Source organism: Rhododendron vialii, chromosome 4a (assembly GCF_030253575.1).
Source record: "Rhododendron vialii isolate Sample 1 chromosome 4a, ASM3025357v1".
Taxonomy (NCBI): domain Eukaryota; kingdom Viridiplantae; phylum Streptophyta; class Magnoliopsida; order Ericales; family Ericaceae; genus Rhododendron; species Rhododendron vialii.
This window is the reverse complement of record NC_080560.1, coordinates 10303800-10445357: the sequence shown is the minus strand read 5'-3', so window position 1 is coordinate 10445357 and position 141558 is coordinate 10303800. Positions and strand designations below refer to the sequence as shown.

At 38.5% G+C, this 141558-nt stretch overlaps 13 protein-coding genes, 2 long non-coding RNA genes and 1 pseudogene across 19 annotated transcripts in view; 8 read left to right on the top strand and 8 right to left on the bottom strand.

The window, feature by feature from the left end:
• The window catches only part of LOC131323654 (uncharacterized), an 18759-nt gene extending 1769 nt beyond the window's left edge, over positions 1–16990 (bottom strand). Inside the window, exons 1-19 of the mRNA XM_058355503.1 lie at positions 16639–16990; positions 13681–14826; positions 11303–11362; positions 10841–11155; positions 10501–10705; positions 9746–9816; positions 9448–9595; positions 8643–8743; positions 7570–7968; positions 7244–7472; positions 6862–7007; positions 6205–6207; positions 5525–5591; positions 5421–5437; positions 5186–5280; positions 3656–3718; positions 3466–3516; positions 3066–3153; positions 1972–2289 (exon numbers count right to left, since the gene is read on the bottom strand). Coding sequence (XP_058211486.1) covers positions 1972–2289; positions 3066–3153; positions 3466–3516; positions 3656–3718; positions 5186–5280; positions 5421–5437; positions 5525–5591; positions 6205–6207; positions 6862–7007; positions 7244–7472; positions 7570–7968; positions 8643–8743; positions 9448–9595; positions 9746–9816; positions 10501–10705; positions 10841–11155; positions 11303–11362; positions 13681–14826; positions 16639–16932 — 3816 coding nt within the window. The 5' untranslated portion in view covers positions 16933–16990. The remainder of the gene's footprint in view (positions 1–1971; positions 2290–3065; positions 3154–3465; positions 3517–3655; positions 3719–5185; positions 5281–5420; positions 5438–5524; positions 5592–6204; positions 6208–6861; positions 7008–7243; positions 7473–7569; positions 7969–8642; positions 8744–9447; positions 9596–9745; positions 9817–10500; positions 10706–10840; positions 11156–11302; positions 11363–13680; positions 14827–16638) is intronic.
• LOC131321987 (uncharacterized) lies at positions 4614–8106 on the bottom strand. 4 transcript variants are annotated; one of them, XR_009198672.1, is made up of 3 exons: positions 6503–8106; positions 6247–6302; positions 4614–6101 (listed from the first exon to the last, which is right to left on the bottom strand). It is a non-coding gene; the product is annotated as an uncharacterized LOC131321987 (long non-coding RNA). The 4 variants fall into 4 exon arrangements; XR_009198673.1 differs by having other exon boundaries at positions 4614–6302; positions 6503–6571; positions 6669–8106; XR_009198670.1 differs by having other exon boundaries at positions 4614–6302.
• Positions 16991–33583: 16593 nt separating the features above from the next.
• On the top strand, positions 33584–35984 carry LOC131321985 (uncharacterized). Its single transcript, XM_058353055.1, has 2 exons — positions 33584–33872; positions 35616–35984. The coding sequence occupies exons 1-2, from the start codon at positions 33629–33631 to the stop codon at positions 35840–35842; spliced, it is 471 nt and encodes a 156-aa protein (XP_058209038.1). The 5' UTR covers positions 33584–33628; the 3' UTR covers positions 35843–35984.
• A 1124-nt stretch (positions 35985–37108) lies between these two features.
• Positions 37109–41689, top strand: LOC131321984 (tetraspanin-19). The gene is made up of 6 exons (XM_058353054.1): positions 37109–37475; positions 38648–38747; positions 39498–39578; positions 39697–39801; positions 40436–40627; positions 41450–41689. The coding sequence occupies exons 1-6, from the start codon at positions 37303–37305 to the stop codon at positions 41459–41461; spliced, it is 663 nt and encodes a 220-aa protein (XP_058209037.1). The 5' UTR covers positions 37109–37302; the 3' UTR covers positions 41462–41689.
• A 5909-nt stretch (positions 41690–47598) lies between these two features.
• Positions 47599–51478, top strand: LOC131321983 (expansin-B3-like). Its single transcript, XM_058353053.1, has 4 exons — positions 47599–47972; positions 48915–49215; positions 49953–50082; positions 50933–51478. The coding sequence occupies exons 1-4, from the start codon at positions 47825–47827 to the stop codon at positions 51125–51127; spliced, it is 774 nt and encodes a 257-aa protein (XP_058209036.1). The 5' UTR covers positions 47599–47824; the 3' UTR covers positions 51128–51478.
• Positions 51479–56594: 5116 nt separating this feature from the next.
• Positions 56595–57608, top strand: LOC131323653 (flavonol sulfotransferase-like). Its single transcript, XM_058355502.1, has one exon. It carries the CDS (start codon positions 56595–56597, stop codon positions 57606–57608), a length of 1014 nt encoding a protein of 337 aa, XP_058211485.1.
• A 1900-nt stretch (positions 57609–59508) lies between these two features.
• LOC131323652 (uncharacterized) lies at positions 59509–69327 on the bottom strand. The gene is made up of 6 exons (XM_058355501.1): positions 68674–69327; positions 66472–68397; positions 66202–66429; positions 65676–65862; positions 61957–62517; positions 59509–59645 (listed from the first exon to the last, which is right to left on the bottom strand). The coding sequence occupies exons 1-6, from the start codon at positions 69325–69327 to the stop codon at positions 59509–59511; spliced, it is 3693 nt and encodes a 1230-aa protein (XP_058211484.1).
• Positions 69328–73719: 4392 nt separating this feature from the next.
• Positions 73720–74814, top strand: LOC131323651 (cytosolic sulfotransferase 12-like). Its single transcript, XM_058355500.1, has 3 exons — positions 73720–73993; positions 74109–74214; positions 74685–74814. Exons 1-3 carry the CDS (start codon positions 73720–73722, stop codon positions 74812–74814), a joined length of 510 nt encoding a protein of 169 aa, XP_058211483.1.
• A 2553-nt stretch (positions 74815–77367) lies between these two features.
• Positions 77368–80472, top strand: LOC131321982 (lanC-like protein GCL2). The gene is made up of 6 exons (XM_058353052.1): positions 77368–77679; positions 77754–77926; positions 78545–78656; positions 78762–78878; positions 78976–79293; positions 79840–80472. Exons 1-6 carry the CDS (start codon positions 77503–77505, stop codon positions 80176–80178), a joined length of 1236 nt encoding a protein of 411 aa, XP_058209035.1. The 5' UTR covers positions 77368–77502; the 3' UTR covers positions 80179–80472.
• Positions 80473–84286: 3814 nt separating this feature from the next.
• LOC131321981 (vesicle transport protein GOT1-like) lies at positions 84287–88882 on the bottom strand (annotated as a pseudogene).
• A 1878-nt stretch (positions 88883–90760) lies between these two features.
• Positions 90761–93339, bottom strand: LOC131321980 (nuclear intron maturase 2, mitochondrial-like). The gene has a single exon (XM_058353051.1). The coding sequence runs from the start codon at positions 93147–93149 to the stop codon at positions 90957–90959; it is 2193 nt and encodes a 730-aa protein (XP_058209034.1). The 5' UTR covers positions 93150–93339; the 3' UTR covers positions 90761–90956.
• Positions 93340–94492: 1153 nt separating this feature from the next.
• Positions 94493–96821, bottom strand: LOC131321977 (uncharacterized protein At4g04980-like). Of its 2 annotated transcripts, XM_058353049.1 has the most exons (5): positions 95746–96821; positions 95495–95660; positions 95235–95399; positions 94987–95139; positions 94493–94893 (listed from the first exon to the last, which is right to left on the bottom strand). In XM_058353049.1, exons 1-5 carry the CDS (start codon positions 96819–96821, stop codon positions 94690–94692), a joined length of 1764 nt encoding a protein of 587 aa, XP_058209032.1. In that variant the 3' UTR covers positions 94493–94689. The 2 variants fall into 2 exon arrangements, with proteins under 2 accessions (XP_058209032.1, XP_058209033.1); XM_058353050.1 differs by lacking the exon at positions 94493–94893 and having other exon boundaries at positions 94992–95156.
• A 22-nt stretch (positions 96822–96843) lies between these two features.
• On the top strand, positions 96844–98479 carry LOC131321979 (uncharacterized). Its single transcript, XR_009198668.1, has 2 exons — positions 96844–97070; positions 97187–98479. It is a non-coding gene; the product is annotated as an uncharacterized LOC131321979 (long non-coding RNA).
• A 4456-nt stretch (positions 98480–102935) lies between these two features.
• LOC131321976 (uncharacterized) lies at positions 102936–108211 on the bottom strand. The gene is made up of 6 exons (XM_058353048.1): positions 107517–108211; positions 107042–107262; positions 104445–104664; positions 103984–104069; positions 103653–103744; positions 102936–103517 (listed from the first exon to the last, which is right to left on the bottom strand). The coding sequence occupies exons 1-6, from the start codon at positions 107604–107606 to the stop codon at positions 103273–103275; spliced, it is 954 nt and encodes a 317-aa protein (XP_058209031.1). The 5' UTR covers positions 107607–108211; the 3' UTR covers positions 102936–103272.
• Positions 108212–117235: 9024 nt separating this feature from the next.
• LOC131323650 (probable serine acetyltransferase 1) lies at positions 117236–117535 on the bottom strand. Its single transcript, XM_058355499.1, has one exon. The coding sequence runs from the start codon at positions 117533–117535 to the stop codon at positions 117236–117238; it is 300 nt and encodes a 99-aa protein (XP_058211482.1).
• An 8587-nt stretch (positions 117536–126122) lies between these two features.
• On the top strand, positions 126123–139741 carry LOC131321975 (mediator of RNA polymerase II transcription subunit 14). Its single transcript, XM_058353047.1, has 9 exons — positions 126123–126530; positions 128348–129427; positions 130776–130873; positions 131898–132072; positions 132289–133249; positions 133357–134363; positions 136649–137727; positions 138309–139103; positions 139274–139741. Coding segments are annotated over exons 1-9 (5409 nt in total). The 5' UTR covers positions 126123–126317; the 3' UTR covers positions 139275–139741.
• The last annotated feature ends 1817 nt before the right edge of the window (positions 139742–141558 follow it).

Here is a 141558-nt window from a genome sequence, read left to right as displayed (position 1 = left end):
ATGCTATGAGAAATGAACTTAGTAATTTTGAATATACATTAGAGAATCTAATACTATACTTTCAGAATCTGTAAGAAGATATGGTTGGATTTGCATAATGGGACAAATCACGTAATGGTCAAATTCAATTGTAGCCAAACTGTTTTCTTTTATAAATCGTGCAGTCCTTGTTTATAATTGCTAGTTCACAAGTCACAACTACACTTTTTATTTAAAACCCACTCCACTACTTGACTCAAACCTATATGAAATATCATTTGCTCAAATCAAAGGAGACTCATACTAATGTTTACTCTAATTTCTCTCTTAAAATTTCCAACTAATGAAACTTCTACTCCAATTCATGCCTAATGGGTTTAGCCATTGAAGGGTTCTCTATTAATGGGGCTTTTACTCAAATTCTGAGTAAAGGACTGGAAATGTCTTCCAAGATAAGGGTTGGCAACAAGCCGAGCCGAGCTTTGACGTGTTCAAGCACGACTCGTTTAGTGTCGAGCTGTTCAAGTTCGGTGCGTTTACTAAAGAAGCCTCTAAACATAAGCCCTGGCCCCTGCCTCTACAAACAAGCCAGAGTTTCAACTAACTTGAGCTAGGCTCGTTTACTAAATGAGCAGCTCGAGTAGTTCACTGATGAAAAAACCAAGCTGAGCAGAGCCTCGAGCTGCTCGCCAACAGCTCGGTTACATAAATTCAATAATCAAAATCCTTTGTTGAGTAAATCGCCAACAGCTCGAATAGTTTCAACAGTTGCTAGTGTTTACTCTTTTTTTTTGATTGGCATTCCTTGCGTTTATTACACAAGCCTCTATAGATGAGCCGAGCCTCTAAAAACGAGCTGAGTTACAACTAACCCTAGCTCGGCTCAGTCAAAAAAAATTAATGCTTGGATGCCATTTTGAAAAAAAAATTCCAATTCAAAAAACACTCGTTACCCTTACTTTCAATCATTAATCTCATTTCTCTCTCCAAAGTCCAATTATTATTTTTATTTCTCTCTTCTAAGAGCTCGTTCCAGAAACGAAATAAGAACTTATTTTTTGTGTAATAAGAAGGCTTGTTCCTGAAAATAAGAAGGCTGCTACTTATTTTGGAAGAATTTATATAGGTACCGACCGGCCGGGGAGGGAAATCGTACCGGCAGCCACGCCGGGCCGTCTCCGGCCACGGGACGGCCGATCCGAGCCGTCCAAAAATTCTATAAAAAGAAAACGAGGGAGCCAGCGTGGGAATCAACGGCATCCGAGGTGTATAGAATGCTTGATCCGAGCACCCCTTTTCCGTGTAGGGTGCTTGATCATATATACACGGAAAATTGGTGCTCGGATCAAGCACCCTACATACCTCGGATGCCGTTGATTCCTGCGCGGGCCCCCTCGTTTTTTTTTTTAGAATTTTTGGACGGCTCGGATCGACCGTCCGGTGGCCGGATACGGTCCGGCGTGGCCGCCAGTACGATTTCCCTCTGCCGGCACCTATTATCATAGCACCTATTATCATAGCAATAGTCTTATTTTTTGTATAAGGCAACTTCAAACTCAAAAATTATGTGTTTACGCAAATAATTTTCCTACCTCTATGGATCTTGTTTGATAAATCTCATTGAGATCTTTAATACGGTGCAAAAAAATTGAACTTTTTTTTTCCATTTGCATTATTTTTGAGTTTAAAAATGTGAAAGGAACTTTTTATTTGAATTTTGTGGAATGACCCTTCTTATTTTTGAATGAAAAGTGACAAAATAAGTACTAATTTTTTAAAAAGGTTTCCGGAACGAAGCCTAATTACTCCTATGTCCGATCATTACCCTGTTTTATCTCTCCAATCATTACCCAAAAATCAAACTCAAAATTTTTTAAAACATCATTCAAACAAGACATAATTAATTAAAACCATTTTGCATTGCTCACTTCCCAGCTAAATACGGTTTCAGCAAATCAACTTGCACGTAAAGAGGGACAGAGAAAGGGATACCTCCAGGGCTTCTTTGAAACGTTTGAATTTCCTGAGTTGCCTGATGGTAACCCTAAGTTCTTCACGCTCCAAGGCTCTTCCTTCTCCCACCCATTGGTCGAGTACTCCTTGAACCGAAAACCCAGGCGTAGGTTTTCCAAATTGTACAAGCCTACGATTCAGAGTGTCTTTTGACGAAGGGGAAGTCACCGTACCGGTGGAGCAAAATAGAACCCTGAAAACCCTAGAAATGCCACATTTACTGTTACGTGAAATTGGTATAGACGATTGGGGAATCTTCTTCATCATCATCATCAAACCACAGGGGGAGAGAGAGAGAGAGAGAGAGAGAGGGTTTTAGCCTTTTAGGTGTTCTTCACTTTTTGTAAATACAGGTTTTGAGGAGATATAATTTATTGGGCCTGTCACTGGAGTTCTCTATTCGGCCCATGTATTCTTGGTAAGGGCTTCTGGAGTTATCAAAACACGTTATTATCCGTCATTTTTAAAATTTTTTTTTTTGGGGAAAATGACAGCTTATGACGTGTTTTGATGTTTAATACATGTCAAGGACATGTTGAGACTATTTGTTAATGCTGAAAATGTCATTTGCGGGTATTAATTATCAAAACACGTCATTGGCCGTCAATTACTCTTCTTTTTTTTTTTACAAAAGTCGGGATAGAAGTCCAAGCAGAACCACTTTTGTGAAAATTATTAGTGGAAAATGACGGTAAATGGTTAATAACGTGTTTTGATAATTAATACTCATCAAGGATATGCTGAGAATATTTGTTAATGCTGAAAATGTCCTTAGCGAGTATTAATTATCAAAACACGTCTTAGGCAGTTATTTTCCCAAATTATTATATACTCCATAGTATATTCTTTTTTTTTAATATATATTTTAAGAATCTACTCAATAAAATCTATTAAACAAAATCTATATTAAACATAAAATTATCCGTTAAAAAAATAATGAAATTAAGTGGAAAAAAATAATTTTTTTGGGGGGGTGTAAATTGTTTGTTATAGGAGAGCGTGGATTGTGTACTTCTACATGAATTGTTTGTTTGGTACTAAGATTCTATGTCAAACTGAGATGCAGGTCTGACCATAATTCTGGAGAACGGTCTTAACAATGTGACGATCGAAACCGACTTGCAAGTTGCAGTAACACTGGTAGTTTGATCAAGGACGGACCTTCAGCTTGACATCATCAACAAAGCTCTGATTGAGGACAGGACTCTAAAATGAGGAGAAGGGTATGGTGGTGACTGAGGGCACACATGAGGAGGAGGATCTGATGGTGTCCATTCAGACAAGCCAATCAAAGTGCGGATAATCTAGCGCATCTTGAAACAAAACATGAGGCGGAGGATCTGGCGGTGACTGAGGACGCACCTCCATCGGTTCGCCACTTTGTTATGGAGGCGTAGGCCGCTACAGGGAATAGCAAGACGCTTTGGCCTTGTTTATTTATGCTTTGTAAACTCTATATTTTCTGTCTGTTACTTTGTGTAAAACTCTATTAGCTTAATCCAATCATTGTTGTTGCACAAAAATCTGAAACAATCTCACCGGAGAACAAAATCATACAAATTATAGGAGAAAAAATTCAAAGTGAGCGAAGAGCAGAAATGGAGAACTCAAAAAACATACTGGAAAACAATAAAAATAAACAGAGTTACTAAAAAAAAAAAACCGAATATAATACAAAACAGTAACGGGTAATTTATAATACTCATAGGAGAATAACAAAGCCCAACTGCACAAAACCCAAACATAACCCAATAAAAAGAATAAACAATTGGTACAGTCCAATGAACGTTGCATATAAAGAAATTTAGGGGTGTCCACGGATCGGTTCCGTGCGGATCGGATTGGAAGCACGGAACCGATTGGAAACCAATCCAATCTGCATGTCGCTGATTGTTGTTCTGCTCATCCGCAAACCGTCCGTGAGTGTGTTTAGTTGGATCGGTTTGGTTGTGGATTGGTCAGTTTGGGCGGTTTGAGCAATCCGCTGGGCAGCCCTATAAAGAATGATCCATAAAGAGCAACGCAAATTTGTGACAATAGTGGGCTTGGGAGGACCTGCTAGCCCATGATATTTTGGTTTTCCAGAAAGAACAGTGGTGAAATTATTTGACTGGGCCTCCTATCCGTCGTTCAAACTGTACGCAAGTGAAATATTAATTAAACATCATCTCACACACACACACACAAAGTGATCAATTTCAGATAACTTCATAATCAATTTCAGCAGCCAAATTGGATACATAACCCTATTAACCCAGACCAAATTCCAACTTTCCAAACTTAAACAAGAGCAAGCCAGAAGATCAATATACCCAGTGCTGCAGTTTCACCAAAACTCAAATTCTGATAGTCAGTGATAATGCATATTGCCAAGTGATTGAAACGAAACAGACCGGAATGGGACTAAGAATCTAATACAGATTAGTATTTGTAATGTCAAACTTGAAACCCACTAGTAAAAAGTAGTATTCTGTTCTGAAATGGCAGACAAAACAAGCAAAACTGAGATTCTTGAAGTAGAAAACTAACAAATTAAGAAACACCATGACAGTGCACAAGAAGCACTCAATTTTCTACCGTTGCATTCACTCATCTTCTTCATCCAATACTTCTTACCACCCTTTCTTTCTATTGCCAACCCAACTGCACCTGTCTTTTTAGTTCAGCCCATTCCTCCTTTTCCTGTATGAGTTGTTTATACTTGCGTGCAAGAGATCATGAAGAAAATGAATAAAGCTATTGAGATAAATATTACAATCGGTGGGGAAAAAATTAACAACCTGCTAACACATGTTTAAGGCATATTTGAGGGAATAAGTATTTGATTCGAGTATTGTACACGTGTCTGTTGTGTGTTGGCGCATTCTGTTGAAGCTCTTTTTGGCACTTCGTGCTCATGGTAAACCACCCTCTTCGTTTTCTGTAACCATCAACGATAGCCCCCCAGCATAACACTATAAGCATCATAATCCAACATCGAGCTAAACACCATACCATGAGTAGGAAAAGAAATACCCAACATCATCATAGAAGGAGCGGAGAGAAGAGATGGCACAATAAAAAATGGTTTTTTTTACTCAGCAGTCAGCACAAGGACCTCAAAGCTACCAGAGACATGGGTATCCAAATAGTGTTCATAGCACAAAAGGGCATGAAAGAAACCATACAAAGAACTGGACATAATAATGATCACCATGTATGCAGTACGAGTGCAAGAGGGACCAATATAGGAGAAGAAGGGGGAGAAGCGACTGGAGCATTCACATCCTCATGATCTCCGTCAAGGCCCTAATGATATTCAAATTCATACTCACGCAAAGTAACTATAAAAAAAAGATGGCGGCAAAATCAAATATTTGCCAAGCGATATGAAGATTATAACCAAAAAAACTACAACTGAAAAGATCATAAATGGCCATGAAACAAACAAAAGGAAACAAAATACCTATTGTAAGACAACAAATTTATGTCCAGAAAACAATAGAAACAGATATTGAGTTGATGTCAAACTTTTTGACCCATGAATGCATACCTTCGTGGGAGTAATAGACAGACACTATGATGGTAGAACGTACAAGTATTGAAATAGCAGAACTGCCCTTTCAAAAGTGTTGCAGAATGCTAATGCAAAATTAAAAACCATAAAATCTGATGGAACAATAAATGCCGGTCCTCCCAACATCCTTCACTAATGGCAAATATATGAATGAAAAGCAGCCAAAAAAAGATTTCGCAAGGTTTAGAGAAACCAAACGTTTTGCCTGATTGATTTCTATCAAGATGGGTTTATTACCAAAAGGAAGAAAGCAATTGACTAGGAAGAGAAGTTAAAAGAGAAAGACGACCTAGCGAAAAAGGGGAGTAATGAGCAATTCAAAAGGAAACGACAAAAGGAAGGCAAGAGAAGAAGAAAATAAGAACTTTGTGTTATGGGCTTGACTTGCTGAGAATGAACTTACAGGTTGTGGGTTACGATCTCTGTCAAGTCTCTCCCTCTCTCCCACTCCCGCTCTCTCTTCAAAGTGTCCAAACAGAAAGCTGTATCAAAAAATCAAAAACTGCTCTTGTTGATACTTTTCCGAGGCAAGTGACTGGTGTAAGCCTGTGATCTGTCCAAAAGGCATTGCCCAAGTAAGCAGTATATTCAACTAGGTATATGAACTATTATGAAGTGTAAATGCAACGTTGAAAATGGAAATTCGGAGTTAGTACCCCCTACATCATGCAATCAAAAAAGTAAAGGAAAAGAAAAACCTGTAGAACTTGCGTGTGATTCAAAGCTGTGGAAAGGTATAGAGCTAGTCATTTCTCTGTGACAATAATAAAAATGAAGTGTTGATTTCATAAGAACATAAATGCTGGATCCCTCCTTGAATTTAAGATTTCATCCATTAATGGCAAAAGTATTATCAAGAAGTAAAAGCATTTCAAGATTTTTCGAAGTATTAGTCCACAAAGTTTGTAAACCAACCCAAAAAAAAACTATTCATGAAGATTTTTTTGACAGTACCTTGTTTCTTCAAGAAGCAACACAAAGCATCATTGCAACTGATGATGTAGGTTAGCTTCATCCATTTTCCTCTATGTTGCCAACATCAACGCAACATAAAAGAATCAGTTTCAAACATTACAAAGGCAACATGAAATACGAAAACATGCACATTTGAGGGTCTTACTCTGTAATTATTGAAAATGGAGTTGGATTTTCACTCTCCCCAACTTAATTACTTCACTCTTTACATACTTTCCTGGCTTTGGATTTTATCAGTTACAAGCCACTCCACCAACTCAGCACCTCAGTTACACACCACTCCTACTTGGTGCCGTATCACAGGTCTTGAGTCCAGCTCATCAACTGAGTCATGTTACCCTGTCATCTCCTTCTGGATTACCTTTGGAGCTGCAATTTTCAACCACGTGCCCAGTGATGACCACTTGCTCTTCCACCACCCCCACATCAAACATCTTAGGATTGATTTCTAATTGAATTACTTTGTTCACCACTTCCCAGACCTCTGTGGTGATCATAACTTTCCATGAAGAAAAAGATAAGCACTTCATTGTAGCATCATCCAGAGCTATTACCTCTCTCCCATCTCTGTCCAATCTTAAAAAAACTTGCAGGCTGCAGCATTCCGAACACTAATGGGCACCCCCTAGCAAGAGAGCCATATGGCTCTTCTCCCAGAATTTGACTCTTCTAGACACCAAGGTTTGATATCCGCAAACCACTTACTGAATCAGCTGAGACTTCCCCCTTTAATCATCGAGTTCATAACAGGAATGGATGGAAAAGTTACAATCACATTAAGACCACCCATGTCTCTTACTTGAATATTTGGGACTCCTTCACAATGCAGAACCTCCTTGATGGACTCCATTGATGGTGGTGAGTGAAGAGTAGCCATTGCACTTCTGTCAAGCAACTCATTCCCACTAACTTCTCCTTCACCTATATTATCTTGGAATTCACTTCTAACCTGTGACCATTTCTGCAAAAGTTCTCCCCATTCCTCCATCGACCTCCTTACAGTTTGTTCTCTGCACCCCAGTTTCTCCTAGTCCATCCTTACTAACTTCTTTGCTGAATAATCTCGACCAGCCCAATTGTTTGCTTCTCCTGAACATCTCAGTACCCCCATGGCTTCCACTCCTGCTAGTTAGTTTGTTTGATGCACCATAAGATGCCATTTTCACCAGTAAATTTTTCTCTCCAATAATGTCATCCAAGAAATTTATCGCGCTTCTCCTGAACATCTCAGTACCCCCATGGCTTCCACTCCTGCTAGTTAGTTTGTTTGACGCACCATAAGATGCCATTTTCACCAGTAAATTTTTCTCTCCAATAATGTCATCCAAGAAATTTATCCCCCCCCCCCAAACTTCCTCCAAAGTTGAAAATCTAATGAAACCAAATTTCGACTGATACCTCTTACTCTTCTTGTTTGCAATGAAAGCATCAACTACTGCCCCATACTTAAAAAAAAAATCTGTAATCACCAAGTGTGGTAAGTTGTCGATATAAATTCTTACAGTACCCCTGATCAGATTAGCATAAGATAATCTCTCTCTCTCTCTCTCTCTCTCTCTCTCTCTCTCTCTCTCTCTCTCTCTCTCTCTCTCTCTCTCTCTCTCTCTCTCTCTCTCTCTCTCTCTCTCGTTTGACTCCATACTTTACATTGTCCTATAGTACTGCAAACTCAAACTCAAAACCCATGAGAGTGAGAGTGAGTACAATTACCAAAGATGTTATCAAGAACAATACTCAAACTTGTTCATCCACATTGTAGAAAAATGTTGATTCCATTTTTACTCCTTCCTAAGATTAAAGACAATAGGCTGAAATAAACGTTTGACCTTTACGGCTTTACCATAAGTAGAGTATATCCAAATAACATCCCTCGCATCAATCAATCCACAAAATAATACTTACACTAAGGAAACCAAAACACTCTCTCTCTCTCTCTCTCTCTCTCTCTCTCTCTCTCTCTCTCTCTCTCTCTCTCTCTCTCTCTCTCCCTCTCTCTCGCTCCCTCCCTCTCTCTCGCTCCCTCCCTCTCTCTCTCTCTCTCTCTCTCTCTCTCTCTCTCTCTCTCTCTCTCTCTCTCTCTCTCTCCATTTAGTCCCTCTAGTTTGACTCCATACTTTACATTGTCCCATAGTATTGCAAACTCAAACAACCCAACCCCACCCCCCCGCCCCACATTTAGTCCCTCTAGTTTGACTCCATACTTTACATTGTCCCATAGTACTGCAAACTCAAAACCCATGAGAGTGAGTAAGCAACTAAGCACAATTAACAAAGATTTTTTTCAAGAACAACACTAAAACTTATTCATCCACATTGTAGAAAAATGTTGATTCCATTTTTACTCCTTCCTACGATTGAAGACAATAGACTGAAATAACCTTTAGTCCTTTACCAAAAGTAGAGTATATCCAAATAATATCCCTCACATCAATCACTCCATGAAATCAAACTTACACTAAGTAAAGCAAAATCAGATCTTCAAGGATGATCTCACGAAAATATACAAGTCAAAATGGTTCACAAAATCAGCACCTTCCTTTGAAAAATCTTATGCCAAAAAAAGTGTGTAGAAATAAGCTTCACAAAGGTTCCTCCAATTCAAATGAATGCAAGAAAAATATAGAGGCTAATGCTAAAACAAATGCCGTTACATGTGATGGGACAATAAGCACTAGTGTTCCCAATGTCCTTCACTAATGTTCAAAATACGTATGAAAAGCAGCCAAAAAATGATTTGCAAGGTTAAAAGAAACCAAACATCTTCCTAATGGTGCCCTCCCTGTGAAATACGTGGGAGTACCTGTAGTCTATACTAAGCCGTCTTTAAGGGATTGCAGTGGGCTCATTACTAAGATTGTTGCTAAGATACAAGGTTGGGCTAGTAAAACTGTATCATATGCTGTTAGGTTGCAACAGAAGTTGACTATCAATAGCTTTCCACAAAGAAGGATCTGGATTTGACACACTGATTTCACTAGGATTTGCAATCACAACAGTAGAGCACAAAGTAAGTGATGCATCCACAAAATTCATACAATTGTTTGCCTTCAATGCATTCTGGACTTGTGTATGCTAGATGACATAGTTTGTCAATCAAGTTTAATTATGACAAAGGAATGGATATTTGAGATCAAAAACGCCAAGGATGCAGGTTAAGCTTCACAGTAGTAATATCAGAAGGCTCATTCATATCATTAGCCATGAGAAATTAAACGAAAGTACCCCCTTTGTGTTTCTTCTAGAGCATGCAAGCTTCCCGGTGATGATATTCAGTAGAGCTGCCACATCCTTGCCTGGGAGAAATGGTTGTTGACAAATGTCGCAGTTGGTGCCCTCACATGTAGCTCTCTCTTCAATCTCTTGTGTTTTCCTTTGACAACTCCTTTAGAGCCTGTTTGCTGGGGTGTTAAAAGAAGGGGATAAGAGAGGGCGAGGGATAAGGGAGGGGGAGGGATAAGGTCCATGACGAAGATGGTGTTTGGTAGGGGGAGAAGGAAGGGGGTAAGGGAGAGGGGGAGAGCTTATGTCCTTGGAGGGGCCTTAGATTGACCCTCAAACCTCTTTGTGTTCCCAATGTAATTATTTAATGAGGGCAATTAAGTAAATTCATACATCATCCACTGTTATCTACATACGCTTATCCACTCATATCAACTACTACTCAAACCAAATATAAGTTAATTCCCCTCATAATATATCCACCCAAAACCTTATCCGTCCGATAAACGAGCCCTTAAGCTGGTCATGTGTAATTGAAGATAGGAGTGTCTTCAGAGCGGGGGCTCAGATCGTGTCCAGTGTCCTAAAAACCTGTTTGGTCCAATTTGTGGCCAAGATTCAGCCAACTCACATTCTCCTAAATCAAGGGCTGGGATCATCCCACCCACCACCTCCCGTCCATCTCTTCCTCCACTGAATATGGAGAGAAGGGAGGAAATAATGGCTTCTCATTTACACGTAAGAGAACAAGACCATACCTGTATCGAACTTAGAAAGGACGATTTGAGGTTTATCTACTTCTACCTTCCTTGCATGGCTGGGTGCTTCAGTCTCCAAGCATTGAGAGATCATTTGGGTGGGAAGTTGCACAACAGGATGACCACTTTTGCAAACGTAACCCTTGCTAAACCGAATCCTTGACCCTTCAAGGACAGAAAAACATTCTTCCACACCCCTCCTACTCTGAATGATCAAGACCCAAACACTACTCAAGAAATGATGGTGCCGGGTGTCTTGATTGAAAATTTGGTTCGTAATTTAAGGGCCAAGATGGTCGGTTATGGAGTAATTGGCGCAAGGTAAAAGAGAATGGCATACATCGTATTTGGATGGAGTGGGTTGGGAAGAATTATTTGTCGCATAGGGTCCCAAATCATGAAGTTGGGGTGATGACTTTTCCTTTCTCCTATGGCATAGGCGTAGACTTGTATCCCAAGGACATAAAGGCTTTGATGGGCTCGGATCCTGTATGAGTCTACGCCTAACCATAGGAGAAAAGAAAAGTCTCCACCCTAACTTTGTGATTTGGGACCTTATGCGACAAATAATTCTTCTCAACCCATTCCATCCAAATACAATGGACGTCATTCTCTTGTACGCGAGCCAATTACTCCATAACCGATCATCTCGGTCCTTAAATCATGAACGTTCTCAATCAAGACACCTGGAACCATCAGTTCTTGATTAGAGTTCGGTTCTTGATCATTCAGAGGAGGAGAGGTGTGGAATAAGGTTTTTTCGCCCCTTGAAGGGCTAAGGATTGTGTTTAGCAAGGGTTACATTTGCAAAAGTTGTAATCCTGTTGTGCAACTTCCCGCCCAAATGACCAAAACTTGGAGACTGTAGCACCCAGCCATGCAAGGAAGGCAGAAGTAGATAAATCTCAAACCGTCCTTTCTAAGTTCGATACAGGTATGGCCATTTTCTCTTACGTGTTCAAGATTAGCCATTGTTTCCTCCCTTCTCTCCATATTTAGTAGAGAAAGAGAGGAAGATGCATGACCAAATGAATGACAAAATTCAATTTCCAACTTAAAATCATTTTTTACAAGCTATTCACATACCTATCCATGTTTAATCAAGCTGATTTTTTAATATTTTTCTCCAAGAATGTTCGAGATCAATGGTTTGAATTATTAATGTCGGTTCGCGATAGACCCACAAAAGGGGAGTGTATGGTTGAGTATATGTTCTAGATCAACAGCTTGAATTATTCCTTGATTGACGTTTTTCGACCGAAAGAGCGAGAACTTACTTACCATCGAGACTTTGGACTACCCAGGCCCTTCTGAATAATTGAACACAACTTTGATTTGGATACATGCATCGGTTGCGTGATAAGATTAAGATGATTAGCAAAACTAACAAGAAAAAACTCCTCAAAGGATATTTGTGCTTTTTGAGATACTCTTACCAAATATGTTCATGGTAAATATCAGCACCAGTCCATACAAAACTGCAATTCTGAGCGTTCGTGTGAGGTACACCGTACACGTATCCGTGTCCATCCCAGTCCTGTCTTTGTCAACCTACTTCCATACGTATTGGGCCAACTATTGGCTAGAAAAAAGGAACAAGAATTTCAAGCCAATCATTTGTCACTACTTTATAACCTAAAAAAAAGGAACAAGAATTTAATACTAACAATGTGGCAGATTTTGATTTGTATTCCAATACCGCTAATCCTGTTTCGAACAGTGAGCATCACATCAGTAGTGATTCTTCAGTCACTGCTGAGCACAGGAAAATGGGGTAAGCAACCTAACAGGCACTTAACTATTCTCCTCCAGAAGTCATGATCCAACCACCCAAAACAAACATAGAAAAACAGTTTTCCAGCTGCCTCCTAGAAACAATCTAGCTGGTGGCCTACTTTTAAGGTGAAACTTACATCCAAGTAATTGTCGAGTATCTCTCTGGGCGGAGGCGAATCACTATTAAAAAGGGATTTGGGGACCCTGCTATGAGCGAAGCACAACAAGCGAGCAAATATTCGGAGGTACTGGGGCACCGCCATGTGGTTCACTCGGGCCACACCCATCGTTACCCTTTTAGAGCATCTCCAGCATTCACTTTTCTCGACTTTTTCTCCGAATTTGAGAAGAAAAAAAACTATATATATTCATCTTTAATGTCCGTATGGTCATAAACTAGGAATTCCTGAGTTTGGTGCAATAGGATAGGAACATCCGAAACAAAACAAAAAGAAAGGAAAAAACGATGTCCATAATCAAACAAGAAGCAAAGGTAGAAGATATTTACATTAACAAACAGGAAGATGCCAAATAACTGGAGTTCACCTTTGAATAGCTCGTATTGATGTATATAACCTTCACGCATGTTCAGGGTGTAAAAGCACATCCTGCTAAATATCCTCGAAAAGTAAATTCCATTTTTTATTTCTTCTATAACAGTTGTAGACGTTGAAGATATGGTTGCTCTGTTTTTTTCCCTTTTACTTCTAATGCATAGGGAGTCATGAAGGAATTTACTGCTTAATTAGGTGATTTGCTTCTCTCCCTTTGACTAGATAAATTATCAGAAGCAGTATGACATATTCATACATCACAAGTACAATATTATATCATGAAATTTACGTCTTCCCCGGAAATGGTATCACAATCCTCAAACTGGAAAAGGGCCAGTAGATACCATGGTCAAGGACTTAACCCAATTCATTTTTTAGAAAGACTAATTCTCAACATCATACTTTGATCAAGTGCGTCAATCCAATACCAAATTCATGAAGAACTCCGGGAGATACAAGTTATCCTAGAAGATATTCTGAAGTTATGTTGAAGAGATCATGCCTCTTGATCCATATCCGCCTTGTCTGGATGTGGCTCTCTAGAGCAGCCGTGTCCTTGGAAGAAGTTAGTTTCTGACATATTGCTCCAAATCACTAGGTTTTTCCTGCATAAGCATTGAGGAATTTTCTATTTTGAGTTGAATAAAAAATCAACACTGCGCACATTATTGCTCCCATTATCATATGTGAAGGATAAATTTGAAATGGAAATACCTCCATGCCAATGAAACCGAAATGGAAACCTAAAGCTTCATTTTCAGAATGACTTCAGCTAATAATTTCTCCCTTCCACTCCTTACCGCTTTGTTCTCCCTTCGGAACCTGCTTATCCCCTCCCATGTGATCATGTGCATTGGATTCTAACTTGGCACTCCGCAACGAATTTGTCGCAAAGCTCCGTTGGTATACAACCCTTTTCCTTCAGTAATTCAATAAACTCTTCTGCCGCTTCTATGCTTACCTTCCCTTTCAAATATTCTAGACAAGCAGCCACAGTTGCAAGATTTGCCTTCCATCCCGGATGACTCGCCGCAATTGCTTTCTTCATCGTCTCCAAAGCCTTTTCACCCTCACCATTTTCATGATATCCAGCTGCCAAGTGCTGCCATATGGCCGCGATCGGCTCCATGCCACTCTCCATGAGCCTGTTTACAATCAATTCAGCATTTCCTAAAAGACCCTTTTTGCAAAAAGCACTGATAAGAACGTTTGGAACTCGAGAATCAAAATTCTCCTTCACAGCTTCCCATTCCTCCAATATCTTTTCTGCGCTGTCAAGGTCGTCTAACTTTACTAGTGAGCTAATCATATTAATATAGCTCATATTGTAGATTCTCCCGGATGTCTTGTACAGTTGCCATATACGGTACACTTCCTTCTTGTTCCCAATACTTGCATACAATGAGAGTATAACTTCGTACGCAAACCTTCTCTCCTTACCCCTAACGAGTTGCTCTGACTTTTTTAGCATTGATGAAGCCTTTTCTACTGCACCAGCTTTCAAGTAACCATTTGCTACCACAACATACGCATGCCAGCTCATAGTGACCACAGGGTCAGCTTCCATCTTCATCAGAAGCTTCTCCATTCCATCTAAATCAGAAGCATATGCATATGCATTTAACCGAGTATTATATGTGAATTTGTCACCAGCTATGCCCTTCTCTTCCATCTCTTGCATCAGGGAATCTAGTTTGTCATGATTTCCCATGTCTGAGTAGAGCTTCAGCATGACATTATAAGTAAGTGCTGTTTTAGCAAAGCCCAGCTCCCTCATCTTCTGCATGACGGCTTCTGTTTTCTCTACGTTTTTTGCATGGGCAAAGCAGTGTAACAGAGCACCATACACATGTACGCCTATTAAAGTGATAGGAATGTTACTAAAATACTTCTCTGCATGCTCTAGGCCGTGTACCTTCGATATCAAATCCAACCTCACCGCAACATCTCCAGGTAACAGATCAAGAAATCTTTTATCGCTCATCCATTCAGATACCTGACAATGATAATAAGAAACATGAAATGACAGAGAAAACTTGAAAACTTTTTTTTGATAAGTGAACATGCTATGAGAAATGAACTTTGTAATTTTGAATATACATTAGAGAATCTAATACTATACTTTCAGAATCTGTAAGAAGAGATGGTTGGATTTGCATAATGGGACATATCACGACATGGTCAAATTCAATTGAAGCCAAACTTGTTTTCTTTTATAAATCTTGCAGTCCTTGTTTATAATTGCTAGTTCACAACTACACAACAATCTCGAGGCATCATACTTTGCTGTTATAGATAATCCACTATGTTAACCATTGCCCAAAAGTGTCTCAAGACAGCTAGATTACTTGGGGGTACTTTTTCGGATAAGCTGCATTGCTATTTAATAATCAAATGTCTATGGAAGATCATTCCCTGTAAACACAATATCAGCAATTCACAAACCTTAGTAGCAAGGTTCTTCTGTTAGGCAGCCGTGGATGAATTTACCCCATAACCTCGGTCCCTAAGGACGGACCGAGAGGATGGGACCAAACAACTGCCCTTCCCAGTTTTCAAATTTTTATTAGGATTATAGTTTTTTCTCAAAAACATCAAAATTACATAAGCTCGCCCACCCAACATACTTGTGGACAATCCAACACCCTCCCAACCAATAGTTTTTGGCAAAATAATATTAATTTTAGCAATATTTTTAATTTTTTATAATATAAAATTTCCTTTAAAATGAATAGGGATGCACAAAATTGTATGAAGTTATGACAACAAATTACCGTATCTTAGTAATTGAATAGATCGATCAAAAATATATATGCTAATCTTTTTGTTAGTATCTCTTTAGTCTGTATTGATAAAACCAATATTGCCTTTCATATGTTAAAATAAATAATTAACGTGCCAACCCAAGTTTGGAATTCTGCGTCTGTCACGGTCCTGCGCTTCAAATTAAGAACCTCCCAGGAACCTCACTCTTATCATCTATTGAGAAAAGAACACGTTCGAATTAGGATAAAACCTCCAAAGCATATGAATCCCAAAAGAAATAAGAGAATAGCAACTACAAAAGAGAAAAAGTAGCAAAGTAGCAAAGATACTCGAAAAACATTTACCCAAATCTACTAAGTACTTAGTATAAATGCAAGATTTACTTATTTTGCTAGAAAAAAAAATATTGCAATTGACTCTATCTATTAGCTAAGAAGCACAGATACGGATACGGGATATGAATATACGATATGGATATGTAGATACGTGATTTTTCCAAAAAGATGAATACGATACGTTGGGAGATACATTGAATATAAAAGTAAATAAAGAATATATTATATGTAATTTTTAATTCTTAAAATTCCATTAATGATTAAAGTTTTCCATTACACAAGTTCACATGCCGAGAGAGATATTTACATATAGTTATATATATAACTGTATCTATACAGTTATATATATACACTAATACACACGCAACGAGAGAGAGACGAGATACTTACAAGGTTGTCGAGAGAAATGAAAGACGAGAGAGAGGATATCGTCGGTGTGTTTTTTGGTGTCAATTGGCAGGGGAAAATGAAAAATATAGTCCTTGCGATTACATCTTTTTTTTTTTTTTTTAATCGGCATTCCTTACGTTTACTAAAGGAGGCTCATCCAAGCCGAGCCTCTACAAAATGAGTCGAGTTACAACTAACCCAAGCTCGGCTCGGTCAAATAATTAAATAATTAAAACCGTATTGCAGCGCTCACTTCCCAGCTAAAGAAGGTTTCAGCAAATCAACTTGTACGTAAAGAGAGACAGAGAAAGGGATACCTTCAGGGCTTCTTTGAAACGTTTGAATTTCCTGAGTTGCTTGATGGTAACCCTAAGATCTTCACGCTCCAAGGCTCTTCCTTCTTCCACCCATTGGTCGAGTACTCCTTGAATCGAAAACCCAGGCGTAGGTTTCCCAAATTGTACAAGACTACGATAAAGAGTGTCTTTTGACGAAGAGGGAGTCACCGTACCGGTGGTGCAAAATAGGACCCTGAAAACCCTAGAAATGCCACATTGACTGGTACGTGAAATTGGTATACACGATTGGGGAATCTTCATCATCATCATCATACCACAGCCCACAGGGAGAGAGAGAGAGCGAGAGAGCGAGGGTGTTTTAGGTGGTGTTCAGTTCCTGTAAATACAGGTTTTGAGGAGATTTAAATTTATTGGGCCTGTCAGTGGAGTTCTCTACTCGGCCCATGTAGTCTTTGGTCTGGACTTCGGGATAGAAGTTTTTTTTTTTTTTTTTTCAATCAAGAGGAGGGGATAGGGGGAGGGATTCTGCAATTTTCAGCAATAAGACTTAAACCCAGGCCAACCCCTTGGGATAGAAGTTCAAAGTGTGAATTGTGTACAAAAGGAATTCAATAAATGTGAATTGTCTGTTATAGAGAATGTGAATTGTTGTATATGGGTATGAATTTTGTAACGTGTGAATTGTTGTATAAGGACATGAATTGTATACAACAGAAGTTCAAAGGGTGCGACTTGTCCATTATAGTGGATGTGAATTGCCTATTATAAGGTGTGAATGGTAAATTTTGCATTTTAGTGTGTGAATTATCTATTTCGGAGAGTGAATTGTGTAGAGAGGGCGTGAATTCTGCATTTGAGGGGTGTGAGTATTTTCATTTTGGATGATGTGAATTGTTTAGAAGGGGTGTGAATTATTCGTTAAGGGAAATAAAATAACTTCTTTTTTTTTACGTATACATAATTTCATATTCAAGATAAATCTTGTTTGAAAGATCTCGTTGAGTATGTTCCAGAAACTTTTATTTTTAATTTTTGCAAAATTAGATATGCACAATAAAAGTTATAATTGTTTAAAGTTTTAGCTATATATTTATGTAGGTATATGTATGGATAAGTACATATACAAGTAAACATGTGACAAATCTAGAGACAGAAAAGGTTATGATTAAAAAATATTATTTGGTGGTTTTCAAACAATATTCCACCGCTCATCAAATGTCGAATGCTAATTTGTTTCTCAAATCACTAACAAAAAGTAACGGGTATGATCGATACATGAATTGAGACACTACAATGTAATATTCCTTCCGCATTGAATAATTTTTCCTAGTACTAAGTGTGTAGGTGTTGACATTCCGAAAAACTCTAGCATATTCTAGATGTTTTTCTCGAGCATTCTAGAGAACTTGCGATGTTTTTTAAAGTATCCAAAAGTTTTTGAAAAATCCTATAAGAATTGGTGATGATCTTTAACACTCAATTGATGTTGGTGAGTGAAGAGCAAGCAACTCGTTCTCACTTCTCACTAACTTTTCCTTCACCTTTATTATCTTGGAATTTGCTTCTGCCTGTGACCACTTTTGCAAAGGTTCTCTCCATTCTTCTTACATAGACTTCGTTACCCTTCGTTCTCTGCACCCCAGTTTCTCCTTCCTTACTACCTTCTTTGCTGAATAATCTCGACTAGCCCAACATTGCGCTTCTCCTAAACATCTTCGTACCCCATGATTCCCACTCCTGCTAGTTAGTTTGTTTGATGCACCATAAGATGCCATTTTCACCAGTAAATTTTTCTTTCTAATAATATGTCATCCAAGATATTTATTGCCACCAAGCTTCCTCCAGAGTTGAGAATCTATTGAAATCAAATTTCGACAGCCTCAAGAGTGCGAAAGGAGACGACCCTCTTCAACAACCTCATAAAATTCAACACTGGCTCTTCTGATGCCCGCAAGCCGACCGTGTTGTTCTCGAGCAATTCTGAAACTTTTAACCAAGATTTGAATCCATCTATAATTTCCATCTAGTTTGTAACTAAACATCTAAAACACAACAGAAGTGAAATTCTTGAGAGACAGATTAAGAATCAAAAGAAAAGTTGTGTTAGGTAAAAGAAAACCTGGGGATTCATTAATTGTGTTCTCCACCTATGTTCCACCCCTACCAGAACCCTTGCACTCTCAGATTAGAGCAGCCTCAGTATACCTCTTACTACTAAGTGATCGTGCGAAGTAGCAATCAAGCGGTATGGTGCGACTCATCCAGACCTCTAAAGACACGTGACGTGGAAATTCTGCAACGTAAGACTTAAATTCTTTTACCAATTTGAATTACTCAAATCATGACTCAATTTTTTAATCATGACTTAATTTTTTTATTTTTTGTAATTTCAACATTAATAAAGACAAAAGGGGTGTCAATGGAGAAAATAATAAAGCTTTTGAAGCAAATTCAAGTAAAACTAAGAGTTAGAAAGTACCCTTTTTTGTTTCTGCTGGAGCACGCAAGCTTCACAGTGATGGCATTCAGTAGAGCTCCCACATCCCTGTCAAGGAGAAATGATTGTTGACGAATGTCGCAGTTGGTGCCCATACATGTACCTCTCTTCAATTTCCTACGTTTGCCTTTGAAAACTCATTTAAGTTGGTCATGTGTAATTTGGGATCCTATGCGCCAAATAATTCTTCCCAACCCACTCCATCCAAATACAATGGACACCATTCCCCTTGTACCTCGCGCCAATTACTCTTCGATCGACCATCTAGACCCTTAAATTATGAACCAATATTTCAATCAAGACATTTGGCACCATCAGTTCTTGAGTAGGGTTCGGTTCTTGATCATTTAGAGGAGGAGGGGTGTGGAATAAGGTTTTTCCGTCCTTGAAGGGCCAAGGATTGGGTTTAGGAAGGTTTCCTTGCTTTTGGAGGGAAAGGTTGTTAGAGTTAGTTGCTATGAAACTGTTGGGTATACAAACTAATTGTTTCGGATCACGTAGAGCTTTCACTCCAATGACAAAAAGGAGTGTTGGAAGATAAGGCTAACCAATTCCAATTCAAGACAATTACATATTCAATTTCCACCAGAGTAGCGTACTCGTGAACATTTCTTCATTCATTTCTAGTAGAAATAAGATTGATAAATATGTGAAACACATGTGGGTATTTCATTAGTTTATCATGTCTCTTTTGCCCACTTAATTGTTGGGAGTTCCAATGTACATACCTTTTTCTAAGGCTATTACTAATGAATCTACGGATTTCATTTTGATACCACTATGTGTACCTATGAGAGATTAAGTGTTGCATAGAGGCTTACTGCGGTGTATATCTAGTTGTGCCTATGGAATAGAGTGGTTGCGTGGACTTGCTTTTCTATATTGGGAAGTGTATTATTCTTGTTCTTGTTCTCGTGAGCTGTGATGAGTCTATGTTGATTGTAGTACGAATGATTATAACAAATTAAACTTGCTTCTTTTGCTCTTTTTATATGTTAAATAATGCCTTTCCCCAATGTTTGAAGATAAGAAATCTGTGTAAGTTATAGACCAAGCACGATAATGTTCAAAATCACCCCATGTATTTGGAAAATGCAAAGGTGTGCCTAAAATTCATGGTCCTTGTAGAGGAATGAAATAGAGCATGCGAAGTATAATTGTCCTGGAACATTGCAATACAACTCACATCAGTACTTCAAGAGCAATGCTCAAGAAGGTATTCACAGAAAACAATAATGTTGTATTATATATATGTCGGTCCTAATTTTTATACGAACGTTAGTTAAATTATATCCATGCATCTAATTTTTACGCATCTACATCCATTGACAAATTGAGTCTTCCATGATAGTAATGATTTGTTAACGTAACAAACAACCTTTCGATATTACCAATAACGCAAAATTAGTTTACTCAACAAACGCCCCAAGAGAAACCATGCAACCACCCAACTTCTTTTCTTAATCACCAATATTGATCAGCAAATAAGATTGTAACACCTTCAGTACTTCAAGAGCAACGCTCCTATCGTAACACGGATGTGTAGGTCTCATGTTCAATCGTGTGAATCTTAAACATATTTTGTGAGAATCCTAACATATTTTTGTCGAGTGTGGCTCTTAAATGGTGCATCAAATTGTGCACTTCTAGAAGGCGTTTTATATAGTTGTCGCAGAGCGACAACAAAACAAAGCTTTGAAGAGGCATTGTTTGGTGTGCCTAATCTGTTGATTGCCATTGGAAGGCTTCCCCTTGTACCTATAAATCTGTAGCTTGCTTCTAGTAGTAGTGAGAAAGCTATGAGGATAGAGAACCAGAGAGTGAGAGAGGGAGTAGACTGAGTTGAGCTCGGAGTGAGTCCACCTCCTTCAAAAGCTTTTTGTAATCTATTATTGCAGGCAATTCAATAATAGATGAAATTTTCTCTCCATGTTTTAAGTTGTTTGTGTGTTTGGTTTGATTCTCGAAGCATAAGAATTACATGAGGGGAGGGAACAATGCTTTATATATATATTTATTGGAGTATTGCTTAATCAAATTTCTGATCCAACACTCTAATAGTTTCATTGTGAGGATTATTTGAGATGTTGCTCCATTTCATCAACACCACATCTAAGCCTCGGACATGTTGGCCAAGATTGCTTGTGAAGAAAACTCGTTAGTTTTTCATTTTCATCCTAGTTGTCTTTCATACCTTGGAAAACACAATGACCATAATGCTACAAAATAGACTTCCCAACATACTCTTTCCAGCTTAGAAAATCTGCGGGTGAATCAAGATTCCAAAAGCCCCTCCAGACTTTGAGAACACACCCATTGAACTTTCCATCAATTCTCAATATAATCTAAGCCAAAATGTTGCGACCATTCCCTTGACCTATTCAAATCGATACCCCTTGATTTTCGAGACAATTGCAGCGAACTCATCATAACCACTCCTAAAACCCATCTTCAGAGTAGCAACAAGACACAAAATGAAATACCACTATTTTTGCAGATACCTGGAAATAAAGACATCATACACAATACAGGAAAATATATATTTCGCTAGAGCGGGACTCTCATTCTTTCACCTCTTGATACAAGCAATATTTCCACAAAGAGCACAACCGTATAATTAGATTGCCTCTGATCTACATAACAAGCATCTTCTTCCCCTTTCACTCTTGACTCAACCCAAACAAACTAATCATTACAGCACCGAGGACTTTTGAAGCTATTACATGCAAACTCCTCTTCCAAAGAGAAACGGCTAGGGTTGATCGGTTTTGTCAACGAATTCATTCAATCGACTAAATTATGTTGAAGCAGTTTCACGAGAATTATAAAGGTATTCATCTTGAAACCATGTAGAAGTTGAGGGTTTCTCTTGATGTACTTTGTAGGTGATGTAGGACAGATTGAAATAGAGCCAAGTGTAATCAAACACAAAGATAAAAGGGCTGTTTTTTTTGGGGCTGTGAACAGTGGACGTGAATAGTAATTTGTAAGAAGAATGAGATGAAGGGTTAGAGAAGGATAGGTTTAGTCATCACACGTAGAAAACCCAAGGCATCACACCTAGTGGCTCTTTGGCATCACACCAAAGAAAAGATTGCATCACACAATCTAATAGCTTGAAAACTACTCAATTTTTCATTCATTCAACATAATTTGCCATAAGGCTTACAATCTTATTTATACCCATTTCAACTTGACTCTAGAACTTTCCAAAAATAAATAACCTTTAGACTCCCAAAGACACATTGAACATAGACTCCTTGACTGCATTAAAGACATGGAAAACTTAATGACTCTCTGATCAACTAATTGACTCTTCGACTATATTTAACATTAATGACATGAAAAAACCAAATGACTCTTTGATCAACTAATTGACTCTAAAGACTTTGACTAAAATTTAAAGAGACATTTGACTTGACTAGAATCCAAAAGATACTTCTGAGAATCCAGTCCATGCCTAGCCAATATCCCAAGTTGGACCTGTTCATCCAACATGTGCCAAATTAAGGCTCGGGCCTTAGAACCATCCAGTCCAAAAGGCCATAACTTCCAACCATATGAATTTGCCAAATACCCGTGACCCCTTTGTATGGTCCGCATCAATAGGTAACGAAAGCATTTAACTACTTCTGGTCACAAATCCTAGTACTTGGTAACATAATGACCATGCTCCAACTAAAAGGCATATTTATCCTTCACACACCCAAAGAGAGCGCAACAAGAAGCAGGAGGCCTTACATAAAAAGAGTCAGACAACCATGGCTCTAAATTTTCCTGCGAAGCTAAATGAAGAAGATTTTTGAAAGGAAATCAACTTATCTAGAGAGGTAAAAATAGAGGTAAAAAAAAAAACACAGAGTGTGAGAAATTAAGTCCTATAGTCTTGAATGATACTCCTGGCAGATTAATACTGAACAATTTAGTCCAAGATTTTGCACCTCCAAGTTCTTTCATCACCCATATGCAGCAACCAAAACTTCCTCGGGGCACATATCTATTTACCAAAGCAAGGGATTCTCCAAATAAGTTAAAGTGCAAGTATTGATTGGCGAGAGTAGGAGGTAGCAGCATCTTCAAGAATGATTCGGAACCCATATCAAACGACACTATCGAATTGCGAGCACCACACTTCACGCGTGAATCATCTACAAGCCAATGTACGGCTCCATTCACGAAAGCGTGTGACCATTTGAAGCCAACGCCATGTATAGAAGGGGCAGAACTAATGCATCTCCACGATCCCGTGCCTTGTGTGTAAAGCTCAACCTTGGGAGGTACTTTGCTCATAATTGAATCTACCATGTTATAAGTAATCCTAAAACAAACTTACGGAGGCCTTGTGGCATGGACGGCATGCGCAGATTTACTTTCTAATTGATGGATTCCACAGGAAAAATATTGGGGTGATCTGTTCTTCTGTATAGGCATACCACCCCGTTGCAGCAACCTAGTATCCGGTAATACCCGAGTTGGTTTTCGAGCGGGTACTCCAATTCCGAATACTCCTCACCAAATCTTCCATACTCACCATACAAAAGATAACGTTTTTCTGCCCTATCAAAGCTGCAAGTCCAGCCTTGAAGCATTTCGTTGTTTGCTTTTCCGCTGCCAGCAATAACTGATTTGTTGAGTTGCGTGGTGATAAAACCTGGGCTTGTGATGAGAGAATACCATGATTTTGCATACAGATATGCATCGAAGAAGATAAACTGCAGGCAATCTCACTAGGATTTCAATCACTAACTCATCGAGTAAGTCGGCCATCGTTGTTTTCCTCGATTTTTTTGAGTAAGTGGTCAGCCATTGTTCTCGACGGAAGTTGATAAATAATTTGCTTGACACGAAAGAAGGCCTGTGATAATGGAGAAAGATAGGACAATGAACTTACACTTGTGGTGAGATGAATAAATTCCCTGTTTTGAGAGATCAGATCCTTCGAAAAGTCTTGATTCTCTACGCTTCCTGTCGGTTCTCCTATATTTGTGTGATTTGGGGATTTGAGAGAAAGACGGGGAACGGGGGGAAAAGATTGAACGATGGGTAATGGCGCAGGTATAGGTTTGGGAGGGTATGGGAGTGATACATGTAAGCTGGTTCTATGGACACGATGAATAACAACCTTTGACATCAATCTTGCGTGGGATCTATTTTAGAGTTTCACACAAATAATCAGAACCACCAAATTTGTGTAGAACATATATATTTTTTAGTGTTTCCGTAACACAATTAAAACTCATTTGGCTATCGACGAACAAAGGCTTGATCGGTTTGTTTTGGTCAAATGTTTCGTAATTCCTTAAGTCCATAGAACCGACCCATATATATAGAGCTGTGCTACGTGCACAGCAGGCTGTGCACAGCGGCCTTTTTCTCCCGCCTCGGGTCGCGCAAAGATGATCGGAGCCGCTATTCTGAAGTGATTTTGGGTGTTTTGTTAACGCCTCTAATGATATCGAACGAAGCTCATTTTTTACAGAGACCTTAAACAACATATTTTGAACAAAATGAGTGGCTCCGATCATCTTTGCGCGACCCGAGGCGGAAGAAAACGGGATCTGTGCACAGCATGCTGTGCACGTAGCTTTTCAGATATATATATATATGACCACAATTCTAAGTAAGATCAACTCCAACCAAGCTCTATAATGCTCGAAATTTCTATATTAATGAAAGGTTTTTTAATTCACTACATCTTTCATCAACTTTTTGAACCTTATTATGGAAGAATTTTGGAAACACCCATTTTTATTTTTAAAGATTGATCTCCAAAATAGTGATGATGTCATCATTTTTGAAGACCTAAAGTAAATTTAAAGACTCCGAGGCCACAACAAGTGAACTTAGAACCGTCCAAAATGCCACACCACCTTATTTTGATGTGACGCCCGACAACGTGAACACGACTCCCCAATAATTTTTTATTAACATTTTCACAATTCGCGAAAACATATCTGTATCGCAAAAATTTTCAACGAAATACGAATCGAAGTATGATCTTATCCAAGATTTATATCGGATCAAACAAAGATGAATCGAAGTATGAACTTATCCAAGATTTATATCGGATCAAACAAAGATGATTTATCCTACGCGAAACTACTACCTGCGAGTACCTAAAAGAACCTATTCACAATCCATACATTCGGAACAGAGCGGTATCAGAACAGCGTAAAAAAAGAGCGATCCGACTTGATTTTACAACAGTCAAGCCAATAAAATCCATTACTAACAATAATTAACAAAACCAAGAATCAAACACTAGCAACAAAATACACCAAAGCAAAAGAAAAAAACGAACACCCTAAAGAGCATTCGATATTCATAGTACAGGATCCAAAATTTTCGACAAAAAAAAACCCTAATTCAACTTTCAACCCCTAACATCAAATATCATACTGAACAAGAAGAGTCCCTATATATATATATATATATATATATATATATATATATATATATTGCATACATATATGTATGGATCTCCATGTATATCAACGTCTGATGTGCTTGACCTTGTACCAGCCTTTTTTGCAGGAGTCTCCCACAACCTTGAAACCCCTCTTGAAGAAGATCGTGACCCCCCTGGCCCTGACCCTCACCTGCTGCTCTAATTTCCCCATTCCCTTTCCTCCGGCTAAAGAACAGAGTAAACCTAGGAAGAGAGAGAGAGAGAGAGAGAGAGAGAGAGAGAACTGCTAGAACGGAATGGCGTTGGGAGGGATTATAAGGGGGATTTTAATGTGGGATTCCAACGCATCGTTGCAGTTTGGACACGTGGCGGCGTCTACCATTTTATTCGTTGCTTACGTTGATTGCGGGGATAAGCATCTCGACGAGTAGTGTTTTTTTTCTTTCCCGGGGGCGGATTAAAAGAGTATTCTGGCCAAATTACGTGCGTCTTGATTAATTTTCTTTTGCTCCGATTAAAAACAAAGTATTTATGGCAATACTAATAAATTTGCGAGAAATAAAAAATCTAATACAAATAAATAAGAAATCAAACTCACCGAATAACTGGACTCTTGCATTTTACTAGGAGGTTAGGAGTTCGAGTCTCCTTACCTGCGTGTAGGTGTTTTTCCCTCAGAAGGCTTTTTATTCTTTTTTTCTATCCTACGATAGACTTATTTCTAGAATTAGCTGAGTTGTTGGACTTGGTTATCTCGTGGACTCTTACAATTGATGTAATTTTCTGGGTTTGTACTCTGTACTCCATATTTAATGTAAAAATAATTTCCTTTATCGAGAAAAATAAAAATAAAAAACCCGGACGAAACCATTAGGCCGACATGGGATAAGCATCTATGTTAACGTCTGTGATTTGGACCGCACTTTGTATGGCTGTTAAGTCTTGAACGTTACCTCTTGGGACCACTTGATTGTGCTTTACAAGCTGCGTGATTCTTGATTTCTCGATGTCCACACACACACAAAAAAGGACCGTTATGAAGGTTAAATAAAGGAAATTGATTCTCAAACCCTCCTTTTATTCGAAATTGGGGAGCCTAAAGTCTTCTTCACTTCACAATTCTACTCAAAAGATATTTTCTTAACTCAATCATTATTCTCACTTAGCATTTCTCTTTTACCTATCTTTCTAATTATTATTCTCATTTCTCTATCTACTTATTATCCAAAACACTACTCAAATTACAAACCAAACAAAGCATAAGCGGTTTGACCCATCCGGGCCGTTCAATTTCTACAATAGACGGCTCAGATTTTATTTTAGCAATGAACGGATAAACGACAGAAATCTATTCGGCTGAGATGAAATTGAGCCGTCCGTTGTCGAAATTGATGGTCCAGATGGAGTTAACACATATGCTGTCTAATGGATATCAAGCTCCCCGGATCCCTTTTTTTATTATTATTATAACCCCCAGATTTCTTTTACTCAAATGCATTCTTCTTCTTTTTTTCCCTGTAGTGATGCAAAATTACAAGATTATCTTTTCATGTGTAAATGAAAAATATATGAAGGGTAATTTTATAATTCTAGATGAATGATGACAAATTTTTTCTTTTTGTGCCTTTGATGACAAAAAATTGAGCGCCTTTGAACAAAAGATGAGTGTGAAAATCAATTTTCTTAAATAAATAAATACTCCATCTTTCTGGCCCCAAATTGTTGTATTAATGTTGTTCATGTTGTGCTTTTTAAGGTCCATCGATAGTAGAGATTCGAAGACTCCAAAAATATCATGGAAAACTACGTTAAAAAGTCCAAAATTACATGTTTATTAATCATATAAAAGCTCTTTTATTTGTCGGGAGTCAAAACTTCAATAGATATCGATGAAATGTAAAATATGTTGGGATACGGCTGAGCAGATGGATGGTGAGAACAAATTTCAATATACTCCATTCGTTGATATTTAATTATCCATTACGATTTTGAGTGTATTTTCAACTGCTTATATCTAATGTTTTTTGTTTTTGAAATCATTGCCTTATAGAAAAAATTGAGATCTATCAAATAAGATTCATATTGCATATTTTTAACAATATACTTTGGAAGATATAAGCCGTTGAAAATACACGTAAAACTATAGTGGACAATTAAATAGGAACGGAGGAAGTATCTATCTTGATTGAATTCGTGGGCCCGTGCCATGCATTTTTTTTGCACTCATGCAAACCACAAACTTAAAAAAGACTACAGTACAACTATCAATTTTAAGTCCCGTTACGCTGAGATTTTTATTTTTTAAATACTTATTTGTCACAGACAAGTCATTCTTTCATAATATATTACTTTTAATTCAATATAAGTTTTGTTAGCCAAACGGGGCCAAAAGTTTTATCTTGACAGAGGGGTAATAAGAAATTGGGTAAATTATTAAAGTCTCCTCAACTTTGACACATTTCCACTTAATCTCATATGCTTGATGGTGTGGATTATCACTGAAAAAGTGGGTATATAAAGTGATTCCCCAGCTGGATAAACTCGAATGCATACTTTTTGACCATCTTAATGTGTAAAGACATTCAAAAGCTACCCAAGTTTTGATATTTTATGGTGTTTGAGCGTGTATATTGTGCAATCATTGATAACCAAATCCATCCTCCACTAACAAAGGTCTCATTTAATTAAAGTCGATTGAAGTAAGGCTCGATATGAATTGATCCTATTAGAGGTGTCAACAGACAGTGACATATCAGCCCGACTTGTTTATTTCCATTCCAATCGTGCTTCGTGCTGGCCTGTTTACTTTATCGTGTCGTGCCATGTTATTTTTTTAATCGTGTCGGGCCGTGCCGACCTATTTACTTAATTGTGTCATGCCGTGCCATGCCATTTTTTAATCGTGTATTGTCTTGTGCCGTGCCTATGTTGGCACATCTCCAACTGTGTTTCGTCGAAAAGAAAAAAAGAACTTCGAAAAGGGTAAAAATGTTATGCTACATTACCGAATAAGAAATTAATATTTTTTTTGGTATTAAAATTAGTATTTGGTGTGCCATGCCCTTTCGTACTCGTATCGTGCTCGTGTTGTGTCCGTCTACAACCGTGCCGTGCCAGCCCGATCGTTTGACACCTCCAGATCCTATAAAAGTTTGATACCTAGAACATTGGACGAAAATACTAATGTGAAACCTACAATATTCTAAACATAAGTTTAAACTTCAACATATGAACGTGGATCAAAAGATTGTGAATCTCATTCCTACAAGCTAGGTTGCCATTGTGCCACTTGCTAAAAACCAGAGTTGCAAGACAAGCCCAAGTACTTTTCAAATCATATCTTTTGATTACTAAAGAGTTGGGAAAGATTCGAAACCTGTCTTTTCAGACGTATCTAGATATTTTTATGTTTCGTTTGAAACTAGTACTAGTATAAGAATTGTGTCTGGTAGGGGGAGAAGGGACCCAAACCACATGTATCGTGCCCAAAAAGTGCTGTACTTCCGCCCAATTTCAAAGTATTGCCGGCCTTTTCCTCTCATGTGATTGACTTGATATGAATTGTTAAGACAAATTGACCCTATTACCCTTTTTTTCCATCTGAGATGCACCTCCTTTTTTAACTATTCCAAAGACCAATGGTTGATTAATTTTCTTTCCAAAGCTTTAGTGCGAATATTTTTTTCAATAATGTTATTCACATAATAATTTAAACACAATAATCTACACAACCTCTCACATATATATAGACCCATACATAATAGTGTGTGTGAAGTCTACATGTATGTGAGAGGTTGTGTTTAGTATTGTGTTTAGATTATTGTGCGAGTATTATTTTTGTATTTTTTTTTGACTTTCGAAATAAAGCTATTTTACCAAACAACGCTGCTAATCACGCATACATTTGCGTACAGATTGTGCACAGATTTTATTGTGGGGTCTATCACGGATCCCACACAAATGATCCGATCCGTTCATTAAATGTAAAATATTTTTTCAATGATTCCCGTGAAAAATCAACTCAATCCGATACTTATAGGTGCTTAATCCAATCATCCAACATTTTATTCAGATTTTCGACTGTATCTATTGGTATCAGATTGAGATAATTTTTCGCAGGAACCTTTAAAAAAAATGTATATTTAATGAACGGCTCAAATTATTTGTGTGAGATCTGTGGTGGATCCCACAATAAAATCAGTGCCTAATCTGTGTACAATTTGTCTTTGTGAACAGACTTACTGTTTACCAAATTTGGACACCAAAATAAGCTTGCATAAACTCAAGTAAACAATTAGCCATTTTTCCTTTAAAAAAAAGTTCACTACAAATATCTCACGAGTTATTTATTAAAATATTATTTTTGTCTTTAAAGCTTTCATAATTAAGTCTCTACTTTTTATTTGGGATCCTGTAAAGCAGATACTTGATTATAACAATCCTATAAACAAAAATTAATCATAAATCCTTTAAAATAAAATGATCAGAAAAATAAGATATTCGCCTCGGGTCAAACGGATTAAAAATTGGGGCAGTTAATTTTTTAACCATATTTTTTAATATACAAAAAGTCTAAAAAATCAAGTGCTCCAATTTTTATTCCATTTGAATGGGCGCGAAGATCTTATTTTTTTGATCATTTTATTCTAAAGGGTCGTAATTAATTTTTGTCTCTAGAACTATCATAATCAAGTATTTGCTCTATAGGGTCCAAAATAAAGAACAAATACTTAATTATAAGAGCCCTACAGACTAAAATTAATTATGACCCTTTAAGATAAAATGATCAAAAAATAAATTTTTTGCACCGATTCAAACGAATTTAAAATTGAAGCACTTAAAACTGTATAAGAAAAATTAAACAGACAAAAAATGCAAATTTTAATTGATGATAAATATCATTAGTGTAGTTATAAAAGAAGAAAAAGTTGATAGCTAAACAAAAAATATGTACCGTTCATGAGTTAGTTTATCTATAGTATTTATTAGTATACATGATGTTAAGCACGCAGCCTAAAATGGTAAAGGAAACTATTAGTAGTAAAGTAAAACAAAAAGGTGGAAAAATTACTTTCGTGGGAAAGTGTGCGTGATTTTGTGGGAAAAATAACCACGTACTCTTTTTGTTATTTATAGTGAATGGTGGGTTATTTCCGTCATTTTGGGAGTAGACCTTTTTACCTGCAAAAAGTCACAAACTCTCAGAAAACGTACAAAATTGAAGAGATAAAGAGACCACTTAGGCCATCCACAATATTGGTGCAAAAAATGACTCATAATGGTATAATTAAACTTTGAAATATCTTTAGAAATAATCAAATTTTGAGCTTTGAATAATCAAAACTAGCAACATTTTTCAATAATCAAAATTTGTGAATCCCACACCACATAAATTAATGTTGGAAATTCGAGCGCGCAAACCCACAAACTACACACACAAACGAAGAACAAACCCACAAGCCACTTTCTTTGTTTGAATTTTTTTCGCATTTGTTAATTTTGCGCCAAACTTTTATGGGTTATTAATTCGTTTCAACGAGAGGAATCAGAAAAGTATTTTTTTTTATCCAAGTATTTTGAAAAAAAATGAATTTTTCAACTAAAAAATGGTTATTTCTTTTTTGTTCCTTTCCCTATGGCTGAGTAAATGAAGAACCTTGCCCAAAAAAAAAAAAAATGAAGAACCTTGCATTCTTTTCCAAATTCAAGAACACATCTGATTTTTTTTGAAAGATTAAGAGGGTGGTGGATTTGTGATATAGGCTACAACGATAGGAAGAAAAAAAGTTTCGGTGTTGTTTTGATAGATAACTCTAGGAAGAACACCATATATTCGATAAATTTTTGCCCAAAAGTAAAACGTAATGGAGGGAAGTGAGTGGCGGGAAACGGAGGGAGAGAGAGAGATTGTGTGAAATTATAGTGGACCCTTTATTTTGGTTATGGACTATATGTGACTATTGTGAACGTCAACATTGTTAAGTTTAACAACCTCTTAAATGAATAATCAAAAGCTGATGTGTCAACTTTTGATTATCCATTTTTGATTATACCACTGTGGATGGCCTTAGGCCCCGTTCCGGAACGCGAAATAAGTACTTATTTTTTAAGAAGGCAATTTCAAGCTCAAAAATGATGGGCTTATTGAAATCTAAAAATATGCATTATGGATCTTATTTGAAAGATCTCATTGAGATATTTAATACGGTGCAAAAAGAATTGAAAAATTATTTTTCATTTACATTATTTTTGAGTTTGAAAATGTGAAATAAGTACTTATTTTTTAAGAAGGTGTTCTGAAACGGGCTCTTATAGTAGCCCAGAGAACTGAAGGTAGATTTCGAAAATCCTATATGTACCGACCAAAAATGTAGGGAAATCGTACTGACGGCCGCGCGCGGTCGTCTCCGGCCACCGGACGGCCGATCCGAGCCGTCCAATTTTTTTTAAAAAAAAACCGAGGGGCCTAACGCGGGAATCAATGACATCCAATGTGTGTAGGGTGCTTGATCTAAACACCCTATTTTTCGTGTATATATGTACATGCCGCGCGTGGCCGTCAGTGTACCGTCGGTATGGAATGGTCGGTGCAAATAGCACCACTTGGTAGATTTTGCCAAAAACTAATTCATAAGTATGTGTTGCTACTCGTGAGGCCCGAGAAAGACGCAAGATTGTGTGTGTATGTGCGAAACCGTGCTATTTAATTTTATATGCGCCGCCAAAAAAAAAGAAAAGTTGATTGATAAGTCTTAGAATTTTTTTTTTGTACAAGATGTTTTCGACACTTTTTACACTTAACGGGATTTGCAGGAATCAATCACGTTGTATTTTTCTAAATTAACTTGAAAACTAGTATAGCGCGTGAAATGTTTGGAATTGTGTTGGCGCCCGACACCCCCTCGTGTCTGCCACTGCTTTCTAATGTCCCTTCTCTTTCTTTGTCTCATAGTAGCTGTTTCCTATCCAACTTTTGCGAAAAAGATATTTGCACAGAGGAAATTGTATCGACGGCCATGCGCGGCTGTCTCCGGCCACCCGACGGTTGATCCGAGCCGTCCAAAATTTTTTTTAAAAAAAATCGAGGGGGCTCACGCGGGAATTAATGGCATCCGATGTGTGTAGGGTGCTTGATCTGAACACTCTTTTTCTTGTATATATTTTGCATATATACACGAAAAAAGAGTGTTTAGATCAAGCACCCTACACAGATTGGATGCCATTGATTCTCGCGTGAGCCCCCTCGGTTTTTTTTAAAATTTTTTGGACGGCTCGGATCGGCCGTCCGATGGCCGTCGGTACTGTTTCCCTACGAAAACCATCGGTGCAAATAGTAGTACTCTTTTGCGAGCTAATTCGTATTTGCGTGGCTTTAGTGTTACAACATGATAAGCTAAACCTCCTGTTTACAGGATAACCATTTTCATTGATGTACCTTTTGATTCGTATTCAATAAAACCCCAACCGTTTAGGCCCAAAAGAGAGAAAAAGATCATGCCTCTATGCTGTGGAAATGACAACCGAGCCTTTTGATTTAGACCCAAAACAAAATGTGTTTTACTTAAGTCTCATTCTCATTGGCAATGTTCAGTTAGAGACAAAAGTATCTCACCAAAGTCTTATATGACTAAGTTTTACTTGTTGGTCAATAATGTAACAAGATGGTGTCACTGTTGCACTCAATATTTAATATCAATGAGATAACCTTCTGGACTTTTTACCAATTTCCTTTTCAAAACCTCCTCTTAACCATTCATTCATTTGGCTCATCGAGTTTGAGACTCGTATGTAAAACCACCTTAATTGGACATCAACAAGCGGTAGTACTAACCTCCAAATTATACTAGCCAATTTAGTCTCAACATCGTAGTAGCCTCTAAACTCCGCAAGACACATGTGACTCGTTCATGTCTTTACCAATGTCCGATCAGTGTGCAATTTTTCAGCATACTTGCCCCTCGACCAGCCGAATAAAATGAATAATTTTGATCATTGAATCCACGATGGGCCCAAGCCCATTTTGCACCATAGACTATATATACAAGTAATACTACAACATGAGAAATTTGAAAAGTGGGTCGGTCAATTGAACGCAAGAACAGATGGGGAGCTGCGCGGTGGTGGAGCTGCAGAGAAACGCGCCCAAATGGAGCAAAGTGATCGACGAGATAGTGAGGATGGAGAAGAAGATATTCCCAAAGCACGAATCCCTCGCTAGATCGTTCGACGAAGAGCTGAAGAGGAGGAACAGCGGGTTGCTTTACTCGGACGTCGACGGAGATGTCGCCGGCTATGTCATGTATTCGTGGCCTTCTTCACTCTGTGCTTCCATTACCAAATTGGCAGGTTCAGATCCCCAACTCCCTTTGTCTTCTTCATTTTGCTACCTGTATCTGTTCGAATTTGTATACGGTGGATGTGATATTGTCCCACATGAATGGGGGATTTTTTTTAAGTTGGTGGAAGTATGTGCTAGTGAAATAATTCTGTGTTTTGAATAGATTCCTCTTTGTGAATTTTTGGACAGGAGATTGATTAGGTGAATCTGCAAAAAAACCCTCGTTGTGGAATCTACATAAGAATACAACTCCCGAGACAACTGTGTGTAGATCCGTTCGATATATAGACCCACAACTTTTGTCTACGTTGTATTTTTTCTTTCTTTCTTTCTTTTGCAAAGGAAGGATACGTAGTAGAAGAAGGGTTGCCAAGTCTGAATCGGATTGCGATAATATATTGAAACAGTAGAGAGATAAAAGAACTTTAGCCATGAAACCAATGTGAGGTGGTGCTATAAATCTGCAAACATTTGAAACAGTAGAGAGATAAAAGAACTTTAGCCATGAAACCAATGTGAGGTGGTGCTATAAATCTGCAAACATCGAACGGTTATAGACAAAGTTGTGGGTCTACATACATCAAATGGCTGCAGTTGTTGTGTTTTAAAGTTGTGTCCCCGGACTTTTTGATCCCTATATTTCGAACACACTACAGATAGGTGAAATATAAAGAAGGGTTGAGATGAGTTGACTGAATTCGTATTGGTACCTAATTTGTCCAAGAACTGTGAATTTGGGCAGTTCAAGAAAACTCAAAGAAGCTACTTGCAGAACTAGAATTTTGCACATTAGTGCTGTTGAAATCAATTTTGGTACTATGATTAGCGGAGTGATTGAGATAGGGGCGGAAAGGTGCCCCGCTATCTTAAAGGTGATACTAATGGTTCATCCTGTGATAAGTTGCTCAGATGTGTAGGTATATGAAACTGTGGCAGCTGATAATTGATAAACAATTTGAACGAGCCGAGCATGTGATTGTTCAACCTTGGTTTCTCAAGTAGCTTGCTTTTATGCACCATAAGCCAAACAAGCCGAGTTGTGGTTTCTTTGAGCTTGTTTGAAGGCTTAGCAAGCTTTCAAAAAAAAAATATTGGTCAAGCTTGGTTTGGCTGTGTAACAAGCTTTGGCCGAGCTAACACGAACTCAAGTAACTTGGTTCACTCATCAACACTAGAAAACTGATTGTTTTGTATCAGCTTGAGCTTTTGTTCGAATGATGCATATTGGTGGAAGATATAAGGCTACCCAATAACATGGAAAAATCGCAAGTTTAAGTTCCACCACAGTATGTCACTGTTCATTCATTTCTTCTAGAATTTGCATTGATGATTACGCGAGACACATCTATGTATTTCATTAGTTACTTTCATGTCTCTTTTGCCAATTAAGTTTCTTTTGGCTTACCTATTCCACTTCGTAGTAATGGGGTAGAGCCAGGGTTCTGGTTGTGCAGTTGTGACTTGTGATGCTTTGCCAGCTTTGTAATACTATGGAGAAACGATTTTGAAAACTTTCGGCCCCTCCAAGTACCATGAACTAACAGAAAATGCAACAAGAGTCTGGTAGTTTTGGTTAAAATGGAGGTCATCCTAGAAAAGAAGTTAATTACCAGAATAGGATGGTATTTGAATATCCTAGAATAGAAAGATGGATTGCTTATTTGCTGAAAATGTCTGCAATGTTATTTCGCTCTGTGACCCACTTTGATTCTTATACCCTGTGTTTTTTGATTGACGGGGACAAAATTTAGTGAAGGAGGGCTATCGGAGGCAAGGCCATGGAGAGGCTCTGCTGGATGAAGCAATTAAGAAGTGCAGAACTAGGAGTGTCCAACGCATATCACTCCACGTCGATCCCTCCAGAACTCCGGCCATGACGCTCTACAAGAAACTGGGTTTTCGAATCGACGACCTGATAGCAGGTTACTACTCTCCGGATCGGAGTGCTTATAGAATGTACTTGGATTTTGATGAGTAATTGGCAGCATGGAGCTTGAAACATATGAATTCATCTCCTCTAAAAAATGAGAGTAGCAGTTTTGTATATTTGTTTCTGCCTGAGCCAATGTGCGAGAATATCTTTTTATTCCCCGTCAAATTGATGAAGCATCTGATCTATATATGTAGCATCGTGTGAGTCGCGTCATCCATTCCGTTTGTAGAGTCATTTCGTCGATGAATCCGTTGGTTTAACCTCCCTCATTTACTTTTACGCTTCTTGCTGGTCTTTTGAAGATCTTGTCAAATGCAGTACTACTCCATAAATTACTAAACCCTGACTTCAGATGATTTTGGAGAAAGACAATTCGACCCTAGTTGGATATCAATACCTTCTGGTATCCCTAATCGAATGCCGTCGCAATGGAAACCTGAATCTCATATTTCGCTTGTTTATTCTTTCCTATCATCAATTTACTCATATTAAGGAGGGAGATGGCAGCTATCCTTGGAAACAGTGTGAAAGTAAATAAATTTTGTGTAAGTACATAATTCTTTATTTAAAAAAAAAAAAAAAACGTCGGAAAGTAGTTGGAGCTGGTTCGGATGTTCGGTTATTTAGGGAAAAATTTTGCACGTAAAGGAATTGATGACTTTGAGTCAGCATCTATTCACTTTCCTATGAATAAAAAACAACAGTGCAAAATGGAACTTCTTTTGTTAGTATATAATCTTCAAATCTTTCCTATTCCATTTTGGGACAATAGGAAAGGAAATTGATTTTCACTCTCCTTTTGTCCAAGTGCACTCTATTTTTTGTCCTTATTTGGTAGGATTACAAAACTACCCTTCGTTCATTTTTTCCTTCACGTATGAATAGTGTCATCATGTAATTTTACATCACTACAAAATAAAATAAAAAGAGTGCATTTGGATAAAAAAGGAGTGTGAAAATCAAGTTTCATAGGAAATGCGCAAAACAATGCTGGTCCAAAATTAATACTGTAGCAAAAAACGAATTGTGCGGTGTGGTTAAAAAAAAAAATTTGTCGAATTAAAAATATTAGATATGTCAATTTAAGGGAAAAAAGTGTCAAAAAAAGGAAAAATGATTTTGGCACTCCACTTTTTTTTTTATAATGACACTTTAAAATTTGCCTTTTAGTGTAAATATTATACATAATAAGACATATTAAAAGATAAATTTTGGAGTGCTATCATAAAAAATTAAAGTGCCAAAATTATTTTCCAAAAAAAAAAGAAAAAAGGGAAATAAGAAGAATGAAAAACTTGAAATTCAAAAGGCGCAAGAAACAAGCGAAATGATCGGCTATATAAAGCGCCAGAAACAAACAACAGAAATGCTGTTCGGTTATTCCTCAACCCTCCATCTCCGTGCAATTGCTTCCAAGTTCTAACCCTAAATCCTCACGCAAGGTTTGGGGTTTTTTCCAATTGGTCTGCAATTCAACCCACCACTATCGATTGGGCAATTCGGAAATGGGGAGAATGCTGAGGAGCTGCATGCAATCGCTGCTGAAGCTGGTGAATTCGGTGGTTGGTATGACTGGGATTGCTATGATACTCTACGGTCTCTGGATGATTAGGGATTGGCAGAGGCATATGGACGATGGCCCTTCCCCTTTCGTCGGTCCCGATACTCCTGCCCCTTGGTACCCTTTCCCATCCATTCTCACAACCATGTGTGTGTAAATAATTAAATATATATGGATTGTGTCTATGGATTTATGTATGTTATGCTTTTTCATCTCCCTTATAAAGTTTTCAACGTTTTCCAAATACACAAGTCTTTTTTTTTTTTGGCTTGTCATTGTATTTTTATCACATATTCGAAACTTTGGTGAGTATTTGTGTTTGGGATAAATAATGCAATAACAAGCAAAAAGAAAAACAAATTGGGCTTGTGTATTGGCAATTTGGCATGGTCTTAGGAGTTTGCTCCTTCTTAGACAACAACTGTCGGAGCCACCTCATTCCTGTATAAACATGTTACATGTGAAATGACTATGGGAGAGTTTGTGGGGATTAGTCCGAGGTGCGCGTCAGCTGGCCCGTGACACCTTGCATTTCCAAAAACAAGAAAAGAAATATTTATGATCTGCAATGTTGCTCTGGTGGATGAAAGAGAGATGGTGAGGATTTGTTTTTCACCCATTTTTGTGGGGGCCCTCAGGAGGGGAATAGATAGGCGCTGGAAAATAGGCCTGAGCCAATTGCTTTGGCATATTTGACAGAGAATTTGGTCAGCTAGGGATTTGGCTTGGGTTGGAGATGGTTTTTTTTGGGGAAGTTTGTGCAAAATTAGGGGTTTTGGGAAGGGAAATCACTTAGTGTTGGATGTGCTCTTTTGCGAAAAGTTTTGATTCATCATTTAACTTGTTACAAGAGTGGGGGCCATCTTTCTTTTTGAGAGTAAAGTTGTTTATTCGGGTGCTTTTCCATACACCTTTTCTTTCTTTAACTATTTCTCTGATTACTTCATGCCTGGTTACTGAGAAATGGGAGGGAAGTAGAGGACAGTGCATCTAGGGGGAAATGGAAGATTTTTTTTTGGTATTGAGAATGCATAGCTAAACTTTTTTCTCAAATATGGCTGTGGCTGACTTGCATTTGTGTGACCCAATTCGAGTTTTTCTGTGGCTGCTGAATGTCAAGTTTGCCGGATTGCGAAAATCCTTTACAGGGATATCATCATATAGGAAATTATATATGTAGACCTGAGATGTTGGAATTTGGTTTTGTTTCAACTTTCAAATGCTTACTTTGCGCCTGTTACATTTTTATCTGCACGAAATGTGTTTATTTAAATCCAATTAAAATGCAGGTTCATGTACACGTTTCTTGCCCTTGGTGTCACTTTGTGTGTGATCACATGCTCAGGCCATATTGCTGCTGAGACTTCTAATGGCTGGTGCCTTTATTGTGTATCCTTTACTTGAATCGTCTCATTGATTCCTTCTTTGTATTTAATCAAGGTTTACTTTGGTGGGTTGGGAATATACTCTGAAGCACTTTTTTCTCTTAAATTTCAAGAACTAAGATCGATCGATCTGGATTCTCTGGAATCGTATTTGACTTGCAGGCTTACTGCCCTTGTTCCATTTTCTAATTGGCAGAGTTTAGAAGTTTTTGTTAGAAGCTTCACATTCAGAGCTGACATCACTATTTATGTCATGTAGTGCTATTGAGTTCAAGTCTCTCACACATAGAGACCATGATCGTCTATTAACCCATGCTGCCAGTGCTACCTTGTAGCCACGCAAGGCCTTGAAATCAATGAAATGGCTAGACAATGAATGAGCAGCTGACATCAAAACTTTGCCTGTTGTTCATTTGAATGCAATTTAGGCATGCAATTTATTATTAAATCGGAATATTGTTGTGGATCTTTTCTTAGTGTGTACTTCATGTCATTAGAGAACCCCTGTTGTTGGGACTGACCGAAACCTATATAACTTTCTTAGTGCTCTTTTCAGTTCTGTTTGCCCTGTTTGGTGAACATTCGAGTGGTTTCCTCAAATTCTTGTGATGCAAATGTATTTGGTTTTGGCAAGTGGATTATGATGCTTTTCTTCACTCGTTCTGAAATGGTTGTTGTCGAGAACTATATGAGACGATGATAGTTATTGCGCACTTTTTAGATTTGGTACATTGATGACCTTGATGGGTTTTAGTATATGGTGTTTGTCTTCTTGCTTCTTGTGCTGGAAGCTGCAGTGACTGCTGATGTATTCCTGAACCACAAATGGCAGGAGGTATGTTACAATTAAAACAAGTCATTCTTGATCCAATGATTCAAAGGTTCCTGCACTGAGGATGCATGTTAATGAGTTATATGTTGTCTTTCTCATGTATTTTGTTGCCTGACATCAGGACTTCCCTGCGGATCCAACTGGCAATTTTGACGAGTTTAAAGACTTCGTCAAGAAGAACTTCAAGATATGCAAATGGATTGGCTTGTCGGTTGTGTGTGTACAGGTCTCTCTCTCGCTCTCTCTCTCATTGAGCTCGCACAGATGCACAAAGACATATGCGGAATCCTGAGAGCTATTGGATTCTTTAGAGAGGTGGTCAGGATTTTTGATCAATCATCTTTTAAATGCTACTAACTAGCTTATTTCATGGCATTAGACAAAACACGGAAAGAAAATAAACATGTCACCAAAGAGTATTAGTGTGACATAAGACCACTGAGATTTGTTTGGTTAGAACTTCTCTCAGTTAAATTGCCTTTCTCACACTTACTTTGGTTTAATCCTCCAGCTCACATTGTTGAAACAAATTGATCGTTGGCAACTAGTTAGTGGACTGTATCAGCCTCTGATCCATGGTTCCATTCTAATTGCACTTCTCTTCTTTTAATCTTTTTGTCTGTTAAGAGTGAATTTGTAGGTTTTTACCAAGTGGGGACCCTCTATGTAATCATTTTTTTTCTTTCTTGTCTCTCTTCCCCACCCCCCCGCCCCTGCTCTTCGTGGTAATTAGTATCTTTCTTTTGTTTTCCTATTCTTTTAGTTTAGACATGAAGGCTCATGGATATTCATTATGTGCTGAATTTTCCTCCCTTCTCTCTGATCTCATGTGGTTAAGTGTCAATGCTCTTCACTTGCAGTGTCTGTGTATGTTACTGGCTACGATTCTGAGAAATTTAGGACCACATTCCGAAAGATGCTATGACAGCGATGATGATTATATTCCAGACCGGGTTCCACTCTTGAAGAATTATGTTCATCCACATTACGCTGTTGGTGACCCTATCTATGGATCCAAGAATGATTCTTGGAATGTAAGAATCAATGATAAGGTAATGGTGTGCATTGTTCATTTAACTGTGTTAGACCTACATGAATGCTCCCCCTCGCCCTCCCTATCATTTTGGTTTATCATGGCCCTATTTTGCCAAGTTATATATGCCATGAGTCCTTCCTTGACCTGTGTTTCTCTCGAAATTTCATCTCTTTTAACTTTTAAAGTTGTCGTACTCAAGAATCCTACTTTTAACATTTCTTACTGCACCATTTCAATATTGTTTAATATTTATCTCCTGTCCTTGGATCTACGTAAAAATCGTAACCACTATGGTTTGTTGTGCTGATTATTATATTGCCTGCCTTTTTTAAAGTCCCAGTGTTAGTGATGAACTAGGAAAATTTAGACAAATCCACTTGGATTACCTTTTAATACGCCGTTTTACTCAATAGTCAATATTTTTACTTTCGTCCGTACTTGTATCTGTTCTGCTTGACCTTTGGACGTTTTCCTTGATATCTTCGCTTCAGCCCTAACAAAATATGCTAAAAAGAAGGTAGAAAACCTTGTATTAAAAAGAAGGTAGAAAACCTTGTATTAAAAAGAAGGTAGAAAACCTTGTATCTTCACTGGTGTTACTGAACCCATGTTATCAAACTTCTATTCATAAGCATAGTAACTATCCAATAGCAACTCTTTATGCAAGTTTATCTTAAGAAGAAAATCAGTTTATTTTCCATGTTTACTGACCCATTATTCGGTTATTCTATTGCCAAATTGCGTCTTTACCATTTTCCTGCGGCTATAAATAGTGCTACCTTGTTACAGTCGGACCAGCACATTGATGATATCTCTTGTTTCTCCTTTATCTTTCCAGACAAACAGGTGAAAGTGGATTTGGAATGGGAAGATCCTCATTTGGATGATGAAGGAAGATCAAAAGCATGCCGAGGTTAGGCTAAATATGAACATATACTGAATGTATTGAAAGAGAGGGCATTGACAACAGTTGCATGAACAGTAGAATTCCCTGTTATTCTGGAATCCTTCTCTTAAAACCGTTTCCCGTAAACAATTGAAATGCATTAAATGAAAGGTAGAAAGTGAACTAGAAAAATGTTAAATCTGTCAAGCTTTTCATTCTCCTTCGAAGTTGCCTTCTCAAATGGTTGATTCGGGTGCTTTCCCACTCAGTCGTAGAGCCTAACCACTTGTACTATTAGTATCGTGAATGAGATGTTGAATGAGAGAGACTTTGTTCGGCTCGTGCCTTAGTGGGGCGGTAAAAGCCTATTGGTGATTGACTCCTTGCGTGACTTACGCATTCCATGGGTCTGGAGTCCCCATAGTCGTGCCCGGGGTCAGTAGCTGCAATTTGGGGCCTTGTGGACACCAATGCTAATTGCATTGGCTAAAGTATTCCTGATTAGTCCGAGGAGCGCACAAGTTGACCCGGGACACCCTGCATTACCAAAAAAAAAAAAAAAACTATTCCTGGTGTAAGTAAGTAATTGCTTTTGGTTATAGAAATTGGGACAGTTTTTAGTGCTATAAACTGGATGGAATTGAGAAACCAAGCTTGTCAAGTTGGTTGTCTCATTTCTCTCTCCAATGGTGACCTGAGTTCGAGTCCCATGGGGAGTAGGTTTGGAGTTCAGGGCTATAAATAGCCTTTGAATTCCCCGTTGACTAACATACTAACACTCCGCTAACCTCCGTTGATGTATAACGTATGACAAAAAAAAAAAAAACTGGATGGAATCACACAGAATTTGCGGATCAAAAAAAAAAAAAAAAATCACACAGAATCTTCTTCCAACTGTTATGGCTTCTTTAATCACGTGATAATCATACTCTATACATGACATGACGTCATGATTGAAGTTATAATCTTCGCTTCTTGGAGTCGTATTTTACTAAGCATCGTGATTAGGGGTGTCACAGAATCTTCTTCCAATTGTTATGGCTACTTTAACAACGCGATTATATCCACCTTTTATGGCTACTTTAACAACGCGATAATCATACTCTAAACATAACATGACGTCATGATTAAAAATATAATCTTCACTGCTTGAAGTGATCTTTTACTAAGGAGATCGTGATTAAACGTGTTGATTCGTTTTATATTTATTATTTCTACGAGAATAGTGATTTTTGCACTCTTCTTCTTACAATTAGCACTCCTCTTTTTTTTTGTTTTTGTTTTTATTCACGTAAATTTACCATGTTACCCTCCCAACAATTCACTTTTTTACACGTAAAAAGGGTAATGTAGTGAATTCACATGAATAAAAAAAAATTGCGTGCAGATGGTAAAACGGGAAGCGTTGAAAATCAATTTCGTTATAAAATAATCTACGGGCATCTCCTCTCTCAAAAGTTCTGCTTTGGAAAATATTACTCCAGTACTATCCCATAAACGACCTACAAGAACCTTCCTATCCTTAGGTGCTGAGAATTCGTTTTTCATTTTTAAATCTGATTTGCATTTTTCAATAGTTGAGCTTTAAAGATTTTCTCATCCAATTATTGAAATTGTTCTTCCTCAACAATTTTCCACTCAACTCTTCTTCTAACTTTGAGCACTAACCATGAGAAATCAAACAAGACACTAGTGATTTCGGAATAATTAAAATTTTTGAGTGACAAAACATGAAGGCATGTTTCCATATTTTTGAAAATCTATTTTTAAATGTAAATTACGTTATTAATTCACTAAACAATGTCTTGTCTTACTTACCGCGCGACATAAATATACAAGTACAATGGAATTGCGCCTATAACAAGCATCTCTGATGCCCCACCGTGTATAGCTTCGGCGCTCTGCAGCTATGGAAGTTCTGGTAATCTGCAACTCGTGTAGCCGATCGGCTTTGGCGATTTGTTCCCACGGCGACCTGAAGCTCCTATCAGCCCCTCCCCTATGTTGACCCTGTTGCTCGGCCTCCCTCCTTGATTGCCCCTTCCTTGTCGAGCGGCAGAGTCCCGCGATTTTCCGTATAATCTTTTTTTGATGCGGGTACACATATATTAAAAATTAAAAAGATGTGCAAAATAAAGTAAAACAAATTCTATCTGCAAATTTTAACGAGAGGGACAGAGGGAGCTACATGTAATCGAGATAGTCTTTTTCACGGAGGCTCCGTGAACAACCTGTTCGCGGAGCGACGCAATTTTAGCCGTCTATTCGTGCAATCAATGACTGAGATTCGTCCGGTTGACCAAAAAAAAAAAGGACTGAGATTCGTTTTCGATTATGACTAGTCACAATTAACTCTTCTTCTAAAAAGTTTTATTAACATTTTGACTGTCCAAAAGTGGTCACGATTGAGTGCTCCATAAAGAAGATTTTCTCATCTGAGTGATGAAGGCTCCTTAGACTTGGTCTATTCAAGTGAGTGGTCCACTTATTGGGTGGATAAGGCGCACCCACCACACAGTGTTTCGCATTAACTAGCCAATAATGCATGGTGGTTAGCCCCAATTTTCTTACAATAACTCGATCACTCATAGTTTCGAGATTTATTAGGGGTGTTTATGGTAGTGAAAAATTTGTATATTTTTATTTGTGATTGAGAAGTTGTTAAATGTTTCCGATAGTGAATAAATTGTTAATGGATTTGTGAGTAGTTACTGTAGTAAAAAAGTTTTGGTTGACAATTTTTTTGTTAGTGGAAACGAATGGTAAAATGCTAAAAAAATATTATTTGTGAAAACGAGATGACAAAATGAATTAAGTTTTTAGTGTTTTTTGTTAGTGGAAACACCCCCTTACTATACCTTTAGGCACTTTCTATTTGCAAAGGTATCTCCACTTTTGGAGAGAGAGAGACAGAGAGAATGAGTTCGAGCATTGAGACGATGTTTTCAATCGTTCTATGCACGTAAGTCTCATGAATGCACTAAGAAACTCACCTGTATCGAATGACTTTGATATAGTGTGACTTTTGAAGTATGGAAAATTGAGAGTTGGGGGAGCTACTATCCCTTATAGGGACAACAACCTGCTGTCTCGGCCAAGGGAGTCGTGCCCTAGTCTCACTCCAATGATCGGAAACGTTCACTTCGTAGAGCTCGTCGAGTTGAACAAGTATGAAAAAAATTAGCTCGATCGGATATCATTAAATGCCTAATCGAAACTTTTTTGTCTAGAAAAGAATGGATCCGAAACACTGGATTAAATCTACTAGAACCCATTATTGGCAAGTTATATGTGTTCCGATTAGACACTTAATGATATCAGATCAAATTGATTTTTTGCATACTTGTTCAACTCGACGAGCTCTGCAAAGTGGATGTTTTTTTATTATCAGAGCAAAACCGGAGCGGGGCCCCCTCAGCCGGGACAGCAGCTCCCCCAGTGGGCCCAGTCCGGAAAATTGTGTCAATATGTTTGGGACAGTTTTGGTTGTGGCTTTTGTGTCAAAAGCAACTTCAAATTTAATTATTCAAAAGTCACACTATTATACTTTGTTATAATTGTTTTGGCCATTTGATGCATTGTAGCAAACACCGACAAATAGTACCTAGCCATATTGCCAAAATCAAGTGAGTAATCAATGATGTATTTGCCAATGTTGGGATAGTCAAACACAAAAATGAATAAACGATACGAACACAGATAGAAGTGCACATTTTGGATACAAAATGTGTCTAGACCCGTATGATATATGTGTGCCTCATATCTACTGTACGAGGATCCACATGCTTCAAACGGGTCTAGACACATTTGTGCCGGTGCCTCTGCATTTCCGTCTGAGGATCCACATGCCTCAAAAGTCATTCCAAGTTCGAAAACACCAATCATTCTTCTACCACCTTTGCATCTTTGATCGATGTGAGTTCTATTATTACCGGTGGTTGCCATGTACACTTTTATGACCTTTGTGCAATTAGATGGATTCTGGCCCCCCTTTTGCTAAACCTTTCCCCCCCTATGTTTTTACCTTACAATTTCGGAATGTTTGTTTAGCACTTAGTTTGTCTTTCTCTCACACACAAAGAACGAATATCAAAAATATGTTGTATGGATTCCGAAATATTAGTATCAAACTTAGAAATGAGACGCCATCTTATAGCCATGGGCGTGACCTTTGAGTTGCACAACCTGATTTCATACAAGAAACTGTTAGAATTCGGGATATTAACAAGAAGCTCTAATTACTGCTCAACCAAGGAGGGAATCTTTCAGTTGCCTCGTAAGACCCTTCGAATGCCCCAAATTCATTCCCCCGAAAAATCCCAACAATTGATCACGTTAGAACGCAGAATTTCTTAATACATTTGATTCCCAATGCATAGATCTGTAATTAAGGTACTAATTAATACTCCAGTTGAGGAGGGCGAGGTTGAGAATTTTGCCCTAGGATTAATTAGTCAACAAAATCAGCCTAAAACCCTTCACCCATGCGCAGCTCTAGTAGTCCGCTGTCGATAACGGCATCATAAAATGTCTTCCTTCTTTGTCAGTTTTCACACTTTCCTCATTCACTCTCTCTCTCTCTCTCTCTCTGTGTCAGTTTTCACACTCTCGCCCCTCTCTCTCTCTTTTTTTGCCACAGTATAATTGCAGGAGTTAGCTGAGTATGTTAGATTAGTACAGAAATGTGCATGAACTATTCATACCCTTATCCCAAACCGTCCATGAAGGGGCTTGAATCTCTATTTCCTCTTGAAGGAAGGGAGATATAGGCAACTAAGGCCCGTTTCAAAAGCCTTCTTAAAAAATAAGCAGTTTATTTCACATTTTCAAACTCAAAAATAAAGTAAATGAAAATTAATTTTTTAATTTTTTTTGCATCGTATAAAAGATCTCATCGAAATCTTTCAAACAAGATCCATAATGCATATTTTAAAATTTCAATAAACTTATAATTTTTGAGCTTGAAATTACCTTCTTAAAAAATAAGTAGTATTTATTTCCGGTTTCGGAACGGAGCCTAAGTGCACTAGGCAGTGGTTGCCTAGTGCAAGAACAAGATTAAATGGTACTCCCTTCGTCCCTAAATAAGTGTCCGGCCCGCAAAACTAGGCCTTCAAAAAGATGCATTTGTTTCGTTAAAAAAATTAATTTTTTTTCACAAATCAATAGATAGCAATGAGTTCTATTAGATTGTGAAAAAAAATTAAATTTTTTAATAGAAAATATGCATGTTTTGTAAAGCCTAATTTTGCACGCCGGACACTTATTTAGGGACGGATGGAGTAGAATGATTTGTCACATCAATCTGACCAAAATACCATTGGCAATAAGTGTCTCACGATACACGTACGCTCCAGCGGAATTAACGCCCCAACTGTCGTTAGGGACCGGAACAGTGCAGTTGGCATTATCGTCAAACAATAAGCCAATCGACAGAGAATTGTGGGTGCCAAACCAATTAAACTGCTTGCGTTCGTGTTCCGCTTGTTAAAAATTCGCCGGGCACGAGTTCGTTGGATGTATAAGTAAAGTTTAAATAAATATTTTAGCGGCTCGTTAAGCCTTTGAATCAAGTTTGAACAACTATTGCTATATTCATCCAATTGATGATGTCTAGAAAGTTTACTCAATTCGATATCGGTTTATGATCGATTTGGTTAAATCTCTTATGGGACAAATTTTTTTGGGTACTCGGTGGGTATTACAAAACCGTGCTCACGTGATGTTTGAGCAATCCATTTGGATTGTCTAAAAGTGTGTTGAACGGCCCAGATTAAAACCCTGAAACCCCCTCTCTTCTCTCATCCCACCACTCTCTCTCCTCTTTCTCTCTCCAAATTCGAGCCGTCCAAAATCAAAATAGATGGCTCAGATGCGCCTGAGCGGACACAATGTGATACCCAACTGGCACCGAAAAAATTCTCCTTATGGGACTGGCTCACTTTATGAACAAATTTTAAATAATAAGACATACTTTTAAAAGTCGTTGAGCTAATGGTAAAATTAACCACTTAACTGGCTCTTTCTATTCTTTTATTTTATTACTCCTATCCCAATAGTATATAGTTTCACCTTATTCTCTATCTATAGATACATGGGAAATACATAAGTTTGTATGTACGTAACTGTCCCAGCCTATATATCGGTACAAGCAACAGAGAAGGCCTCGGGCCTCAGTGGAAACCAACAATATAATTAAAGGGGGAAAAAACTGTCGTCTCTCTCTCTCTCTCTCTCTCTCTCTCAGTTCCTCGATTTCTCCACCGGCCGGGAAACAGACGGAGCTGAGACAAGTGCAGTGGAGTTGACCCTCGTCTAACCTAGTCAATGGAAAGCCGTGCCGAGTTTGTTCAGCTTCTTAGTTTGGTGGTGCTGGTTCAGTTTCTGGTAGCCTCCGCCGGGCCTGTATCTGACCCACATTGGTATCCCGCCGCCGCTACGTGGTACGGCAGCCCCGAGGGCGACGGCAGCGACGGTACGTCCCCACTTCAAACACCCATTTTTAACTCACATTGCTTTCACTTCTTCAAGTTTCATCTTTCTCATTTTTTTTATGGACGGTCCGGAATATCTCGACCAGCTTACTCGCACTTTAACTTATACTCTCCCAAATTCGGTCAAGGGCAGACAGACCGTTCACGACGGAACGATGACTTCCATCCCTCTCTGTGGAGTAGCACATTCCCAATTTTGGTTTTGACTGGAATAGATATGAAGCTCCGTTTCTGGGGGCTCTGGCCCCCACAGAACACAGTTTCGATGGGAAATTATTCAGCGCTTCTCGACACCAACATCATACTACCTTTTTGTTCAAAATTCTTATGGGTAAAATGGCAATGATGTGTCGTCTTTGTTGTGCTTTGGTTTCTAGCTAAAATAGTTGCTCATAATTTTAAATATTAAGGGCCCTGTTATTGACATAATAACAGTGCGGCACGCTATCTATTTATTTTTAGATAATTAGATGTTCGGATCAGCTTGGGTGCATTTCGACTAGTTCCGAAGTCCTAAAGTTAACGACCGGACAAACCATCCAATGACTCGATATATTTGAAATCTTTTGCCTACGTGGAATTTCGAAAATACAATCTGATGTTATTAATTTTGTCATGTCCACTTGATCAGCACTTGGGATTGTCCAGCATCCTATTTAGACAAGTGAAATTGCAAAATAACACATTTTTTTTGTCATATGCATATACTCTTTCACACACCTCGTAGAGGCCAACAATTTTTTCCAACGTTAACATCATAAATGTTACGAATACAGGTGGTACTGCATAGATCTAAACATATCTGTTTTCAGAATTGTTCGATGTGCGCGTAGGTTCCTTATTTATTAGTAACATTTTTTGAAGTTTTAGAAAAGACCACTGACAGTCTGACACCATTAATGTTTCAATTGGGTCGGGCACAGGAGGGGCATGCGGGTACGGGTCACTAGTGGACGTGAAGCCGTTACGGGCCAGAGTTGGAGCAGTGAGTCCAGTTCTGTTCAAAGGAGGGGAAGGCTGTGGGGCCTGCTACAAGATCAAGTGCCTTGACAAGTCCATTTGCTCCAGGAGGGCCGTCACCGTTATCATAACCGACGAGTGCCCCGGCTGCTCCCTTGGCCGTACCCAATTTGACCTCGGTGGTGCTGCCTTCGGCCGCATGGCCATCGCCGGTGACGGTAACCAGCTCCGCAACCGAGGCCAGATCTCCGTCATGTACCGCCGGTACGTATATAATAACTCTCCTTTCCAAAAGACCCCGTTCCCCTAATTTAAAAAAGTACTCTTTTTTTTTTTTTACACTGTATACTGTAAAGTCATAAAGTGTTAGTATTATTGGACTTCAGAAAAAAACAAATAGCTTGGTGCTTTTAACGGTCTTTTTTTTCTGTTTTGTCAGTTAGTGGTTGTTATTATAGTTTGTTAATTAATTTGTGGTACTGCTTGATGCCAACTACCAATGTAACTTTTTATTACGGATAGGAAAACAAATACTCCAATTGAACTCGGAGTCCATACGATTGTTCAATGCTCTTTTAGCGTTACGCACATCAAACAACTACGAACACAATTGTGTTTGGGCACGTACGTAAAAGCATTTATGTTCTCTATCTTTTCTTAACCGAAGACACTTAAATCTTTTTTATTCAATAGCAAAATAGCAGAGGCCATGTGCATGTCTTCCTTTTCACAAGAGAATAGCAAAACTATATATGGTGCCGAGATTCGGTCGACACACAATATTTGTGCAAAATCGTCCGATGCTTGTAGGGCTTATATTGCATTCGCATTACTTGCGTGAATCGGCTTGGCAACTCTGGACATAATCTGAATAAATGTGTTCCCAGCACTGTTCTTTTGACATTTAGGCCCTACTATTCATGGGTCAAACAAATATCTGTGACGTTCTAGAAAGTTAAATTCTGAAGGTAAATTAAGTTGTGTGGTTTATATGATTGAAGGACTCCATGTAAATATCCGGGGAAAAATATCGCCTTCCACGTGAATGAAGGATCAACGGACTTCTGGCTCTCTCTGCTGGTGGAATTCGAGGGCGGAGATGGTGATGTTGGATCAATGCACATAAAAGAGGTAGATATATATATCTATGTTCTTTTTTCCATCCGCTCTTCTTTTGATTGATTTCCATCGAAACATAAGCAGAAACAAAGGAGAGAGAAAACAGAATAAGAACATTTGTCGTAAGGAATCAAGGATCCGTTTATTTCACAAGTTTTTTCTTACTAAAGGTTTAAAAAAAGAAAACGGATCCTCTTCAATCCAACAAGTGTTGGAGTTTTTTTTCCCAAGTGTGATTCACATGAAACTCTGACGGATAAAAGTTTAATTCATGCATTGTTCGTAAAATATTGTTGAACTATCCGGAACAATTACTCGAGAGAATCTAAACCCATTATAGAAAAAAAGAGACGCATAGTCACCGCCAGACTACACCACACCAGGAAGACAGTGCTTGGGAAGTTTTCTGTAATAACCAGAAAACTAGAGGATAGTTCTGTAAATCAGAAGTTTCTATCATAAAAAGGAACTAAAATATTGCAAAGGCATATCTCGAATAATGCGAATACTCCCCAACGGGCAACGGCAAAGGAATTTTTTTTTTCTTTTCTAGGTGGTGAAAAAGAAATGTCTGCCCAGTCTATAACTAGAGCCAACGTGCCATCTGCTGAAAAGCACTTTCCCATCTCTCTCTCTCTCTCTCTCTCTCTCTCTCTCTCTCTCTCCTACTTGTATATTCTACTCTTGGATCAGTGTAAAAAGTGCAAAAGCCACTTGTGTGTCACACCATAAAGAACATACCGCCATAACAAAACTCTAAAAATAAAGCTCACTTTTGCTTTAGTTGGCGGTATATTTTGTGTTTTCATCATCTGCGGGTTTTTTATGCCACTCACCTTCAATTACAATGATGGTTATGCAGGCAAGCTCAACAGAGTGGGTAGAAATGCAGCACATATGGGGTGCGACTTGGTGCATAACTGCTGGACCCTTGAGAGGACCATTTTCAGTGAAACTCACCACTCTTTCCACTGCTCAAACCCTCTCAGCCAGAGATGTGATTCCGAGCAATTGGTCTCCCAAAGCCACCTACACCTCTCGCCTCAACTTCTCTTGATCGAATTGTTTGGTGGCCTGGGTTTCAACTCACCCATGAGCCCATGACATGAAAAGTAGTCGTTGTGGGTTATTTATTTCTATTTTTTTGAAAGAAAGTAGCCGTTCGATCGGTCTTTCTTGAAGCGTGATTGAAGTATTGTTGTGAGCAGTGTTTTTAGCGTAGGTCAATTTGTAGTGTTCGTGTTGCCCTCTCCAAAGGGGAGAGAGAGCTGTCTTCTTTTAATCACTAGGTTTGTTGTATGATCTTGTGGGTTAAGTTTGCAGTCCCATGTGGTTTTTTAATGAGCCTGGACCAATGTATGCAATTATTATTGACATTTGATAGGGTGAGATCGATATTTTTAGCTTAGTATACTTGAGTTTGGGTGCCACATTGAATCCAATTGTGTTCGGGGAATGTGTAGTGCCGGGATGCAATGTGGTAACATATACATCTTTTAACCTGATACTAAAACTTTGGTCATCATATATGAATGTACAATCAAAGCCAATGCTCATATCCAGGAACCCAAGAATGCTGTCAAGCATCTTGCTGCCGAGCGGGTCTATTGACCGGATTGGCCGCTCAACATCCACTTGACAGGAGGTGTTTGGCAGCATTACTATATCCGGTTAAACGGAATCAAATTTCCATGTACCCAGATCATTCCACACATGAAAATGGACGGGAGGGGTTCCACAGAGCGAAGATGTCAGAAACACATGAGTGTACTGTGTACAAAGCTGAGAAATCGCATTATATAGCTCTCACATGCAAAAGGGTTTCAAACACTCTGGAACTAATTTTGGCCCATTGGGTGGGGGGATAGCAAGGACTAGTGGACTACACGTGAAGGGGAGGTCCCCACCAACTTCTGGATATGTTCCCTTACCCCCCCCCCCCCCCCCCCCCCCCCCCCCCCCATGTGGATTGGCCATATCTTGAATCCTCCCAAAATTAAGGAGGCTTGATAGACTGTTATAGATTTGTCTATTTGTTGATTCTGTGACCCTACAAAATCATTCCTCAACAGAAATCAAATGGAAGGTATGAATTGTAGGGTATTAGTAAGAAAATCATTTGAGGTTAATTAGAAGTTTAAAAGGAGAGCAACATGACTGAGCAGAAAGCTACCCTGTGGAACAATAGTTTCATTTTTTTCTTTTCCTGTTTTGTTGGGGGAAGGGCAACAGTGTAGGAAATGATTGAAGAATCTTTACCCCTCTCCTACTATACTCGTTCTCTCCGACCTCCACCTATGTGGGCCATAGCCCGGACCACATCCAAGATTCAAACCTTTAAACTTATACATCTCATAATGTAGAATATCTCGGCAAAAAAATCAGTTTGATCAGATATCGCCATATCGGTACATACGTATCTATACAAGGACAAGGGAGCTTGACTTGTAACGTAGTTAGCCCAACGATTAGGGCTCTAATTCCATGGTGCATAGCTTCGGAGTTCAGTCCTAGCATTCCTCTTCCTCTTTCATTGGACTAGGTTACAACACCCTTTTAGTGGCCAAATTAAACAAAATTAATTTACAACACCCAGAGCCATTGCTAGAGCAAGACACTTCTATTGCAGTCAATCAAGGTACTTAACCAATTGAGGTTGTCAACTTTTCGCTGCCGAAAATAATAAGTACACGCCTACTAACCACGCCCCTCACATAATCAAAGCTCTTGCTTCCATAAGCAAAGAGCTCTTGCTATATATTGCTATCTAAGCTAAGTGACATCTTCAAAACCTACCTAAGGAATCCATTCTTCCTTTTATATTCTAGGGTTTCCTTGACATGCATGGGTTCCTTTTTACTGTTGGGAAAGAATAGACCAAATTCCCAAAAGTATATAAGTCATGCCAGAAACGCAATAATGTAGGGAATAAAATCTGAAATGCGAACACCGGCCACAATCAAAACCGGAAAAATAGGTTTATAAATGGGTTTACAAAGAGATGCAATGATCTCACAAACACTCTAAGGTTTATCTAACAAATTACAACCAAAGAAAAGAAAAACCTCACCAAGCCCTCTAGTACAGCCCAAGGAAAGAGCCCAAAACATAAAATAAATCAGTCCCAAAAGATCACAAACGTACAAACTGCTTCAAATTGCTTCAAAATGGCTATGCCACTCCAAAATTATTATTGCCACTCATCAAAAAATTACTACTGCCACCCAAAAATTACTAGTGTCACCCAAAGTTATTAACGCCACGTGATATTTTTTCCAATGCATAAATATACATTGGATGTATATTGAAACTGCAGATAATAATTGAGTTAATGGGCGTACGTGTTGGGTTTCATATTTTATGAATAGAGTTGGGTTGGGTACGAGTCCTAATTATCTAACTAATTGGATTGTAAATGGACTAATGATCTGTTAAAAACCCAACTCATATACCGGCCCAAGTTCAACCAAATCCGCCCCTTTGACATCCCTTGGTTTATGTCTTAGCTGCATTTAGTCTTTATTCAGAATGGCTCCCGTTTGTTGAACAACATATTAATTCAGTGCCACTGGGCTTTTCTCCAAAGGATAGAAGAACTTACATGCATTTGCTTCATGTCCACCGCCAAGAAGAATGTGGAACTCACACTAAGCTGTGATATTGGGATCCTTAATTTTGAGCCCCTAGGAGTATTGAGGTCTGCCCGTTTAGCTTCAAAACTCATCTACTTCAACTAAATAATAAGCAAACTTGCATATATTTGAGAAGAGAAAAACTTCTTTACGGAGCGTTCCGTGAAGAAGATTTATGGCACTAAATCGCAGGCGTGCAAAAGTGATTTGGATAGTTCGGAGATTGAAAAATCAATTTTGACAGGTAAAAATTAATTTTTTTACCGGTCAAAATTGAAAATACATCTCAGCCATTAATTGCGCGAATGGACATGTGAGATTCCGCCATGAATAAATTTCTCTCATTTGAGAAATATCCCATAAGGTAATTAGCAGATATATAAGAATTGCGTAATGATACTATTTGAGCCCATGCACTGCTAAAAATTTGTTTAGTCTGCTTTTTGAATTTCAATTTACAAGTGCGGGGAATGCTACACAATACACGCCCATTACTTTTTAGTGAATGTTATGCCAATATTTGGTGAATGTTACGCCTCCTTAGGTGAAATATTACTCTGCTAGTTTTGATGAATTTTACGCCTTTTTATGGTTATGATTAGAGGGTGCGCGCATACAAAATTTAACAATGTGGTAATGTTGCTGGTAACTGGGAGAAATCTTTATACTACTATATATAAATAACCAATGCGGATAAATAAATAAAAAATTACTATAACCAACCAAACAAAATTCAATTAAAATAACCATAGAGTCAACAGCAGTTTGCGTCTGGATATGCAAAAGAGAAAAAAAAATGTGTTCTTTCAAACACGCTTTGACAACAACAATGCAAAAGGGGAGTGTTGCTATAGGTACCGAAATGGGGAAGGGATTTCGGACCGAGGGCCGCCGGCGGGCCGTCTCCGGCCACCGGACGGCCGATCCGAGCCGTCCAAAAATTCTAAAAAAAAAAACCGAGGGGCCCAACGCGGGAATCAACGTCATCCGAGGTGTGTAGGGTGCTTGATCGGAGCACCCCTTTTCGTGTGTATATGTATATCTATCATTTTTCAATGCAAAATTACTACTCCAATCATTCTAGTGAAAGATTTGATGATTGTGAAAAAATAAAATTTGTCCCTCTATATTAGATCCGCAGTGTAGTTTAATAACATAGACGTATTATTTTCCTTGAATTCGAGAAAAATATTCGATTAAAATCACAAACCACTCGTTTTGCTAACCATACAAAATTCAATTAAAATCACGATAAAATCAAAAGCAGTTGCGTCCGGATATGCAAAGAGGAAAAAAAAAATGAATTCCTTCAAACATGCTTTTCACAACAAGAATGCGACCACTGCATCACCAGATATTATAGACATATTATTTTCCTTCAATTCGAGGAAAGAATTCGATTAAAATCACAAACCACTCATTTTGCCAACCGTACGAAATTCAATTAAAATCACGATAAAATAATCAAAAGCAGTTGCGTCCGGATATGAAAAGAGGAAAAAAAATGAATTCCTTCAAACATGCTTTTCACAACAAGAATGCGACCACTGCATCACCAGATATTATAGACGTATTATTTTCCTTCAATTTGAGAAAAGAATTCGATTAAAATCACAAACCACTCGTTTTGCCAACCATACGAAATTTAAAATCCTGATAAAATCAAAAGCAGTTGAGTCTGGACATGCAACGAGGAAAAAAAAAAAGAATTCCTTCAAACATGCTTTCCACAACAAGAATGCGACCACTGCATCACCAGATATTATAGACGTATTATTTTCCTTCAATTCGAGAAAAGAATTCAATTAAAATCACAAACCACTCGTTTTGCCAACCATACGAAATTTAAATTCATGATAAAATCAAAAGCAGTTGAGTCTGGATATGCAAAGAGAAAAAAAATGAATTTCTTCAAACATGCTTTTCACAACAACAAATGCAACTACTATATCCCTCTGCTGAAAGATTGATGATTGAGAAAAAAATTTAAAAAATTCCCTCTAAATTAGATCCGTAGTCTAGGTTAAGTAGTAAAGACGGCTTTGTTCATTTGGTAGTTTTGGGTATTTTAATTTTGGTAGTGGATAGAGAGAGAAATAGAGTAATGACTGGAAAGAGGGGTAATAAGTGGGGAGTGAAATGAGAGTAATAATTGGAAAAATTGGGTAATTGTTGGAGAGAAAATAGAATAATAATTACAAAACTAAACTAAATTTTTTCTAAACTTAGAAACGAACAAGGCCGTAGTATTTTCTTCTTGTTCGAAAACATAATTCACGATTGTTACATTCGGTGAGTCTTGGTGGCTCTCTTAAGAGTATAAATTTGTTCACCCACATTCTTGTATCTTGGGAAAAAAAATTCCAATATGAATAGCTTCTTTCCGAATTGGTTAATGGAGCATGTCGTGATCTGAGTCACATAATGCATGTGGTTGAGTGTAAGCGGCAACATGAAAGTGTCTTTCGAAAATATGACAAAATATTAAAATTCGCAAGAGCATATTAATCAAGTGTGTACAGTCTTACTAGAGAATTATGTGACCGACGTCTTGATTATTAAAGATGGACCCATTTCAATTCCAAGAAATTGGTTTGATAGTCAAGGTTTGAGACTTAAGAATTTGCTGTTTTCTTGATTTATAAGTTCGACATACACGGGACTTTTTCCGGCTCTAGCTACCCCCCAGTAAATGGCACATGGGATTGTCGAGGTGCGTAAGGTGTTGTGGGACAACCTAATAAGATATAAATAAAATGGCCCATTTGAATAGATGGGGTATTGAAATTTCTATATAAGAGATGTGATTCTGCTCACAGCTAGCCGAGGTATCCCTATTTCTGTAATTCCAAATCTACAGAGAGCTAATAAAGTTTATTGGTATCATTGGCTATGGCAGCCTCTCTTCCTTCCCAATATTCTTCCTTGAGCAAAATCAATGAAGAAGAGAGGGATGAAACCTTAAAAAAGGTGGAGAGAAGCTATGAAAGATATAGAGAGCTAATCTCAACCCTTCCAAAGGAAAAAGGTTGGGTATCTGATTTGTGCTTGTATGAGGGCTTTTGGTGCGAACGCCTGGCTGGTTTGAAAGGTATCATGTTTGCTCAGGAACATTTTCAGGCTCGCCCCACCGATGTTTTCTTGATCTCCACACCTAAATCCGGTACAACATGGCTCAAAGCCCTAATTTTTGCGATCATGAAGAGAACTTGCTACACCAATTCCACTCACCCTCTTCTCACCACTAACCCCCATGATTGCATTCCTTTCTTAGAGCTCAGGCTTTTCAGGGAACCCCCAGTCGCAGATGTTGAGAAGTTGCCCTCTCCTCGCCTTTTTGCGACACACATTCCTTACACGTCGTTGCCAAAGCCTATTCTGTGTTCTGGTTGTAAAATAGTTTATGTATGCCGGGATTCTAAAGACGTGTTGATATCGATGTGGTATTATATGGTCAAGATGAGATCCAAAGATCTTCCTCCTCTTTCGTTAGAAGAGGCATTTAAGTTGTTCTCTAAAGGTCTCTCTATTTATGGACCCTTCTGGGACCATGTGCTCGGTTATTGGAATGCTAGTATGGAATGTCCTCAAAGAATTTTCTTCCTGAGATATGAAGAATTAAAGAAAGAGACATTGATAAACGTAAGGAGATTGGCAGAGTTTTTGGGGCAACCTTTCTCCATGGAGGAGGAGAGGGAGCGGGTCGTGGAGGAAATTATAGAACTTTGCAGTTTTAAGAGGTTGAGCAACTTGGAGGTGAATAAAAATGGTTCACGCGATGCAGTTATCAAGAATGATATGTTCTTTAGGAAAGGTGAAGTTGGAGATTGGAGCAATCATCTAACAACTCAAATGGTCGAGAGTCTCGACCAGATTACCAATGAAAAACTACATGGTATATTTTGATTAGCTGTAGTAGTGGCATTTCTTATTATCACCGGTATTGGTGCCATTGAAGTTATGACAGGTTATGATGATATATGATACCATGGCAAGTTGTATTCTCTCCAATGTTGCTATTACTCTCGGCTCTATAATAAGAGAGAATCTGTTGTTGTTGTTGAATGTAATTCATTTGCCAATGAAATGTATCGGTTCTTTACTTTGAGTAATTTCCAGGAGTAAATTGTAATGAGAATTTTTCTTCTGATTACCTAAAAAAAAAACTAGTTTTAAATCTTCCCACATGGTTGAGTAAATTATTAATTTTTTCCTCTAATTAGAACCGTATAGTCTAGGTTAAGCGTAAAGACGTAATACTCCTATTATTTTGCTTTAATTCATTCGAAAAAAGAATTCACAATCTTACATTCGGCAAGTCTTGGTGGCTCTCTTTAGAGTGTAAATTCGGTCATCCACCAAGACTCACCCGAATGTAACTAATTAACTATAAATTGAGAGCTGCTACACACACAGCAGTCTGTGCACAGATTGTGCACAGATTTTTTTGTGGAGCCCACCACGGGTCCCACACAAATCATCTGAGCCGTTCATTAAATGTAAAACAGTTTTTCAAAGGTCCCCGTAAAAAATAGGCTCAATCCAATACTTATAGGTGCTTCATCCAACCATCTAACTTTTCATTCAGATTTTCGGTTAATGAAAAGTTATGTGGTTGGATCGAGCACTTATAGGTATCGGATTGAGCTTATTTTTTATGGGGTCTCTTGAAAAAGTGTTTTACATTTAATGAATGGCTCGGATGATTCGTGTGGGACCCGTGGTGGGCCCCACAATAAAATCTGTGCACAATCTGTGCACAAAGTATATGTGTGTGTAGACTTTCTGCTATAAATTACAAATAAAGGCCCTACAGGCTACAAGATCCGGAAAAAATGCAATAACCAGGTACATTAGTCAGTATAGAATGCAATAGAATTCTTTGATTCAAGATCCGGAAAAAAATGCAATAACCAGGTACATTATTACTCAACGCAATAGAATTCTAAAGAATCAACCACTGACAAAGGCATCGTGATACACGTACGTACCCATCACCAGAGTTTCTAGAAGTAGTACTTAGGGGGTGTTTGGGAGTCAATTTTTTGGCTTTTCATTTTTCATTTTTTGTCTTTTTAGCTTTTGGAATTATGATCAGGATGTATTTTGTATTTAGTACAGTGTTTGGATGATATGTGCAGAATGCATTTTACAGTAAGAGTAGTCTTTGGAAGATATGGAATGAAGAGGAATTATGGATTGATTTTTTATTATATTGCCCCCGGTTATTAATAATGGTGTATATTGTATATAAATAATGTTTGGGCTCAATTTATTTAAAATTTAATTCCGAAATTCTGCCCCCGGTCATGATTCGTGAAATTCTGCCCCCGGTCATGATTCATGAACTGGTGTCCCCCGTTTTTATTTTTAATTATATTTTTATTATTTCAATTATTGTTTGTTGTTACTTTTCCAAAACCATGGCAAAAATGAGAATTATCCAAAAAGAGAAAGGGTAGCCTTGTCTTTTTGGCATGGCTGAATTCAAAAATGTGAAAATGGAAATCCAAAAAGCTTCTATTTCCAGATTTTCTGTTTTGTTGTAGAAACAAGAAATTGCAAATGTAACGCCCCGATTTTTGGGCACGTTAATTAAATTATTTTTTTTTTATTGATTTAATAATTCATAAAACTGATATATAAAAAATAAAATTTTATTAAACAGAGTTTAGCAGCGGAAACCTTAAATACCAAATTCAAACCTACTTAATTATCTTACAAACCAACAAAATGAAATAAAGTTTGACAAATGTGATAACACTTATGAAAATCTAAATAAAAGTACGTCAATTTAACAGAGTTTCTAAGGATATGGCCTCCAAGGCTCAACAAACTCTCCTTCCTCAGTTGAGAGGTCTTTACCATGGTACTGTTCATCTTGCTGCGGATTCTGTTCCTCGGTCTCTGTATTACCTGACATGAAACGCCAGCCCAACGACACTATAATGAGTTTTGAAACTCAGTAGATAATCTCAACTCTACTAACCCCTTACCTTACAATTAGCAAATTAACAATATAACAATTCACAGGAGGTACAGAATGATAACAAATTGTCATTTCCTTCACTATCCATGATCTTACATGAAATCTAAGGATTCTCTCCACGAGATCCTTTCCTCCCACATCCACCAACATTGACCTTCCCATGGAATAACTCTCCATGACAACTCAGCATTAGGGTCGCACTATTTTATTGTTAGGATTCTTTACCGTCTCCCAACTCTACACACTGGGTACTATATCGTATTCAGGGATCCTTTACCGTTTTCCAAAATACTGTACCTGAAGTCCTTTACCTTCTTTCACACACACACTGGGCACTATACCGCATTTAGGATCCTTTACCGTATCCCAAATCCTGTACCCGGAGTCCTTTACCGTCCTCCACCCACACACTGGGCACTATACCGCATTTAGGATCCTTTACCGTATCCCAAATCCTGTACCCGGAGTCCTTTACCGTCCTCCACCCATACACTGGGCACTATACCGCATTTAGGATCCTTTACCGTATCCCAAATCCTGTACCCGGAGTCCTTTACCGTCCTCCACACACACACTCACTGAGTACTTTACCGTACTCGGAGTCCTTTAGCAGCACCCAACATCCTTGATTAACTTTACCATTTTATCCATTACTTAACCATGTCTGTGTTCACTACTCAAACCACCCCAACGAACCTAAGTCCATTCCGGCACATACAACATGATACAATCAACAACAGCTCAAACACGATACATTTCAATGAGACAACAATATAACATTTAATATGGTGCGAGAAAGTAAGGCGTGTAGTGTTTTATGAGCAGGCCGATGCCCTTAAATTGTTATGTTTATAACAGGAAAATTTTAGCAAATAAGTAATTTAATAATTTTTTTAAACTTATACATCATGTTATTATTTCTCTGATTGTCAAACATTTACTTTCCAGTAAATTAAACATGTTCTACATCCACAATGTATTTACTGAAGTTATGAACTACACAAAAAATTTATTAATATATTTGGGCCTTTGTTTACAATTAATAAAATAACACTACAAAATAAATAAAACAAATAAATAAATAAATTTTATTCTTTTCTAAACTTAATACTTTTAGTTACTAAATCCTATAGAGGTTAACATAAATCACAGATCCCTAAGAAATAGTCATGGATGTATCCTAAAAGTTTAAAATTTTAACACAGGAGGTAAAACAATTAATTCTACATAGTTTAGGATCAAATTTTAGCACAACCAAAACACAGGGGGTAAATTGTAATTCTGAGAGATGGGGTTCATGATGACGTCAGTCATCTTCAACGGGTACTGTACACAGGTATACATATATATATATATATATATATATATATATATATATATATATATATAACATATATCTATATGGTTTAATCCGAAACTTTGACCGGGTCGTGTGGTCAATCCCAAGGTCGAAAAGGGGCTTATTATACCTTTCCGGAATCGTCTCGACAAGACGAACAAGATGAACGGATCAGATTTCCATATGAATAATTTCACGAAAAACGCAGATCTGAACCGAAAACGAAAATTTTTGATTTTGATTTTTTTTTACAATGCACAGGTTTGTTTCTTTTCAATTCTCATCATTATAACTAATATAATAACACATTTATATACTTAGGAGAAAGTAGAGAAGAGATTAATCTACCTTAAATCCAGCCGAAAAAACAAGTAAAATGGAACTGACAAAAGCAGGAAAAAGGCAAACAGAAATTTAGAGAAGAAAAAGAAGAACAGCCTGGGAACCAGACTGTTTTTTTTTTTGGGTCTTTATAAGGAAGTGAGAGAGAGTGCAAGTGTAGAGATAGTAGGAGTGTGGGGGATAAGTATAGGAGTGATGGAATGAAAAAGGGTAGCAAGGTACGGAAGAGATAAGAGCAGAAGCCATAATTTGTGGGTTACTGATGGCTTTCAAAAAATTCCCTGTGTACATGGATGGGTATGTATAGTAAAGGGGAAAAAGTAAAGATATCTTATTTACCTATTTATATATATCTAAGTATGCGTAATGTATATGCACGATTAAATTAGGCACTGTTTTCCTTTTTTTTTTTTTTTTTACTACTATTATTATAAACCTAATCATACATTTAGATTGATTAACTTAGTTAATTAATTATCGGATTAGAAATTAGCATTTTCAATTTTTTATTTATTTAAAAATTTTAGGAGTGTTACAACCTATTCCCCTTAAAAAAAAATTTCGTCCTCGAAATTAAAGTATACCTTCTGGTGGAAATAGATACGGGTAGTTGGTGCGCATAGTATCAGCTCTCTCCCATGTTGACTCCTCTATACCCCGATGTCGCCATAAGATCCTGATGAGTTTTATCGTCTTACCTCTGATATTCTTCTCACTACAATCTTGTATCTCGATAGGTTGTTCGTCGAAGGTTGTGTCTTCTTTACGTGTGACCTCCTCCCAGTTGAGTACGTGAGAGGGGTGTGACATATACTTGCGAAGCATAGACACATGGAAAACGTTGTGGACTCTGTCAATTTGTGGGGGCAGGGCTAGGCGGTAGGCAACCTCTCCAATCTTCTCCAAAATCTCAAATGGTCCGATATACCTGGGCGATAGTTTCCCCTTCTTTCCAAATCGGATAACTCCTCGTCGTGGCTTGATGTTAACAAATACATGCTCTCCAGCTTGAAAGGATAGTGGTCTAGTCCTCTTGTTAGCGTAGCTTTTCTGTCGGCTCTGAGTGGTCAAAAGTCGTTGGCGGATGATTCTGACCTTTTCTGTTGTCTCTCTAACAAGTTCTGGTCCCAATAGGCTTGCTTCTCCTAGCTCAGTCCAACAGACAAGGGATCAGCAGGGTCGTCCGTATAGGGCTTCGTACGGAGCCATCTCAATACTGGCCTGATAACTATTGTTATAGGCAAATTCGACTAACGGTAAATGACGTTCCCAATTTCCCGTAAAGTCCAGGGTACAGGCACGAAGCATATCCTCTAAGGTCTGAATCGTCCTTTCGGTTTGTCCGTCTGTTTGAGGGTGAAAGGCTATACTCATACAAAGATCTGTTCCCAATGCTTTCTGCAGACTTTGCCAGAAATTTGACGTGAAGCGCGGGTCGCAATCGGATACAATTGATACCGGTTGTAACGACCCTGACTTTCAGTAAATAAAAATTTCGTTAAATATTTGAATTTTATTTTAATTACTTGGTATTACTTTCAAAAGTCCGTTTTAATTTCTAATAATCAGCCATAATTAGATTTAAGTCCTTAAAAATATTTTTCTTGACTAGAAATCCTACTTGGCAAGTAGAGTTAGTTTCCAACCGATTAGGTGGAGGAACTGGACCACCGATTCACCTAGTTATATTACCGTAACCCTAATTGGATCTTTTAGATCATCTTTGAGCCTTATGAACCCCTCCAAACCCTATAGGACCATTAGACCATAGGAGTAATCATTTTTACTCCCATAACAAGTCATTTCAAACCCTAATTATTACCAATATTCCTTTACCCCTTGGTCCATAATTGTTAAGGGAATTTTTGTCCCTTGGTTAATAGACCTTGGACTTGCCAATAAGCATGACAAGACAAGTCATACAAAGAATCCCATCATTTTGCTTCCAAAGGAAGCAAGGCTAGCTTTGCCATGCATGCACACCTATGTTCTAGTCTTAAACCTAATAATCCTAGACTTACTTTCCTAGGTTTTCTTAGATGAATATAGACACAAGAGAGAGAGAGAGAGAGAGAGAGAGAGAGAGGGGGGGGGGGGGGGGGGGGGGGGGGGGGGGGGCGGATGGAGAGAGAGAGAGAGAGAAAGGCTGAATGGGAGAGGGAGGTGGAGTGTGTGATTGTGTTTTGGACACTTACACAAGCAACCTTAATAGCCCTAAGCCTATTTACTACATGCCAACCCATTCTAGTCTTCCAAAGTACAAAGTTAGCCAATGATTTTATTCTTTCTTGCAAGCAACCTCCCCATAGACTTGACAAGTCAAAAACCCTTCATGATGGCCTAAGATTTGGCCTAGGATGGAAATGACAAGTGAAGAAAGGCTAGGATTTGATTTAAGACTTGAAATGACCACTCAATGGAACAAATCCATGGGAGAGAGAGAGAGAGAGATATGGCCGGCCATATGGAGGGAGAGAGAGCCAAGACTTTTGACTATAAATAGCAAGCTCACCTCAAGTTTCAACTCACACCTTTACTTCTTGCTCTCACTTCTCTCTAGAAACCATTTCTGTTTTTCCAGGCAGCCTACTGCCCTTTGAAAATCCTTAGTTTTATCCCTCTTAGGTTAGTTTTTAGAGCTAACTTCCTTCGGGAAAGTTGTAGAGCACTTCGAGACCTTCAAGTTAGACCCAAGAACCACCCTAATTGGTGAAGAAATGATAAAGATATTCGTATCCGAAGTTCAGTAAAAATCTCGGATATCCATTTTCAGAAAGCATACTGTCTCTTCCTTTATCACCATTTTTCTCCTACCTACAGTAGTTTCTAGGATCAACTTCCTTCACGAAAGTTGTAGAGTACTTCGAGAGCTTCGATTTCGACCCAAGAACGATCATATTCGCCAAATATTGACCGAGTTACTGCCATCCAAAGTTTGGTCCAGATTTGCGAGTTTCACCGCCTGTAGAAAACTTCCAACTAGCTTATTCGGCCCCGACTAGTTTCGGATCAAGGTAGATTATTCTTACCCCTAACTCTAAGTTTATCCTTACTCACTTACTTACTTATTCCAAGTAAAACGTATGTTGTTTGATCTTTAAGAAAGAACGGTTTTCGAAAGTTAAAACGTTACCATGTGAATCGAAGTATTCGTATTTTGATATTCCAAGGAGTATGAGCTTGCATACATAAATCGAATGTGTTACTTGTGGTATATTATAGAATTGGATGATCTTGCTAGAATGTTTCATGCTTACTTTTGTCATACCGCGGAGTCTTTGCATGTAAACGAGACACGAGAATCGAGAAAGTAGAAACATGGCACCTAGGGTGTGATTAATGAAAGGAAATATTTTCTGAGGAAGAAAATATTTTTGAAACTACATTATGACCGGTTTTGGTGGCATAATGTGAATTGGGTGTGTGTGTTCCAATGGAAATCCGGAAAAAGCGGAACCATTGTGAGGTTGTGTGTGTTCCAATGGGAATCCGGGAAAAGCAGAACCATTGTGAGGTTGTGTGTGTTCCAATGGAGATCCGGAATAGCGGAACCATTGTGAGGTTGTGTGCGTTCCCATGGGAACCCGGACCGGCGGAATCATGGTGAGGTATGGCTTGGTTATCTGCGGAGAGGAGCCAATGCAAGATTTTGTGTGCCAATGGGAACCCGGTGCGGCGGAACCATTGTGAGGATACTCGGGAACCCGGAACGGCGGAACCGAGGTTGGGTGTGTTAAACAAATGGTTTTTGAAAGATTGATTTGTAAATGAAAATGTTGACACGGTCTACGACGAGTCGCGTAGGAGAAACACGGAAATCTTGGACACCAACGATAGATGATTAACGAATATGGATGTGTCATTGTTAGTTGTATATACATGTATCATGTGGAAATCGATGGCTGTATAACCTGTTGTTTGTAAGTTATGGGTTAGCGGGTATGGGTTTGTTCTGCTGAGCTTTTGTAGCTCATGGTGTTACCTTTGGTGACCCTGACATATTATATCGGTGGCGACGCTGGTATAATGTGTCAGACTTTGTAGATGATCAAGGTGAGCAGTACACCTTGGAGGCCTTTGGAGCTGAAGAGCTAGCTCAGATGGAGGAGCAGGCGGAGCTGTAGTTAGAAACCTTAGTTCCCTTCCCTTGTGTAATAAAAGTACTCTTATGAGAGTTATGTTGTAATAATGAGCCAGACTCACCTTGTTTTTGTAATAAAATATTTTCTTTAATGTACCCAAAATTGGGGGCGTTACACCGGTACCCCATGCAGTCGTACAATCTCTTGAATATAAAGTCTACTGAATGATTCCATGGTATCCGTCATACGTACAGGAAGGAAGTGTGCTGACTTAGTCAATCGATCCACAATTACCCAAATGGCAGTGTTGGATTTAGGTGATCGAGGTAGTCCTGTGACAAAGTCCATAGTAATGTGCTCCCACTTCCATCCAGGTATCGGTAATGGTTGAAGTGTTCCTCCAAGTTTCTAATGTTCAGCTTTAACTTTCTGACAAGTGAGACATACGGAGACATATGCTGCTACATCCTTCTTGATTCCGCTCCACCAGTACTGACGACGAAGATCTTGGTACATTTTTGTACTTCCTGGATGTACGGCAAAGTTGGAATGGTGAAACTCCTTCAGTACGGCTTCTCGAAGTGTACCAATGTCAGGTACAAAAATTCATTCTTGGAAACGGAGACTCTTGTCGGAGTGAATTGCCCATCCTGCTAATGTTTTTCTAGTTGATATCTGATAAAATCACACTCCTGTTCAAAGGTTTGGGCCAAAAAAATTTCTCGATGTAAAGCAGGTGTGGCAAACAAAAGCAAAAAGGCAGGCTCCTTCTGCACTTATAGTAGGTTGAAGTCTAAACTCATTAATGGCTTCCATCATTTTCCATTCCTTGATAGCCATACTTGCCAATTGTCCTCGAGTTTTGCGACTGAGAGCGTCAGCAACTACATTGGCCTTCCCAGGGTGATAAGACAACGTGAAACTGTAGTCCTCTATGTATTCCATCCACTTGCTTTGCCTCATATTCAGCTCCTTCTGAGTGAATAGATACTTCAAACTTTTGTGATCAGTGAACACCTCGAACTGTTCTCCATACAGATAGTAACGCCAGGATTTAAGGGCAAATACTACTGCTGCCAATTCCAAATCGTGAGTTGGATAATTCTTCTCATGCGGCCTCAGTTGTCGGGATCCATAAGCGATGACCTTTCCATTTTGCATGAGCACAGCTCCCAATCCATCTTTGGATGCATCACAGTACACTGCATATCCCACGTTCCGCTCGGGAATGATTAGTATGGGGGCACTGGTCAATCTCTTCTTGAGTTCTTGGAACAATTTCTCACATATTTCGTTCCATTCAAACTTAACCCCTTTCTGGGTCAGTCGCGTCATTGGTTTTCCCAAAATTGAGAAATCTTGAATGAACCTTCTGTAGTAGCTAGCTAATCCCAAGAAACTTCTAATCTCAAACACCGTTGAGGGTCGTTTCCAGTTCATGACAGCTTTTACTTTGCTGTTATCCACAGAGATTCCTTTCTCTGACACCACGTGTCCCAAGAATTTGACTTTTTTCATCCAAAATTCGCACTTGCTGGCCTTTGCGTACAATTGATTATTCTGAAGTACTTGCAATACGATTCTCAAATGCTCTTCGTGTTCCTTCTCTGTTGGCGAATATACAAGAATGTCGTCAATGAACACTACCACAAATTTGTCCAGATATGGCGTGAAAATTTTGTTCATCAGACACATGAAAACAGCAGGAGCGTTGGTTAATCCAAATGGCATCACCACAAATTCAGAGTGGCCATAACGGGTTCGAAAAGCTGTCTTAGGTATGTCACTATCTCTAACTCGTAGCTGATGGTATCCAGACCGTAAATCGATCTTCAAGAAGCAGATTGACCCTCTCAGTTGATCAAACAAGTCATCGATTCTAGGTAATGGATAACGGTTCTTGATTGTGACCCTATTGAGTTGGCGGTAGTCGATATAGAGTCTAAGTGTTCCCTCTTTCTTTTTGACGAATAAAGCAGGTGCTCCCCATGGTGATGTACTGGGTCTGATAAAACCTTTATCCACCAGATCTTGTAACTGAGTCTTCAACTCTCGTAGTTCCGCCGGTGCCTTCCTATATGGTGCCATGGATATTGGTGCCGTGCCTGGTTGCAACTCGATCGTGAAATCTAAGTCCCGACGTGGAGGCAGTCCAGGTAATTCATCAGGAAACACATCCTCGTACTCACACACAATGTGAGGAAGACCGGGTTCCATACGATCTGTCTCCTCTAGCTTGAGGCTTGCAAGCCACCCTGAAAGCTTATCATGCCACCTCGATCGGTGTGGGGTTGTTGCGGAGGGGTCTTGTCTATCCCCCTTAAATTTGAAAGACGTACCGTCTAATGAATACACTGTCACCATCTTCCGATGGCAGTCTACGACAGCGTGATGCGCAGATAGCCAGTCCATTCCAAGTATGACATCAAATTCTGTCATGTCGATTACTCGTAGGTCGACAGTTAATCTCAGGTTAGATACTTCTAATTCGTACCCCTTACAAATTAATCCCACAGAAATTTTTCCCCCTAATGGAGAGGTTACATGCATTGTTGTCCCTAGAGGTTCTGTTTTTAGTCCAAGAGCAGAGACGCATGCAATAGATATGAAAGAGTGCGAAGCTCTTAAATCGAATAATGCTTGAACACAAGTACTATATAGTATAAGAGTACCTTGTATCACTGACGGGTCATACTCCTCCTCAGTATCTTGTTCAGTGCCTTGTAGAGCAAAGACTCTGCCTCCTGTTGGCTTGTTCTGTCCGCTTGCATTGTTTTGAAAAGGATGGAGTTGTTGCTGATTCCATCCAATCTTCTGTTGGTTCGGATTAACCGGATTTTGGTTCCCCAACCCTGATGGCCGTGCCTGAAATTGCTGTTGTCCCCCTTGCCCAAAATTTCCCAATCCAGCAAGCTTTGGGCAGTTGTTCCTGAAATGGCCTTCCTGGTTACAGTTGAAACACTTGCGGTTAGGGTACAGATTTCCCGCTTGAAGTGAAATTTGGTTCTGATTTGGGTTAGGGTTCGGGTTTTTCCAGGTTTGAGTGGTTTACTGCAAAGGGTGAGGGTTGCTTTGGTAATAGGGTGCTTGAGCTATGAAAGTCTTGTTGTTGTTTGTTCGGATTGGTCCTCCAGACGAGGGGCCATTCTTTTTTTGCGCCTCTCATGTTGACCTTGAGTCAGAGTTTTCGCGCTCCATCATGAGTGCACATTTCACTACCTGTGCATAGGTGGGGTACTCATGAGAGACCACACTAGTACGAATAGAGCGGGACAGACCCCATTCAAACTTCCTAGCTTTTGCAACATCAGTGGGTACTACGGTACTGGCATGACGTGCCAATTCTTCAAAACGGGCAGCATATTGGGTTACTGTTAGGGAACGCTGCTTTAAGTCCATAAATTCTTGAGCCATGGCTTGTTTCACAGGTGCTGGAAAGTATTTTTCAAGGAAACGGTTTTCGAACATCTGCCAGGTCATAGTTGTCAAATTATGAGTGGTCTTAATCAAATCCCACCAATGATCTGCTTCCCCTTGCATCTGAAAGGTTGCTAAGGCAATGCGATCGCCCGCACTAGTCACATTAAGTACTTCTAGGTACTTAGAGATTTGTTTGATCCATACTTCTGCAGCGCTAGGGTTTGCTTCCCCATAAAAGATCGGAGGACGACGTTTGCAGAATGCATCCAGAAGTTGATCTCTACTCCTGGTTAGTGGTCCACGTTGTTGTTGTTGCTGTTGAGGGTTGCCAGCAGCAGCAGCAACAAATGCTTGCATCAGTTGAACTAAGTCTGGTTGTGCTCCTTGTCCATTGGGTTGCGGTCCGCTATTCCGATCATTATTTGATTGGGCTCCGTTTCGTGTTCTCACCATCTATATACAAAATTTATTATTATTATTATTTTTGTCAGGGGGTTTTCCATTTTCATACCTAAAGAGCGTAATATATTGACGAACGCAATAACGCTGATGTGACGAAACAATTTTTATTGGAATAATGAAACAAATTTTCATTGGGTCCTAACAAAACAAATGATTGGGTCCTAACAAAACAAATGAGTAACATATGGTTCTGGCGAAGAAGAGCTCGACATCCTACATTTTAAAATTTAATGTTCAAATGATATAATCTTCATACAAAAAAAAATATGACAATAATAATTTGGCACGTGAGAAGGCAGTGTATTTACTGTACGATTAAATACATATACTTATGAAACCTAGTGCTACCCAATCTACCCAAGGCCAAGGGTTTGAACCTAAAGCTCTGATACCAAGTTGTAACGCCCCGATTTTTGGGCACGTTAATTAAATCATTTTTTTATTGATTTAATAATTCATAAAACTGATATATAAAAAATAAAATTTTATTAAACAGAGTTTAGCAGCGGAAACCTTAAATACCAAATTCAAACATACTTAATTATCTTACAAACCAACAAAATGAAATAGAGTTTGACAAATGTGATAACACTTATGAAAATCTAAATAAAAGTACGTCAATTTAACAGAGCTTCTAAGGGTATGGCCTCCAAGGCTCAACAAACTCTCTTTCCTCAGTTGAGAGGTCTTCACCATGGTACTATTCATCTTGCTGCGGATTCTGTTCCTCGGTCTCTGTATTACCTGACATGAAGCGCCAGCCCAACGGCACTATAATAAGTTTTGAAACTTAGTAGATAATCTCAACCCTACTAACCCCTTACCTTACAATTAGCAAATTAACAATATAACAATTCATAGGAGGTACAGAATGATAACACATTATCATTTCCTTCACTATCCATTATCTTACATGAAATCTAAGGATTCTCTCCACGAGATCATTTCCTCCCACATCCACCAACATTGACCTTCCCATGGAATAACTCTCCATGACAACTCAGCATTAGGGTCGCACTATCTTATTGTCAGGATCCTTTACCGTCTCCCAACTCTACATACTGGGTACTATATCGTATTCAGAGATCCTTTACCGTTTCCCAAAATACTGTACCTGAAGTCCTTTACCGTCCTTCACACACACACTGGGCACTATACCGAATTTAGGATCCTTTACCGTATCCCAAATTCTGTACCCGGAGTCCTTTACCGTCCTTCACACACACACTGGGCACTATACCGCATTTAGGATCCTTTACCGTATCCCAAATTCTGTACCCGGAGTCCTTTACCGTCCTCCACACACACACTTACTGAGTACTTTTCCGTACTCGGGGTCGTTTAGCGGTATCCAACATCCTTAATCAACTTTACCATTTTATCCATTACTTAACCATGTCTATGTGTTCACTACTCAAACCACCCCAACGAACTTAAGTCCATTCTAGCACCTACAACATGATACAATCAACAACAGCTCAAACACGATACATTTCAATGAGACAACAATATAACATTTAATATGGTGCGAGAAAGTAAGGCGTGTAGTGTTTTATGAGCGGGCCGATGCCCTTAAATTGTTATGTTTATAACAGGAAAATTTTAGCAAATAAGTAATTTAATAATTTTTTTAAACTTATACATCATGTTATTATTTCTCTGATTGTCAAACATTTACTTTCCAGTAAATTAAACATGTTCTACATCCACAATGTATTTACTGAAGTTATGAACTACACAAAAAATTTATTAATATATTTGGGCCTTTGTTTACAATTAATAAAATAACACTACAAAATAAATAAAACAAATAAATAAATAAATTTTATTCTTTTCTAAACTTAATACTTTTAGTTACTAAATCCTATAGAGGTTAACATAAATCACAGATCCCTAAGAAATAGTCATGGATGTATCCTAAAAGTTTAAAATTTTAACACAGGAGGTAAAACAATTAATTCCACATAGTTTAGGATCAAATTTTAGCACAACCAAAACACAAGGGGTAAATTGTACTTCTGAGAGATGGGGTTCATGATGACGTCAGTCATCTTCAACGGGTACTGTACGCAGGTATACATACATACATACATACATACATACATATATATATATATATATATATATATATATATATATATATATATATATAACATATATCTATATGGTTTAATCCGGAACTTTGACCGGGTCGTGTGGTTAATCCCAAGATCGAAAAGGGGCTTATTATACCTTTCCGGAATCGTCTCGACAAGACGAACAAGATGAACGGATCAGATTTCCATATGAATAATTTCACGAAAAACGCAGATCTGAACCGAAAACGAAAATTTTTGATTTTGATTTTTTTTTTACAGTGCATGGGTTTGGTTCTTTTCAATTCCCATCATTATAACTAATATAACAACATATTTATATACTTAGGAGAAAGTAGAGAAGAGATTAATCTACCTTAAATTCGGCCGAAAAAACAAGTAAAATGGAACTGACGAAAGCAGGAAAAAGGCAAACAAAAATTTAGAGAAGAAAAATAAGAACAGCCTGGGAACCGGACTGTTTTTTTTTTTTGGATCTTTATAAGGAAGTGAGAGAGAGTGCAAGTGTAGAGATAGTAGGAGTGTGGGGGATAAGTATAGGAGTGATGGAATGAAAAAGGGTAGCAAGGTACGAAAGAGATAAGAGCAGAAGCCATAATTTGTGGGTTACTGATGGCTTTCAAAAAAATCCATGTGTACATGGATGGGTATGTATAGTAAAGGAGAAAAAGTAAAGATATCTTCTTTACCTATTTATATATATCTAAGTATGCGTAATGTATATGCACGATTAAATTAGGCACTGTTTTCCTTTTCTTTTTTTTTTTACTACTATTATTATAAACCTAATCATACATTTAGATTGATTAACTTAGTTAATTAATTATCGGATTAGAAATTAGCATTTCCAATTTTTTATTTATTTAAAAATTTTAGGAGTGTTACAGCAAAATCCATTTTACCCAAAATTCATTTTCCCTCTTTCTCCCAAACACCCAAAATCCAAAAATGGGAATTGAAAAATGTAAAACCATGCCTCCCAAACACCCCTTATTTTTTAAGGATCAAAAGTAGAACGGGACCAACTCTTGGTTGATTGCTTTTGAGAACATGAGATACCTTGAGCTTCCTAATCTAATCTGGAAGCCTTTTTCATACTTACGACCAATGCAAAATGCTGAATTTTACAACACCCTGCTCTGCAACTGTGACAATTCCAAATGACAAGGTGACAACTGTAACAATCCCTGTCGGGGAACTTCTTTTCATATGCAAAGTGAGTGTCTATCCAACCCACATGGATAACTCGAATGTTGTGGTTTTGTTACCCAACGGAGAGCTTCGGGATTTGGGTGTTTGTAGCTTCTGAGCAATTTTTTATTCTATATGAGCATGAGATTGTCCTATTGTTCAAAAAAAAAATGTACCACAAAAAAGAAAGGGAATGACAAATAAAAAAGACGGATAAATTTTAAAAGTAAGGCATTCATCTTACAAATCAAACACATGGGATGCGTGACATACGAAAGACTTTAGCATCACCAGCAGGAGTAGTTGATGGGAAATTAATAGAGATCTATCACACAAATTAACTCACTGCTATCTGGGATGATCTTGTTCGTCAGGAAAAAAAAAATTCGCTACATTTTTTTGTTTGAACTAACCCAAAATTACAATACTCTCTCACTCATAATCTCACACACACAACTCACAGGTGGGGGAAATCCCAAAGGGTTTCCCACGTTTTCTGCCCTCTCTTCTTTAACTCCCATCCTCCATTATGTCCTTAGGCCAAACAACACATTGGCCCACCTCTCCCATCACTCTCTCATCTTGCTTCTTTATCGATCTCTTAATTATTTAAGTTTACACAACCAACAGTAGTATGGCCCTGAATCCACACTAGCTCCCCGATCCCGCGCTCTCATGTTAGAATCTCCTTGAAAACTCGCTCCCATAAAGAAAAGAAGCACACTCCTAATACAATGAGATCGCTGTTGGCATTTCATTTTCATCCATAACGGAGGAAACCAATGGTTTTGAATTGAAGTTCTAAATAGCACATTAGAAACTGATTTGATTTGATTTGTTTTGAAGCAGCATTCCACGTCAATGGGTATAGAAAAACGGTAACATTTCCTGTGCCCTTTAGCATTTTCCCATAATATATAAAAAATTAAAAAAATTAAAAAAATGGCCCATTTGTACGGATAGGGTATTAAAATTTGTATATAAGATGTATATGTCCTTCCAATAATTCTGCTCACAGCTAGCCGAGGTAGGGTAGCCCTCTTTTTCTAATTCCAAATCTAGAGAGAGCTAATTAAGTTTATTGGCATCATTGGCTATGGCAGCCTCCTCTCTTCCTTCCCAATATTCTTCCTTGAGCAAAATCAATGAAGAAGGGAGGGATGAAACCGTAAAAAAGGTGGAGAGAAGCTATGAAAGATATAGAGAGCTAATCTCAACCCTTCCAAAGGAAAAAGGTTGGGTATCTGATTTGTGCTTGTACGAGGGCTTTTGGTACGAACGCCTGGCTGGTTTGGAAGGTATCATGTTTGCTCAGGAACATTTTCAGGCTCGCCCCACCGATGTTTTCTTGATCTCCACACCCAAATCTGGTACAACATGGCTCAAAGCCCTAATTTTTGCGATTATGAAGAGAACTTGCTACACCAATTCCACTCACCCTCTTCTCACCACTAACCCCCATGATGGCATTCCTTCCTTTCTTAGAGCTTAGGCTTTTCAGGCAACCCCCAATTGCCGATGTTGAGAATTTATCATCTCCTCGTCTTTTTGCGGTACACATTCCTTACATGTCATTGCCAAAGTCCATCCTGTGTTCTGGTTGTAAAATAGTATATGTATGTTGAGATTCTAAAGACGTGTTGATATCGATGTGGTTTTATATGGCCAAGATGATATCCAAAGAACTTCCTCCTCTTTTGTTGGAAGAGGCATTTAAGTTGTTCTCTAAGAGCAAGTTTACCAGTTGTTAGGTAAAAATGCTAGTAAACAGTGTAATTTTTTCATTTTACCTTTTTATATCTTTTTTAACACTATACCAACACTATCTATTTAACCTATTCTTTATTAAAATAGTTACTTTTAGAGAGAGGGAGTGTGTGAGAGAGAAGGGGAAAAGTGCTTTGGGTGAGAGAGGGAGGAGAGAGAAACTATTTGTTTAAAGGGTAGATGATGAACAGTGATTGGGTATTAATACCTAGCCGTTTTATCAAATCCATTTTACCTTTGCTTTTACCTCAGCTGCTGCAGCTAGGTTTTTTTTGTTTTTCTTTGGTATAATAGCTTAAAAAGGCATTTTTGCAATGCTAGTAAACTTGCTCTAAAGGTCTATCTTGGTATGGACCCTTCTGGGACCGTGTGCTCGGTTATTGGAATGCTAGTCTGGAATGTCTTCAAAGATTTTTCTTCCTGAGATATGAAGAATTAAAGAAAGAGACATCAATAAATGTAAGGAGATTGGCAAAGTTTTTGGGGCAACCTTTCTCCATGGAGGAGAAGAGGGAGTGGGTCGCGGAGGAAATTATAGAACTTTGTAGTTTTAAGATGTTGAGCAACTTGGAGGTGAAAAATGGTTCACGCGATGCAGTTATCAAAAATGATATGTTCTTTAGGAAAGGTGAAGTTGGAGATTGGAGCAATCATCTAACAACTCAAATGGCTAAGAGCCTCGACGAGACTACCAATGAAAAACTACATGGTATATTTTGACTAGCTGTAGTAGTGGCATTTCTTATTATCACTAGTATTGGTGCCATTGAAGTTATGACAGGTTATGATATGTGGAATTGGGGGATGACGCTGTGCAGTGGTGTGTGCAGCAACGTGTTGTGCATATCATTGCCAATCACCAATCCGAATATATGATACCATGGCAAGTGGTATTCTCTCCAGTGTTGCTACCACTGGCTCTATAATAGTAAGAGAGAATCTGTTGTTGTTGCCAGTATTAGTACTACTACGTTATTATGAATGTAATTCATTTGCCATTGAAATGTATCGGTTCTTTACTTTGAGTTTCCAAGAGTACTAAATTGTAATGAGAAATTTTCTTCTGTTTACCTAAAAACTACCCCTTCCGTCCCCATTTAATTAACGGTCCCTCGTTCTGTTCTAAGCGGATAAAAAACGGGTTATTTCTTTAAATCGATAAGAAATTTTATATGTTATATGGATCTTGTTTGAATAGAGTTCAATTAGTTATATTAGACAATGTTTTCAAAATCACGTAAAATATTATATATTGCAAGATATAAGCAATTAAAAAGTGACAAAAACTTTCAAAAAGACCTATTAAATAGGGACGAAGGGAGCAGATTTAATCTTCCCACATGGGTGAAGAAATTTTTAATTTTGGTAGCCAGAACTCCCTCGATATGTATGCTACTGTAGCCTTTGCTACTCTCTGATTCCACATTTTAGCGAACAACAGCAGCACCAACCAACCGTGCTAGTACTAACTGTACAGTCTGTACTATGATTCAGTTTCCATTAGTGTAAGCGGGCATGCGGAAACGTTGGCGAACCAAGTTTTCGCCATGGAGTGGATTTTCGAAAAAAGTATTCTGTGTGGATTCATTTGTCCGCACCAACTCTGGCTCGGGAGATCCAAGTTCGAACACTTGTGGAACCAACATGGTCTATTTGTTGGTTGTGTCTTATTTGCATTTTCCGGTATTGTCTGGCCATAATGAGTTGTGCCATTGCAGACCCCTCTTCATCGGAGGAAGATCCGTCGAATTCTCCATGCAATATTCTTTGGGTTAAGTTGTTCATGATGAGAGTTTGAAGAGAAGAGTGTAATGGTTATGTGGTGATTGAAAGACTGTAATAGTTTATTTATAGAATTATTGTGAGAATGGTTGGTGGTTGGATGAAAGTTAGGTGGAGGAAGATTAATTGGATGAAAAATTCGGATGGAAGTTAAAAAAAATTGAAATTCCTCATTTGGCAGTCATTTAATTAATAAATATTACTAGTTGAATTAATTTGGGAAAAATAAGATGGAGGAAAAGTTAGTTGACTATAGAACTCTTTGTTTATCCTATTATCCATCAAACTAATTTTTAACCATTTTTTCATACTAAAATAACCATCCATCCCCTCATTTTTCTAAGAAATTGAATTCTACACTTCATTTTTTGACATCTACACTTCTTTTTTTGGATTTTAGTGTTAAAAGTGTAATTTTTTTGTTAGAAGACAAAAAAAATGAGTGTAGATGTCAAAAAATGGAGTGTAGAATTCAATTTTCTTTTTCTATCCCCTCATTTTTCATCCCACGATTGGACTTGCTCTTGGACGACGTGCGTTGCACTTAGCCGCATGATCTTGGTTTTATTGCTTGTAGGGATGGTTCTTTCATTTTTGTGGTAAGATTGTAATCAAAACACATCAACTACACGTTCTCATGCATGCTCAATCTTGTGCTACCTAGATTGGAATTGCCGAGCTCAATCCCATGCTAAGAGTAAAAGAACTAATTCATCCCCAGGCATGTTCTGCAAAAACAAATACCATAACTCCAGATCCAGCCTTCAAATTACATTTGAAGGAGAACAGTTGTGAAGATTTTGAACTTTCCAAACTAGGCGTGCCCTTAAAAGCTACGAGACTGCAATGCGGAATTCCTCGATGAATGAAGAAAACTGATAGAAATATGATCCAAGCACATAGCAATTCTTTGTAGTTGAAGATAGATTGCAATACTAATTTGCAATCTATCAGGATAAACATGATCCAAGCACAAGGTATTGTGTCCAAGGATAGCACCCTTTCTGCATAACAAAGTATAAAGTCAATTCCTAGCCAAAGACCAAATTAACTAGAAGCGGTGTCGTTTCTCAGATCTTAAAGCTATGAACATTGGGCCACGTAGTGGGCCGAGGACTGTTCTCAAAGCAGGCCACGTGCCAAGCCCATAGCACGTGTCTGTAGATAATGCTGGAGTCCAGACCAGCACCAGGTGTTACAAGGTGGGCGAAGCGTTGACAATGGCGGCAAAATAGCGGAAGGTCTCAAGTCAAGGATTTCTTTCCGTTTTCTCTCTCTAGACTGAGCTCTCCCAATCGAACTGGTCGGTGGGTACTAGGCGTAAGCAGAGATGGCCGATCGTTTCTTTCCCAACGTCATGGCGGATTTCGTGGAAGAGAAAGAAGAAGAAGAAGAAGAAGATAAAGTCACTATCGGGTCTCAAGACTCGCTTATGAGGCTTCTCTCGATGCCCTACTCTTCTTTCTCGAGCAGGCTTAAAAGGGCCGGCTTGGATCTCAAAGAAGCTGTAATCTCCCTCCCTCCCCCCTCTTTCTCCCTAAGTACATATATGCCGACAATGTGTTTGTGTTTGTGTATCAGGTGGTGGCCCAAACATGGGCCGAACGAAGGGTGCGAGACTTTACGCTCTACAGCGGCACTCTCGGGACCGCTTTTTTGCTTTTCAAAGCCTACCAAGTCAATCACATCAGAGACGATCTCGCTCTCTGCGCGGAGATTGTCAAGGCCTGTGACTCTGCTTCCTCCCACTCCAAGTACTCTCTCTATCCACCGTGGCCTAGTTGATGTATGTTCTAAGCATTTTCTCTCTGCTAAGGCCTAGGTTATTCAAATGGGGAGTAAATTTGAGTAAAGTTACGTTTGGCATGGAACACTCTCCTAGGCAAACACATTTTTAAGCATAAATTTGAGTAAAAGCTACTTACTCAATCCCAAAATGTTTGTCTAGTTCTCAAAAAATGAGAACTTAAAAATCAAAGAAAAAATTAAGAAAAAATTTGAACTTTTTTCATAAATTAAAAGAACTCACTAATATCTAGTAAATCGTTGAAAAATGTTCAAAATTTTTCTTGAAAAATCGTATGATTTTTAAGCCCTCGTTTTGCGAACTGGAGAAACATTTTGGGATGGAGGGACATTTTTGGGAGTATGACAAAATGGTAAAATTTCAAATTAATAGGACAAAGTATAGCTTTGGATGATTTGAGTTAACAATTGTGTGCCGTTGATGTGGGCTTGAGAAAAATTAGTGGAGGGCCTTTGGGGTTTGAGTGAAGATTTGAGCTTGTCTTGGTGATGTGCTCATTGCTTATGTGGAGAATTGATGGGTTACAGTTGAGTTATAAGGTGTTAATGCGATGTATTCATGTCAGGGATGTGACGTTTATATGCGGGCGGGGCGGTGTTTGTGCCCTTGGTGCTGTTGCAGCTAAACACTTGGGTGATGACAAGTTGCTACGTTACTATTTAGCCAAGTTTAAAGAGGTATCTTGGATTTGCTTTGTTATGGTGGCAATGTTCAGGTCATGTGGGATTTAGTTGTGGCCTGTGGGTGTTGATTAATTTACTGCAATTGAGCCATGAAAACAGATTAAGCTGCCGAAAGATCTCCCTGATGAGCTGCTATATGGAAGAGTCGGGTTCCTATATGCATGTCTATTCCTTAACAAACATATAGGCGAGGGTACAATCCCTTCTAACTACATTGTAAGGCTTCCATTTACATATCAAGCATATCATTTTAGTTGGTGTGGTTTTGATTTATTAAGAGTCAATAGGTGACATTTTGTTAGTTATGCAATAGGGTGCGGTTGTTACTGACATTTTCAAGGGCGGGAGAGTATTAGGGACCAGGGAAAGATGCCCATTGATGTTTGAATGGTATGGTGAAAAGTACTGGGGTGCTGCCCATGGATTGGCTGGGATTATGCATGTTTTGATGCACGTGAAACTGAGTCCAAGTGAAGCTGAGGAGGTTAGGCATACACTCAAATACATGATCAAGCATCGGTTCCCGAGTGGAAATTACCCTTCCAGTGAACAAGATAGAAAGAGAGATTGTCTCGTGCATTGGTGCCATGGTGCTCCTGGCGTGGTCCTCACACTTGTCAAAGCCACTGAGGTAGTGTGATTTTAGTCTAGTTCGTTATCTTGCTAGTAAGTCCTAATGTTGGAAAATTAATTTTAATTGGATATTTGATTCTCCTATTCTTGTTGATTCATTGTTGCATTTTCAAATTGATTAGCGGTGATGAAAAATGTTGGGTTATGCTGGAGGGACACATGAATTTCATATTTAGTCAATTGTCACTTTAGGTTATCGCATGATATTCCGCTTCATTTGTGGTTTGTTAGTAGAATTTCTTGTACGAACTAAGGACATTACACGTATATTTGGAATGTCAAGGTGCAAGATAATATTCCTAGACATAGCATATCTATGTGACTATGGCGATATGCCAGATGGTTGAAATCTTAGTCACAACAGGGAGTATTTTGCAAGTACATAGAAACGAAAACAAATTAAAACTTGGAGTCATTCCATTTAGTTGCATGCAAAAAGGCCAGATATAGGAAAGGCAAGACCACGATCTAATTTTCATCAGAGGAATCCCACTCTCTGTTGTTGTTCTTGTAAGGTTTTTCACTTTACTTTTCTGATGTGAAGGTTTTCGGAGACAAGGAGTTCCTTGAAGCTGCCGTAAACGCAGCAGAGGTAGTATGGAATCGTGGTCTACTCAAACGAGTTGGGCTTTGTCATGGCGTGAGTGGGAACACATACGTTTTTCTCTCACTTTACCGGCTGACGGGCAATAGGGAGTTCTTATACAGAGCCAAGGCATTTGCTGGCTTTCTCCTTGATAGAGCTCACAGCCTTATATCAGAGGGAGAGATGCATGGAGGAGACCACCCATATTCTATGTTTGAAGGACTTGGAGGCATGGCTTATCTTTTCCTGGACATGACTAATCCTACTGATGCTAGATTTCCAGGTTACGAGCTTTGAACATTTGCATTGGAGCAGAATGGAGAAAAAAAATCCTGCGTCGGCAACCCAATTCATGGGGAACAAGGCTTTGTCTGGTTAGTGAAGTGAGAAAGCTGTGTATGACCATTACTATTGTCCTCTTGGTTCTTTTTCTTCTTCTTTTCTTTTCTATGGAGGTGTATATGAAAGTCATCTCTACCATGTCCATCCTTGTGCGTAATCTGAACTAGGTGTCTGGGCTTTTTCGTGCCTATACAATGCTCCAGAAGTTTCACCTGCTTCAAATAAAAGTTCGCTCCGCTTTTTATTGGACATTTGTGAAGGCATCATAAGCAAAAGACAGTGGAAGAAACCTCAATCCATAGCATCGATGTTGGGTTCATTAAGATAGTACCAGTGTCTTCATAATCCATGCCAACCTAAACCCAAACACTCAGTTTGTTGTTTTCTATTGTTAATCTTTTAGTGTATCCAATCGAATTTTTATTGTTCATCGGCATGTGAACATTGTGAGTTAAACAGAAGAATTGTGATGATCCTGGATGATCCCTAGGGCTGGCAATCAGCTCTACAACTGGCCTATGGTGGTTAAAGCATATATCTGACCAATTTCGATCCCCGTTCTTTAGTCTTCCATTGTGTTATTTGCTTGTTCACGCATGTGATGCTTTCGACTTGTGGGATTTGATGCTTTCGACTTGTGGGAGTTGGGCGGGATATGTTGAAATATTTGTCTGCAAAACCCATGTTGGATCTTGAGATTGTGAAGTCTTTTGGTTTTCTGTTTGGACTTGGTCTCTGGTATTTCTTTGTGTCCAAGCTTTGGTTGTGTGGTTCTCTGAGACTTGATAAGGAAAATAGGCAATGCTAGCTTTTGCAGAGTTAAGGGCTTCCTTTTATTTGGTGATCGTGCAAGTATTTTGGGCAAATGAGAAAAGGTGAAACTGCAATTAAAATGGATGCTCCATAGATTCTTTAGCCCAATCACGATGTGGTTATTTCACAAGGACCCATTTTTCAAAAGGTACAGATTCAATGAGAAGAAATCTGGCCTCGATACGTTCATCTCACATTAGATTGAGCTTATGTTTGGTTTAACTTAATCTAATTGCTTTTTTGTCAATTCCTCCTCACAAACGTAAGCATCGAAAAAAAAAAATGAGAAATTCTAATTATTTAGAAAAGGTCACCAAAGCACATAAGAAATTAATGTAGATAGATTATTATTTTCCTGAACAATTTCTATTCACAGTTCATAATCTTCAACTAATTTAACATGTTGGCATATGTTTGCGCAATGGAGTAATATCTTTTTTGATATTCTCCGTCTAGGAAATTGTATGTGGTCTATCATCTTCATCCAGTTTTTGTTTCGGTAAATGATATGTCCTCCGCTTGTGGAGTGAGGCTATTATAGATCCAACCCTTGTCCGATCCCGCAGTGAAGGGATCCTCGTACGCTGGATTAACCCTTTTAGATGGTATGACCTCCTCCATGAAACCCTAATTTTCACCCTGCTCAAGTATTTGTTGGTTGTTGGTCTTTTGATGCTCTAGTTCATCCATTGTTCCTATGTGATTGGCGCTTTCATAGCTTCAGATATCGTTGAACTTACCCGACGTAATACAGAATTGGAGTTGCGGAATTGAGTTCATTGTTGAGCGCAAAAGAAATGATCTCCATGTTATCTCAGCAGTAACTATCGTAAGCTATTTGGGGATTTTTTTTTAAATTAGGAGCACCTATTATTGTTTACCAACCAAAAAAAAAAAAAGAAAATGCTAAACTGAATACATTCTTGACAAACACAGTTGGCGCAATGTAAGATTTTTCGAAGGAAGTAGCATGTTGGAATCTATCACCATGAAGTGTTAGTGTACTGAGGTTTATTTCCGAGTACGTGATCTTTTTATGGGATGATGAAATGTCTCCAACGTTTTCTATTAACAGAAAAAAAAAAAAAAGATTACATACCTTGGAAAATTGAGCATATTATTACATTATCTATAACAACGTTTCAAATGGTTTTCAATTCCTCTTAGTTTTGCTCTAATGGAGAGAAATCTGGTCAAGTTTGTTTCTCTGGATTTGAACAATAAAAACTGGATCCAATCTCTAATACCCACTTTAATAGGTAGTATTAGTTTCCGTCGGCATCCTTAAGAAGCTCCTCAGCATCCGTGATCTTCTTTTTGGAGTCTCTGCAGTTCATTCAGAATTGATGAAAAGGATCGGGTTAAGAAAGTGCTAAATTTTCTTTATCAGATTTTATCAAGGTAATTCCAGTTTAAAAAAAGTAGTAATATACAATACTCCGTATTTTTTATCTTGAAGTATATATTCCTGATAGGCTCTTAGCTTCAGCCATTATTTATCCATTCCTCAAGTTCAACCTTTACTAATATCAAATCATCACTACTCCCAGCAACGGACTGACTCTGCATATATATGAAGGCCTGGTGCATCATTGGATTTTTATTTACGTTGCCAACACGACTAACTAAAATAAAATAAAATTTCTCCTATTCGGTGGTTTCTTTTGCTGGTCGTGTGTTCACTTCTGGTGTTGCAGTGTTTGGAGTTTTGTTCTACTCAGTTTGCACCAAAAATACTCCTACATTAATTGGGTTGGCCTATTCTTACTAACTTTGACCTGACACCTTAACCAAACCAGTCCTTCTCTGACATCTGAGTCTTGAAAGGTAAAGGGGCAACCTTTCAATTAAAGTAAGCTTCCGAAAACCAACACAACAAAGACACAAAACAAAACTCCGAACAGCTCTGACATATATCTCGCGCCTTTCAACTCTACTTCACCTTCGGGGTTTCTTAGGGGGGCTCAACTTCTTAACTCAAGTTTTTTAAGCGGAGAGATATGGCCTGTAAAGTGTAAACCCTGAATTAGGAGAGCAAGCCTCACCTCTGAACTGAACCTTTCCCCCGTATGGAGCCAAGCCAGCCAGCGTCGTAGTTTTTGTATGGCATGTAGAATGGTTATACCACGGAGGCCCAGAACTTGCTAGTTATTTTTGTTCCAGACGTACGGTGAACTCATCTGTCGCTATATCCACAACAAAGTTTGAATACCACTTCCATCTTAGAGAATGTGCAAGAGTTCCTAGCTAAAAGTGCACATTTTTTTTGTTTTAGCTGCCTAGACTCTTTCAACACTCCAAGTCTCCAACAATACTATCTATGTTTACTTATCCTCTATCAATATATATATATATATATATATATATATATATATATATATATATATATATATATATATTCTTTTCTTCTTCTTCCCCATTCCAAAAACTGGGTTAACAAAATACTGTTTGATTGAGCAATTGGTTTTCTTGAAAACTGGGTTTGCACTTCCATTGAAGTACTTTTATCCCCCATGGCTTCCAACAGTTGGGGAATTGACAAACTGATCGAGAAAAACTCTCAGATTTACAAACCAATTGTATCAAACACTAGTTTTTCTCTTACAAGAAACAACAAACTGAAGCACACAGCCAGAGAGAGAGAGAGAGAGAAGAGGCTTCTCCGCTGAATCACACACCCAGCAAATTGAGCTTCTTCGGAGCACAAATCTGCAATTTTTTCCCGTGAACCATTGCAAATCTGCCTTCCTGATGTCGTCGCATTTCAGATTTCAGGCTGGAAACTTGGTTCGGTGGAGACAGTCCTTCAGAGACAGCACCAAAGTGAAGAGAGAAAATACCCAGGTAAAGGGTAAGAGAGAAACGTATTCAAGGAAAATGATAATTTACTCTCTCCCAAGGGAATGGCTCAATAGAAGTGGCGAGTTACTGTTCACAAAACCAAAATGTCTAGGTTCTATTGAGGATGCTGCACCTTCAGTTTTGAGTCTTGACTAGGTAAAATACCTAAGCTAACCCATTCGCCTAGCGGCCTAGCCTGCTGAACTTGCTCTTATCTCCTCAATTCCTCATTTGGATCAAGTGTTTCCTTCCTCCAAATTTGCCGTTGATAACTAGTCAGCAAGTATTTATCACCCAGGCCCCTCCGCCTTTCGTGTTTCAATCCAGGCTAACCATCTTCAAATTTCCTAAAGGAAGGGAATTGAGAACTTTGATGAACCCTTCACTCTACTGGCTGAAGATAGCATTGAAGACAAGACTAAAGTGTAGAATCAGTCGGCCAAGCCAAGGGAGTGTATTAAGCGATTTGGTCAAGTATACTTGGAGGTGTCTCACTGATAACATAGAAGATTAGCAATTGAGGAATAGGGGGGACACATGTAGGTGGAGATTTTTGCAACAAAGTTGTGAATACCTGATGTGTCTTTACGATATGCTCAAGCAGAGGTATGTTTGAACAAGTTAGGTGGGCGCTACAAACATCTGGAGAAGTAGGCCAAGAGATGCCACAAAAGATTATCCATAAGCACCTATACTAGGGCCTAAATCACATCATACCATCATAGGTTAACGGTTAGTCTCAACCAATGTCACCAACTCTAGAATACGTGAATTGCAAGTATCTATTCATTAGTTCTCCAAACAATTTTACGTCATCCACTTGTCTAAGAAGGAATAATAATGAACTCCATGAATACACAAGCAAAATTAAAAACACGGATATCATGAATCACAAGGGAATAAAGAGCCCTAACCTTAGCAGCTACAAATTAGTCTATACTTCAGAAAAACTTCATACTATCTGCCATTACAATAGTACAGGGCATATGTCAAGATTTGCCTTGTTAATACTCCCTTCGTCCCAATTTGTTGTGCCCTTATTCCTTTTTGGGATGTCCCAAAATGATTTTCTTGCTTCAAAACTCTACATTTTTTGGATGTCCATATTACCATTTTGCCCCTCATCTTCTTTTACATTTTAAAAGGTTAAGAATCAATGACATGACAGGATAAGAAAAGATTAGGCTCCTATACCATAATGAAAATTTCAAATTTGTAGGGAAACTTCCCGCCCTTGAGTTATGGCAGGTGAAAAGATGGTTGGCCTTGTTCAATTATTTTGATCTTTTACTAAAATTGAATATTCTGTCAATGGGTAAAATGGTAAAATCAGCAAAAAGTCAATGCAATTATGATATTCCCTTAAATAGTTCATTTCCCTATATAGGTGCAACAAAATGGGACGAAGGGAGTATCAAGAAACTTCTTCACAGATATTCCACTTCACAAGAAGAAAAACACTATTTACATTAATGTTCTACTTAATTCAAGCAAATTATCACTGTTTTCAACAGGAAATAAGTACTTCATTCAAGCAAAATTATGTGGGAGGAAATTCACTGAAGGCAGTAAAAAAAATTATGCATCTTGGATGAGTACGGCAGCCTTATTCTTTATGATGTGAGTATGACTAGGAAAAACAATGCAGATAGACAAAAATGGCCCCATGATTCCAAAACTAAATTATGTACAGAATCAGTAACAAAATTAGCTTTGTAGAAGAACACAACTGAGAGCGACCACTGTAAATTCCTACTGAAATCACTGTGCTGCATATCAAGAAAACATACCGATCTAACAAATGGCTGTTGGAAAACCCATCCAAGAACAGGTATCTTCTGCACAAAAACTGCCAATGTAGGCCAGAAGCCACTGCAAAAAATAACTCATCAGCAATTACAATCATCAATATGAGCAGAGCACAAGTAATCATGGAGGGAAATTTTATTTTCTTTAAATAAGTAAACCTGAAAAGAACAATGAATCCATAAGCTTCCAAAATCATTCTCAATACTGGCCATCCTATCATAACCAACAAAAGCCCAAAGCAAAAGAAATTGTTCCCTGTACAACACGAAAGCCATAAGGTGGTATTTAAAAAAGGAACATCATTATATGAAAAAGGCAAAAGGTATAAACCTTGAAATTGCTACGCTTCGTGAAGAACTGCATTGAAGACTTCAATCCAATGGTTAATGTCACCCCAGAGATGAAGAGTATCTGATCGAGTATCACCACATAACCCAATGTTCGGCAAGCAGCAGGCATCAGATCAACAATAAGCTAAATGGGAAATGCACCAAAAAATGGAAGGTGAGCAGTGAAAGGGCAATAAAAGAGAAGCTGTCACTCACATTTCCCATGGCAAGGAGTCCCTTGTCAAAGAAGAAAATGACTCCCAAGAATGAGAAAAATACGCCAAATCCTGTCAATCCAAGCCCAATCTCTGTTTCATAACAGAGTTGCAAAATTGTTTAGGGGATCAAAACTTTGAAATATAAACAAATAATTATGAAGAATATACATGATTAAGTGCATCTAAATACAAGCAAATTAACGGAAATAACATTAACAGGGTTTTGTTTACTAGATGGGACAGTCAACCAAAGTAAAATCGAAGGATGTGTCCCTCAACTAAAGCTAAATGCCTAAATCGCATGAAGCATGAGCTCAACAGAACTAACAACTAACAAAGCAGAATCCTTCGTCCAACAAGACATGATTCCTCAGCAAGTTCGGTGCGTGAATGTAAGAGGGCAATCAGACGACCCCTCCACAAAAATTATAGCAATTTGAGTAGAACCTACCTTTAAAGGTCCTTGTGACCACCTAATTTCTGGCATGGAAGTGACACTAAGAAAAATATAGCAAGCAGCCGTGAGTGTCCCATATCGTCTACATGTGTATATAGATAGTACAAAAACTGTCTGTGTTAATGCACGCGTTTTCCCCTCTATCAAGAAATGCTAGTATTCCACGCTTACAAGGTCGCTGATATGGTAAGCATGCCCCAAGATTTAACAAGTGCCAGTAAATCTAAAGTTCCAAGGCAACATGAAAAGAGTGCAAGGGAAGGTGACTATTAATTCATTATCACATTTCAGAGAATAACTCCATTGATCGAACACCATTGTGCAGTCATTGATCCCAGGAAAATGAACCTCCTCGATACATTGACAAACCTCACCACCAGATATATAATAAAAAAAAAGGAACAGAAAAGGCAACTCTGACTACTGGAAAGGTATACAGTATACACACTCTTTTGGATTCATAAGAAGATCATTGATATAGGTCCAAATCATTAACTACATATACCAAATCAACTTTCAGGTTAGTGAAGAAACATTTTAAATGAATCCTTTCAGAATGACAACTGGCCAATGCCTTGAAACTAAGGGAAGTGATACGAAAAACCTCCACACGGACCACACCATCAATGATATCAGATTTAGATCAATTCTAGACAGAGATGATTTAGATCAATTCTAGACAGAGATGATTTAGATCAATTCTAGCCAGAGATGATTTAGAACCACTATTCATCGAAACAATGTCAAAAGCTAGTATTAGTTCATTTACAAATAGCAAGAATCACAAAATCAGAATCATAAGGGCAAACAATTAGGTCATTCATAGTACAGAGAATTAATTCATGTTCAACTTACTTTTGCGGTCGTTCATTTCGAAGGAAATCATTGTGTCAATTCGGAGATGACACTAGGATCGAAGAAATTGCTACAACTGAACTGCATATCACGGCAAAGGGAATCAAGTAACATAATATCAAAACAAATCGAACTTCCAATTAAAAATACACAAACAAGTCCGTCAAAATCTGTCCACTAATTCAAGCCTCAGTCTAGGGTTAGAATTGAGAAAAATCCACAGCACCTTCATAAATTGGAGGGAAATAAAGTCGATTCAACTCATTTTGAGTTCTCTGAGGTCAAAAAACATCAGGCCATAACTAAGGAAACTACACTAAACCAAAAGAAGCCAAAGGAGCAGAAACTGATAGCACCCTCATAGCAGCAGATCAACGTTGTTGATTGATACATCCCCAAGCAACACCTAAGTAATGTGGAAAGAGGACCCAGATCACAACACAACTTATCACACAGCATGCTTCACTTCAGTATGCAAGGTATTTAGGACAGATTCAGCGCTTCACTTCTTTGATCATCAGTTTCATAGCTTCTCTTAGCCCTCCAAAGGAAAGGAGTTGAAAAGAGAAATACATAGCAATCCATCACAGAGACAGAGAAACACCTGGTATAGACAACAGTACCATCCCAGAAAGATACCAACAGCAAGGAGACCACCGTTGGATAGTAACATCAGAAATTCGGAGATAACAGGCAGTAGCAAGAGGAATAGGAAAACCTCTTAGCCACAACAACAAGAAGACAGCTCCCAAATAAAGCAGCAGAGATTGAAACAAGACAGCTCCATAAAGTTTCAAGGCATAATTAAAGAATTCTGCAAATTGAAATTGTCCGCATGACCTCTTAGCCCTCCCATAGATGGAGTTGATAAGAGGATGGATAAAGTGAAACAAACAGCAGCAGCATCACCAGCTAGGTAGCACCAACCAGCAGTAGGATAGGAAATTGCAGCAAATAATCATTTCCGGATAGAGGCTGATCACTCCAATGGTACCACCTCTCTTAGCCCTCCAAAGCTTGGAGTTGATAAGAGAATGAATAAGATAAAGACTAAGAGCTCTTAGCCATCCAAAGGTAGGAGGTGAAAAGAGCAGCATTGATGTTAGGGGTGAGGCAAATGCCACTGAAACAGCAGTGACAAGGACCAACGAGACTCAAAGAAAAAAACAAAAAACAAACCTGGCCTAAGACCCAGACCCACAGCAAACACCAGGCTGACACCAGAGACAAAAAAAAAATCAAAAGAGACAACACAACCCACCCTACCCCAGCCAGGCCAACCCAAACCCAAAGACCAAAAAGGAGACGGACCACTCACCACAAACCACCCCAAGAAACGACAAAAAAAGGAGATACAACCAAAGAAAACAAGAAAAAGAAACGAAAAAACCAAAGAAAAAAGCACCCCCACCCCACAAAACAAAAAAAATTTCCCCAACAAACACAGACAAAAGGCCCCTCAGACTTTAACCATTCTAATTCCATCTAAGCATCTTTTGAGCAAGAGATTTGAAAGTTGTAAGTTCACACAATCTCTATAACTCTTCTAATCGAGCTAGAGATGCTATTTACTTTTGGCCCAAGCCAGAGATGTAGCACCAAGGGCAAAGAGAACATATGGACTATCTATAAAGGAAGCAATTTCATAAAAACATCAAATTCGGGACAAAATTACGGAGTTAATCCCAAAATATTGACTTGATCAAATCCATCTGTCAGTGTAAAATGCTTTTTTATAACCAACAATCCTGGAAGAAAAGAGTAAAAAAATAGAACCGGAAATGGTCTCTCTCTCTCCTACTTTGCCAAACATGTTGAAGGAAACATATTTCTTCTCCATTTTCTTGTTAATTACCTCCGATACAGTTTACACAATTGACTGCTTCTATAACAAAACCCCTTTTCTGAAGCAGCAGTTTATAGCTAGAAAGAGCTCTGAACATTGATGCAGCCACAAGTGACAAGAGAAGACTTCACATACCCTGCTACCATACAGGGTCAGATAGTCATGTCATTGAAGCAAGCAGTGATTTTTCAATTGCTAATTCGAAAAGTTCAGAGATAAAGGCTACAGCTATGTTCACAGTTCAAATGAAAGGATTAGAAGGGGATGCAGCTCCAATTAATATAGCTCAAAATAAGTGGCCAAATTCTTGACCATAAACGCCAACCATCCTGATAACTTCGAAGAATAGTGTCAAGAAGAGCCAAGAGTGCAACAAGGGAAAAAAAAATGAACAGCTTCCCACAGCAATATAACTCACTTTATCATCTTCACAGAGAATCACACTTGGCAGCAAAAGAGCAACACCATCTCAACCTCCAAAGATGATCACAGCAATCCCGCATTACCATATCCCTTATCATGTTCTACTTCTAATAGGAAGGAGGGCTGATGGCCTGAAAGAATACACCCCAACCCGATGCATCCACAATGTTAGAAAAAGCAAAAGTTGAAGTTAAAAAGCAACCTGCTGGCTAAGGAGCATACCCTCCAAGCACTTCCCTTTGGGCTTTCTCTCATGACTCTCATCCCTCTAATCCTTCTACCTCAATCAAATCACCGTCTTGGACTAATTCATTCTAAATATCTCAACAGTTGGACAATATGAGAAGCATAGTGTGACTACATTGTAGCAACTAATAGAACCAATAATCAGATACGACAACAAAACACTACATGTACTGTTTTGAAAAGGATCCAGTGCTCAGAGGAACCCCCTACTTACAGTTATCATGTACTGTTTGCACATAAGAACAGCCCATTAAGATCCTCTCAAATTCCTTCTTTTGACTACCTAAACACTGTCGTTTGATTAGACGCTGTCATTTGATTAGACCATTAAAATCCTAAAAACTTAAGTACTTTACAATATAGCATAAGTAAAGGCTAGAGCATTTTATACTACAATATGCTCTAAATTCTATCCGGGCTCTTGTGTTATATCACAGGTCCTCTTATCTCTATACAAAGTCAATCCAGATAAAATTCAGAAAACACCCACACTAAACTTTTAGAATCATTTTAATCAAAAAGGATCCAGTGCTCAAGAAAACACTCAACAAGCAGAAGTTTGCCCACATGTGCTCTTCATCTCCACTGATCTTTATACTATATGATGTGGGGAGGTGAAAGGATTATAAACAGTGATGCAACTGAAAGCACCCAACAGAGATTCAAAACTTGCTAATCAAAATATTGCAGTTGTAGCTAATGGAGTAAAACGTTTTGTTGGCATAGTGAAATAAATCCTTTTAGAATTATACAACCTATCCTATGCTTCCATAATTATATTGAATTATAAAGCACAGCAGAAGCAATCATTGTGTCTTGCTTCCTCTAGCTAGTTGAAATACCCAAGTACATGGTTTTAAAAAAACACTTCAAAACCACAGAGTACAAATTCAATCTCACATTTGTGCCGCCTGACGCCTTTCTTCTCGATCTCCCTCAGATCTATTCATTTCATCATCATTTTCGGGGTTTGATTTCACACTTTCTATGTTATTGCCATGACTCACTGTTGCGGGAAGCTGATCCGGTCCAATAGCATTCCTCTTGTAGTTCCAAACAAGCATTGAGACGTAATCCTGAGGCGAAACCAGACCTTGTTCTCTCAAGCCACTCCGGTGCTCCTCTAGAATTTTTGGATCATCTAGCCTTATGTACTCAAGCAATGCTTTCTCATGTTCAGGTCTCCAACCATTAGGGAAAGGAGAGTAATCAGTCTCTGGTACCAGAGACATTCTGGTGTACATAAGCCCATCAATTGACTCAACAAGACCCATTCTCAGCAAATTATGGTACTCTGGGGACTGGCCTTTTTTCTCCTTCAAAGGTCGAGCTAGATTCCGCGCACCAATCTTGTACACCTTTGCTCGCGATCGGAGCTTGTATTTGGCAGCATAGAGCTTTGCGAGTGATCCCCTAATGATGTAAGAACAAAAATTTACAATCTTCTTCCGATTGTCCGCATATCTGTACCACTCAACCATTGTAGACAACAACTTGTTCATTTGTTGATTTGTGTGAGCTTGGGTGGCGTGAAACATTCTAAAACAAGGTTGTGGGTCTGGATCCCTATCACCCTTTAGAAAATTCAACTTCCTAAATTGCTTAATGCACTGTTTCAAACTTGCTGTAACTGACAACAGGGTCCCCACACCCTTTTCACTGATGATCTTCCCACCGGTTGCAGTATACCGAAGAGTTGGATACACAACTCGCCGACAGAGTACATGGTCAAGAAACATTATACCTTTAGTAATGTGCTCAATAGGGAGGCTTTCATTGTCAAGCTTCAGGAGATATTTCTGATCACAAAACTCAATCAACTGTTTTCTCAGAGTTGCCGCATCTGCCCTGGGTCCTCTAATTCCAATCAAAATGTGGCCCCCATAACGGACATAGTCAATCTTTCTTGTCTTATCTGGACCACTTGTCGGAACAAATTCCGGCCAAGATGTATTTCCTTGTTCCACTTCCCCGTCTGGATTATTCCAAATGACATCGCTCTTTGAAGGACAATAGAGCTCCTTGATCTTATCCTCCATCCAACGGTCTAACTCATCAATACATACATTAGCCAGAAGGGGACTAAGAATCCCACAATGTCCCCAAGAAGGAAGCTTCTCAGCCTCCTCAGGCGCAAACCCAAAAAAGGTATCCAGCCAATACGGATCAGGCTTCGGTTCATCTTCTGCTAAAACCCTCTTCTTTTGATACTTTCTCTTCGTTTTCTTCTTCTTCTCACCTTCACTGTGTGGAGTGGTGATAACAGGCGTAACCAAAGCCGATTTTATCAAATCAATCACCTTCTTATCCCTAACATCCCTCATTAGAGCACTTATCACCATTCCGATCTTCATGCCATCCAGAATTGTACTCAAATCTCCCTTTATGTACCACAAGTACCCCGCAAAACTCCTCCTAACGACTCTCAACACGGTGTGGGCATTCCTCCCGGGCCTAAACGCAAACGACTTCTGAGAAAACCTAGCCTCATAAATCGGCTCCAAAATCATGAACAAAACCTCTTGAACAATCCGATCCTGAAATGGGCTTGGCTGCGTAGTAGTCAAAATGGCCCTGATTTTCCTCTTTGACAACGATTCATACTCCGTCTTATCCTTTGGAGACTTGATAAAGAACTCTAACCTAGCTCCCCACTTAAACCTACTATCAAGAACTGCATTCCTTAAGGCCAACAAGTCCTCCAGTGCTGACCTCTGTATGGCATTTCGCGGCATATAAGCACCCATCTCATCGGCACAGACCTTCTGATAAGCCAAAACCCACAACTCAAATCGACGTAAATAATTGGTCAGATTTGTCACCGTCTTATCGGGTTCACGGAAATTTTTGATCCACATTTGCGAACAGACGGCGACTCCATCCTCCTTCATCAAGGTGGATGGGTCATCGGGGTCCAGGACCCTTGTTGGGTGAGTAGAAGTGAACATAAATACTCTAAACAAAGCCAACCCATCAACCCTAGGGTTCAAAATATAAGACTGGGTGTTCAATAATGGCCTACTGCTTGGTGTGAAAAGTGATGAATTTGTGAGTAATCGATGACCAAACAGAGCAAGGCGTCGATGCATCGGGTAATGGAAAACTCACCAATTCATGACGTTTGATAGTTAATTCTAGTTGAAGTCGCCAAAAACAGGATAGTAAAGGGAAGTGAAGTAAGAAATTAGGGTTTTCGAAGTATGGGTTTGCGAAAGGTAGGCAACGATTCAGAACTGTGGGTTTGCGAAGCATTTGACGAATACAAACCGGAGTATCTGTACGTATTGTTTCTTAAACCCTCGCTGTATCCTTTTGTCTATGAGTTACAACTCACAAATTGTGCACATACATTTGTGCAGATTGTGCACAGATTTTATTGTAGGGCACATCACAGGTCTCACACAAATGATCCGAGCCGTTCATTAGATGTAAAATATTTTTTCAAGGGTTTATGTAAAAAATCAGCTCAATCCAATACTTATAGATGCTTGATCTAATCATCTAATTTTTCATTACCCAAAAATCAGAATGAAAATTTAGATGATTGGATTGAGCATTTGTAGGTATTAGATTGAGCTTATTTTTTACAAGAACCCTTGAAAAAACATTTTACATCTAATGAACGGCTCAGATCATTTTTGTGAAACCCGTGATGGGCCCTACAATAAAATCTATGCACAGATATAAGTGTGGTTAGCAGTTGTCGTTGGATAAGTATGTTGACACAGACTTTTTGTACACAGATCCTGCACATATTTTTGTGTGGGACACACTACGGGTCTCACACAAAAAATCCGAGTCGTTCATTAAATGTAAAACATTTTTTCAAGTGCTCTAGCATAAAATTAGCTCAATCCGATACCTATAAATACTTAATCCAATCATCTAACTTTTCATTATCCTGAAAACCGAATGAAAAATTTGATGTTTTGATCAAGCCTCTATATGTATCGGATTGAGCTGATTTTTTGCGAGAGCCCTTGGAAAAATGTTTTACATTTAATGAACGGCTCAAATCGTTTTTGTGAGACCCTTAGTGGGCCTGCCCACACAAAAATCTGTGCACGATTTGTACCTATTTATTTGTGTGAATAGCACAGTTGGTCTTTTATAGGACGAACCATGCTACTGGTACATACAATCTGTGCACAGATTTTGTAGTGGGGCCCATCACGGGTTCCATACAAATGATCCGAGCCGTTCATTAAATGTAAAATATTTTTTCAAGAGTCCCCGTAAAAAATCAGCTCAATATAATATCTATAAGTACTCGATCTAATCATCTAAATTTTCATTCAGATTTCCGGGTGGGCCCGTGTGGGACCCGTGGTGGGCCCCACCACAAAATCTGTGCACAATCTGTGCATAGATTGTATGTACCAGTAGCATTTCGGTAGACAAAAGCATTCGCAGTACAGTTGTTTTCTTAAACTTGTATCTATCCAACTATATTCACCTTTATTTAGAATCTCTGAGGCACACAACAATATGCTGAGTTTTGAACTCATAAAAAAGTGGTACCTGGAGTACGATTGCTCCTTGAACTTGATCAAAAGGTTTGATCTCATAATTATAAAACAAAAGTATGAGTAGCGAGTATGTTAGCTGGAGAATATGTTAAGTTCACATCTACTCATTGTGTGGAGCAGTTTCTATTTCTTGAGCCAGCTCTTTGGTTAACTTGTCAGCACGATCATCCTGTCCACCTGCAAAGCTATAGACCCGGAATGCAAGCTGAAAAGCCTTCCAAAGCATTTTTACGCATGCCTGCCTTTTGCCTTCGCTTTTTGGACCCAATTCTGCATTAGCTGCTTCTGATGCATCTCTTCGTTCCTTGAGTATGAACCACAATGTTAAACTCAAACTTCACAATTGTTCAAGGTGAATGATGTAGTGTTTGTCAGAAGCATAAATAGGTATTTTTACCCTAAGAGCTAACTCCACGCAGCTTGAAGAGACATCCACCACGGATTCCTTGATTCGTACCAAGATGTGGAAGTCAAAATGGATGTTGTGACTCTGGAACTTCTTAGATTCTTCGTCTTTAGTACGCTCCAGTGCCTCTATTTCTCCTTTGATCTGTTCGCAGGATTATTCTTTTCTCAATCAATGATTTGCATTCACACTGAGAAGATATTAAGATGTTGATGTACCATTAGAAATAAAGTTTCTACCTTGTTGAAGTAGCACTCCACCTTGTCGAGGAGCTGGCTCAGAGGAGGCTCTACCTTCCAATTTTCCAGGTTACTATGTATCCCTTCCAATTTTTTGGAAAGAGCTGCAGCTGTCCTCAATGATTCCAACTTCTTTGATGGAAAACCTTCAAACCTTGACAACACCTGCATTTGAAGGAGTTGGAAAATGTTGATTCAACGGCTTAAAGTTCACTGGCTAGTTTAAGTGGACTAGATTGAAAAAAAAAAAAAAACTTTACCTGGGTCTCATCTGTCAATTCCTCTAGATGCTGTTCCACATATTTGTGAAATTTTAGAAGCTCGGCCATATCCTTTGTTTGGAAGGAACTAATCGCACTTTTTATTTCCATGATTGATTTTGCGTGCTTTTCAACATCTTCTTCAATTTGTTGGAAATATGTTGATCTAAGACACCAAAAGAAATATTCATACTACCGTCACAATTATGGAACATACTGTGTTAAGTACCTAAGGTTGTTTACACGCGTACCTTTTTGCCATCTCAGCTAGGGCATCAGCCATACCCTGCTTCCCACCAGCAGATGCCCCAACCTGAGTTCCCTTCCCCTTAGATTTGTTAACATTCAAATTAGAACCTTCCACTTTTCTCTTGAGAACTCGGTACATGTTTCCCATATGCGTTGATCTCTTCAATTTCGTACCTGCTTTCTTTGGACGCAGGGACTTTCCCGCTCCAAGGGGTGGAGGAGGTGGTGGAGCAGCTCCCTTTGCCAGTGGTATAGCTGGTGGCTGCAACGGCGTTGATTGTTTTGAATGTGGAATGAGTGGTGGAGGGGGTGGAGCAGCTCCATTTGCTGGTGGTGCAGGTGGAGGGGGTGGAGCAGCTCCATTTGTTGGTGGTGCTGGTTGAGGTGACTGCACAATGGGTGGTAGAGGTGGTTGAGCAGCTCCGTTGTCTGGCATTGTAGGTGGGGGTGGCAATAACACTGAACCCTTTGAATGCACAATAGATGGTGGAGGTGCTACTACATCTGAGGCCGAGTTTGACAACAATAGTGGTGCTGCTACTGCAGGTGGAGGTTGATTGGATGGTGGTGGGGGTGGTGGCAACGGCGGTGATGCTGCAGCTGTAGCTGGCTTCCTTGTTTGTTGTGAAACATTTGTCTTAGAATTTGAACTTTTTGGCATGCATTTTAGAGGTTTGGAATCTATTGGCTCTCCACTGGTTGCTATACTTGGTGATTCTTTGATACTCTTTCTTTCCTGAATTTCTTCATTTGGCTCGTCAACTGCCCTTCTCTTCTTATTTGAGGCACAAGGACCCTGAGCTGATACGTGAGGGAGAATGTGGAATGACAGGCACTTTTCCACGGCCTGAAGTCTGAGAGGCAGAAGAAGAGGTTCAGAGTTGGAAACATTGGCATATTCACGGAGCTTTATCAGCTCAGGGGGGGCTGAAGTTGGGGATACTGGAGAAGGACATGTCTTTTTGATGTCTGAATATGACTCTGTTAACATATCCCCGAAAGCCGAGTCCCCTATCCCTCCCTTACTTTTCTCGTCTTCCTCCATTACATCAAACATTTCTCGTGCCAGTTTAATCATGTAATTGAGCTTTGCCAACACTCTTCCAGCTTCAAAGCGGCAATTTTGAATTTTTTTAGTCCCGAAAAACATTATGTACATGCTCCCCATCTGAGCGAAAAAGGAAAGGAAACAAAGAAAGCAAGAAAGCTCACCAAGTTGCTCCAAATTATTATTCTCCAAGCTCCCATCTGCATTGGGCCCAAAATTAGCTACCCATTTGTGACTATTGGCCCAAGAATCTCCGATAGATTTCAAAGCATTGTAAAGGTGAACCAGTCCCTACTTGAGCATGTCACTTGGTCAGTTTACCATTTCATGCATTTGGAACAAGAACAATAGTATTAGTACAAACCTCATTTGCAGTTTCTTTTACTGGTGTGCAGGGAACAACCTTCGGGTACAACTTGTGGAGATCATCTACAGTTCCCACCACCAACTGCCAGTAGATGCAAAAAACAGAATTTAGAAGTGCAGTGCAATTTTAGGCCGGGGAGCCTTATTTGCTTTGTTGATACACAAACTAAAGAATCACCTCGTGGAGGGGGCCGGCATCATCACAAGGGGGAAGATCAATGGTGTCTCTAAAGGTTAATAACTTTCTCCTGAGCTCCATCGAGACCATAAATTTTTCTGCCCATCCACTGGAATTGTCTTTTATCGAGTACTCTGCTTCCTTTTCAACCTTTGATACATCTTGACTTTTAGTTGCCTGTGACAGTAATGGCGTTCACATCAGCGATGTTAAATTTGCTACAAGAAAACGGGAAAGGGATATTGTATTGAACAAATTCATTTCTATCTTTGTTCATTGTCGCGTTTCTTTTGAAATCAATGCCTTTGCAACTTCCTTAAGAACAACAGAAGAGGTTGTCCAGGCCGGCCTTCTGCTGTAAAATTAGTTATGGGATATGGGTGCACCGTGCAACCCAACTAGACAATTGGACTATTTAAGTGTTTACGTTGCTTGAAGAAGAAGCCAACATTTGATTGTGAATAAGAAAATTCTACCCTTGGCATGGAGGTAATATGGAAATTCCCTTTTTGCCCCAAAGTCATTTTATTCGAAATACCCTCCTGAATGATATTAACATATATTATGCGTATGATATAGTTAAATGATCTCAAGATATGTACCCTAGACTATAGAATTCCTGGTCTTTATGTTGTTCATGACGACAGAAAACAAATTCATCTACGAAAACATTGCTGGTTCTGTAAACTTGTTTTCCTCGTCCATTTGATCGAGGAAGAAGGAAGACTTCGAGATTACTTGACAAAGATATATAAATTTTTGCATACCACATAAACATAAGATAACTTCCCAAACTTGCACGATGTGCACAGGGATAAAATCAAACTAATATGACAAAATTCCCCATTATGTTTTCTAACTATTTGTCGTACCTGGGATTTGCTCAAAATCTTTTGGAACATTGATAGGGATGAACTACGTAATCTGGCCGCCATGTCTGATGCTTCGTTTGAACCAATCTTGGATCTGGGATATGATTTCTCAATTTTTCTAACCAGTTACCATGCCATAGGTGGTAAGCCTCTAAATCCCACAAACTAGGGGAATCTATCGATCTTAGTATTGAACCTAATAGAAATATATTAACCAAAGGTGGCCTTGTGAAATAAATGATCAAGGTGTCTGATTTTCTAATTAGATTTGGTAACACAAGAAGAGGTGGAATGGAGATGTGATAGTGAGGAATTGAATAAAAATTCTAATTTCCTTAAAGCTATGTCTTAGGGCAAAGATGCAAGACAGCAGAAATCCGTCCTTCCTCAATGGGCCATCTGCGTAGGCTTACCCTGTCGCCGGGCAACCTTGTTTTTGGTGGCTGTTTGAGCCTATAACTGCCAATCTTCTTGGATGCAGGAATAGATGGGTTGACAGGCTGCCACTTGTCTTGGCACATTTTGCCTAAATTAGGTACTTCTTGGTTTGCTGGCTAACAGAATCCATCCCTCTCCCTCGATGTAGGAATTCCTGGGTTAGGGAAACTGATAAACAAATGACGTGGCGGTGGAATTTCTGGAATTCTAGTCGCGAAAGGCAACAACATTTTTGGGAAGAATTTTTTTTTTCCAAAGTTATGTTTGTATGGCATTGCCCATGAGTTAGACATGCCCATTAATCCAAACATCATTTGTCTCTTGATCATTTTGTATGGAATTCCTAGTTTTTGTTGTTTTCTTAGCTTCTCTATATCAGACAGGTTAAATTTGTGATAGAAAAGGTCTTGACCCCGTATTGGTCTCGCCAATGCAGGTGCTGCAATATTTGATTCTAGATGGTTTCCAATGTTAGTAGGCACATAACATATCATAATTCATCATATCCTGTCCATGATACGAAGTTCTTTACCGACCTCCCTTGGCTGCAGGTTTTTTCCCGTGAGTGCATACATATCAGTGCCACATTTTAGTATCTTACCGATCTCATCGCGAAATAGTAACAGGTATCAACCTTATGATAACAAATACTGGTATATACGGGTCTGAAACCAGTTGTTCAAAGTTCTAGTTCGAAAGATCGATAAGCTGGTGAATGCAAATGCTTACAACACAATTATCTCTCTTTCATTACATTTCTGGGATACTTAATGCAGGGCAATAAAGTTAAGAGAGCTATTTGTTGATTTGAAAAGGCACGACGGCTGAAAGGGGATCGGATTGATTATCAAGTAGTGTGTTCGATCGGTCACAAATGACAAATTTATGCAAGAGCTAGCTTTTCCTGAATCCCCGAAGTCATGTTAGTTTGGAACCTTGTTTTCAAATCTATGCCTGAGCTTTTCCGGCATGCTTGCCAGCTCTTGTTTCTATTAACAAATCGTGGTTATCGGGGACAAAAACAACCCAAAGCAGCTAAACACCTGACTTGTGAACTCCAGACGGATACGATGAACAGATTGCCGATTGACTGTTGCGGGATCGCAACGAATTTAAACGGACAAACGACACCACGGACGCTGCAATCTTCTTCACTTTAACCGCCACCGAGTCCGTTAACTTGCTGGACGTACAGCTTGATTGCCCTGCCGAGGAGTTTACTGAGGCCAGCTTGTACGTTTTGAGAAAAATCTGCCTTCTCTTTCGCCGCGATCGAGTTATCCTGCCTTGATAGGGATAATAGCTGGCTCCTCTGCTCCTGCTCTGATCCAATGGCTCGTAGCCGTCCGGCGGCCGTCGAAAACGCAGGGTGGTGCTTCTTACTAGCGCACTGCTCATGGTGTTATTGAGGAGAACATAATTATTTGGTGATCAAGCAAGATGATGATTCGTATATTATACATTTATATGCGTAGCTAATATACCTACTTCATTTGTTTTTCCCATGGCGGGCGCACGCTATTAGTTATTACAGTATTAAACAGCAACCAAAAACTACAAAGAGATGAATTCTATTTTGTCATTCTTTTTTTCTTTTTTTTTTTTGCTTTTTGAAAGGCAGAAAGGGAGTGAGTTTTATTTTGTTCGCTGACTATAAAAAGAGGGTAAATGTTACTGGCTACGTGTGTGGCCCATCGCGAGCGCCCACTTCATTGATTGGATGTGTTCTTATCGTACGACTTGTTCTTCTATGTATTCCCTCCATTTTAAAAAAGAATGACAATTTTTTAAAATTTGTGTCATTTTTCGTTATTTATATCTTTCAATCTATAATGTTTTTCACAAATTTGAAAACTTTGTATAATAAAACTAATCAAGAATTATCAAACAAGATGCATATTGCATATTTTTTGATATTCATGTTGAAAGATATAAGGAATTGAAATTGGTACAAAGATCAAAAATTTGTCATCCAATTTGGGACGGAGGGAGTACTATAATAAATTAATTTAATCAAATATCAGTTAGTACCTGATCCAAGTATTCAATATATTCTTGCTTTAAAATTTTAGATTGAAAATTTAAGCTAGAAAAGTGCTTAGGTTGAGTTCCGCTTAAGTTTTAGGACTTTTTGGAAGTTTTGTCCTTAATACAAAAGAAAATGTGGAATGACTCTAATCCGTAAATCGGGGGCATTTTTATTCGGATGGGCAACAACATTTTCAATCATTTTTTTAAGGAAATAAAAAGAAACAACGGTGTGCCAGAAGCTTTCCAGTATTCTTGGGGCGTGTTTGATATGATAGCCGGACTGGGGCTTGGGATGGGACTCTGAAAGTGAAGTGTAGTTCAAGAAGTGTGTTTGGTTGGATTTTTATCCCATGAATTACAAATCCCATGGGAATACCAATCCCCCCATTTGATGGGATTAGTCAACCCATGGGGGGTGTTATTACGAATCTCATCCCATGGAATTGAGCAAAATCAGTTTAAAAACCCACTTCAATCCCAATCTCAATCCTAATCCTAGCTAAAACTAATATGTTTTTACAATCCCATCTCATTCTTAATTCCAATCTCAATCTTAATCTTGTGCAAAGCAAATATGAATAAATGATTCATCTCCTTATTAATAATCTTACCTTATTCTCAATCTCAATCCTAATCCCACCTCATTACGAATCCTTTCAAAACGAAATCTGCAATCAAACACGCCCTTGGGGTTTGAACAACCTTTTTAAGGGAGACATTCATGGAAACCCAAGTTCCAAGGTTGTCATGTGGGAACATACCTTGCTAGCGATACTTCCAAGAACGTTGTCCTTTTTACTAATTATTATTTATTAACCGGTGCCCGAACAAATTTCTAGTGGCTTCAAGTGTTTTTTTGTTGGTGGTAAGAGTCGAACTTGCACTCGCAGAGTGATGACTCGCTCCTTATTATTATGCCCTCATTCGAAGCGCATTGTAATTGTTGTTGTCTTTGTGTCTATTTGCTTGAGCTTACGGTTTGACAATTGCCCAGCAGATTTCACTTTTGAAGGAGAGATTTCCAAGACACTCACACTCTCTCTCTCTCAGAGTACACAAACCGCATACAAGACCCAATTCTTCTCACTTCGTAATTTCTATGTTACTAGTTCATTCTGATTACGGTGCAATAAGTAGATGATGCCATAAACCGTATGACCGATCCAAGTGCTCCAAAGGACCCTGCAAGATAAGTCCAATGACCGACTGTGTTTTCGGACGTGGACCCTCCGACCATTAAGTTAGAGAGAGAAAGAAAGAGAGAACACATACATACATTAAAAGTGAAACAATTTTAGCCTATAATCACGGGTAGCAGATTTTATTTTGGAAGAGAGGTTTCAGATTTCATTTTCGAAGAGAGGTTTGAAAACTTTCAATGCCCCATGGATCAAAGTCGTAAAAGCTCCTTCATAAATGTTGGAGCAAGATAGTTGACCGGCAATTGTTTACCTTCACTGGTCCAAACGGTCCCGACCTTCACGCGGGGCTCGACTAATGGGACTGATTTGAAGGGTCAGATTCTGACTCATCATGGTAGTTGACAATAACCAACGTAGAATGAGCTTCAATCTTCAATATGAGCCAAAAGTCAACAAATATCATTTGGAATAGTGCTAAACTTCTTGATAACCACATATTCCTCCAAATCTTTCCCTTCAACTGCAAAACTAGCTAGATTGGGGTTTTGCGATTGCTATAGAAATAGTTATGACCCCGAGATTATTTGGTGCTCCTGGAGCAATGCCCGAAGGGCCTCCCTCATCACACACTTCTGTGGAATTCATATATTTTATTGTGGATTCCACACAAATATATGATACAGGAGGTCCGAAAGCAATGCTCCAAGAGCACCAAATAATTTCTCCTTGTCCCCCACCCCTCCACAAAAAAGCCATCAATAAACTACCCATAGGCTGTGATTCAAATTTTGATTCCAAATTCTGAAATTCAAAGAAGAGTTAATGGAAAATGTATGTGAAGTTTGTACTAAAAGATCTGAGAAAACCCTGGACCCGGGATGCTGTAGTGCACCCTTGAGTATGGCGCCTGTAGGGCGGCTGACAGCCATCAATCTCATCAATTAACGGTTCAGATTAAAAACAAACTTTTCTAGGGAAGAGTTTTTTTTTTTTTAATCTGAACCGTTGAAAACACTTTTGACGGTTGTAATGCCACACTACACATTGAGCACTATAGCATCTCTAAATCTGAAAAGCCTAATGCACACAGAAAAAAATAAAATAAATAAAAGGGCAATTATAAACAAGGACTCCATTACTCAATTAGAAATTGACAACAGTTTCACCAGAGCTTTTTAAAGTCCCTGGGTTTTTTCTCTCTCCTAATCCGGTACTAATCTCAACAAGCTGCCTTATCTCTCCAGAGGGGAAAAAAACCTCCCAAGAAAGCCACTCGAGTGAGGACATCTCAAGAGATCGATGAAGTAGGCCAAAACTTAAATTAAAAGAAAAGGTCCCATAAAACTCTTTTCCAAGGCCATTCCTCAAAATTAGCACCACTACAAAACCGAAGGCCAAAAAACACTACATAAAAGGGTTATTTGTACCACTTAAAACCTAGTTTGGAGTCACTTTCAGCCACGACGATACCCCACGAAGTAGTTGAAGTCATGGTGGTGGACCTTCAGCTGCCTTAGCCACGAATCTGCCACGCTCAAAAGCGACGCCAACCTCTCTTGGTCCCGGCCACCGTTGTGGGACACCCAAACGCCGCCCTGCATCTTGTAGGTGGCCAAGCCAAAAGGAGATAGTGAGATTCCCTCCCCTTGCGTTCGCTTCCTCTTTTCATCACCCTCCAAGCCACTTTCAAGGTCCAAATCTGTCACCGATAGGGACATAGGGATGCATAGTTAGATATTTACATGGAAATCCAATTCAGGCAAAGGCAAAAGTTAAGATAGGTGACAATGAGAGAAAATATAAGCAAAGGTGAGGTAAATAGACCAGAGAATACCTTGAAAAGAAGATGAAAGGGTGTGGAAAGTGAGGAAGCATGTGGACAAGTCCCTAATGTTTCTTCCCATGGGAATGTGGTAGATTGGATACCTGAAAATCATTTTCTCCATCCGATTACTTATTCATATCAATTTTACCCCTTCTGGAAATCTTGAAAAGAAATCTTATCACAGATGTTAGGAGCCCCGGTTTAAACTGATGGCGTATCTCCTACTTTCTTAGATATAAAAGACAATTTCCTTTCTTTTCTTGACTTGCATGTTCTAGGGGAAACCATATCTCTCAAGTTAATATGAGAGAGAGAGAGAGAGAGAGAGAGAGAGAGAGACCAAGCAACTGCCATCCAACTAGCTGGTGAGAGATCCACACTCCTTAAAGACATTAATCTGGGGTATCTTTGAGCTAACTCAGTAATCTGAAAGCAAGGTAACAGAAAAAACATGGAATCAGATCTCTCTTCCCTTCTAAACCAGATCAATAAGGAAACCAACCAACCCCACCTCAAAGACAAGAAAATATCCTCATAATAACCCATAAAGACATGGAAAAAATGAATTCAACATATGCATAATTTCGGCGTCCAGTTGTTTCAGAAATGGAATGGAGCAAGAAGAAGCGTGTTGACTGAAAGACATTCACAATGGCTTCAGAGAACAATAGTCAGATTTCGGCCGGACACCCAAAAGAGAGATAAAAAACGAGCAAACAACAATGGAAGTAAAGTGAGTAGAAAATCAACAAGTAAGCTTTGAATTGTGCAAAAGAGGAAAAGAAACTGATAAAACAATACCTTATCCATGAGAGGGACTCTTCCATAAGGAGCTATTATCTCGAAATACTGACAGTAAAGGTAACCTAGTTTGTCCTTGGGATGGCATGCGATCTCTTGCTCAAGCACTCCATCCTCGGAGGAACATCCATCGGATCTTGATAGCTTCTCGCTCTCGCTCTCATAGCTGAGTGAGTCACTAAATGAGTCCGTTCTCTCAGAATGCGTACTGGTCTCTTCCCTGAGGAGCAAGACTCGCCATGAATTCGTTTGATATAGTACCTCAAAATCAAGCTTAGAAAGTGATACTATGGAAGAATTACCAAACCAAACCAAACCAAACCGAGCTTTACGTCCCAATCACTTGGGGTCGGCTACATGACAAACCTAACTAGTTTAAAGGTCAGGACTATTTGCTAGACAAACCTAACCAGTTTAAAGGGCAGGACTCAAAACACTATGGACCCGTTTCTTTGAATGGAATAACCTGAAAGGATGTATAACCTCACAGGGCAGATTACTCTGTCAGATTAATAATGATCAGCCTAATAATACCAAACCCCCATAGTGCTGTATATTCCACATTTTCTGAGATTATATACCCATCGATGTTTAATCCCGGCCAACAAATTTTTCGTCAAACATTTGATGTCACCTTAGACATTGGAACAAACGGACCCTATGTTTTTTTTTGTCGGCAACAGACCCTATATGTTCTCATGTCCTAATAAACTCCTTGCGCATGTGAAGGGAATCTCGGAATACATGGGTTTTCAAGGCTTCATCGTGCGGCTAGGAATGCATCAGGTAGAAACTAGTGAATCTCAAGTTTCGATCGCGCGGTCAGGAGTTCATCTGGATAGAGAACAGGGCACTCTAAGGACACAGGCTTATGTGTTGTCGCAAACTGCATTGTAGAAGCCATAAGTACTGAAATCTTTGTCAGTAGAACCATACAATTCATGATACGTATCATCTATTCCTTTCGATGTAACAAGCTATCCAACGGTAGATGTGGGTGAACTGCTTGAAGTTGGAAATTTTGAGATTCACAATGCATGTCATACGATTCAATTCGATAAACCCAAGAGCATTATTAGATTATTGACCACAACTCATCTAAAAGTTTAAGCTGTTAGAGAGAGGAGCAACTTTATTGCTTGTACCTTGAACAAGCATTTTACTATTCAACATGTTTCACTTGCCAAAAGAATAGTTCAAAGTCATCAAGAGGGATGTTTGAAAAAGTGTGACATTCTAGATTTGAAGTACAAAATTTCTCATTGTTGCATAAAAATCTCTCATTTTGATTTGAAGTATCGAAATTTTTATCTTTCTGAATGATGTATCTTAGATTCTTGTCTTCATAAATTCGCACAAGTACGGATTAATAATCAGGACAAAATAATAATGCGGGATAGAGAGAGACAAAAATATGGCACATAATTTTAAAGACCTTAAAAAACGGTTATTCGAAACCTCTATCGATGAAGAAAGGAGACGAAATAACGCGTTCATTGAAGCCACATCTCTTGTGTTTGTCTTTTTTCCATTGGACAATGCAATAATCACTCAAGACAAGCTTTGTTAAAATTTAGAGAGCTGCTACACACACAGCAGATCTGTGCACAGATTGTGCACAGATTTTGTTGTGGGGCCCACCATGGGTCCCACACAAATCATCCGAGCCGTGCATTAAATATAAAACATTTTTTCAAGGGTCTCTGTAAAAAATAAGCTCAATCCGATACCTATAGGTGCTTCATCCAACCATCTAACTTTTCATTCAGATTTTCGGATAATGAAAAGTTATATGGTTGGATCGAGCACCTATAGGTATCGGATTGAGCTTATTTTTTACGTGAGCCCTTGAAAAAATATTTTACATTTAATAAACGGTTTGGATGATTTGTGTGGGACCCATGGTGGGCCCCACAACAAAATCTGTGCACAATCTATGCACAGATTGCTGTGTGTGTAGACTTTCTGTAAAATTTAGGACCAAAATAATCAATTTTGAAATATAGTTTTGTCATCCAAAGCATACACTGATTTTTTTTAATATATGCTCTATATATGATCAAGACGGAATCTGTTCGATTCACAAATTCAACACGATTCGTGCGGAAAAGAATCATTTCTTCAATTCTCAGTTTCATTCATAGTTTGACATCTAGACCGATATCATTAAAATGCCAAAAAAAAAAAAAAATGAATTTTGGTGCTATAGAAGGTAAATTATTGATTACCTTTGGATGTCCCAAGCAACTCAAAATTCAAATTCTTAACTAATAGGAAAGTCACCTCAAAGTTTACAACTCACGATTATGAGGGAAATCAATGAGATAAGAAAGAAGATTTTATCTTATCCAATAGCCGAAAATGTACCGGTAGTACGCAAAATGGATAAAAGATAATTTGAGCTAGACACAAAAATTCTTATAGCAGCACACGCGTAACCTTTTATTTGATGACTCATGTCTCTAACGGGCATCTCGACTACTGGTCTAATCTCTCGGGATCACTAGCGGGACCCAATTAAAATCGAGGCCATCACACAACTAACCTTTAGTTCCAGATTTTGGCAAATTTACTAGTGTAGAGAATGAAAGTTATACCTTGCACCGGTCACCACCGAATTGCTGGTGAAGATTTGGATTGCGGAGAGGTAAGGGACATAGTACTGAACTAGGGATTCGCTGTCATTCAAAGTGACCGGAACTCCGGCGCCGTAAACACTCCATTCATCGTAAGAACTCCAAAGATCAGACAATGTGAAGTATTCCACTTCTTCCCTATCTAAAGGGTGCCAAAGGGTATTTAGTTTTCTAATCTCACTCTGCCAAAAAAGAAGACATTATAATAAGACAAAACCACAATGATTTTGAAATTCGACGGTTCAAATTTTAAAAAGACTCCTCTCGAAAAGAAACCACTCTTGCCGTGAAGTCTTTCAACAAAATCTAAATATTTTTGGACAGCTAACTGAGATTACACAAATGACTCGCTGCAGTCCAAACACAGACTTGCAGAGGAGCCAAATTCATGTCTTTGTATCAAAATTAATGAAGAAAGTGAAATTAGGAAACAAACCTTGGGTAGGATTTTGGATGGGACCACTGGTGTGGTCCGTTGGAGAAGGCATTCAAGGTTTGATTGCATTGGACCTTTGTTTCGAAACATGTTTAGATATAGAGAGAGAGAAGTGCAGAGGAAGAGAGAGATTTGACTGGTTCTGTCTCAAGACCCTGAAAACAGAGGAACCCCACCGAACAGAGGGAAAAACAGAGAGAGAGAGAGAGAGAGAGAGAGAGAGAGAGAGAGAGAGCTAAATTCTGTCTCTAAATTTACGGGAAGGGATTCTCGTTAGCAATGTCGTCAATTCACCTGAAAATTAGGCGAGACAAAGCTGTGTAAAAGCCAATTCAATTTCTCCAGTACCCTTAAAGAAAACCCAAAGCCGAACGACCCAATTGACAAAAAAGCAACGAGGATTAAAAGCAAAGCAAAAACACCCGACTTGATCATAAAACAATTATTCTGACAGACAGTGACGGATTAAGTGCCTGAAATTCGCTCGTGTTTCGTGCAGTTTAATGATAGACAGAGAAAGAAACCCACTGAAACCCACGAAAAGGGTGAGGAAACCCACGTGAGGTCTCCCTCAACGGAAACCCATGTCTTTTCTTTCCGATAAAAGGAAAAGGAAAAGGAAGCTAGACTCGTACTACAGGAGATGGATGGAGAAGCATAGGTGCGCTGCAATCACACTTATATAGCCGTGAGCACATCTTAACCGTCCACTTTCAGAAGTTGGAGAGAGAGAGAGAGAGACAAAAATCAATTCAAGGGGCATCTGTGTGTGAAAGATGTAAGAGTAGTGTCATTAATGAGAAAGCATCTGTCCCTCTCAACTTTTCAGAATTATCCGAGGTCCGGCTCATTCATGGCTTCGACAGAAAGTAGCACGTGGTTTTCTCTCTGTTTTTTTTTCTTGGTCTCTTTCAACCTCGTACTATAATTTCAAGAGTCTGAAAATTCTCTAAAATTACCAAATAGTAGAAATTGCAAAAAATAACCTTGGAATTCGACTTGTTGAAGTCTAGCTCCTTGGCACAAATTTTTTTTTGGCAATAAAGGAGTATTTTCTTAAGTTACTCTATTTATTTGTGTTTTAAATCCACTAGTTCACAAAATTTGAAATAGTAGTACACTCCTCATGATCTTTTATGAGGATGCACGACCATTTCAAGCATGCATGCGAGTTTAAACGTGTTTACATTTACGTAACTGTCTGTGCATAAGAGATGATTATTAAGTTTCTTTTGAGAGTAAATATTGAGATAAGTACTTTTAAACAGGTGAATAGAAGATATTCGTCGTCCTCCATAAGTACTGGACGATCTATTAAACGATTTGTCAACCATCGATCTATTTGCCATCATTGACGTTACGTTAACCTTTCCAATCTCGAACTCCAAAATCCAACCAACGCTCCAAGCCTACACTAACCCTTTATCATGCTACCAAGTAGTCGTGCCACCTTCGTGACAACTGTCACCCGTCCACTACCATTATTCACGACCCCATCACGCCTATAAATTCCCTCTCAGCCCTATCGTCTTTAGCTCAATTTTTATTACCGTGTCTAGCCCCAGCAAACATCAATCAATCCCACCAATCTACGCATCTCATCCACCGCCCATGATTGAAATCACTACCATCAGATCTATCTCTGACCAATTGTTTCTGGTTTGGCAATCCCTTTTGGGCTCAAATTATCCTTGTTCGTGACTGTTGTTCAATAAACTCGTTGCGATTAAAGCCAACTCTTCTGTCGCCATAGGGTTTGGTTGGATCCACAGGTCATTGGAACCCCTCATTGTGCCCTTGTTAAAGAAGACTTTTGTTATAGAAAACACGCCTCATAGCACTACACTGGGCTTAATTCTCCGAACTATTTTACTCGTACATTGACCAAGGAAGGTAAACTTTTTATGTGGATGTGATAGATATAATCATTTTTTTCATGCTCTCTAGTAAAGGAACTCTATATTTTGATAAATCAACTCACTTTATAAAATTTCTCCATTTTTTACTAATTCATCATTTTTGATACCGTTCTTTGTTTTGATAAAATAGTTAAGAAATCTATTACAACAATTTGGTAAACTTGTATTTTTTATAAATATATAAATTTCTCCGGTAGGTGAGTGAGTTTTTTGACGATCTCATGTGACCTCACCTAGAAAAAATAGTTGGTATTATCTTATTTTATACAAATATTTTGTTGAGAGGTGTAAAAAAACTATTAGGATTTTTTTTTTGGTCAAAATTTCTATTTAAAAAAAGATTTTTGGACAATCGAATGTGCAATTATTTCTTTGTTTTTATTAATTCATAATTAGAATTTTAATTTTGAAAATGTATGTCGTCATATAGTATTACAAATAGTGTACTAGTAATATATAAGGGTGATTTAAGTGTGTTTTAAGTGTGTTTTTTTATTTGAGGGCTTTGTGGGAAGTAAAGTGTTTTGATAGGACCTATGAGCAATATTTTCAACCTTAGGACGTAGGGCAAAATTACTACTATGAAAGAGGGAAATAAGGGTGACACAAACCAATAAGTCTAGGTACACTCCTACCGACTTCTTCCCGGCCACTCTTCTCTACATATGCGTGGAATTTATTCCACAATTAAATATGTGGGAGCGACACATACGTAAAAGAGGAGTGGTCGGAGAGTGCTCTTTAGAGAAATAAGGAATGTCATAAATGTCAGAAAGTGAATTAAACTCACCTAGATTTGATATTAAAAGACTTGTATATCTCAAAAATCTTTGTTGTTGATGGATTTTATACATCTTCGTGAGGTGAATTTCATCTAAGATTCTCTGAATATCATACCGGTTGGTATTGTCGGGTAACATTTTACATTTATCGATATATAAAGATTATTACATAGATATACTGCACGTACAATTAAAGATCTTAAAACATTGAATAATATTCATACTCTTGATTTGACCCCAACTTACTACAAGAATCTCACAAAAAAGAGGTTCATTGATGGTTTCAACATGAGGTTGCCTTTTTCACGCACCCTCCGCAAAAGAGGTTTCCGTGCCGTCCCATCCCACTGTTCGTCTCGTTAATCAATGGTTCAGATTTTAAATAAATTATTCACGCGAATAGTTTATTTAAAATCTGAACCGCCCAAAACACTTTTAAACGAATAAGATCGATCACCTCCGTGAAAACCTTCTTTACGAAATTTCCGTAAAAAAGTTTTTCTCTTTCAACATGCTTTCAAGATTTAGCTAGCTATAGTAACTGCTCTTTGGTTTTTTCTGTTTTTGGCTTTTCTAAGAACAAGAAACGTTACTATTCTTTCGCACATGGTATTCAAGAAAAAGGTTGTTGGTGTTTTAGCTGGTTTTTTTTGTTCATTTCTCCAACAAACAGCAGTTATATATGTTTATACTTATCCGAATAGGTCCACTCTAGCCCTCTGTAATTTAGCTCAAGCCCAAAAAACACACACTCTCTCTCTCTCTCTCTCTCTCTCTCCTGGTTGGCCCCACAAACGTTGCTCGAGCCAATGGGGTTTTCTCATAACCTACGTGTCAAATTAAAAGATTAAAAGAGAATGACATGTCTCGTAAAGCGAAAAATTAAGCACTTAAAAAATAAAAACCTTAGCGGAAGAGAGTCTTAAGTAGTTTGAATTTCATCGTTGAAGATCCCTTTACGTTTCAAGCAAAAAAGCATCTATTCATTGATGATGCGTACCATTTATCTCGTGGTACTTAAGTCTTGGCTGGTTTTCCTTTTTTGTATTTTTGTCCCTTCTTTTTTGTATTTTTGTCTTTTCAACTTCAACGTGTTGAAAATTGGTTATGTATTCCATAAGCCTATTTACACAAGTCACATTTTGCATCAATCGGAAACCATAAAAGCCAGAGCGCCCGTCCGTATCCACGTTACTCCGATAATAGTATAGAGCCCACAGGTTATAAATCAGTTCCGTGTGGTATGTTTCTTCATCTAACCCTGAATTAGCTGGCCTTCACTGTCAAAATTAATTTTGAGACTTTGAAGATTTGGAGCACAAGATTATGGTGATTTTATTTGTAATCGGGTATCCATAATCCAATTACATACGTACGTGGACCGAGACGACTATATATATCTAGGGTCCACAAATCTCATCAGCGCGGGACAATATTTAAGCTCATGATTTGATTTATGGTTTATGGTGATGTCGAAAGACACTTAAAACTGATTTATTAACCTCTTTGGAAGATGGCCGTCCGTGTGGGCAGTTGGGTAGTTGTGTTGTGGGGGGCCTCGTGTGAAAACAATTCCTTAATTTCTTCTTTCTTCTTTGATTAAGAGATTAAGAGAGAAAGAGAGATGTCGAGTCCATTTGCAACTGTTTCTAGTTAGGCTTGTGCAAAAAATCCGTTCACCCGCGGATCCGACCCGACTCGACCCGAAGGGTGTCGGGCGGGGTCGAGCATGGTTCGGACAGGTGCGGGTTTAATTTTCTGTTAAAAATTAGATTTCGGTTCGGGGGTTCGGGTTGGTGCGTTTCTTACCCGACCCGACCAATTCATAAAGATTAATTTGGTTTTTGGTCGGACCCGACCCGACATAAAGAATCGGGCTCGCGGACGGTTCTTGCACCTGTTCGGTTTGGTTTGCGGGCCTAAAATATTTGTTACCTGACATGTTGGGTCGGGGTCAAACCCGACCCGCCCGACCCGTGCACACCCCTATTTCTAGTACTACTTCAAAAAGCAATTTCCCAAGCCCTAAACGTGCTGACATTTGTAGTGTTTGAGCTCGTTTTGTTTACTAAATACTAAATGAGCCTACAATTCGAGCTCGAGCTTGGCTTTAAAGTGTCTATACATACAAACGAGCTGAGCTTTTTCGAGACGAGCTAAGCTTTAAAGTATTGAGCTCGGCTCATTTACTACAAGCCTAAAACTCGATAAATTCCAAGGGAATTTTCTAGAGTTTTGCTTTGATAGTTAACTTTAACTCATCAAGATCCTCTCATGTGATGGTTTCTAGTGTGGTGACTCATTTGACGCAAAACAAGAATCATCACGGTCTCAATTTATGATCCAAAACGTTCATTTAGTACATCTCAGGGTCTAGCGTCTTCTCAAAAAAAATCAAGTTGATCGAAGATCAATAAAATCTTAGTTGAATGATTTTTGTCACAAGTGAAATACACAGACAGACTCTAACCGTCCATTTCACTTGTAACAAATATATGATTTGTTCAATTGGATATCAATGTCCAATGAAGTTGATTTTTTTGCAAGGACGTTAAACACATAGAGACTTATGAAATTGATTGTTCGAATCGTCAAACAAACCTGTGATCAATGGTAGAGCCAATGTAGGGCTACCGGGGCCACGAGCCCCGCGGCACTTTTTTGTTTATATTTTTAGTTTTACTTGAATCAATTACGTTTATTGCTTACGGTATCAATGATATTTTGTTCAATATAATTTAAAAAGGGTAAATATTATCTACTTTGTTAAAGCATTCAACTCCAAACTAATTGGCTAAGAGTGGCGAGGCCGGCTATGCCCATATACTAGTTTGGAGGAGATAATTAACTAATGTGGGACAAATCCCAATATACTTTATTTAGGATCCATACTAGGTCTCAGTTCCACTAGTCAAACTCATTGTTTAACGTCTTAATATTTTAATCATGGTTGTTAAAATAGTATCTTGATTAGATATCTGTAAGTGCTTAATCAAACTATCTAACTTTTTTGTTTAAATTTGGAAAAAAATTGATAGCAAACACATGTTAATTCCATCAAATACAATTATAAAAAAAGAATGACTTGTTTAAATTGCTAAAAAATAAGCCCCACAAAATAAATATTTCTGATCTCAAAATAAAAATCTGGTGTGAACTTCACGAAAAGTGAGTAATATTCCATTATCGATAATGAGTAATGTTCACCCACTATATACGTGTGTATTCAAAATTGGAAAACTCCCCTTAAACTCGTTTCTTATGATGTAACACGCGAGTTATTATTGCATTGCCAACAATTCATCAAGTCGTGGATCGGTGAGATGTTGAGCTGTCACCCATGTATTTTGTTTATAGTGCTCCTAGTGATGCATATTCCTAGTAACACAACCACTCATGATTGGTTTCATTTTGGATCACATGACAGAATTCCAACTCCAACAAAACCCCTAAATGATGACACAATAATATGTTATTTGCCCGGCTTACTCCAAGATTGGGCTTTAATGGACTTCGAAGGACCTTATTGAGTTGGAATTAACTTGGAAGAAGTGGAGGGTCCATTGGTTCCTCTGTGGACTCGGTTCCTGTGACTTGTCATCATTATGATTACATTAAATTTTATGAAGTTTTCCAATTAGCTAGGTAATTCAATTTCATATTGAAAGTTAATTAAGTGAGGTGAAAATTCCCACCAGGCCATTAAATGAATTACTAATCTGGAATCCATGATTCCATGTATTGGTTATATTCAAACCCGTACGTGGAGTCCACTCGAAATATTTATATCCTTCATAGTTGATAGGGATAATTTGTTTTGTAAGTTTTAGAGTGTATAAATTATTCACTAAGAACATTTAATTAAGAAAAATGCTAAACACAACTTTTAGGGCGGTGAATAATTGTGTAAACGGTGTATTCACATCAAAAAAATATACTATTAATATCCGTGAAGTATATTGATAAATGTGAGATGTGTATTGGAATTAATTTGAACACTTATTTAATATTATATGCATATTATTCATTGTCAAGTGAGAAAAACTCTTAAATTAATATGATAGTCCCACGTGGCATGGCAACATATGTTCATTGACAAGACAATCCACATTTTCAGGGCAGAAATTGACATTTTCAAAGCCTAAGGCGAACTTCGAAAATGTTTACAACAATAAAACATAAATGAATTTTTAAAAAACAAATGCATATATCCAACACGAAAAAAATCCTATCAATTCACTTGGACAATTAGCTATATTCAATCGATCAATACAGCTAATCAAACTTACTAGGTTTAAAAAAAAAATCTAGATTTAGAAATTTAAAATTCAATCATGTATAATGTATTACTTAAGTACTACCAAACTATAACCCTAACCCTAGAGCAAATAAGGAGTAATAAGTCAAAGAAGAGAAGAAGTAAAAGAATGATTACCTCTTGAACACAAAACTTCTTATAAGGGCGTCCTTACCGTATTACGGTAAGAACGTCCCTTTTCCGACCAATTTGCGATGATCTGAGCCGTTCAATGTGTTCAGAACGTGATTTTAAGAGTACTTGTGAGAAATCAGCAAAAAAAAAGACCGGAAAGGGCTTGATCCTGTTTGTATTTTATCGAACGGTTCAAATAAAAACTGCTCAAATCAAGCCCTTCCCGGTCTTTTTTTTTATTGATTTCTTGCGGGTACCCTTAAAATCACGTTTTGAACACATTGAGCGGCTCGGATCATCGAAAATTGGTTGGAAAAGGGGAGAAAACTTATAAGAAGTGGACTGACCTCTTGAATATCTAATTTATTCCTTGTCTCTCATAATCTTTATTTTTTTTTCTTGTCTCCCTAGTCTTTTATTCATCTTAGCTTTTTTCTAATGTCCTTCCCTCTCTTCTTGTTATTCCAAAAATAAGAGATGAGGGTTTGAAATTTGTGAATGGCAATTTTTTTTGGTTATTGAATGGATGCATTACTTGTTGATGCATCCACCACATGTGATCATTGAACTACAAGTTATTATATTTTGTCATGTTGTTCATACTAACCCACTAACTTTTTCCTCTTTGTTTTCCCCTCTATTTTTCTTTTCATGTATTATCTATAGCTTATAGGTTAGTAGAAATAACTTATCATTTTTGGACAACAACAAAATTGTTAATAACTTATTAGTTAGCGGAAACTCTCCCTAATAAGTTAAGTTGGGCGATTTACTCCTATTAGTAAGTTTAAGTTGGGCCCGTTACCCTTTGGATTTTGAAATGGCTCCCTTAGTGTTGTTATCCAAATGGAGTTTAAGTTTGTCTTCTAATAATTTGACCTTATAATGTGCAAAAATTAGTTTCCCACATTTTTTGGGACATGAGATCCCTTGGGCTTTAGCCTAGGGCCAGACCTGTGTTATGTGTACCACATTGTGCTTTCATTCGATTTTTTTTTTTTCTAACCTAGTTTTGTTTTTAATTTTTAAATAATTTTTAAGTTAATTGTTTAATGCTTGGAGCCATCTCAATTGAAAAGTAATAGCTTTTTTCTAAAGTTTCAAAATAATACTCCTCCGTTCCAAAATAATTGTCTCAATGGCGCTATTCAAACTTCTTACTAAAAACCCATGAATATTGTTTATTTATAATACTTTTTAGGATTTTAAAATTTTTGTATAGTAAAACTATGAGAACTCTATCAAATAAATATTCATGTTCCATATAAAAAAGGTTTTAAACTAGTAATTATAAATTTTCAATGGTGAAATTGAGACCATTATTTTGGGAGAGGAATTGCTAAGGTTAAAATAAGACAATTTAAAATTATAGTAGTAGTATTTTCCAAAGTAAGGTTAAGTTCTGTTAAGATTTTTGGGGCTTTTTTCTTGTTTTGTCTTTATTTAATTTTTTTTTCGCGTTTTGTGCCTAACTTTTGTGAATTATTAATTCATCTTGAAAAGAGGAGTCAAAAAAGTAAAAGTTTATGAATTTATGAATTTTGGGTTTTAGTTTGAATATTTCCAAAAATCTAAAAGCAATAATTTTTTAATTTTTCTGATTTATCTTGACGATGCGAATCAATAATTCATAAAAATTAAGCACAAAATTAATAAATGCAAAATTATTATTTTTAAATAAAGACAAAGAAAAGAAAAAAAAAAAGGGAATTTAATTAGTCATCCCTTTTACCCTACTTATTTAGGTGCTCATCCTAATGTGTTTAAATACTTATCTTTACATCCTCAAATTCAATTAAATCCTAAACTACCATTTCTTTCTCCTAATTTTTCAAATCTCTCTCCCTCTTCTTTTTTTTATCTTTTCTAATTATCTCAATTCTCTCTCCTTTTTCAAACATATCTCTCACCTAATCTTTTGAATTTTTTCTCTCTCCTAATCTTCTCTCTCATATTTTCATTCCCCTAAAATCTAAAAAGAAAACACGATTCTTACAAAAACGAATGTGTAAGCCGAAAAACATGGCAAAACATGATCAATTCACAAAACATGGCAAAACCTGATCGAGGTAGATGAACAAAACAAGATCAATTAAAAAACATGACAAAATCAGAAAACATGGCAAGTTTTGAGACGTGTAGGTTTCGATCGAGGTAGATGAACAAAGCATGATCTAAATAAAAAACATAACAAGTTTCGAGAAATGTAAGTTTCGATCGAGGTAAATGAAGAAAACATAATCAAATAAAAAACATGACATGAATCATAAAATGTGACAAATTTTGAGAAGTGTAGGTTTCAATCGAGGTAGATGAACAAAACATTATCAATTCACAAACATGACAAAACTCCCTTTCCGATTTTAGCACCGGAGTGTATGTCAACTGCGAACACGTCGACAATATGTGGACCCACAGCCTCTTGTTGTTCATCTAAAACTTTGTAGTACACACCTTTACAATATCCACTCTCTTGCTTGCCTCACATTCAGCCGTATCTGTAACCGACGGCTTCATGTTCTGGGTCCACAAGTTATGCGCCACGCGATGGGCCAAGATGGACAAGAACCCCTTGTAGTTCAAGAGTTAGTGGGAGAAGGAGCTGCAGGTGAGGTCGCGCTCGCGAGCGGCGGGGAGGTCGGCAATGGTGGAGGAGGAGAGGGTGTCGAGGAAGAGGTTGTAGAGGAGGATGGAGCAGCAGAGAGCTTGAGCGGGAGATGATGGTTGAGTAGAGGTAGCTCTGGCTAGGGTCGGCTCCGACTCGGCATCACGGCGGGCCTCGGCCTTGATCTGGGCCCATACCCAGGTCTCGTCTCCGGCTTCGCTGCTCTTGACGGCGCCGTTTTGTGCGGCGACGGGCGAAGGTGTGAGGTCTTGGACGGGCATTTTTGCGGCGGCTGTGGGGGGTGAGATTGGGGTAAATTGGGTAGGGCTTTTTTCTAGAGAGGATTTTAATAGGCTGCGGTATTTACATTGGGTATGGAATCCCTGATTTTGGGGAGAATGGAAACCTTAAATCCCCTATTTTGTGGAGGACTGAAAACATTCCTAAAATTATGGGAAAATCAAAAATCAATATATAAGATCTATATCTATATTAATATATAACTGTTGAAAAATGTATGCATTATAATTTGTGAAAATTTATATGCATCTCTATTAATTATTTTGATGATTAATTCAATGATATTTTTATTCGGCAAATACAAAATTATCGAAAAGTCGATTCCCGAATTAAATATTTTCGTGACCTTGAAATATAGCATAAAGTCTCTTGGATTCATGATTTATATTTACAAAGACTTTATTGAGCTCAATACATGCTTTAAAGGTTTATTTAGATGAAATTGTGAGCCACAGGTTGACGAACCGGCTGACAAGCCGGCTGTCTGAACAGAAAGCTGTGACAACCGGACGACCACCCGGATGACCACTCTATCAAACGGCTAGTTTCCAACGGCTAGTTTCAAACGGCTAGTTTCCAACGGCTAGTTTCCAACGGCTAGGAAGCATATGGATGGCTATATAAGGCATCAAGAACTCATTAATGAGTACATACACAAGCTACAACATTCCATATTATTGCAAGAGCAAATTCTCAAAAGATCAAAGCCAAAAATTCTCATTGTTCTTCCACTTTCATATTATTCTTGAGAGAAAATTTGTACAAGTCGTGAGCGATAATTTTCATACCTTCTTCACATACTTGTATTTCCTAAGTGAGTGTTTGAGTCAAACACTTGAAAGCTTAGAAGACCAAATTCGGGTTGGAATTTGGGTGTTATTGTTTTTGAGAAGTTTTCGGAGAAAATTCTTGCGGTTGTGCTAGCTCCTCGGGAAAGCTAGAGGCATTCGGTTCTTGTAAGCACCCGCAAGACTTACAAGTTGTAATCTTTTAAAGATTAGTCTAACCTTCAAGTAATTGCTTGAGGAGAAGTGGAGTAGGGCCGGACCGTGGACAAATCCGGACCGAACCACTATAAACGGGTTCTATCTCTCTATCTCTCTATTTTGATTGCATACTTATTGTTTGCATATATTGTTAGAGATAAATTTTTATTGGTAATTATTACTAGCAATCCTATTCACCCCCCCTCTAGGTTGCATAATTTGGGTAACAATTGGTATCAGAGCCTCGGCTCTTGTTTGTAGATTTAACCATCTAAGAGTTAAGATCCATGGCAACCACTAGTAATGTTTCTTGTATCGAAGGTCAATCGTCCAATAGACCTCCCTTGTTCACCGGAGAAAATTACTCTCATTGGAAAAATAGAATGATGATCTTTATTCAATCCACGGATTATGATCTATGGAAAATTATCAAAAATGGTCCCATTATTCCTACTAAGAAAGTTGGAGAAGAGACTATGCCTAAACCAGATTATGAGTGGAGTCATTTGGAAAAGGCTTCAATAGAAAAGAACTATAGAGCTATGAACCTTCTTTTTTGTGCTATTACTCCCAATGAATATGATTGTGTTTCCGCATGTGAATCGGCTAAAGAAATATGGGATAAGTTAGAAATGTCACATGAAGGAGATAGTCAAGTTAAGGAGTCCAAAATTGATATTCTTGTGCATAGCTATGAGCTCTTCAAAATGAAACCGGATGAATCTATATCTCAAATGTTTGCTAGATTTGCTAGTATTACTAACGGTTTAAAAGCTCTTGGAAAGATTTACAATCAATCCGAAATGACAAGGAAGGTGCTCCGTTCCATGCCAACCAATTGGGACACTACCACCTCCATCATCCTACAATCCAAAGATTTCTCAACATACACGATGGACAAGCTCATGGGATCTCTCATGACGGAGGAAATGCATCACAACCTCAAGGGTGAAAAAGAGAAGAAAGTTAAGGATCTTGCCTTCAAAAGTACAACAAGCAAATCAAAAAGCAAGGAGGATTCAAGCAACGAAAGTGAGGATGATGAAATGGCGCTCATCACAAAAACGTTCAAGAAACTCCTCAAAAATAGAGCATCTCACAAAGGCAGAGGATTTTCAAGAAAAGATGGAGGCAAAGAAGAAAATAGTAAAAAGGATCCAATCATTTGCTACGAGTGCAAGAAGCCCGGCCACATCAAAAGTGAATGTCCATATGCAAAAAAATATTCAAAGAAGGACAAAAAGAGAGTTATGATGGCCGCATGGGACAATAGTGACGATAGTAGCTCCGATGAGGACGATGAGCAACAAGAGGTCGCTAACTTGTGTTTCATGGCCATCGAAGAAAACGAGGTAGATCTCGACTCATCCTATTCCTTTGATGAATTATTTATTGCCTATAAAGAGTTGAAAGTAGAATTTGAAAAGATTGTTTCTAAAAACAAATTTCTTAAAAAGGTTGCTAAAGATCTTTCACTAGAAATAGATGATTTAATTGAAGAGAAAGATATTTTGGAGGAAGAAAATGAAAGTTTAAGAACCTCTTTGGAAAAAGAAAAAGAGTATTTGAAGGATACTTCCAAAAACGAATCTTTAGAAAAACAAATTGATGATTTAACTAATTCTCTTTCAAAACTCACTAATGGAAAAGAAAGTTTAGACATTCTTCTTGGAAAACAAATGGTTTCTTTTCACAAGGCCGGAATTGGTTATAATCCCACTCAACACAAAAATCTTTTTGAAAAAGATGTTCCTCCTTCTAGCCATTCTAAATTGACATGTCATTATTGTGGTAAAATTGGTCATATTTCTCCTACATGTCCTATGAAAGGATACTCATCTTCTAATGCAAAAAAGGTTTGGGTTCCTAAGAACCGTATCAATGCTAATCTTCAAGGACCCAAGATGATTTGGGTACCAAAAGTCAAGAATTGATGTGCTATTGTAGGTATGCTTCAAAAGTTCTCTCAAGGAAGGAAGTTGGTACCTTGATAGTGGATGTTCAAGACACATGACCGGTGACAAGAGGGCTTTCAATTCTCTTTCGTCTAAAGATGGTGGACATGTCACATTTGGAGACAACAACAAAGGTAAAATCATAGGAATCGGCAATATAGGTAATTCTCCTATTATTGAAGATGTTTTACTTGTTAATGGTTTAAAACACAATCTTCTTAGCATAAGTCAATTATGTGATAGAGGAAATCGTGTTATCTTTGAAAAATCCAAATGTATCATTGAAAATGACAAAAGCAACAAGACACTCTTCGTTGGACAAAGATTTGAAAATGTATATGTTTTTAATCTCAATGATTTAAGTAATTGTGATATAAAATGTTTTTCCGCTTTGAGTGAAAATAGTTGGCTTTGGCATAGGCGCCTAGGACATGCAAGTATGGATGCTATTTCAAAACTCTCTAGAAAAAATTTGGTAAAAGGTCTTCCTAAAATCAAATTTGAAAAAGATAGACTCTGTGGTCCTTGCCAACAAGGAAAACAAACCAAGGTTTCTTTTAAGTCCAAAAATATTGTTTCAACTACTAGACCTTTGCAATTACTTCATATGGATTTGTTTGGACCAACTCGCTCTCCAAGTCTTTGTGGAAACTATTATTGTCTTGTTGTTGTTGATGATTTCTCTAGATATACATGGGTGATGTTCCTAGCTCATAAGAATGAGGCTTATCCTAATTTCACTAAACTTTGTAGAAGAGTTCAAAATGAAAAAGGATTTGTTATTTCTAACATTCGTACGGATCATGGAAAAGAACTTGACAATTCTTTATATGAAAAGTTTTGTGATGAACATGGTATTGGTCATAACTTTTCCGTACCTCGTACTCCTCAACAAAATGGAGTAGTAGAGAGAAAAAATCGTACTCTGGAAGAAATGGCCCGCACTATGCTTTGTGAAAACTCTTTGCCAAAATATTTTTGGGCGGAAGCCGTTAATACCTCATGCTATATTTTGAATCGAGTTTTAATTAGGCCTATCCTCAAGAAAACTCCTTATGAGCTTTGGAATGGTAGAATACCCAACATTAATTACTTTCATGCCTTCGGTTGTAAATGTTATGTATTAAACAATGGAAAAGATAACTTGGGTAAATTTGATTCAAAATCGGATGAAGGCATCTTTATTGGTTACTCTCTTACTAGCAAAGCATATAGAATTTATAATAAGCGCACTAATCTTGTTGAAGAATCTATTCACGTTTCCTTTGATGAATCTAATCCTTGTGCTACTAAGGATGTTGTTGATAATGATGACTTAGAGATTACACATAAGATTCATGACTTGACAGTTCAAGAAAAAGTTGATGGTGATACTCAAGTAGAAAGCTCTCAAATCAAAGAAGATGAAGTTATTAATCAACCTCAAGATACCATGGGAGACAACCAAGATCTTTCCAAGGATTGGAGATTCGTGCAAAACCATCCAAAGGACTTGATTCTTGGAGAAGTTTCGAAAGGGGTAACCACTCGCTCGTCTCATAGAAATTTTTGTGAAAATCAAGCTTTTGTTTCTCAAATTGAGCCTAAAAACTTTCCGGAAGCTCAAGATGATGAAAATTGGATTTTGGCCATGCAAGATGAGTTAAATCAATTTGAAAGGAATAAAGTTTGGACATTAGTACCTAAGCCTCTTGATCACACTATTATAGGTACTAAATGGGTTTTTCGTAACAAGCTAGATGAATCCGGAAATATTGTTAGGAATAAAGCTAGACTTGTTGCTCAAGGTTATAATCAAGAAGAAGGTATTGATTTTGAAGAAACTTTTGCACCGGTAGCTAGATTAGAGGCTATTCGCATATTACTTGCCTTTGCATCTTTCAAAAATTTCAAGCTTTATCAAATGGATGTGAAAAGTGCATTTTTGAATGGGTTCATAAATGAAGAAGTTTATGTCAAACAACCTCCCGGCTTTGAAGATCATGTATACCCCGATCATGTTTTTAAACTCTCAAAAGCTTTATATGGTTTGAAGCAAGCACCACGTGCATGGTATGATAGACTTAGTTCATTCTTGCTTGACAATGGCTTTACTCGTGGAAAAATTGATACTACTCTTTTCATTAAAGCCAAAGGTAAAGATATGCTCATTATTCAAATATATGTTGATGATATTGTCTTTGGTGCCACTAATGATAATATGTGCAAAGAGTTTGCTAAGTGTATGCAAGGTGAATTTGAAATGAGTATGATGGGGGAGCTTAACTTCTTCCTTGGACTTCAAATCAAGCAAACTAATGAGGGGATCCTAATCAACCAAGCCAAGTATGCGAAAGAACTTATTAAGAAGTTTGGCATGGAAGGATTAAAGCCAACGAGCACACCAATGAGCACATCAACTAAGCTTGACAAAGATGAGAATGGTAAGGCCGTCAATGAAAAGATGTATCGAGGTATGATCGGCTCATTACTTTATCTCACTGCAAGTAGACCGGATATAATGTTTAGTGTTTGCATGTGTGCTAGATTTCAATCATGTCCTAAAGAATCGCATTTAAAAGCTATTAAACGTATCTTTAAATATGTTGGCGGTTCTCATGACTTAGGATTGTTTTATCCACGTGGAGTTGCATTTGATTTAATTGGTTATTCGGATGCGGATTTTGGAGGTTTCAAAGTTGATCGTAAAAGTACAAGTGGGACTTGCCAATTTCTAGGGCACTCTCTAGTGTCTTGGCATAGCAAGAAACAAAATTCCGTAGCTCTATCTACCGCCGAGGCGGAATATGTAGCAGCCGGAAGTTGTTGTGCCCAAATATTGTGGATCAAACAACAAATGGAGGATTTCAATTTGCAATATGATCATATTCCTATTAAATGTGATAATACTAGTGCAATTAGCTTAACCAAGAATCCAATTCAACATTCTCGAACAAAACATATTGAGATTAGACATCATTTTATAAGAGATCATGTTCAAAAAGGGGATATTGAACTTAACTTTATTAGTACCGACAAGCAATTGGCGGACATTTTCACAAAACCCCTTGGTGAAGAACAATTTTGTTTCATTCGACGAGAACTCGGCATGTCTAATCATTTATGAAAAAGTTGTGTTCTTGATGTCAAAAGTTTTTTTTGGATTCAATGTTGAGTTGATTGAATTCGTAAATATCATACTTGATGGAGAGTACAAATGATCTTGATAAAGAAATCACCCTCCAAACATTTTATCATATGTTTCATTTTCCTGTGTTTGGTATGAAGAAAATCAGTTTTATGGTCTTTAATGTTACTCCTCTTAAACGATTTCTGGACTTAACCTGCATTTGTCAGTCGGATGTCCAAGCGGATGTCCAACCGGACAACCGTGAGGTTGAGACTTATTCAAGCTTTTGCGTTGCTAACTCTGATTTATTAAGTCTGTTACACTTAGTTTGTATGAACTTCATGGCTTAGTGCTTAAATTGTCTCTTATATACTTCGCCGATATGAATTTCTTGTCTCTAAGCTTGCAGGGATAATCATTCTCGGTAATACCCCTCGCATTCTTTAAAAAGCTCTCTTTTAGGGGGAGCATGTATTAAGGGGACACAACAATAAACACCCGAACACAATTTTCTTCCCCTATTCTTGTCCTATTCGGCGCCGCATCCCCTATCCTATCTCTATTCGGTGCCGCATCCCCTATTATCTCTCTTTCGGCGCAGCAATTCAATCAATTCGGCGCACCATTTCAAACAATTCGGCGCAGCATTTCAAACAATTCGGCAATCTCATACTCTATAAATTCAACAACACAATCTCTATCTCCTCATCTATCTATCTCTCCTTCTCTCTCGGCCTAAATCTCTCATCAAGCAATGGCAAACATACCGCAAGGGTTACCGTTTGAGTTTTACGAAAGAGATGCCGAACGAGCAGAGTTCAGGTTGTTTATCCAAACCATTTGGATGCAACTCTTTATCTTCATTCTGCTGTGTGCGTTACTTACCATGAGAATACCACCATGGTTCGGATGGAATGTAAATGTGGATACTCTGTGGTATTGGATTGGCATTATAGCTGCCGTTGTAGCAGCCATTATTCGAGAATATGAAAATCAAGGACGCCAAGCTCTCAATGAACGAAGATAGAGTGCTACAGGGCAAGAGCGGCATGGTGCTGGAACCATGGCCCTATTGTTTTTCTCTTTTTAGTTTTTTTTTATGATGTCACAGGGGGAGAAAAAGCCAAGTTTTAATTGATCTATCTTGCCATTTTGGGCAAATTTAAAAAATTACTTGCTATGATCTGATGATTATTGCTATTACTCGTTGATCATAGATAACTGCTTTGGTGCATGTATTAAGGGGGAGATTGGCATAACTCCTACTTGAATAAAAACTATCATTTTGTGTCATCATCAAAAAGGGGGAGATTGTTGAAAAATGTATGCATTATAATTTGTGAAAATTTATATGCATCTCTATTAATTATTTTGATGATTAATTCAATGATATTTTTATTCGGCAAATACAAAATTATCGAAAAGTCGATTCCCGAATTAAATATTTTCGTGACCTTGAAATATAGCATAAAGTCTCTTGGATTCATGATTTATATTTACAAAGATTTTATTGAGCTCAATACATGCTTTAACGGTTTATTTAGATGAAATTGTGAGCCACAGGTTGACGAACCGGCTGACAAGCCGGCTGTCTGAACAGAAAGCTGTGACAACCGGACGACCACCCGGATGACCACTCTATCAAACGGCTAGTTTCCAACGGCTAGTTTCAAACGGCTAGTTTCCAACGGCTAGTTTCCAACGGCTAGGAAGCATATGGATGGCTATATAAGGCATCAAGAACTCATTAATGAGTACATACACAAGCTACAACATTCCATATTATTGCAAGAGCAAATTCTCAAAAGATCAAAGCCAAAAATTCTCATTGTTCTTCCACTTTCATATTATTCTTGAGAGAAAATTTGTACAAGTCGTGAGCGATAATTTTCATACCTTCTTCACATACTTGTATTTCCTAAGTGAGTGTTTGAGTCAAACACTTGAAAGCTTAGAAGACCAAATTCGGGTTGAAATTTGGGTGTTATTGTTTTTGAGAAGTTTTCGGAGAAAATTCTTGCGGTTGTGCTAGCTCCTCGGGAAAGCTAGAGGCATTCGGTTCTTGTAAGCACCCGCAAGACTTACAAGTTGTAATCTTTTAAAGATTAGTCTAACCTTCAAGTAATTGCTTGAGGAGAAGTGGAGTAGGGCCGGACCGTGGACAAATCCGGACCGAACCACTATAAACGGGTTCTATCTCTCTATCTCTCTATTTTGATTGCATACTTATTGTTTGCATATATTGTTAGAGATAAATTTTTATTGGTAATTATTACTAGCAATCCTATTCACCCCCCTCTAGGTTGCATAATTTGGGTAACAATAACTAAGGGTGTAATGGAAAATAATGCATTTTCAGAATGAGAACATAAGTATTTAAAATCTCTAGGATGAACACCTAAATAAGTCTAGTGAATAGGATGCCTATTTAATTTTCTCAAAAAAAAAACCCCAAATTTTGGCGGAACTATCAAAAGCGTTAATAAAAGTTATATAAAGGGTAATCATCCTCCTATGTTGGCAATTTGGCATAGACAGATCTCTCTCTCTCTCCGGTGCCTAAATTCAGAAGACCTGGAATACAGAGAGAGGGTTGAATTCTACAGTACTCCCCCCTTCTCTTCCAAGAATCCAAGGTTTTCCGCTCTGCGAAACCCTAGTTTCCATGTTCAGTGCGTAATAACAGATCGTGAATCCAAAGAACTCGACATCAATGGCGGAACTAGGGCAACAACAAACGGTGGAGTTCTCCACTCTGGTGGGCCGAGCGGCAGAGGAATCGTACCTCTCTCTTAAGGAACTAGTGGATAAGTCCAGGTCCACCGAGCAGTCCGATTCGGAGAAAAAGATCAGCATCCTCAAGTTCCTGTGCAAGACTCAGCAGCGCATGCTCCGGCTCAATGTTCTCGCCAAGTGGTGCCAGCAGGTGAAAAAATGATGCGCCTTCTTTTTCGTCTAGTTTTAGTTTTCTATACTTACGCATAAGCGTGTGAAACGGCTTTAGGGATTAGACCGAGGTTTGCTTTGGCCCGGGACACCCTATGTTACAAAAAAAAAAATTCTTGAGAATTAACTTGTTATGTTTTGATGAAGTTCCTTGAAGTTGCTCTTGCTTTTTTTTTTTTTTTTAGTTCGTTCGTTTGTACTGAGAATACTCAGTGGAAAAGAAATGAATAATTGACCTCTTATCGCGAATTCCTCTTCGAAAATTGCCTGAATAAGCTACTGAGTAGGGGCCGCATAAAAAAAAGAAGCTACTGTGTAGGGGTGATGAACAAGCCGAGCAGCTGGTTGATCAAGCTTGGTAACCAAGCTTAACGAGGTCTAAAAATATGTTCAAGCTTAGCTTGTTTACGAGACGAGCTGATCTCAAACGGGCTTTAATGAAGCCGAACCTGAGTAACTTGAATTTTTAATAGTGTTTCATGAGTCGAACCAGCCGAGTAGTAACTTGTTCGAGTTTGGTTTAAAATTTCAACTAGCTTCAGGAAATGTTAAGAGTTTGGTTTGTTTATGTAACAAACTGATACTAATCTTGAATGAGCTCCTAACATATGAATACGAGCTTGAACTCAAGTAGCTTGGTTTGTTTAGCGGCCCTACTAGTGAGTGTGGCAAGCAGCATTAAAACTCAAGAATTCCGTAGTTTTTTCATTCTGTTATGTTTTCATGGGACCCCAAGTGGAGAAGAATGTTCTTTGTCTCAAATTTTCTGAGCTTGATAAATAGAAGAAAGCACAAACACACGTGTAATTCTTCTTATTTTTTGTCCATGGATACGTGCAATACTGGTGGAGCTGCTAAAAGTTTTTTTCAGCAGTTTTTTTCCTGGTTGCTACTTGGTTTGTACTTTGTACATCATTCTTGGTGTTGGTAATATGTTGCAATTGGCTGCTGTTGTTTCCTATCTATTGTACCTATGAGCTCTTCTCTTCTTTTTCTGGGTATTAGGAAGGTTAGTTATGCTGCTTTTCTTGGTTTTGTTGTGAAGAGTTTGCCAGTAGATTTTTTACTTTTGCTCCTATAGCTGGATCCTCATGCATGGGATTATATATGTACGCGCATTTATTCTTTTACTAGTGCAAAAGATAACTTATGTATAGGAGGATACCATGGAGAAATCCTCTCTTGCCTTGACAATACAAAATAAGATTGGCAGCAGCAGATGGTTGAGCTATGGAGGTCTAGTGGCGGTGGTGGGTGCAAAGAGGAAAGTAGAAGGAGAAAGGAGGTGGGAATATTAAGGAATTAGTTTCTATACATTTTCTGTTGGTGTCTTTAGACGGCGACGGAGGAGTAACATGTTGAAAACCATCAGAGATATGCAGCGAGTCTGAACATTACTGGCACTGTTCTTCAGGAAGCTATCTGGCTTCTTCTCCTAATGCATTCCCTCCGTTCACTTCTGCCCTAGTTCCATTTGGAAAGAAATTATTGTCATTTCTCAAATATAGATTCTTACTGGTGTGGTAACTTCCTCGGCAGGCTTCTCTTCAATTTGATTTATAATGCCAACAGTATTCTGTTCTTTTGGTCATCAACATCTGCTTGATTTTGATTTAGGTTAATTTTCTGAACTAATACGCTTATACTTATTGGTGACTGAGTTTGTAAGTTTTTTTGCTTAGATTCGTGCGCTGGAATCAACAGTTTTCTCTTGTTACTTGCGCTAATTTGTGGAAATCATTTCCACATATTTATAACTATGTATTGTCTCGTAAGTCCCTACGTGTCGATCTGCAGGTGCCCTTAATACAACATAGCCAACAACTTGCATCAACGTTGTCAAATCATGATATGTGCTTCACTCAAGCAGCAGATTCCCTTTTCTTCATGCATGAATCGCTCCAGCAAGCTCGCGCTCCTAGCTATGATGTTCCCTCTGCCATTGAAGTCCTCCTTACAGGAAATTACCAGCGTTTACCAAAATGTGTAGAAGGCATTGGTATTCAGAGCACATTAACAGTAGATCAACAGAAGCCAGCTTTGAAGAAGTTAGACGCACTTGTGAGGTCAAAGTTACTAGAAGTTACACTTCCCAAAGAAATATCTGAAGTCAAAGTTTCTGATGGTACTGCCATACTTCGTGTGGATGGGGAATTTAAGGTTTTAGTTACTCTTGGATATCGAGGGCATCTAACAATGTGGAGGATACTGCATTTGGAGCTGCTTGTTGGTGAGAGAAGTGGGCTTGTGAAGTTGGAAGAATCGCGAAGACATGTTCTTGGAGATGACTTAGAGCGTAGAATGGCAGCTGCAGAAAATCCGTTTATTAGTTTATACTCTGTTCTCCATGAGCTTTGCATTGCGCTTGTCATGGACACTGTCATAAGACAAGTGCAATCACTTCGACAAGGCCGATGGAAAGATGCCATTCGATTTGAGCTGGTATCTGATGGTGGAGTGGGACAAGGTGGGAGTGCTGGTACCCCACAAACGAATCAAGATGGTGAAACCGATTCGGCTGGTCTACGAACTCCTGGACTAAAAATTCTATACTGGTTAGATTTTGACAGAACTTCTGGCACATCTGACTCTGGATCATGCCCATTTTTGAAAATTGAACCGGGACCAGATCTGCAGATAAAGTGTCTTCATAGCTCATTTGTCATAGATCCTTTAACTGGCAAGGAGGCAGAATTTTCCCTTGACCAGAGTTGTATTGATGTTGAGAAATTGCTGCTAAGGGCTATATGTTGCTATAGATATACTCGTTTGCTTGAAATCTACAAAGAGCTGGTGAAAAATGCTGAGATCTGTCGGACTGCAGGTGACGTTCTTCTTCAGTGCCATCCAGATGAATCTGATGTCGGCCATAAAAAGGTTGGTTGAATGTACACGTCTAATGTGATTTGGTCTTTTATTTGCAGCATTGTTGTTATACATGGCGCCGCTGCCAAGTTACTCGTCTTCCACAAAATTGGCTTTCATCTCAAAACTTTCAGAACGTCTAACTCCAGATCATCTAACTCCATATTCAGATCTGCGAAATTTGTTTTCTGTTTTTTTGGTTTGGTTTGGGTATGTTCACATTGCAACTTGTAAGGGAAGAACAAATCATCAGGATCGTCTAAAAAGATGACCAGAAGAAAGAGAAGTTGTGGGGTGAATGAAACGAGGTTGAGGTTGAACGGATGGCAAAGAATCTAGTGTTGTAGACGTCTAGAGTCAAGGCTGCCCAATAAGGAACAGTAGAACATGATTGTGTAGTTCTGCAAAAAATTGGTTGGAATAGGGTTAAGTATAATGCTTCAACCGTTTTGTGAGTTTCATACAAACATTTTAGTTGAGTCTACAGTTATTTCGCATAGCACCTCTCATTGTAATTGCTAGAATAACGCTTACGTGTGGAAGTTATAGTCCTAGAAGCAGGAATAACTAAATGGAATATATACTCATGTTGTCAAATCCTATCTTTTGTGTTTGTTGACCATACGTCTTTATAGCTATTGAGTTCAAGAAGTCATACCAGGATCTATGCTGCAAGTTCTATTAATCAGTTTGGTCAATTCCATTGGTGTGTTTTCCAAATGCCAGTGCTTTGTTCTCAATTGAAGGCAATTAGTAATAGGAAGTGACTATTTTGTAAGTTTGTGGTGCTTGTAGTTAAATGCAGAAGAAAGACAGTGTTGGTAAACCATAGACATTGTCATTGTGGAGTATCTTGCTAGGCTTTAACTATTTAGCTTTGTAGCCTTCGTCACAGGCCAATGGGCGACATATATTGTCAATGCTAATCCTGGCCTCTGATGTTGGGTGGCCTCGCCCTATAGTTAGTTAGTTAATGTCACTTACAGTAGTGAGAGAACGATTCTAATTGTTCGACGTTTTTTTTTGGTTCATTTAATTGGAGTGTCTCCCTGCCTGCATAATTTGGATGTGGATCCAGCTTAGAGGCAATATTGAATTAGCCATTGCTCAGTGTTCAAAGCTGTAGTAATGAACCCAAGCTGGCTGGTTCTGGTGCTTTTCAGCTTACTTTCTATTTTCTTTCTGAATATAACTTTCATGACTGTCAATAAAATCTTACACAATTTCATTTAGTGGTATTGCTTAATTGTCTTTTTATTTTGACTTTTGACCAATAACTTGTTGTGCAATTTTAATGCATTTGCCTTTTGGCTGAAGTTAATGAATAACTTGCTCTTCTGTGCTGAATTCCTGTCTTCAGAAGGATAACAAATCAAATGCCAGGGAATGTGAAGGGCAGGAAGTATTGCATGTTCGTGCCTATGGCTCCTCATTTTTCACCCTGGGGATAAATATAAGGTTTTCCTTTCTAACTGTGCCAGTTAACTGCATCAAATTTGTAATGCTTACAATGACTTTTTCCGTTTGCAAACTATATTTTAGTCTTCATAGTTGACTGTATGTCACTGATAGCTACGCGCTACTAGATGAATGCACGTTCTTGACTCTTTGTTTAGTTTTATTAAATGTCTTCTTTTTTCTTTTTTTTATTATATATAATTGATTGTTGATAGAAGAATCCTTCTGGTATGTCGATTTGCCAATATAAGGAATGTAGACTAGGATAAAGTTTGTTGTTTGTCATTTTTCTTGCTTCGGTTTCTTTGCAATTGCTGCATAGAACAGGGCTGGGTGGCACCAATTTGGGGGCATCGTTCCAAGGCATAACGTCCCTTGAATACCTCGAATTTCAGAGGTATAGGACAGGGGGCTAATATTTCAGATGTAAAACTCTTGAGAGCAGCTACTTTGTGCATATACTGTCAAAGGTTCGGTCTGTCTCTAGTCATCCCCCGCCCTACCTTCATCAATTGGGGATTACATGGGTATTGCTAGTGTTGTAACTATGACGTACATGTCAGGTTCATCGCATATATTTTTGTTAATCCTAAGCTCATAGAATCTTCCTACATGGTCACACTAATTGAGGGCAAGAGTGCATTTCCAAAAACGTCCGACAAATTTTGCTTGAGGTTCACCACAGTCATGTTAGGGAGTTTGACTAGGAGTGTTAAGGCTCTAAGCAGCGTCGGTCTCAACATTTCTCACTCTTCCTCTCAAAATGTTTAGCTAAAACTGAAACATGTATATTGATGATTCCATTGAACCTACTACTGTCGATCGTTCAGCCATCAACTAACTCGTGCACAATTGATCGTATTAAGCATTGTCTGTTTGTATGTATCCTGAACTCTTCTTCAGACACCAAGAATACCCTATATAAATAATGCTGATTGGAATAGACTACTGAGAATTTTCTATGGTGAATGGCTACTATTTTTATTGATTTTCAGTTGAGATAGTGTTTGTTTTTTACCTGTAGGAATGGGCGTTTTCTTCTCCACTCATCGAATAACATTATTACTCCTTCAGCAGTGGTAGAATGTGAAGAAGCCCTGAACCAGGGTAGTATGATTGCTGCTGAAGTTTTTATAAGATTGAGAAGCAGAAGTATTTTGCACTTATTTGCATGTATTGGCAGGTTTATAGGCCTGGAGGTAATCGGTTTTTTCTTCTTATTCTCTCTCTCTCTCTCTCTCAAGAGCGTGCCAGAGACATAATGTCTGGACTTTGAGATGAGAGTTTTTAGGCATTTCACTCTGTGATTTTGACCATGGTAGTTGATCTTGTTGTGATAGGCACAATATAGTCGACACTGTCACATGATTGTCCACTTGCCTCATATCACTGTCTGGACCTTTTGATGCTTGCAGGTTTATGAACATGGCTTTGCTGCAGTGAAGGTTCCCAAGAACATTTTGAATGGTCAAAATTCGTTGCTGATGGGATTTCCAGATTCTGGGAGCTCGTATTTTTTGCTAATGCAGCTTGATAAGGATTTTAAACCCATCTTCAAATTGCTTGAGACTCAGGCCGATCCATCAGGAAAAGATCATTCTTCTTGTGACTTGCACAATTTTATCCGCTCAAAGAATGTGGACATTGGTCTGATTCAGATGCATGAAGATGAAGTCAACCTGAGCCTTCTTGACTTTGGAAAACTGCTTTCACTTTCACCTAATTCCGTTAGTGCTAATCAGACTTCTGGACAAGGTCTTCTCTCTGAGATCACCCTAGAAGGTTCTATGCTTGGTTCGGGAAATCTTCCATCAAGTTTCTCTTCTATCGTTGACGAAGTATTTGAGCTTGAGAGAGGGTCATCTGCCCCTTTTTCTATTCAGGGCCCCTCTTCATCATTCAATACATCTGTTGCTTTGCCTCTTGGCTCTGGTCCGGCGAATTTTCGAAGTATAAAAGGTGGAACCTCAGCACACATCAGCAATGTTCCTAAAGTTACTAGTGGATCTCCCAATTATAGTGGAGCCATTTATTCTTCAAGCAATTTGAAGGGCATCATTCAGACTCTTCCTGTCAGTTCACCATCTTCCGGTCCAGCAAGGGGTGCAACTTTGAAAAAACTATCTGCTTCCAAGTCTGATCAGGATCTATCTAAAATTAGATCTGCACATTCTGCTGATTCTTCTGCCACAATTGATGAAGATCAGCTGAATGCTTCTGGAAATAGGTCATCTCGATTATTATCCCCACCAAGACTGACTGGCCCCCGAGTATCTGTGCCAATTGCAAAACCTATTGGGCCCATAAACTCAACTGCGACTGTGGATGGATCATTTAAAGTTTCTGGATCTAGCTCCTGGGCTACAACTACCGAATGTAAGTTGCTTGGTCATAGGTTATCTGCATTTGCCCCAATTTATAAATTTGCATTAAACCATATCTTTTTGAGTTAATGAATGTTCTGAGAAATTCCCCCATTTCAGCCGAAAGACCAGATCTTGCTGTTAGTCCTACCTCAAGTCTCGATGCTGTCAAAAGGTCACGAAAGCGTACTGTGTCAGATATGTTGAACTTGATTCCATCACTTCTGGAGGATTATTCTGGTTTTTGTAAGAGGAGGAAAATTACAGAATCGGGATTCAAGCAACAGATTTCACCACATGCACTCTTTACATCTGTTGGCAAACCTGAAGGTTACAGCTATGCAAGTCTAATTGCCGAAGCAAATAAAGGAAATGCACCCTCTAGCATATATGTATCAGCCCTTCTTCATGTTATTAGGCACTGCTCACTTTGTATCAAGCATGCCCGACTAACTAGCCAGATGGATGCACTTGACATTCCTTATGTTGAAGAAGTAGGTCTAAGAAATGCATCCTCAAACTTATGGTTCCGGCTCCCATTTGCAAGAGGCGATACATGGCAACATATATGCTTGCGACTTGGTCGACCTGGAAGCATGTGTTGGGATGTTAAAATAAATGACCAGCACTTCAGGGACTTGTGGGAACTTCAGAAGGGGAGCAATACTACTCCATGGGGTTCTGGAGTTCGTATTGCCAATACATCTGACGTGGATTCTCACATCCGTTATGATCCGGAAGGTGTGGTTTTGAGTTATCATTCTGTGGAGGCAGATAGCATAAAGAAGTTAGTTGCAGATATCCAGCGGCTCTCTAATGCTAGAATGTTTGCACTTGGAATGCGAAAACTGCTTGGGGTAAGACCAGATGATAAAGGGGAAGAAGGCGGTGCAAACTCTGACGGTAAAGCCCCACCTAGTGTTAAGGGTGCAGTAGAGACAACTGATAGATTTTCAGAACATATGAGGAGGGTTTTCCGAATTGAGGATGTAGGGCTTATGAGTTTGTGGTTTAGCTTTGGTTCAGTTGGTTCAGGGGTCCTTGCTCGTTTTGTTGTAGAGTGGGAGTCTAGTAAAGAGGGCTGCACAATGCATGTTTCTCCTGACCAGCTTTGGCCTCATACCAAGGTTCTCTCTCTCTCTCTCTCTGGTCCATTTTTTACTTTCCTTGCTGGTTTTTTGTTTGACATTGTTTTCTTTTTCTCGGCTTTCGAATGTTTCCTCTCAAGGAATTGACCTGTAAATTGTGATACCTTGAATATTCCTCATCATTTTCTTTATCCTTTTCGTTCTCTGCTTTTTTTTTTTTTTTGAATTGCTAGTGTTACTACTGGATATACACTCTGCAGTGTTTTTCAGTGTTGTTTTAGGGTAAGGTTGAACTTTTGATCGGCTTTGCATTTGCCACATGTTAAGACTAGAGGTGGCAAATGGGTGGGTTGAAGCGGGTTGTAGGAACATGGTCGGGTTGAATGAGTCCTGCTACTGGTACTGACAGGTACCGCACCGAAAATGGACCGATGGCCGCGCCAGGTAGTCTCCGGCCACCAAACGGCGGATCCGAGCCGTCCAAAAATTCTAAAAAAAAAAACCAAGTGAGCCTATGCGAGAATCAACGGCATCCAACGTGCGTAGGTGCTCGATCCAAACTCCCCATTTTTTCGTATATATATATATGTGTGTGTGTGTACATATATACACGAAAAAAAGGGTGTTTGGATCAAGCACCCTACACACATCGGATGACGTTGATTCCCGCGTAGGCCCCCTCATCTTTCTTTTTTTATAGAATTTTTGGACGGCTCGGATCGGCCTTCCAACGGCCAAAGACGGCCCGGCGCGGCTGTCGGTACGATTTCGGTAGGGACCCCGTCGGTCCCTATAGGTTTTCCGGGTCAATATTAGGCGGGTTGAAACGGGTTGGGTCGAAAATGGGTCTGGTCATAGCCAAACCCGACCCGTTTTCCTTTCTTTTCTTCCCGTCATACATATAGCATATTGTATGTTTGAGATACTGCTACATTAACATATTATATATTGTGCAAAATATTTATATTACTAAGCTCCCTCGTCTATTGGGATCATGAAAAAAAAAAAAAAAACAAACTTGTCTATTTAAAATTTTAGATACTCTCTTGTTGTTCATGAAAAATCTTAACTTTGCCTCAATGTCCCACCAAAATTAATGTATTTATCTTGAAGGGGAAAAAACGACTTCAATGACACAGCAATAGCATTTTTTGCCATTAAGAGAGATCAACACATATTTTCTTCATAGAAAATCCATTTCAGTCACTATTTGAATCGGTGAAATGTCGATTCACCGTTGAATTCAGGCTAAGTTCCGCTATGAGATTTTTGGGTTTTTTTTTCATTATCCTTATTTGAAGTTTTTTTGCATTTGCTCGTTTTGAGACAAACTTTTTACCCCTATTAATTCGTTTCGACGAGAAAAATAAAAAAAGCAACTTCTTTTTTTCTACCTTTACCCTAATATTTTTTGTAATATCCAAGATAAAGCCCCAAAAGTCGGTTTTTGGGGTCTTATCTTGAATATTTTCAAAAATATTTGGGTAAAAGTCATAATTTTTTTTTTTCACGTTTGTCAAGTCAAGAAGAAGAAAAAGAAAGTCCCACAAAAGGAGGACAATGGGACACCAAGGTACCTTAGCCGAACTTGGCCTTATATCTTATTACAGTCGAAGGAATCTGATTGAAATGGAGAGAGAGAGTTCGGCCTTATAATTATTACGTATATCTTATTACAGTCGAGAGAGAGAGAGAGAGAGAGAGAGAGAGAGAGAGAGGAATCTGATTGAATAATGAATATTGAATACCGAATTTGGTCTGGTACAGGAGGCAAGAATACCGAATTTGGTCTGGTACAGGAGGCAAGAATTTTAGCTTAACACTAGCTATTAGTTAACTCTTGTGTAGGGAATGAGTCTTTTAATTCCAGCCCATACTGAACTCATTTTTAACCCAATTAAACCCATGTAAATATGGAACCCATATCAACCCATTATATTATATGGGCGGGTTGGGTTGGGTTATAAGTGAGTGGATTTGGGCGGGTTAAAAAATATGGGTTGGGATTGCCACCTATAGTTAAGACTGTTGCAGTTTACACTGCATATTTATCTTTTTGTCTAAAACTTCTAGTCAAAGTGAATGTTAATTTTGGCCAGCACGTTGCCATCACATTGCCTCATCCTAAAGATTGTTTTTTTGCTGCAAACAAATGAAGACTTCGACTCCCCATCCTTTCTCTGTCTTTGTAGTTAAAAGCTCTTATTCGAGCTTGGTCTTCATTCGAATCAATTGAAAACTTAGTTCTGCTTTTACAGATATGTTGCACTTTCTTTCTGCCCCTTGCACTAGATGTTAACATTACATGTTTATGTTCCCTACAGTTTCTTGAAGACTTTATAAACGGCGCTGAAGTTGCATCCCTTCTGGATTGCATTCGTCTCACTGCTGGCCCCTTGCATGCTCTGGCAGGAGCAACTCGGCCCGCAAGGGCAGGTTCCGCTTCAGGGATTCCTGGTGTCACAACACCAATCTCTGTTGGTGGGAAACAGAGTGGGTACCCACAACACCAGAGCCAATTGCATAGTAATTCAACTACAAATGGTAGTCAGGCGCCAACTGCCATTGGAGGGAATCCTATACAATCCACTGCTGCCGCCTCTCTTGGGAATCACAATCTTCATGGGGCTGTAATGCTGGCTGCTGCTGGGCGGGGGGGCCCTGGCATTGTTCCTAGCTCACTGTTGCCCATAGATGTCTCTGTCGTACTTCGTGGACCCTATTGGATCCGTATAATATACCGCAAAAACTTTGCAGTTGACATGCGTTGCTTTGCTGGAGACCAGGTCTGGTTGCAACCAGCAACACCCCCCAAGGTGGGTCACTCAATGGGAGGTTCATTACCATGCCCACAGTTTCGACCTTTCATTATGGAGCACGTTGCTCAGGAATTAAATGGTTTGGAGCCTAATTTTGCTGGTGGTCAACCGACAGTTGGGATGCCAAATCCAAATAGTCCGAATCCAAGTTCGGTGCAGCTGTCAACTTCCGGTGTAAACAGAGTCAACCTCTCAAATCCGGGTGGAATTCCTAGAGCAGGAAATCAAGTCTCTGGTCCTAACCGTATGGGGAATGCTCTTTCGGCATCCCCAAATTTATCAGTTGTGAGTGCAGGCTTGCCTATTCGTAGATCACCAGGTGCAGGTGTCCCTGCTCATGTGAGAGGGGAGTTAAATACGGCAATTATTGGACTTGGGGATGATGGAGGATATGGTGGTGGATGGGTCCCTCTTGTTGCACTAAAGAAAGTTCTTAGAGGAATTCTCAAGTACCTTGGAGTGCTTTGGCTATTTGCACAATTACCTGATCTCTTGAAAGAGATCCTAGGGTCAATTTTGAAGGACACTGAAGGTGCACTGTTAAATTTGGACCAGGAACAGCCAGCCCTGCGATTCTTTGTGGGGTAAGAATATTAAGTTTTGGTTTATTCTCACTGTCTTGGAACTCTCATTTTCTTCTTGTCTTTGGATTTACGTTTATTCTTGGCATATTTAGCCTTTCTTTTCCACGTCTTTTCTTTGATGAGGCTTTGTATCCTCTAGTTCGCTTTTCAACACCTTTCAGCTTTATTTTATTTTCTCCTTGGAGTAGTTGTTCTAAACAGCTTGTGTGATCATTTATGTTTTGAAACTGATGATGTACTACTTGATTTACGTACCAGAAGTAACATTTTTTGTTGGCCTATTTTGTGCGACTCTGAAACCTTAATAAAATTGGGGGTAAAATCTCTGATTGTTCATCATGTTTTTCGGTAAGTAAATTGGGGCAATTTCTAATGAATTAGGTTTGTAGTCTCTGGATTATCTTACATAACAACATTTACGAGAATTCTGAAAGTGGGAAAAAGCCAACAGCCATATCGCGTTTGTTTGTCTTAATATTTATGCTGTCTGCTTGGTTCTCATTTATTTCCCATAATTTTGCGCTTCCCTATTATGTCTCCAATTTCATAAGGATTAAGGCAAAAGTTCTGTCTACCTGCAGAGGTTATGTATTTGCTGTAAGTGTCCACAGAGTCCAACTTCTTCTCCAAGTCCTCAGTGTGAAGCGCTTCCATCATTCGCAGCAACAGCAGCAAAACACAGCTGTTGCTCAAGAGGAGTTAACGCAATCCGAAATAGGCGAGATATGCGATTATTTCAGCCGGCGTGTTGCGTCAGAACCCTACGACGCTTCACGTGTTGCATCATTCATTACCCTTCTTACTTTACCAATTTCCGTTTTACGTGAGTTCTTGAAACTCATAGCGTGGAAAAAGGGATTAGCTCAGTCGCAAGGCGGAGATACTGCCCCTGCCCAAAAACCCCGCATTGAACTCTGTCTTGAAAATCACGCCGGATTGAATGTCGACGGCAACTCTGAGAATTTATCCGCAACAAAAAGCAATATTCATTTCAACAAGCCACACAACTCGGTCGATTTTGCCCTCACTGTGGTTCTGGATCCTACCCACATACCCCACATAAATGCCGCCGGCGGAGCTGCTTGGTTGCCCTACTGTGTTTCTGTGAGGTTGAGATATTCGTTTGGCGAAAATCCAAATGTGTCTTTTCTTGGGATGGAAGGAAGCCATGGAGGTCGAGCTTGCTGGTTGCAGGTTGATGATTGGGAGAAGTGTAAACAAAAGGTTGGTACAACTGTGGGAATGAATTTAACTGCGGGGGATATTAGTCAGGGAAGGTTGAGAATAGTTGCAGATAGTGTGCAGAGAACCTTGCATTTCTGCCTTCAAGGATTGAGGGATGGCAGTGGGGTTACTACAAGTTCTGGAGCATCATAGTGAGTAAGTTGATTCATTCTTGGCATTATAGTTGGCATTTTTTATTTTTGGTTTTGGGAAATTAGTACTCTCTCGTACATTCATCAGTTACGTCACTTCATACTGTCTATGTTTCTCTTTCTGTAGCTTTTATATTTTTCTGTTTTTTTTTAATTGTTTCTGGTTGCAGGAGAAATTTATGGGGATGGAAAATGGTGAGGGAACCCTTTTACTTTTATGCCCATGACTGAGAAAGGGCTGGGAACAATTGGACAAGCCAGGTTTACAAGGGAGTAGATATCGTACCTGTGGCCTAATATTACTTACGTATTGTTAGTTGGCTACTCTAGGACTGGGGAAACTTCTTGTACAATTGTTTTGAGAAAGGATGTTTAGTGCTTGTCGAATTTTCTAAGATGGTGGTTTTGCTTGTACAGGTCACTCTACTGATTAATCCCAATTTTGTACAGAATTTGTTTAGCAGCTATCAAGGATAAATGACCTTACATAGCTTTTAATTTTACCTTGGAATTTGTATTAGTTCATTTGTAGGATATACTGGATTCCTCAACAGAACTTCAATGGTTTTATGTTATAACCGCATCAGGAGCTTTTTCGAGTGAAGCTTCCTTCAGCTCCAATAACATTTTAAGGACAAGTACTTTCCTATTGTCGTTCATATGGTGTTTCTCAATAAGCTGCATGCTTCTATGTTTGCTAGTTGAAGGAAGAAATGTTTCCCTAATTTTGCTGGCATAGCTCTAATTTTTTTGTTTCATGTGATGTATAGCTAGAATACTTGTTCTTGTTTTGACACATAATTGTATATTTGGTCGCCGCCGATGGATAATTGGTTTGTGTGAAAAGGAACAAGACAGGATATTCGGTTTTTTTCCTGGAGGACATTTATCTATTGTGTTATTCATATATTGGTATTATCCAGTCGTTTTAGTTATATTAGGATTTATGCAGTACATACTGTTGTTAGCTATCTTTATTTGTACTAAAGGACTCCTCAGATATTGTTTTAGATAGTTTATGAAATGTAATTGATTTCTTTCGAGTATTGGTTGTGGATGACTTTACCAATTACTCCCTCCGTCCCTAATTAACTGTCTACGTTACTATTTCGGACATTTTAAAAAATCATTTATATCTTCCAAAATATAATATTTTTTATATGCAATATGAATCTTGTTTGATAGATTTCGATTGATTTTATTAGACAAAATTTTAAAAATTATGAAAAATAGTACTCCCTCCGTCTCTAAATAAGTGTTCGGCGCGCAAAACTAGGCCTTCAAAAAGATGCATTTGTTTCGTTAAAAAAATTAATTTTTTTTCACAAATCAATAGATAGCAATGAGTTCTATTAGATTGTGAAAAAAAATTAAATTTTTTAATAGAAAATATGCATGTTTTGTAAAGCCTAATTTTGCGCGCCGGACACTTATTTAGGAACGGAGGGAGTATAAATTAAAAGATATAACTCATTTTAAAAACTTTGGAAAAAGTGAAAGTAGACAGTTAATTATTCACGGAGGGAGTACAACCCCTAGTCTCGGGTTTCATGGGTTCCTTTAGCGTGGATTCCTAAGGTTTTACTTTTGTTATCCTTTTTCTTTGGCTTAATTGCAAAAATACCCTCTAAACTATCACTTTTTGGCAACTTCACCCTCTTAAGTTTAAATTCGAGCAACTTTACCCCCTTAACTACCAAAATCGAGCAAGTACACCCCCTCCTGCATCACTATGTTTCCGTTCAGTTAGTTTGTGTGCTTACTATTGTCGAAGGTTTGGTTCCCCAGGGATTTCCTTTTTGAGGACAGTTGAAAGAGCACAGTGGCGTGTTTACTTATACTCCCTCCGTCCCATTTTGTTCCGCCTGTTTCTTTTTTTGAACATCCCAAAAAATTATCTATATCTCACAATCTATAATACTGTATTTTTTATGATTTTGAAAACTTTGTTTAATAAAATAAATTGAGATCTATCAAACAAGATCCATATTGAATATATAAAATATTATAGATTGTGAGATATAGACAATTTTTTGGGACGTTCAAAAAAGAAAACAGACGAAACAAAGTGGGACGGAGGGAGTGCTAAAAATGATCTTCAACTTGCTTGGTTTTTTCGTGTCTGATTATTGGAATTATTTCTTGCTTCCACATGTTCTTGGACCTTTGCATTATCATATTTTGGCTATATCTTATGTCGCAAGTTCCATGTCGTATAGGTCAAGAGATTGTCCTACTGAATTTCAAAGTTACATTAGAATCTCAAAGATTGCCATTTGTACTTAAATTTCCAGAAGGAAATGTTTGTTGCTTTTTTTTTGTACATCGGTTTTTTTTATTTTCCCATTGTTGTCTTTGTTAGGATACTTCTGATGATCTTTCATTCATATGTGTCTGATGCATTGTTCTTGAACATATTGGCTGTTCACAAGGAGATCACATATCCTCCAGGACT

What these genes read in the sequence shown, in the direction of transcription:
- LOC131321985 (XM_058353055.1), top strand. Translation starts at nt 33,629, where the DNA reads ATGGGGAGCTGCGCGGTGGTGGAGCTGCAGAGAAACGCGCCCAAATGG. An exon ending in TTCCATTACCAAATTGGCAG is followed by an intron (nt 33,873 to 35,615) that starts GTTCAGATCCCC and finishes GACAAAATTTAG; the next exon opens with TGAAGGAGGGCTATCGGAGG.
- LOC131321984 (XM_058353054.1), top strand. Translation starts at nt 37,303, where the DNA reads ATGGGGAGAATGCTGAGGAGCTGCATGCAATCGCTGCTGAAGCTGGTG. An exon ending in CCCGATACTCCTGCCCCTTG is followed by an intron (nt 37,476 to 38,647) that starts GTACCCTTTCCC and finishes ATTAAAATGCAG; the next exon opens with GTTCATGTACACGTTTCTTG. An exon ending in TGAACCACAAATGGCAGGAG is followed by an intron (nt 39,579 to 39,696) that starts GTATGTTACAAT and finishes GCCTGACATCAG; the next exon opens with GACTTCCCTGCGGATCCAAC.
- LOC131321983 (XM_058353053.1), top strand. Translation starts at nt 47,825, where the DNA reads ATGGAAAGCCGTGCCGAGTTTGTTCAGCTTCTTAGTTTGGTGGTGCTG. An exon ending in ATCTCCGTCATGTACCGCCG is followed by an intron (nt 49,216 to 49,952) that starts GTACGTATATAA and finishes ATATGATTGAAG; the next exon opens with GACTCCATGTAAATATCCGG. An exon ending in GATCAATGCACATAAAAGAG is followed by an intron (nt 50,083 to 50,932) that starts GTAGATATATAT and finishes ATGGTTATGCAG; the next exon opens with GCAAGCTCAACAGAGTGGGT.
- LOC131323653 (XM_058355502.1), top strand. Translation starts at nt 56,595, where the DNA reads ATGGCAGCCTCTCTTCCTTCCCAATATTCTTCCTTGAGCAAAATCAAT.
- LOC131323652 (XM_058355501.1), bottom strand. Translation starts at nt 69,327, where the DNA reads ATGGTGAGAACACGAAACGGAGCCCAATCAAATAATGATCGGAATAGC. An exon ending in TGTATGGAGAACAGTTCGAG is followed by an intron (nt 66,430 to 66,471) that starts GTGTTCACTGAT and finishes CTATTCACTCAG; the next exon opens with AAGGAGCTGAATATGAGGCA. An exon ending in GAGCCTGCCTTTTTGCTTTT is followed by an intron (nt 65,863 to 66,201) that starts GTTTGCCACACC and finishes GCTGAACATTAG; the next exon opens with AAACTTGGAGGAACACTTCA.
- LOC131323651 (XM_058355500.1), top strand. Translation starts at nt 73,720, where the DNA reads ATGGCAGCCTCCTCTCTTCCTTCCCAATATTCTTCCTTGAGCAAAATC. An exon ending in GATCTCCACACCCAAATCTG is followed by an intron (nt 73,994 to 74,108) that starts GTACAACATGGC and finishes TTCCTTTCTTAG; the next exon opens with AGCTTAGGCTTTTCAGGCAA. An exon ending in TCATTGCCAAAGTCCATCCT is followed by an intron (nt 74,215 to 74,684) that starts GTGTTCTGGTTG and finishes TTGGTATAATAG; the next exon opens with CTTAAAAAGGCATTTTTGCA.
- LOC131321982 (XM_058353052.1), top strand. Translation starts at nt 77,503, where the DNA reads ATGGCCGATCGTTTCTTTCCCAACGTCATGGCGGATTTCGTGGAAGAG. An exon ending in GCTTGGATCTCAAAGAAGCT is followed by an intron (nt 77,680 to 77,753) that starts GTAATCTCCCTC and finishes TTTGTGTATCAG; the next exon opens with GTGGTGGCCCAAACATGGGC. An exon ending in ATTTAGCCAAGTTTAAAGAG is followed by an intron (nt 78,657 to 78,761) that starts GTATCTTGGATT and finishes CCATGAAAACAG; the next exon opens with ATTAAGCTGCCGAAAGATCT.
- LOC131321980 (XM_058353051.1), bottom strand. Translation starts at nt 93,149, where the DNA reads ATGCATCGACGCCTTGCTCTGTTTGGTCATCGATTACTCACAAATTCA.
- LOC131321977 (XM_058353049.1), bottom strand. Translation starts at nt 96,821, where the DNA reads ATGATTAAACTGGCACGAGAAATGTTTGATGTAATGGAGGAAGACGAG. An exon ending in TGGAGTGCTACTTCAACAAG is followed by an intron (nt 95,140 to 95,234) that starts GTAGAAACTTTA and finishes TCCTGCGAACAG; the next exon opens with ATCAAAGGAGAAATAGAGGC. An exon ending in GCGTGGAGTTAGCTCTTAGG is followed by an intron (nt 94,894 to 94,986) that starts GTAAAAATACCT and finishes TTCATACTCAAG; the next exon opens with GAACGAAGAGATGCATCAGA.
- LOC131321976 (XM_058353048.1), bottom strand. Translation starts at nt 107,606, where the DNA reads ATGTTTCGAAACAAAGGTCCAATGCAATCAAACCTTGAATGCCTTCTC. An exon ending in TCGGTGGTGACCGGTGCAAG is followed by an intron (nt 104,665 to 107,041) that starts GTATAACTTTCA and finishes CTTGCTCCTCAG; the next exon opens with GGAAGAGACCAGTACGCATT. An exon ending in CCTTTCATCTTCTTTTCAAG is followed by an intron (nt 103,518 to 103,652) that starts GTATTCTCTGGT and finishes TATCGGTGACAG; the next exon opens with ATTTGGACCTTGAAAGTGGC.
- LOC131323650 (XM_058355499.1), bottom strand. Translation starts at nt 117,535, where the DNA reads ATGCCCGTCCAAGACCTCACACCTTCGCCCGTCGCCGCACAAAACGGC.
- LOC131321975 (XM_058353047.1), top strand. Translation starts at nt 126,318, where the DNA reads ATGGCGGAACTAGGGCAACAACAAACGGTGGAGTTCTCCACTCTGGTG. An exon ending in CTGATGTCGGCCATAAAAAG is followed by an intron (nt 129,428 to 130,775) that starts GTTGGTTGAATG and finishes TCCTGTCTTCAG; the next exon opens with AAGGATAACAAATCAAATGC. An exon ending in GCAGGTTTATAGGCCTGGAG is followed by an intron (nt 132,073 to 132,288) that starts GTAATCGGTTTT and finishes TGATGCTTGCAG; the next exon opens with GTTTATGAACATGGCTTTGC.